The 144,179-nt window shown below is 41.9% G+C and overlaps 2 protein-coding genes across 5 annotated transcripts; both read right to left on the bottom strand.

Annotated features, from left to right (window-relative positions):
- Window positions 1-32,193: 32,193 nt before the first annotated feature.
- On the bottom strand, window positions 32,194-67,423 carry gramd2aa (GRAM domain containing 2Aa). Of its 3 annotated transcripts, none has more exons than XM_068312718.1 (12): window positions 67,144-67,423; window positions 59,194-59,301; window positions 45,016-45,073; window positions 43,292-43,601; window positions 42,580-42,683; window positions 41,480-41,578; window positions 39,586-39,657; window positions 39,440-39,496; window positions 37,273-37,450; window positions 36,246-36,339; window positions 34,587-34,691; window positions 32,194-34,141 (listed from the first exon to the last, which is right to left on the bottom strand). In XM_068312718.1, the coding sequence occupies exons 1-12, from the start codon at window positions 67,281-67,283 to the stop codon at window positions 34,138-34,140; spliced, it is 1,329 nt and encodes a 442-aa protein (XP_068168819.1). In that variant the 5' UTR covers window positions 67,284-67,423; the 3' UTR covers window positions 32,194-34,137. The 3 variants fall into 3 exon arrangements, with proteins under 3 accessions (XP_068168819.1, XP_068168838.1, XP_068168828.1); XM_068312737.1 differs by having other exon boundaries at window positions 43,292-43,364; window positions 67,144-67,419; XM_068312727.1 differs by lacking the exon at window positions 67,144-67,423 and adding an exon at window positions 64,201-64,458.
- A 799-nt stretch (window positions 67,424-68,222) lies between these two features.
- znf609b (zinc finger protein 609b) lies at window positions 68,223-143,844 on the bottom strand. Of its 2 annotated transcripts, XM_068312271.1 has the most exons (9): window positions 143,421-143,844; window positions 120,349-121,235; window positions 91,817-92,042; window positions 78,621-78,708; window positions 74,178-76,485; window positions 73,706-74,072; window positions 72,497-72,877; window positions 72,171-72,249; window positions 68,223-71,284 (listed from the first exon to the last, which is right to left on the bottom strand). In XM_068312271.1, exons 2-8 carry the CDS (start codon window positions 121,105-121,107, stop codon window positions 72,176-72,178), a joined length of 4,203 nt encoding a protein of 1,400 aa, XP_068168372.1. In that variant the 5' UTR covers window positions 121,108-121,235; window positions 143,421-143,844; the 3' UTR covers window positions 68,223-71,284; window positions 72,171-72,175. The 2 variants fall into 2 exon arrangements, with proteins under 2 accessions (XP_068168372.1, XP_068168381.1); XM_068312280.1 differs by lacking the exon at window positions 72,171-72,249.
- Between the last annotated feature and the right edge of the window lie 335 nt (window positions 143,845-144,179).

The following is a 144,179-nucleotide window of genomic DNA, read 5'->3' as shown; positions in this document are numbered from 1 at the left end:
GGGTTCTTGGCCAGATGATTCCTCAGGTCCCATTAAGGTAACTGGGGTGAATGGTTTCAACCTCCACAAGAGAACAGTAGAAAATGATTCATTTGTCCTGTAATCAATAACTGCCATGAACAAAACCTTAATCAAAGTCAAAGTCAGCTTTATTGTCAAATGTACCATATATGCACGACATACAGCACAGATAAAATTGCAGTACAGGCAGTACAACACAGGCAGTACAACACAGGACAACACAGGCAGGACAACGCAGGCAGGACAACACAGGACAACACAAGCAGTACAACAGACAGTACAACACAGGCCGGACAACACAGGCAGTGCAACAAGCAGTACAACACAGACAGTACATCACACAGTTTGTTTGATTCATACTTTGTGATGGTAAGCTACTTGTGTAGCCACAGCCGCCCTGGGGCAGACTGATGGAGGCGTCTACAGCACAGATTGGCAGTGCAGAATCACTTTGTTTTTAATGATAGTCCCGTCTTTGTTCTTTTTATAAATAAACTTTCCGGCCAAAGGTCCGAGTGGGCTTCCCTCCCTCGTTCCTCTGTGTCGCGTCCATCTCTGTTGTCAGTCACCCTGCTTTTGACTAGTGGCGCAGGTACGAAGTGACGTATCACTGCAGCCTACGGGTCCCTCAATGGGCCAAATTTAAAATGCTTGCGCATTGACTTGCCACTCACGATTAATTGCGGTAATTTTTATAGCGCGTTTATTTGCAGCGTAATTAATTAATCTAATTAACGCGTTAAAGTGACAGCCCTAGTATAAATAAACAATTATACATTTGGATATGATATGACATAGGTCAACACTGGGTCAGTGTTTTATTTTTAAGTTAGTGAGGTTTTATCCAATCAGAATTCAGCTGGTTTGTGTTGCCAGATTGAATGAAATCTGCCCGGGACCTTCAGAATCTAGAGGTCTCCTTGCACAGTGAGTGAAAGGGAACATATAGTTAATAGACAGATTCGATAGCCAATCAGATCACGTGTTGGCGATGCTAAGGCCTTCTAGCTGGCCTCGTTCACGTTCACCTGACATGTACGTGTCCTGTGATTGGATACTCACTCTGAAAAGGCGGCGCTATGCAGACACAACGCACATTTGAAGAGAAGCTCTAGTGAGACAGGGTGTAATCCCTGAAGGAGCTAACCTATTCTAGCTAACCTGAACTACCTAACCTGTTCTACCTAACGTCTATAAAAGGTGTGGCCGCGGGGTTCTTTTGTGCCAGCGACAGTAAAAGGAGTGGACCTGATGCCAGTTTTTGTCCCATTTGAGAGAAGTTATAAACACCTCAGTTCTGAATGCTACATTGGTGGCAGCGGTGGGAGCTGTTCACAGTATTATGGGATGTATTTATGCAGGTTTGACTAAGGATAACATCACTTAAGGCCTAGGTGTGAAATACACAGCCCACCACTGACTTTAGAACAACACACACACACACACACACACACACACACACACACACACACACACACACACACACACACACACACACACACACACACACATACACACACACACACGAGTGTGTTGTGCTGACACTTAAACCCTCTGACTTCCAACTGATTAACTATAAGCACTTGTGCAGATGTGGACACATTTTATGCATCATTGAGGTAATGCATTCTTGGATAGCCTCCAGTAATTTGGTCTGTGTGTAATTATTTTACTGTGTGCCAATTTCATGAAGTCATGGTCAGCATTCAATTCATGCCGCAGGGATCACAAGTTACCAGAAGAGCATCCCAGGACAAACATCAGGATTCCCTGGAAGTATAAATGCAGCTCTCTGGCTGTCTGATCTTGTCTCCCTCTCCAGTTGTAGCCAAACCTGATACCAAGCTACACTTTGTCGCAGCAGTTGCCCCCTTCCTTGCCCCACGGTCTCCAAAATACTGTCTGTTCAGTCAATTAAGTCCATGCTGCATGTGCATATAATTACAATCAATTTGTTTCCAAGGCACTTTAATTATATGCCAAGTAACACAGCATGCACCACAGTTAAGTAAATCAATCACAATGGAACCGTTTCATATAGTGATGTGATTAAGCGCTATACAAATAAAGGTTGATTGATATAGTTATAGTTCATATTTGTTCTAAAATAGTAGGTCATAATATTATATGAGCAGATCACAAGATGTTTTTGAAATTCCTGACATTGATTTGACATTTGGGTTTGTCAGAGGTGGACAGGAAAGAGAGGTCCATTGAAATGGGTTTGTGGTCGACACGCCCTGATCAAACATCAGAAGGCTGCTGGATGAGAGAGTTTATATTGACCAGGTAGAGAGTGTGAAAGTCTCCAAGAATTGGCTTACAAACATTTGTAGATACAAACAACCGTGCACTGCCATATCCGACTACTGCAGTTTCCCTTTGAACTGTGCGTTGCATGTATTAGTTGAGATCAACAGAGCACAAGACAAAAGCTTATGATACAGATCACATGAAAAATATTTCCGAGATCTCTGAATGCATCATTGCACTAGGAAATATCATTAAAACTTCTAGCATTCCCACTGATAACAGCCGAACAACAGGGAAGTTCAAACAAGCTTCCCAACTCTGTGACAGGACAGTCCAAGGAGGATGTGAATCAGAATCATGATCACAGAATGTAATATTTTTATTTTTGCTAAATTTTATGCTTAAAACGCTGCTATATATTATCTTCTTCCTGAACATGCATCCCAGAAGCTCAAGTCAGGAAGCAGATACTGGGAAAAAGGAAAAAAAGTTCTCAAACTGAGCCAGACATAAAAATTATTCCACAAATCTAGAATATTGCTGTTTAGATACAGGTGAAGCAGCAAACAAAGCTGGAAATATTTTGATCTACCGCACCTTGGATTAATGCTGAGTGATGCTTTCACTGTCAGGATAGAGCTGTGGGGCCCTATCAGAACTGCTGGTCCACCATGAAAGAAGTATGGATGGGGAGTCACAACCGACACCTGATATTTCAATCAGAAACAGGAAATACTTTACTGTGGCAGCTCATCAGGGACTTGCAGCACCACTAGGGACTGCTAATAGTTCTTAAAGATGCAAGACTTTGTTTCTTATTGAAAAACCATGTAAATACTACAATATTAATGTTAACAGTTAATAAACAAGACAATAATCAATGAAACAACTTTCTAGACTTTATTTAATAATTCACATATTCAAATTGTGCATTTTCATTTGTTTGTAAATTTGTGGGTAGCAGCTAGCGAGTCAGATAAAAATGGCTCATGAACACAGAAGTTTTTATGGACACAAGGAAAAACAACATTCATCATATGATGAGAGTCCTTGTGGAGTGTTTAAAAGAAACAACCATTCCACAGTTCATCAAGTGATTTAAAGAAGTGCTATTTTGAAAAACATTTTTTCAGGTCTCAACATAGAAATAATGGTCCTCCCTAACTCTACCAAATTCTAGAATCTGGAAAACAAACACTTCCTGCATCAATAAATATTTGGAATCTTTTGGATTTTTTAGAAAGACAGCATCATAACGATCCGTTTGGTCACAACCCACGTCTTGATGTAACAACGGGAATGATTGACAGGGTGACTGACATATCCTAAACCGTATTGGGTGAGGTATACCTCAAGGTGGAGTTTGTGTTCAAGCTAAGATAGCAGTGTGTGGAAATGTCCTGGCTCAGAGTAAGAAACTGAAAGTTCCTGAAGAGTTGTTAAAGTCAGATAATATTTGACTAACCAATTAGGTCCACTTCAATCAGGCATTATATTATATATATATATATATATATGTTCAATCAGGCATTATATTATATATATATATATATATATATATATATATATATATATATATATATATATATATATATATATATATATATATATATATATATATATATATGTTCAATCAGGCATTATATTATATATATATATATATATATATATATATATATATATATATATATATACACACAGCTGGATAGTACAGTGGTTAAGTCAACTGACTTGAATGCAGGAGGTTGTGGGTTCGAATCCTGGTCGGGACAAACACTATCCAGTCAACATGAAATGCAGAAAGGGGCGTGGTCTGGAATGCAGGAGGGCGTGGTCTGGAATGCAGGAGGGCGTGGGCGTGGCTTCGAACCCCAGACATGGCGGGCACTATCCAGTGAGGGTCCTTAGGCAAGACCCTTAATGCTATATGAGCCTACCTCAAACATGAGTGAACACAATAATGACAGGGTCATACCGGCTCGGACGTCGCCCGGGTTAACAAGGTCCGCGTCAGATGCTAGGGAACCAGGGCAATCTGATGAGAAATGGGCTACTGGAACAAGACACACATGGACAAGGGCGGAGAATACGGAGTTGTTGGAATGCTACTACACGAGTAATCCCAGTGAGATGGGATATATGGGGCGGATGTGGGACCAATGGATGCTTCGAAACCCACAATCAAGGCTAACAAAGAAACAGCTGTTAGCCCAGTGTTCCAACATCCGTAACCGAAAACTGCTGTCACAACTAGAGATCGATGAAATACAACAACAATGCTACGGCAAGGGGGAGCCAGGACGCCAGGTCAGCGGGGGGATATCACCCCCCCCACAATCCGTGATTGGGTACCAAGCCCCAAGAGACATAGACAGCCTCAATACAAGAGCTGCTGACCTGCGAAGGAAGTTTGTGACCCAAATGGAAACCTGGAGCCTCCGTCAAATACCGAAGCTAAGTTGTCAAGTACCTTCAGAAGATCTGCTAGAAGATGTGAATGCTGCAATAAGAACCATCCCCACAGGGAACATAACTGAGACCAACAAGCTGATCCACAGTACAGCAACAGTAATCCTCGAGATGCTGGGATACAAGATCAACACAGGGCATAACAAACAATACCCTCCATGAAAGAGACAGTTAGAGGCCAAGATAAAGGCGACACGGAGAGAAGTCAGCCAGCTAGCCGAGCTACAGAAGGGGAACATGGTGAATAAAGGGGCACCCAGGAAATACAGCAAGCTCTCCATACCTGAAGCACTCGAAACTGCCAAACAGAGACTAACAGCTCTGGCTACCCGACTGAAGCGATACACCAAGGAGATTGAGGCCAGGAGAATAAACAAGACCTTCTCCACTCAACCAGCAAAGGTGTACTCTCAGTGGCAGGGAAATAGCATCCGGCCAGACCCACCAAGAGCTGAGGTGGAGAAATACTGGAAGGGCATATGGGAAAGAGTAGCATCACACAACACCGATGCCCAGTGGCTAGTGGACCTAAGGACTGACCACAGCTGCCTCCCAGAACAAGAACCAGTAACCATCTCAATGGCAGACATCCAAGAAAGAGTGTCAAAGATGAAGAGTTGGTCAGCACCGGGCCCCGATATGATCCATACATACTGGCTAAAGAAGCTGACAGCACTCCACGAGCGTCTAGCAGCACAGATGAACCAGCTGCTAAGGGATGGGACGCACCCAGAATGGTTGACTGAAGGCAGGACAGTCCTGATCATGAAAGACCCACAGAAGGAATCTACCCCATCCAACTACCGGCCAATAACCTGTCTCAGTACAACATGGAAGCTCCTGTCAGGCATCATGGCGGCTAAGATGAGTAGGCACATGGATCAATACATGAGTGGGACACAGAAAGGAATTGGTAGTAACACCAGGGGAGCCAAGCACCAGCTACTGGTGGACAGAGCAGTACACAGAGACTGTAAGAATAGGCAGACCAACTTGTGCACCGCCTGGATTGACTACCAGAAAGCCTACGACTCAATGCCACACACGTGGATACTGGAATGTCTGGAACTGTATAAGATCAACAGGACACTAAGAGCCTTCATCAACAACTCAATGGGGAAGTGGAAGACAACCCTGGAGACTAACTCCAAGCCAATTGCCCAAGTTAACATCAAGTGCGGCATATACCAAGGGGATGCACTATCACCACTGCTGTTCTGCATAGGCCTGAACCCCCTCAGTCACATCATCACAAAGAGTGGCTACGGATACCGATTCCGAAGCGGGACAACAATCAGCCATCTCCTCTACATGGATGACATCAAGCTGTATGCCAGGAATGAGGGAGAAATTGACTCACTGATCCACACCACCAGGATCTACAGCGACGACATAGGGATGTCATTCGGATTAGACAAATGTGGCCGGATGGTATCAAGAAGAGGCAAGATGATCAGAAATGAAGGGGTCAACCTACCAGGGGGCAGGATAGAAGACATCAAGGACAGCTACAAATACCTTGGAATCCCACAGGCTAATGGCAACCATGAGGAGGCCGCAAGGAAGTCATCCACAGCCAAATACCTCCAGAGAGTAAGGCAAGTCCTGAGAAGTCAGCTGAATGGCAAGAACAAGGTCCGAGCCATCAACATGTATGCACTGCCGGTCATCAGATACCCCGCTGGGATCATAAGCTGGCCAAAGGAGGAGATAGAAGCCACAGATATCAAGACTAGAAAGCTCCTCACCATGCATGGAGGGTTTCACCCCAAGTCCAGCATCCTGAGGCTGTACACTAAGCGGAAAGAGGGAGGCCGAGGACTAGTGAGCATCAGGGCCACTGTCCAGGATGAGACATCAAAAATCCAAGAGTACATCAGGAAGATGGCCCCAACAGATGAACTGCTCAGTGAATGCCTTAGACAGCAGAAACCTGAGGAGGAAGAGGAGGAGGAGGAGACAACATGGAGGGACAAGCCCCTACACGGCATGTACCACCGTCAGATAGAGGAAGTGGCTGATATCAAGAAGACCTACCAATGGCTGAATAAAGCTGGACTGACAGACAGCACAGAGGCACTGATCATGGCAGCACAAGAACAGGCCCTAAGTACAAGGGCAATAGAGGCCAAGATCTACCACAGTAGATCTGACCCAAGGTGCAGGCTATGTAAAGAAGCCCCAGAGTCAGTCCAGCATGTGGTAGCAGGGTGTAAGATGCTCGCCAGCTCAGCATACATGGAAAGGCACAACCAAGTAGCTGTGATAGTGTACAGGAACATCTGTACCCGGTATGGACTAGAAGTACCCAAATCCCAATGGGACATACCACCGAAGGTGGTTGAGAACGGCAAGGCTAAGATCCTGTGGGACTTCAGCTTCCAGACCGACAAACAGCTACTGGCTAACAAACCGGACATAGTGGTGATGGACAAAGAGCAGAAGAGAGCAGTGGTGATAGATGTGGCAATTCCAGCTGACGCCAACATCAGGAAGAAGGAACACGAAAAGATTGAGAAATATCAAGGGTTGAAAGAACAGCTGGAACAGATGTGGAAGGTTAAGGTTAATGTGGTCCCCGTGGTAGTAGGAGCACTTGGGGCAGTGACCCCCAAACTGGAAGAGTGGCTCCAGCAGATTCCTGGAACAACATCTGAAGCCTCAGTCCAGAAGAGCGCAGTCCTAGGAACAGCTAAGATACTGCGCAGAACCCTCAGACTCCCAGGCCTCTGGTAGAGGACCCGAGCTTGAGGATGACACACAGATACCACCCCACAAGGGTGAGAGGGACATTTTTTTTATATATATATATATATACACACACATATATAAAATTTAAATATGTATATATATATGTATATCGAATATAGCACTTTACTCATACTCATAAGCAACTGTAAATAAGATAAAAACGTGCAACGTGTAACATGTCTCTCTCTCTCTCTGTGTGTGTGTGTGTGTGTGTGTGTGTGAGTAAAATGCTATAATGATATACTTTATTGATACCGAAGGGAGAATCGGTTTTTGTTATAGTCGTACTGCACCAGAAAAACAGAAACAGCGAATGTCAGAAAAGGGGGATTTTAAGAATGAAGAAAATCGTTAAAAAAAAATCGTAATAAAATCTTAATGGATAGTTAATTAGAGAATAACAAAGTATACACTGGTATGTACAGGTTTTAGTGTCTTAGCTTCCATTCGTCCTCCTCCTCCACACTGAGACGTAGGGTTAGCGGACAGAGGTAATGTATAAAACTTCGTACAACAGGCAATAGTTCAATATACGTCACAAATACAAGAAAAAATCTCAATGTTTCGTGTTACTGTAATGGTGTGGGTAGATGTTTTTATAGTTAAATTCATGATTAATTTTGGGACATTCGTCTGTCTTTTATTTTGAAACCTGTCAGGTGTGCTGTGGGTAGCCCGCGGCAGAAAGATGCTGACATGCCGCGGGTAAGTTGGTCTGATGCTGGCTCCATTGTCATAATGTCTTAAGGTATTGTTTAAATGTTTTCCGTTGGTTATGACGTGTCTATATTATGTGATTCTGCAGTGCTGTGATAGGTGTGTAGTAGATTGGTCACATTTATTGGCCCTGTAACGGCATTTCTGTGTTGAAAAGTAATGCCGCCAAAACGTGGCTGTTTGTCGGATTTCTAGTGTGGTTTTTTTCTCTCTCCAGTGTCTTGGAGCTTGTTTCGTCCAGCATCCAGTTTGTCCCTGTTTGTGTTCATTGTTATTCTCAGGTACGATGTTTCAGTGCACCTTTTATGTTAATGTCCCGCAATTTTAGTTAATTGCTCTTAATTTATTATTTGTTCGACCATTACACGATCACTGAAATGAGCGCGGGAGAAAGATGCTGACATGCCGTTGTATCTTGGAGCTTGTTACGTCCAGCACCCAATTTGTGCCTGTTTGTGTCTGTTGTTATTCTCAGGAATAAAAACATTGCATCCATCCACCTCGACTCCTGAGCCATTCTATACAAACCAGCAAAACAGAGTGGTCACATTACCTCTCCGGTAACATCCTGTTACATTAGACTGCATTAGCTTAGCTCCCCAGTATGGTTAGTAATCTCTCATTGTCCGTGATGATTGTTGGGAAACAACTTTATTTACCTCCTGTCCGTAATCATCTGTTGTCCCCTCCATTGATTCCTGTCATAATTGCAAATATTGTGTTTTTCTGCACAGATTCTCCACAATGTTTACCAGCCGGTTTCAGTTCTATCAGCCATCTCATGTTTGAACAATGGAGCCACGAGTCAAGACTAAGAAAGTAGCGTACCGCAGAAAAATTAACAGTTATATCATGAAAACAAGAGTGAAAAACATGAGAGGGAAATAAGAAGGAAATACAGTACATAGTAATAAAGTTACTAAAAGTTTAAAAGTCCTTGACTACCATGCTGTGGTAGCAGACACTAGCGCTCGTGCGTTCACATGGTGCATGTAGACAGCGCTACATGAACGCAGGGGGGAGGGGGGTGGCATATTGACTGAGGGAGCTAAGCGGCCCACCCCTTTTTATCGAAGCCTCTTCACCAAAAGTGATTTTATCAATATTTAATCAAAAATATTGAGGACCATGGATCATTTTGGGGCAAGACATTTCAAATACAGTGTAGTTGGATGTCAGACAGCTGAATTACAAGAATTAAAAACAGCATAATGTGGGACCTTTAAAGTATAGGAATTATTCATTCATTCATTCAGTCATCTTCTTAAAGATGAGATGATCGTAATCGACTCGTGTTCAGTCACTGTACTGTCTTTCAGATGACCTGGAATCGTTGCTTCTTGCAATTCCTTATTCATTGTGAAGTCAGTCACTCTGACCCCTGATCTCCCTTTGACCTGTGAGTGATGTTGAAGACTTGAACAAACGGGTTGTTTTTTATGTCCAGACATCTAATTAGAGTCTCAAGGACTATTTCCTTAATGACAGTCTTCTTGGTCGGTAGGAGTAATTGGACTGGCTTTTTGTTGCCCCTCTGTTTACACAACTTTTTTTGGACAACTTTGGCAATCGTTTTGAGACGGGCCTTCTCCAGCATAATATTCATGGATTTTGGTGACAAAATCTCTTTCAGCGATTTGCTGATGTTTAAGACATCTTTTTTCAGAATGGCTTCAACTGTCAGTTTTCGGTTTTTGGGGTCCAGGATTTTGCCAACAAAATTATCCGTCAAAATGGACCCCACAGATTCTGATGATTTTTGCCAGGGGGAGCCGTGGTCTCTAGTGGAGAGGCAGCATCTGCTGGTGGATCCATGGTATCTGACGGTGGAACCGTGGTAATTTGATGGTCGAGCTGCAGTCTTTTCTGGTGGACATGTGGCATCTGATGGTGGAACTGCGGTCTCTGATGGTAGAAATGCGGCATCTACTGGTGGAACCACAGTCTCTGCTGGTGGAAGTGCGGTGTCTGGTGAAGCATTCACCAAGAAAAAAGTCAGGAGTACTTTGACCCTTTCTTTACTACATTGGACAATAACCAACAAGGATCAAAAGAACCAAAAGCAAATGGATGGATGAATGAACGAATGAATGAATGAATGAATGAATGAATGGATTGATGAACAGTGGCTACCCACTGTGCCACCATCAGACAATTACTTGTAAGATCATTTCCCCAATAAAGTGTATTTCTTCTTCTTAAAAAAAATCTTCTTCTCAGGTCTCCATGGAGACAAATTCACAACTCGACCGGCCACTGGAGTTATAGGAACTCCAGACTGCCCTGCAGAACATGCAGGGACGACGATCTCCTAGTATCGTTGGTCTTCTTCTTTTCCTTTCGGCTTTTCCCTTCAGGGGTCGCCACAGCGAATCAATTTCCTCCATCTAGCCCTGTCCTTTGAATCCTCTTCACTCACACCAACTACCTTCATGTCTTCCCTCATTACATCCATAAACCTCCTCTTTGGTCTTCCTCTAGGCCTCCTGCCTGGCGGTTCAAAACTCCTTCTACCAATATATTCACTATCTCTCCTCTGGACATGTCCAAACCATCTCAGTCTGGCCTCTCTGACTTTATCTCCAAAACCTCTAACATGTGCTGTCCCTCTGATGTACTCATTCCTGATCCTATCCTTCCTGGTCACTCCCAGAGAGAACCTCAGCATCTTCATCTCTGCTACCTCCAGCTCTTTCTCCTGTCTTTTCCTCAGTGACACTGTCTCTAGACCAAACAACATCGCTGGTCTCACCACAGTTTTGTACACCTTTCCTTTCATTTTAGCTGATACTCTTCTATCACACATCACACCTGACACTTTCCTCCACCCGTTCCATCCTGCCTGTACACGCTTCTTCACCTCTTTTCCACACTCTCCATTGCTCTGGACTGTTGACCCTAAGTACTTAAAATCCTCCACCTTCTTGATCTCTTCTCCCTGTAGCCTCACTCTTCCACTTGGGTCCCTCTCATTCACACACATGTACTCTGTCTTACTGCGGCTAACCTTCATTCCTCTCCTTTCCAGGACAAACCTCCACCTCTCTAGCTTCTCCTCCACCTGTTCCCTGCTCTCACCGCAGATCACAATGTCATCTGCAAACATCATAGTCAATGGAGATTCCTGTCTAACCTCGTCTGTCAGCCTGTCCATCACCATAGCGAACAAGAAGGGGCTCAGAGCTGATCCCTGATGTAGTCCCACCTCCACCTTGAACTCCTCTGTCACACCTACAGCACACCTCACCACTGTCTTACAGTCCTCATACATGTCCTGCACTGCTCTAATATACTTCTCTGCCACTCCAGACTTCCTCATACAATACCACAGTTCCTCTCTGGGCACCCTGTCATAAGCTTTCTCCAGATCTACAAAAACACAATGCAGCTCCCTCTGGCCTTCTCTGTACTGAGACGGTCAAATTTTATAAAGCCTTCCTAGACATTGTAGCACGTGATATGCTAGAAGTGTTTAACGATAGTCTGGCCTCAGGCTCTTTGCCACTGTCCTGCCAGAGGGCGGTCGTTGCCCTCCTGCCTAAAAAAGGCAACCTGCAGGACATCAAGAACTGGCGCCCTGTGTCACTGCTCTGCACAGATTACAAGATTCTGTCCAAGGCTTTGGCTACCAGGCTGAGGGAAGCTATGGAGCAGGTCATCCACCGGGATCAAACCTACTGTGTGCCTGGCAGGTCTATGGCAGACAATGTCTACCTAATCCGAGATGTTTTGGAGGTTTCCAGATCATTGGGTATACATGCTGGTCTCGTTTCATTAGATTAGGAAAAGGCATTTGACCGTGTTGAGCACAGCTTCCTTTGGAAAACTATGGGTTCAGCACCGAGTTAATTGCCAAGATCCGGGTGTTGAACAGTGACGTTGAGAGTATTCTGAAGTTTAACGGCAGTTTGTGTGCCCCCTTCAGGGTGCATCGGGGCATCCGGCAGGGCTGTGCCCTGTCTGGGATGCTCTATGCACTCTCTCTGGAACCCTTCCTCTGTAAAATCCGCAAAAGCATCGACGGTTTGATTTTACCTGGTGTTAGAGAGAACATTCTTTTATCTGCCTATGCTGATGATGTTGTTGTTCTTATCAAAAACCAAAGGGATGTTGATATTTTGGTGCATTTGACGAACTCATTCAATGTTTTGACAGCTGCAAAAGTAAACTGGAACAAAAGTGAAGCCCTTGCTGTTGGTGAGTGGCATGGCAACCTCCCGGTTCTTCCTCAAAACTTGTGTTGGAAGACTGATGGTCTCAAATATCTCGGTGTGTACCTGGGAGATGAGACAACAACCAGGAAGAACTGGGAGGGCGTCATTGAAAAAATAGAAGGGAAACTTAAAAATGGAAATGGTTGCTCCCCAGAATGTCGTACAGAGGTCGAGTTTTAGTGATAAACAACCTGGTGGTCTCACAGCTGTGGCACCGCTTGGCCTGTATGGACCCCCCATCAGGGTTTGTAGCCCAAATCCAGACCAAACTTGTTAACTTTTTCTTGGATGGGCTGCGTTGGGTGCCTCAAGGAGTGTTGTTTTTATCAAGAGAGGAGGGGGGACAGGGCCTCATCCACCTGGCTTGTAGAACAGCCACGTTCAGATTACAGTTCATCCAGCGGTTTCTGACCGGACCAGAGGATCTGACGTGGAGAGAGGTGGCCAGCTGCATATTCAAACGTGTGAGTAACTTGGACCTGGATGCTGCACTGTTTTTAATGGACTCTAAGTTTCTAAAGTTAAATGGTTTGCCTCCGTTTAATCATGGTGTTTTTAAGTCATGGGCCCTATTTAAAAGCAGCCCAGGAAAAAGCTCTGACTCTCTGTTCTGGTTACTGAAGCAACCACTACAGGGATCCCTTGCTATAACGCGGTCCATTTTTCACAGTTTCGCTACTTCACGGATTTGCATCATGCATTGTGTTCTGCATTCTGATTGGCTAAAAAGTCACTCCACTTCTTCTCCACCTGTGCGTCAATAACATTGCAGTTTAATATGTACACGTACGTGCAAATTGTCTTGCAATTTCAAGTTTCTCTAAAACCCATAATGTCGACAAAATGCTCTGGACCGACAAAAGCACCTGCGGCAGGACCCAAAAGGCAGCGGAAGATGCTATCTATTGCAGATAAAGTTAAACTTCTGGACATGCTAAGGGAAGGTAAAAGCTATGCGGCTGTAGGTCGGCATTACAGAATTAATAAATCTTCCGTTCGTTCCATAAAGAAGGAAGAAAAATACATAAGGACGACAGCAGCAATAAGTTTTAATAAGGATGCAAAAAGGGTTGCAACTGTCCGCAACAAGACCATGGTGAGGATGGAGTCTGCATTAGCTCTGTGGATTAATGACTGTAGGAAAAAAAAATTACAGGTGTACGTTACAGTTCTCCAATATAATCGATGGTGTCATGTTGGTGTATAAGGATCTTTTTGCAAAGAAGAAAAAAGAGCAACAACAACTGCCTATCACTATGTTCTTCTCCCAAACAAACACACCTGCACCGCGGGCTTCAAAAGAAGAAAACACTGCAGAGCAGAGTCAGGATGCAGCGACTCAGTCTGACGAGCAGTGAAATACACCTGAGTCACTATTTGTCCGACTGTACTTTGCATTTTTTTCATAATCATTTAAATTTTCTCCCGTTTAATCCAATTTCTCGGGTCGCGGTGGGCGGTGCTAATCTCTGCAATTTGAAGCCTAAAGTACTTTTATTTGTGAAACAAATGTTTGAGCCTTTAAAATGGTTTGTTCTTTCTTTTCGATGTACATAGAGTATTTAATTGTATAATAATTGTAAAAAAAAATAAAGGTTTCTACTTCACGGATTTTGCCTATCACAGGTTGTTTTTGGAACATAACCCCCTCGAAAAACAAGGGATTACTGTAGTGCATGGAGCCAGGCTGGATGTCTGCAGTGGAGCCACACCTGGGCTGTCTGCAGCGCTTTGCAGAACCAGGACCATGACCCTCCAGCAGCTGGTGGACAACGCCGGGCCGGCGTTGGAGGATGCCCTGTCTGTGAGCTCCCTGCTGAACATCCAGTCCACCAGGGTGGCTCAGAGGGTGCTACAACTGTGGAGGCAAAGACTTTACGGGAAGGAGAGAAGCCTCATCCTGGACTATAGTACAGGGACTGTGCCAGACAGCAAAGATCCTTTCCCTGAGGTCCACATCAGTCCCCTGTTTGGAGAACTGGAGGGTCCTCTCCTCGGAGATGAACGACAGATCAGCCTGCCCACGGCCAACAAAAAAATACTGTACAAACAATGTGTAAAAGTAATCAACAAGAAAAACCTTTGTAACAGAGCACCCACTACCTGGGCCAATAGGATAACGGGAAATGGACCTGACCCACAGTGGAGACTTCTGTACAAACCTCCCCTCAAGAAAAAAACAGCCGACCTCCAGTGGAGGATTTTACATGGTGCCATCGGTTCCAATGCTTTTTTCTCTGTTTTTAACCCTGCGGTGTCCAGCCAGTGTCCCTTCTGTCCCCTTCGTGAAACAGTCTTTCATGCTTTCAGTGAGTGTGGGAGACTTGCAGTGCTCTTCACTCTTCTAATGAATGTTTTTAATTTGTTCAGTGAAAATTTTAGTATCAGGATATTCATCTACGGTGCTGGGTACAATAAATCGAATCAGAGAAAGTGGCAACTTTTAAATTTTATCTCTGGAGAGGAAAAACTCGCAATTTATGTGACCAGGAAGAGGAGAATTGAAAACAATACTGTTCAAGAAGTAGCTACTGTTTTTTGCTGTAACATCCGATGTCACTTAAAACTAGAATTTGGTTTCTATAAAATGACAAAAGACCTAAATGACTTTAGGAACATCTGGTGTCACAAAAATGTCCTATGCACTTTAGTTGATGATCAACTCACTTTTGCAAACTTCCTGATATAATGCACTAATTTTTAAATTGTATTTTCCTTTTATTTATTGGTTTTTAGTGTTTTTGAAGCACTTTAGTACTTTCATCTAATGTAAAATTGTAAAATGTTTGAATGTGTTTAAAGTGTTTTTGCAAAAATAAAAAAAAATCCATTTTTAAATTGTATTTTCCTTTTATTTATTGGTTTTTAGTGTTTTTGAAGCACTTTAGTACTTTCATCTAATGAAAAATAGTAAAATGTTTGAATGTGACTTCAGTGTTCTTGCAAATAATCTTCTTCTTCTTCTTAGTTTCCAGGAATACATCCCACATGTTTTATCTAGTGGGGCTTTTAACACGCCACTAGGATCTGAATAAACACGCTAATATTTTTAATCATGGGGGGGAGCCTGTACTCATCATGGACCTCCGACAACATTTGAATGTGTTGGACCATCAGAGTTGACATACTGTTATGATAACCTTTAGGATTAAAAGTCTGACCTGTTTTCTTACTGCATCATTATTGCTCTTCTAGACCTACAGGGGGGGTCAGCCTGTCTGATCTTCACTGGAAGTCTTCTGTTTGGGGTTTGTTTTAATCGTTTCATTTTCTCTTGGAGTTGTCGGCGGTTGATCTATATTGTGTATTTTTTAACAATGTATTCCATGAAAATCTGTAAATAAATCAAAAATTTTACAAAAATGAAAAAAACCCATCTTCTTCTTGTTGATGATCACCTCACTTTTGCAAACTTCCTGATATAATGCACTAATTTTGGTTTTTAGTGTTTTTGAAGTTTCATCTAATGAAAAATTGTAAAATGTTCTGAATGTGATTAAAGTGTTTTTGCAAAAATCAAAAAAATCGTCTACTTCTACTTCTTCTTGAGTGTAAGAATGGTGGACGGGCAATAGGAATGAGTATTGTCTATAATTGTTGCCCATTTTATCATTACATAAAAAGTCTTCTGGTTCAGGATATTAGGAGATGCAGCACACAGTCCTGACTCTGCATCGTCCTATTGAACCAACCAGCCGAGCAGAGGATAACACGGGTATCTTTGGTGTTTTCAATAATCTCTACTGGTGGAGAAGTGGTCTTTGCTGATGGAAACACAACGTTTGATGGTGGAACTGCGGTCTCTTCTGGTGGAAACATGGCGTCTGCTGGTGGAACCGTGGTCCCTGCTGGTGGAGCTGCAGTCTTATCTTCAACAATAACTATAGGATTCATTTTTCATTCAGAATGAAGACTGTAATGCTCTGACAACCAGATTTGTAGTCCCGTTTTTAAAAATCATGAAAGATCAAATCGATAGTGAGGTTCAAACAGACGGTGACATCAAAGTAATTTCCTTAAAATTATGTACACAGAAATAAGATCAAAGAAAGCTTCATTCCTACATCTTTGCCCCAGGGGAATTAACCAAAAACAAGACCCTGAACAATAGGATTACTTTGACCATTTGTTTGCTATAATGGACAATGGCCAACTAGGCATCAAAAGAACCAAAAGAAAAAAATAATAGGTGGATGGATGGATGGATGGATGGATGGATGGATGGATGGATGGATGGATGGATGGATGGGTGGATGGATGGATGGATGGGGTCGGTGGGAAATGGACGGACAATTTGGAAATATCAGTTCACCTAAGCATCATGTTTTTGGAAGTGGGAGGAAGCCGGAGAACCTGGAGAGAACCGCCTTGTTGTACGGCAACAGCACTTCCCACTGGGCCACTGTTCATCAGAAATTTACTTGTAAATTAATTTCCTCATGGGTACAATAAAGTGTATTTCTTCTTCTTCTTCTTCTACATATTATTTGTTTTTGAAATGTTAATTGTGAAATGTGAATCTCATTTGGATTTGGAATCAACATTATTGTAATTACGTTTTTTTTTAATAAACATGATTTTAAAAATCAAAGTCAATTCTCCTTATTCTTTTTTGTCTTCTTGGATTTTGTGTCAACGTGACTATCTTGTATTTCAAACTGTATGAATAAACGTGGTTTTAAAAATCAAAATCAAATCTTCTTGGTTCTATTGGTTTCTCTGCCTATTAAAGCACTTTGAGGTGTCTTCTTGCAAGTGTGGGAGGAGTTAATTAAGTGAGTGGAAACTGCTTAGTGTGTTTCAGCGCTTTTTTCTATCTTTACTTTTGTCTTTAAGTTTGTACTCTTTGTATATTGTTAGTTGGTTTTGTCCTGAGTGTTTTGCGTTTTGTGTTATTGTTTTTTGTGTTTTTTGCCAGCCAGGCATGGCCACTCAGACGCCGTTCTGGCTTCTGGTGGTTTCACATCACTGTCAAGGAGACACGGGATTAGGGTGACTTCTCCTTGCAGCGTGGAACAGGTAGCACTTGCGGTGGGAGATATTATTGGGATTTTAATTTTGATAAGGCCAGCAGTTTTGTTTTTATTTCTATTTATTTATTGTAAGGTTCTAACTTTTAACTTCTCCTTTATCATGGATTCCTTTAGAGTGGGGATGTTAAACATAAATGGAGCTAGAGACGGAAGGAAAAGGGCGCTGGTGATTGACACAGCAAAGAGGAAAACTATTGATGTTCTGTTTTTACAAGAAACGCACAGCGATGAGAGCAATGAGGTGGACTTGATGAAGGAGTGGGTAGGACAGATGGTCCTGAGCCATAACACCAAGACGAGTGGTGGAGTGAGCTTCCTGTTCTCTAGAACTTTTAATCCAACATCTCTGGAGGTCGAGCAGGTTGTAACGGGGAGGTGTCTTTCAGCAAAGGCTCAATTTGAGCACCGCACCCACATATTTATGCTCTAACAAACGGTGCAGAGGGAAAGAGCTTTCTAGAAAAAATACAAACTAGACTGAACTGCTGTGGCTCAGAAGATTTTTTATTCTTTATTTTAACTGTATTGAGGACAGGGTGTTAGATTGTAATCATGCAGAGCCCCACCCAGCATCCCAACGCACAGCTGGTCTGTTCTCATGGCCTGTTGGATGTGTGGAGGAGGATGCATCCAGAGTGCAGACAGTATACTTGGTCCTACCTGACAGAGGGCAGGGTGTCTTTAGCCAGACTGGATTGCTTTTATTGTTTTTAAACACCATTTCAATGTTTTTAGGGATTCTAAAATAATGGCAGCTGATCATTCTTTGGTTTTATGTCATGTTGTGATAAAAAATATTTTACCAAGGAGTGCATACTGGCATTTTAATTATGTTTTAGCTTTAGATAAATGATTTTCAGAAGTTTTAAGTTGTTTTTTGAGCACTTTTAAACTTAGGAAAGCTGATTTTACTTCTCTAAGGCAGTGGTGGGACTATGGCAAAATGAAGATAAAAGTCCTAAGCCAGCAGAATGCTCTCAACGTCACACGTGACACCTGCTGGTCTATGAAAGACCTGGAGGCTGAGATTGTGGCGTTAGAAACAAGTGCTTCCACAGGAAATCAGAGGTATATTGAAATCCTCAAGTCCAAAAAAATGGCTTTAGTCAACCTGTTAGATACTAAAGTACAGGGTGTACTGGTCCGATCCAGGGCTCAGAACATCACATGTGATCCACTCTCTGCTGTCTGACACAGGGCAGTAGCTGACAGCCCGGATAGATCAGAAGGCGAGCTGTGAGTTTTTATTTATCTTTGTACAGTAGTGAGCACAAGGAGGACCAGCCATTGTTGGAGTTCTTTGCAGAGCTACCTCAAATCGATGAACGCACAGCTTGACCGGCCACTGGAGTTGGAGGAACTTCACGCTGCTCTGCGGAGAATGCAGGGACACGTTCTCCTGGCATTGATGGTCCGACGGTGGAGTTCTATAAAGCCTTCTGGGACATTCTAGCACGTGATGTGCTGGAGGTGTTTAATGAAAGTCTGACCTCGGGCTCTTTGCCTCTGTCCTGCCGGAGGGCTGTCATCGCCCTCCTGCCTTAGAAAGGCAATCTGCAGGATGAAAAGAACTGGAAACCTGTGTCACTGCTCTGCACGGATTACAAGGTTCTGTCCAAGGCTTTATCTACCGGGCTGAGGGAAGCTATGGAGCAAGTCATCCACTTGGATCAGAACTACTGTGTGCCCAGCAGGTCTATGGAAGACAATGTCTACCTAATTCGATATGTTTTGGAGGTTTCCGGCTCACTGGGTATAAGTCCTGGTGTCATTTAATTAGATCAGGAAAAAGCTTTTGACCTTGTTGAGTACAGCTTCCTCTGTACAATAATGGAGAAGTTTGGTCTCAACACTGGTTTTATTGCCAAGATCATGGTGTTGTACAGTGACGTTGAGAGTATACTGACAGCAGTTTGTGTGCTCCTTTCAGGGTGCACCAGGACATCCAGCAGAGCTGTGCTCTGTCTGGGATGCTCTATGCACTCTCCCTAGAACCCTTCTCTGCAAAATCTGCAATAGCATCGACGGTTTGATTTGACCTGGTTTTAAGGAGAACATTATTTTATTTGCCTATGCTTATGATGTTGTTGTTCTTATTAAAAACCAGAAGGATGTTGATGTTTTAGTGGTTTTAACTAATTTATTCAATGTTCTAACCTCTGCAAGGGTAATCTGTAACAAAAGTGAAGCCCTTGCTGTTGGTGAATGGCATGACGGCTGCCCGGTTCTTCCTCAAAGGTTATGATGGAAGACCGATGATCTTAAATATCTCAGTGTGTACTTTGGAAATGAGGCAACAACCAGGAAAAACTAGGAGGGTGTCATTGTTAAAATAGAAGGGAAACTTAAAAAGTGGAAAAGGTTGCTCCCACAATGTCTTACAGAGATTGCGTCCTGGTAATCAACAACCTGGGGGCCTCACAGCTGTGGCACTGCTTAGCCTGCATGGACCCTCCATTTGAATTTTTAGCCCAGATCCAGACCAAACTTGTAAACTTCTTCCGTAATGGGCTACATTTGGTTCCTCAGGGAAAGTTGTTTATATCAAGAGAGGAGGGGGGACAGGGCCTCATCCACCTGGCTAGTAGAACAGCCACGTTCAAATTACAGTTCATCCAGCGGTTTCTGACTGGACACGCGGATCTGACGTGGAGAGAGGTGGCCAGCTGCATATTCAGACGTGTAAGTAACTTGGAGCTGGATGCTGCACTGTTTTTAATTCTAAATCTATGCAAAATGGTTTGCCTCCTTTTTATCTAGGTGTTATGGGCCCTTTATAAAAGTAGTTCAGGAAAAAGCTCTGACTCTCTGTTCTGGTTATTGAAGGAACCACTAGTGTATGGAGCCAGGCTGGATGTCTGCAGTGGAGCCACACCTGGGCTGCTGACAGCACTTTGCAGAACGAGGACCCTGACCCTCTAACAGCTGGTGGATTTCGCTGGGCCAGCGTTGGTGGATGCCCAAACTGTGGGCTCCCTGCTGAACATCCAGTCCACCAGGGTGGTTCAGAGGGTGCTACAACAGTGGAGGCAAGGACTCTCGGGAGGGAGAGAGGCCTCCTCCTGAATTACAGTAGAGGAACCCGTGCCAGACAACAAAGATCCTTTCCCGGAGGTCCACATCAGTTCCCTGCCTGAAGAGCTGGATGGTCCTCACCTGAAAGACATTCAGGAAGTCAGTCTGCACACAGCCAACAAAAAAATACCATATAAAAACTTTGTGAAAGTGGTTAACAAGAGAAGACTATGTGACAGAGCACCTACTGCATGGACCAGCAGGATGATGGGGAATGGACCGGATCCACAATGGAGACTTTTATACAAGCCTCCCCTAAGAAAGAAATGGCCGACCTCAAGTGGAGAATTTTACACGGTGCCATCAGTTCTAATGCTTTTATCTCTGTTTCTAACCCTGCTGTGTCAAGCCAGTATCTCTTCTGTCCCCTTCTTTTTAGTGAGTGTAAGAGACTTGCAGTGTTCTTCACTCTTTTAGCAAATGTTTTTATTTCGTTCAGTGAAAGTTTTAATATCAAAAATTTTATTTATGGTGCTGGGTACAACAAAGCAAATCCAAAAAGTGGCAGCTTTTAAATTTCATATTTGGTGAAGCTAAAATGGCAATTTATGTGACCAGAAAGAAGAAAATTGAAACAATATAGTTCAAGAAGCAGCTGCAGTTTCTTGTTGCAACATTAGATGTTGTTTACAACTAGTTTGGCTTTTATAAATGACAAAAGACCGAAACAGCTTTAGGAACATCTGGTGGAATATCTTATGCACTTTAGTTGATGATCAACTTAGCTTTGTAAATTTCTTGATGTAATGCACTGATTTCTAAATTGTATTTATTTTTATTTATGATTTTTGTACTTTGAGGCACTCCAGCACTTTCATATTATATAAAATTGTAAAACAATTGATTAGTGTTTTTGTAAAAATAAAAAATAAAAATTCTTAAGAAAAAAATCCAGATGAGAGTAGGAATTGTGCAGAAGCGATAGGAATGAGTATTCTCTATAATTGTTGCCCATGTTATCATTACATAACAAGAATCTTCTGGTTCAGGGTATTAGGAGACACAGCACATACTCCTGACTCTATGAAAGAATCGACGAATCCCCGTCATCATCCAATTGAACCAACCAGCAGAGCAGAGGACATCGCGGATATGTTCAGTGATTTCAAGAATCTCTACTTGGGGAGCCACTGTCTCTGTTGGTTGGTCCACGGATTCTGCTGGTTGAACCATGATCTGTGCTGGTGGAACCATGGTCTCTGATGGTAGAGCCACAGTCTCTGCTGGTGAACCTGCGGTATCTGCTGGTGGAACCGAGGTTTCTGCTGGTGGAATCGCGGCATCTGCTAGTGCAACCACAGTCTCTGTTGGTGGAACCACTGTCCCTGCTGGTGGAGCCATGGTCTGTGCTGGGGGAACCATAGCATCTACTGGTGGAACCGCTGTCTCCGCTGGTGCAAACACGGTCTCTGCTGGTGGAAGCACGGTCTCTGATGGTGGAACTGTGGTCTCTGCTGATGGAACTGTAGTCTCTGCTGGTGGAACTGTGGTTTCTGCTGGTGGAACCGTGGTCTCTGCTGGTGGAACTGTGGTCTCTGCTGGGGGAACCGCGGCATCTGCTTGTGGAACCGCGGTCTCTGATGGTAGAACTGTGGTCTCTGCTGGTGGAACGGTGGCCTCTGCTAGTGGAGCCATGGTCTCTGCTGGTGGAAATGCGGTGTCTGCTGATGGAACCGTGGTTTCTGCTGGTGAAACCGCGGTCTCATCTTCAACAATGACTGTAGTGTTCATTTTTCCTTCAGAATGAATGACTGTATTATAACGCTCTGAAAACCAGATCTGTATTCCCGTATTTAAAAATCATCAAAGACCAAATTAATATTGAGGTTCAAACAGAATGTCAGATCAAGGAAATTTCTGTTTTATCTTACTATGTAAACGTAAGTAAGATCAAAGGAAGCATCATTCCTACATCCCCTGCCCCAGAGCCTTTCACCAAAAAAACAACAAAGTCAGAGACTACAACATCCCGTGGCATCATCACATTGTTGTGCCTCGGGTCTCCTGAAAATGTTTCTTTTTGTTTCATAGTTGTATCTTATAAGGTGTCTGAGATGTGTACCTAAAAAGGCATAAAAGTGAAAATTTGAACTTGACCTAGTTTTATCAAGGTCAAGGTTGTGATCTAATTTTCATCCCCTTGCATCCCTGAATGTAAAGGCTCTTGTTTCGTCTTTCTCTCTTATCTGGTTCCTGAGATATGTGCAAAAACATGTACAAAAATTGAAATTTGACCATGACCTAGTTTTCTCAAGGTCAAGGTTATCATCTCATTTTCATCCCCTTTGCCGCCTGAGTAATGTGCTTTTTTCACCTTTCTATCTCCAACGGTTGTGAAGATATTTGGTGGACCTACGGACAGACTGACGGATGAACGGACAAACACACAAACACTGACAATTACAATACATCACGGCTTCGCGGGATGTAACAAAGACCCTGAACAACAACCAATAAGGATCAAAAGAACCAAAAGAAGAAAATAAAGTAGTGACTCGCTTATTCACGCTTCAAGATGCACGGCTTCACTACATTGTGCATTTTTAGTAGGTTATAACGTGATACCGTATGCGCATGCTATGACTGACAGCCTCCATGTGTGCGCTGCATTCCGAGACTCATGGAACACAGCACAATTACGTGTATTGAATGGGTCCTATTGTGAAATACACATCTTTCAAGTCTGCATATACATAGTGGTCCTCCCTAAGAAGTGTGCTCGATTCTGTCAGTCTCTGACTGTAGTGAGACACAAAGTGCTTTAAAACAATCGATCAGAGTGTGAGAAAAGGTAATACATGTGGTTTAATATCAGTATGGGGAGGGTTCATAAACGTTTAAATCACCGTAAATAATAAGATAAATAGATCTCGATCTGAATCTCGGATTCCTCAATCAAGACCAAGGGCGCACTGTATTAAAAAATGAAAAATCCACAGCGAAACAGTTCAATTTGTGACGTAACAAATTGAATGACTGATAGAGAAATTGACCTATCCTGAGTCATATTTGATTGTCCACCCAGATATGGGTGTGGCCATCCCCGAGGGGGAGTTAGTTCAGGCTACAGTAGTGGTGTGTGGTAACGACCTGGCTCAGAGCTCCACACTGAAAGTTCCTCACAAACTGTTGAAGTCAGCTAGCATTTGGATAACTAGTTAGGTCACCTTCAGTCGTGTGTGTGTGTGTGTGTGTGTGTGTGTGTGTGTGTGTGTGTGTGTGTGTGTGTGTGTGTGTGTGTGTGTGTGTGTGTGTGTGTGTGTGTGTATGTGTGTGTGTGTGCGTATCTGGTTTGTGTTCAGGCTACGGTAGCAGTGTGTGGCAATGACCTGGCTCAGAGCTACACATTGAAAGTTCCTCACAAGCTGCGTGAAGTCAGCTAGTATTTGGCTAGCTAGTTAGCTCCGCTTCAGTCGTGTATGTGTGTGTAGAGGGGGGTGGTTGGTGTTCAGGCTATGATAGCAGTGTGTGGTAATGACCTGGCTCAGGGCTACACACCGAAAGTTCCTCACAAGCTGCGTGAAGTCAGCTAGCATTTGGCTAACTAGTTAGCTCTGCTTCAGTCATGTGTGTGTGTCTGCTAAAGGTGTATCCTCAGCATCATAGCAAACATAGCTGCATGTATCCAAAGCTACACCACTCATTACCAAACAACCTCAGCCTTTATTTAAGTGACACTTTTTTATCTTATTTACAGTTGCTTATGAATATGACAAAAGTTCTATATTGAAACATCCTCCTCATCATTATGACGTGGAGGGCTCACGGAAAAGCTGGCCATTGATATAGAGTTAATCCACGATCAAAGCCGTCCGTCTACCCTTCTGTCTGTGCTCCTTCATGATGGGATAAAGCACTTTTCGTCTCTCATTAATCTCCTTGGGGAACTGGTCGTTCATTCCATATGTAGTACCCTTCAGCTCACGACCGTTGCTTTTAACGATCACTTTCTGTTGAAAATGCTCAAATTTAGCAATGATGGGCCGGTGACAATCTCCTTTCCAGGGTCCGAGCCGATGGACGCGGTGGAATGTGATAGTTTTCACTGTCTCCTCTGGGATTTTGAGGGCAGACTTCAAAAAGTTTTTAACCTGGGACTCCGTGTTGTCCAGTGTGGACTCTGGGATGCCCGAAAAGATGACGTTGTCCCGCATGCTCATCGTCTGGATGTCCAGGACGGTCTCTTTCAGGGACGTGTTCTCTTTTTGACAGATGCTTACCTCAGTGTTCACAGTTGTCAGCGCAGAGCAAAGCTCGGAGTTGTCCCGCTGCAGGTCGTCTATCTGCTGGTGGGTGACCTCCAGGCTGGCTCTGAGTTCTTTCATTTCCTCATGGAGGATCCCAAGGACGTCGAGCTTTTTGTTAATCGACTCCAGGACGCTGAACTGGATGCCCGAGGTGTCCAGGTCCTGGGTGTCAGTGGAGGAATCCTTCTTTTTTCTCTTGTTTGGATTCTCCTGGGAGGTAGCGATGCTAGGATTTTCCATGGCGCACCGGAAAAAATACTCGTCAATAAACTTTTCTAATTCCTCCACTGTGAGTAATTCTACGTACAGTTATCTATTTAGATTTTAGTTTTACTATCTGAAAATGCAATACATATACGGCTATTTTTGAACAATGTTATTCTAGCAGCAGGGGGCCGCCCTGAATGGGTCTGATATGTTAATATATCAATAATAATAATAGTAATAATAATAATAATAATAATATATGTAAATATAAATGTTGCACTTTCTCAAACGTCTCCCACATCTAGGCACCCCCCCCCCTTTTATTTGTCTCTCTATATATATGTATCTCCATCCCTCCCCCTCCTACAAACTCATCCCTCCCACCCTCACTCTTCATACCTCTTTTATTTATGATGACATGTTTTTCCAATGTGTTAACTCTTAGTTTATCAGGCAGTGCTGTGCTTTGTTTCAATGTATATATACACATTTCAATAAGCTGTACATGTTCATCTGCAACATACACATATCTTGGACCCAACACCTTACACCTCAACATCATGATGTCCATATCTTAGAAAGCTCACACAGACACACACTGAAATTATGTTACACCATTGAACATCTATTCTTATGTCTAATTTAAATTTTGTTTCCTGGAATGTGCACGTCATACGCTCACAAACAAAAATAATTAAAATCGTGGACTATGTCTCCAATCTAAAAGCAGATATTTTCCTCCTACAGGAAACACATTTACTACAATCAGAAGAAAAATGTCTCACCGATCCAAACTATAATATCATCTTCTCATCTTGTTATAACAACAGACAAAGAGGAGTCTTTATTCTAATCCATAAGAGAGTTCCTTTCACTTTAAACAGTACAGTTTCAGACCCTGAGGGCAGATACATTATTATTCAGGTAACATTCTTTGATAAGCTATACGTAATTGGTAATCTATATGCACCCAATAATGATGATCCGGCTTTTTCCCTTACAGTCCTCTCTCATTTAGCTGACTTATCAGCTAACTAAAGAACTGTTATTTGTGGGGACTTCAACATAGTTCTGAATCCCTCAATAGATTGATCTAATATTTCAATAATAATACCAGAAAAACAACTACAATCAGTTAAAGTTTTGCAGGATTATATGAAAGACTTTGGATTAGACGACATTTGGAGACTTAAAAACCCAACAAAAAAGGAATACACTTTCTTATCTGCGGTGCATCAATCATTTTCAAGAATTTACTTTTTCCTCACAAATAATTCTATCGCACAAAAAACTTCTATTAGAATTCATCCAATCATTTATAGTGACCATATCCCTCAGGCCACAAACAGTTTACTGTGATAAACTTCCACAGACTTGGTGCTTCAACATTTCCCTGTTTAAAGATTCAGAATTTGATAAAATTATAAAGCAAGAATGGGCAGAAATTTTAAAATACAGTGATACCTGTACTTACGAATGTCTCTTACGAAATTTTCTACTTACGAAATTTCTCAGCAGGAAAATATTACCTCTACTTACGAAAGAAATTTCGACTTACGTAATGTAAAAACACATTATCGGCTGATACTCGAATAAAAACACAGTATCGGCTGATTCTTGAATCTCCCACAGGTTCCTGAACACAACATTCTCATAACTGCTCTGCCATTGGCTATTACCTATTACGTATCTTCCTGGCTAAGAGGGATGCCACTCGACGTCCGTGTGGAGCTAGAACGGTTCTTATGGAGCGTCTCGGCATTCAACACCCGACCCGTGAGGTCTTCTGATAGTTTTGCACAAATATAATAACTACTTGAGTATGTATTCGCTACGGACCCCAAGAAAGTGACGGAGAAAAGAGGAAAAGAAAAGACGAAGAAGAGTTTTTTGTCCATGGCAAACAAAGCAAGAGATAATAGAAAAGCAATGAGAAAGGGATGCGTTTGGTTGATTGCCAAAGAATATGGCTGAAATGCATCTACATCCACGTTATTAAAACAAAAGGAAGTTAAAGGCATTGCGTGGGTGTTTGGATTCACTCTCTTGTTCAGCATGGTGAGGCAGGAGAGCATGAACCAAAGAGGGCAAAAAACAATGAGGACAGCAGTTAAAAGGTAAATGACCGTCATTATTATTCTTTACTCTATTCTTTGTTTTTTACGTTATGCACAACTCTCATTTATTGTGTAATAGTCTAATTGTAACATGTATTTGTTACATGTTTTGATGCATTTTTATGCTTTATAAAACATTTATGTCGGAATTTTTGTGGGCTTGGAATTAGGGATTAGGATTAGGGCGGATTAGGGCATTTGCATGGAAAACGTGTCTCTATTTACGTAATTTTCTACTTAAGTAATTTCTTCCGGAACCAATTAATTTCATAAGTAGAGGTACCACTGCATAATGAATTTCCTGATTCCTCTCCTTCCTTACTTTGGGAAACTGGGAAGGCTGTAATCAGGGGTAAAATAATATCATATTCCTCATACAAAAAAAATAAAGAACAAAAAATGCAAACAGAAATTGAAGAAAAACTCAAACGTCTAACCGAGGATTATGCTGTAAATCCAAATGAAAAATTATGGTCTGAACTACAAAATGCAAAACTAAATCTTAATAACATCTTGTCAAATAAAACAGAATTCTTACAACAGCAACTGAGATATTACAACTTTGAGCATAACAATCAGGCAAATTTCTTGCGAACCAACTTACGCAGCAGAGTAAAATCTTTCATATCAACAATCCAGGATCCCTCTGGTAAGTATTCACAATCACCTCTAGAAATTAAAGACGTCTTCTATAGATATTACTGTAATTTATATTCAACTTCTGTAAAACCAAACAAAGAAGATATCCACAATTTCCTCGCCAACTTAAACCTACCCAAACTAAAATCTGAAGACAGAGACATTGTTGATGCTCCGCTGACTATCAATGAGTTACAGAGTGCGCTAGACAGTATGCCAGCAGGCAAAGCACCTGGTCCAGATGGTTTCCCTGCTGAATTTCTCAAACATTTCTGGTCACTGTTAGCCCCTGTCTTCTTCAGAGTAGTAATAGAAATTAAAAGTAATGTTTATATAAGTGGTCACGTGAATACAGCTGCAATAAAGTTGTTAGTAAAACCAGATAAAAATCCCACAAATCCTTCTAGCTATTGACCTCTTTCACTAATCAACACTGACATTGAAATAATATCTAAAGCATTTGCCTCCAGATTGGTGAAAATTATTCCATCTATAGTTCACAATGATCAAACAGGATTTATTAAGGGTCGACACGCTACCAACAATGTTAGAAGATTACTGAATCTGATTAGCTTAACACAACAGGAAAGCAATTGTTATATCACTTAATGCTGAAAAAGCCTTTGACAAAGTTAATTGGACTTTTCTTTTCACACCGCTTCATAAATTTGGCTTTGGTGAGTCGTTTATCCGGTGGGTATCAACCTTATATAAGTCACTTAAGGCCACAGTCACCACTAATGGGATAATTTCACCTAATTTCACTTCAGAAAGGGGAACTAGACAGGGATGCCCTCTGTCTACCCTACTGTTCGCTATAATTTATCGAACCACTTTCCTGTTGGTAGCAATACGTCAAAACCCAAATATTAAAGGTATCTGCTCTCAAGTATCGGAACACAAAATTAACTTATATGACATTTTACTTTATCTAGAAAATCCAAATACATCGGTGAATAAAGTATGTACACTAATTACAACCATCTCTGGTCTTTCAGATTATTCTGTTAACTGGTCAAAGTCAATCATACTTCCATTGACAGAGAACTCGTGAAATCCTGCAGTCCACAACTCACATTATTCTTTTCCCATGGGTAATATTAGATGTCTGGGTATAAATATTTCTAATAAACTCTCAGATCTAGTCCACTTAAACTTTACCCCACTTTTAGAAAAAGTCTCTGGTGATCTAAGACGTTGGAATAACCTCCCCATCTCCCTTCTGGGAAGAACAGCTACTGTTAAAATAAAAACATTACCTCAAATCAACTACCTTTTTTCCATGATTCCTTTTAATAATGACATCAAAGTGGTTCAGATCATTAGACTCTGCCATAGGTAAATTCTATTCAAAAAACAAAACAGCTAAAATTAGCCTGACAACTCTCCAGAAAAAGAAATCTGAAGGTGGTCTGGAGGCGCCAAACTTTATGCAGTACTACTTAACGAACCAACTACAGTATTTGATCAAGTGGATCCATCCGCGAGGACTATAACTCCTGGATGGAGCTAGAACAAAGAGGCTGTAATCTCATCAATCTCTCTGATCTTCCTTTTATAACCACAACCCTTAAACAGCATCCCTGCTTCAAGAACCCTTTGACTGCCTCCACCTTGTCTGCTTGGTGGAAAGCCCTTGATATTACAGGATCTCAGTTACACCCTGGTATACTCTCCCCAATATGGCACAAACCAGACAATAAAAAATCTCTTTATTTTAGCACGTGGGCAAAGAACGGGATGACCCACCTCCATCACCTTCTTCAAGATAATAGACTAATGACATATACAAAACTGTTACGAAACATTTGAAATAAGAAATGGAAATTTTCTCTAATATCTGCAAATAAAGAAGACAATTATAAAAAGTATTCCGAAGCTTCAACCAACCTCATAACCACCTGATTTAGAGCTACCTGAATTCACCAAATACATTACAAAGCTGTCCCCAAAACTTCAGAAAAATCTTTCAAAGATATATAGTTCGTTCTCAAAAACGGTCAGTTTACTTTGCTGGGCACTGGGGTGTGTGCTGGCATCGCCGTCGGTTTCCCGATGGACCTGGGCTATAGGCGGTGCTCGGCGGGGGAGACTGTGGGCGGGTTGGCTGTGGTGGGCCTCTGATAGGGCCTAGCATGGGCTGCCTATGACGGCTGGTGGTGTTTCAGGGCTGGCGGCCTCTGGTCGGCTTTCCTCTGTGGGTGGCAGTGCGGGGGAGCTTGCGGCCCGCTGGGGATCTCTGCCGTATCTGGTGGGTTGGTGTGGCCCCTATCTCTGGTCTGACCGGGCTTTCGGGAGTCGGGTATGTGGGGTTGCAAGACCCTATACTCGGACTTGGGGGGCTATGAAAGGGGTTGGGTCGCTTGTCGCTCAGTCACTGCGGCTGACGCCAGGGGCTGCGGGGGGCGCTCCTGTCTCCTTAGGGTGGGGGGTTGGGCAGGATGTGGTGGGGCGGGGTGAGGTGGGGGGCGATGGGGGGGCCTCCCTGCCCTGTGCCCCTTGGGCCTGTCCCGTGCGCCCTGGCGGTGGCGGCCGCTGCCTTCTCTGGGTCCCTGGGTCTGCATGGTTCTCGGTGCCCACGGTGGCTCTTCGGGTGATGGCTTCTTGATGCTCCTGGCTGCCGGGGTTGTGGGTGCTCGGCTAGCGTGGCCCTGTTGGGTTCTAGTAGCCTGTCTGGGTGTTGGTTTCATCACACATGCATGTTGTGTCAGCGCTTACCAGCTCCTGCCGAGTCCAATTATTGAGAACCATTGGGTCCCGTGAGAATGTGATGAGTCTCACTTCAGTCATCACAATCCTATGCCCTCTATCTTCCTCCTACACTGTTTTCCTCTGGTGGCCTATTCTATACTGTCAGGACCTCCACTAATCTGGTGTTTTATAACATTGGTGTTGAGGTATCATTTCTAACATATGATAAAACAGCCTAAACCTTTTTTCACTCCAACAGCACTGCCTGTCTATCCACTACCTTGTGAAACAGGAATATTATTCCAAAACGTGGATCTTTGACCAATTTGAAGATTTACTGAGATTGTGCTGTGGTTAGACATTAGCTGTTGGCAAAGTCTCTTTGTTTCCTGCAAGCAGTGACCCGACAAGAAGGGACACCGGTTGCTGTTGTCCTGAAGCAGGCCATCCGCCAGCTGCCCAAGGGTGAGTTTTTGTGTTGAATCAGACGAAAAGTACTCCTAAATTTCTGGAGCAACAGAATGCTCTTTATACAAGCCAATGTAGCCGGTCCCAAGCCTGGATAAAAGCAGAGGATTGCGGCAGGAAGGGCATCCGGCGTAAGAAACTTTGCCAAGCAAATAGTGTTCATCTAAAATGTTTTATTATTAATAATACTTTTGTTCCCTAATTATGACATGAGGGCTGGCATGGTGGCACATTCGGGAGTGTTGTCGCTTCACAGCTAGAAGGTTCTGGGTTTGAGCCCTTTATGTGCAGTTTGTATGTTCTCCCCTTGTTCTTCCAATTGAATAGTGAGTGTGTGTATATGTGTGTGTGTGTGTGTGTGTGTGTGTGTGTGTGTGTGTGTGTGTGTGTGTGTGTGTGTGTGTGTGTGTGTGTGTGTGTGTGTGTGTGTGTGTGTGTGAGTGGTTGTTTATCTTTCTTGTGGCTCCGCAGTGCATCAACATTGTGCTCAGACTGTCCCCTGCCCCTCACCTGCAAGCTAGCCTGACCTAGACCAAGAGCAGTTCGGAAGATATATGAATGAAAGAACTATAATTGGATGTTTTTGTACATATTTACAATTTCTGCCTGAACTACAAGAGGTAGCCACTGTTAATCATGAATGTTGCCACGGAATCCTAGAAACCCTGGGGTTAAAAGCCTTAAAAAAAATTAACAATAGTACAATAATTATTAAATATCATGTTTCATTACTCAGCAAAGCTCTGGTGTTTATTTAAAGTTATATTTTAAAAAGTGCTGTTATTCACAGTTGTTACACCTTTGTGGGTCTCTGCACTGTTTTCATTAGATGTCAGTATAGTTTCCTCTGATACGTTCAGCGCCTAAATGTGATTTAAAACTTTTCCAATGTGATATTTACCATTTAGTCTTTACAAATGAATGGCGGTTGTGTAGCATGATCACAAGATGGCGGGTCCAGGTTCGAGTCCTGCTCTGTGCGAAGTTCGCATGCTCTCCCCATGTCCGCGTGGGTTCTCTCCGGGTTCTCCGGCTTCCTCCCACCTCCAAAAGCATGCGCCTCAGGTTGATTGGGCGGTCCCAAATTGCCCGTAGGAGTGAGTGTGTGTCTGTGTTTGTATGTCTTTGTATGTGGCTCCGCGGTGCACTGGCGTTGTGCCCGGAGTGTCCCCCGCCTCACGCCCTATGCCAGCTGGGACAGGCTCCAGCTCCCCGTGACCCGCTATGGCGGATACAGCGGCGGTACATGACTATGACGACACACGCACACTGTAAATGATATAGAGCCTTCTTTATTTCATCTCAATAAGAGTCGTGGTGCCCCAACCACCCTCTGGTGGTTATGGGATAGGCTAGGCTAGTAAGGTCCAGACATTTGGAACAGGTAAGGCTAATTTGGTGGGAACTTAGTAATTCTAAAGGAATTGACAGCAAGATGTATCAATGGCACTCATTTAGTATTTGCTAAGTGTAGATATCACATGAGTTCAGTGAAGAACTATGCCTGATGGTTACTGTGTGTTTCACTGTGGAGCAAGTATTTTTAGTCCCAAATTTATAAGTAAATAAAAGAGCAAGTTTTGAGCTCAGCAGTACGAGAGAGCATGAGAGCACAACATTAACTCGGAAACAATGCGAATAATGAACCATTGATGCACTTTAAAAGTCTGATGTGTGATCCTGGTCATTAGAACCTTGATCTTGCTTCATGAACCGTCAGATAATCTCTTTCTGCTTCTCTGAGTCTGTTTCAAATGTTTTTTTTTTAAAATGGGTCAGTGTCCTACCTGAGGGGCAAAAGTCTACAAAATCTCACAATCCTACTTAAGTACACTGTTTACTTGGCTGTAAAAGTACTGCATGCAATACTTCCAGTATGACGTGTAACTATGTGTGCCATATGTCCAGATCTCCTCATGTCAGATCAGGGATTACACGATTTCTCTGCAGGTTTAGAAGCTTCTTGACTTTCCGAAGCTTCTCTAATGTAATGTAATGTAATGTACTTTATTGTTCCCCGTAAGGAAATTGTTAATCAAAGCCACTCAGATTTCAAACATGAATTCATCTAGGGTTTTCATCAAATAAATACAGTTTAATCCATGCTCTGCTTTTATATTTCAAGCTGAGTTGTAGACACTACTGACGCTTTGATGTTGGAATCAAGGCCCCTGATGCTAATGGGTTTGTACACAAAGTCAAAACAACAGAGAAAAAAAATAATTGAAAAGCAACCAAACTTTTTTTTTTTTGTCTAACTAAATTTCATTTCCAATTTAATTCAAAGGGATTTCACAAACTGGCCAAGGACTACATTTCTCTGTCACATGTTATAACTTCAGACAAAGATATAACATGAAAACATTTCACATTTTTGTGTCTTTGGTGACTTAATAACATCAAAGAAAACCCCCGGGGTGGTCCTCTCACACAATGGGTTAGCACAGCTAAAGATAAAAAGGATGCATGTTACCCTCCCATCCCATTCACATTCTAGCTAACACAAGTTTTATTGCTCCAGTACATTACTGTCAAACCACAGGTAACTTAATTAAGTCAGAGACTGCAGCCATAATATTACTTCTTTCAACAAACACCTTCAAACATGACAACTGAGTACCTATCATAAAGGAAAATAGGACCAAACTCCTCAAACATTTACATACATTTGAAACAATGTGGACACATTTTAAAAAGTGCATTGTTATGGCTAGTTGTAGCCTTCCTACTGAGGCTGTAAGAAGTTCTCACCAGGAGGAAAATAGACATGGTTTGATCCACTTGTCAGTCAGAAAATGTCAGATATTAATGAGATCACCTGAAATATCTTTTCAAGTAATGGATACAGTATATTGAATTATTTTTTACCTCCAACACCAGCCTCCGCTCTAATCCATCAACTCTCCCAAACAGCATCAGCACTCCATTTAGGTAACAATTACAGTTATGTGATTAAACTTAAAATATCTACAAGAGGGACTCCTTTGGACAATCATTATCTACAGCAACATTCACTTTAAATTCAGAAATAAATAACCTGTTTGTTTGCATAGTCTGTAAGTGATCACAAAACATGAAGCCACTCAGGGGAGAGGAGGGCCGTGAGATGCTCCGGTCCATGTCGCTCCTTCACGGTTGGTCTGTACTGGGCTCTAAAGCTGGTCCTGGATCTGTGCAGGACTCAAAGCACGAGTTAACATCAGCCAATCTGATGGGTCACTGCAGACAGGTGAGGTTACCTGGAGGAGAAGGAACCAATGTCAGAGGACGATGAAACATCATCAGCATGAATGTCCTTTCCTAAGTGTTTCAGCGCGTCACACATCACAAATACAGGGATGGTGTGTCGATGCAAACAGTGAGTCTATCAAAGTGTCAAAACTACACTGGAATTTTTCCTTTTAGTGAATTAAAAACCTTCAAAGAGAATAACATCAGTGTAATAACATCAGATGGGAGGTATAGCTAGGGCACTTTTTTAGATTGTAAAATATTTATCCTATTTTACAGCAGCTTCATAAAATCTAACAAATCAAAGCAAATCATTGCAATATAATAAACATAACTCGAATTCAAGTCTGATCATCTCAGATTTGGTGGACATTGGATATCCTTCATCGAAGTATGGATGCAACTGTTTCACACATTCTGAAGCCCTGATGGTTGAACTGATTACGGGGTTACCTCTCCCTCAGGGGCAGATTTGGGTTATTGAGGAAGGACAGCTGTTGCTCCAGACTGCACACACGGAAAGCCAAGTAGCACGAAGATAGGATGAGGAGAATGATACTGATGACAGAGGAGGAAAAGCACATATCAGTTTAACACGTCGGGATCTTTAGGGTGCAGAGGCATTATCTGCTGAGGATAAGTAGCTGTAATGTCTTTAGATGAACACTGGGAGGCAACATGTGACTTCCTGTCAGCATTTTAAAGCACAAAGCTGCCCTTGACCAACCTGGTTTACAACTTTGTTAGAGGATATATAACTACTACTGAAAGTTAAGTGTGTTTCAAAGTTTTAATTGTGTTTTCTGATTCCAACATGGATGAGACACTTGGTTGAATATAAATAAAAATACACTCCTTTCAAAGGAACTCTGTTCATCACTGATGGTCTTGAAGTCAATATAGTGTCATGAGTATGAACTGAATGCCTGTATTATAGAGCGGATGCTTGTGGACACCCCTGCAGCTGCTGAGACATTTGTCATCAACTTTGTCAATAATAAATTCAAACATCAGAAACAGGATGCTGGTTCAACAACACTTAACTTCACCTGGCACCTGCAAACATACCAGACAGCGGAGCCACTTCCTAATCTGAGAGTTAACATTAGCATTAACATAATTTGTTGTTGCCCGTGTCTCAACATGCTGCTGGAATCAAGTTCAAAAGAAGATATATTTTTATTTAAGAAATATTGACATTATTAAGCTGAAACTAAATAAATATACTGTAGTTATATATGCAATAAGTTCTTAATTCATATATCAAATGTATTAGCAGTTTATGACATTGTGCTGCGTTTAATTTGCTGCTGCATTGTGGTTTGGACTGAACAAACAGGCGTTTTCTCCCAGTCTTATTGTACAATCAGTAAACAGATGAAACTGAAACTATTTTTGTTTACTCATTATAGTTTGTGAGTAGTTCATTTAAAATAACCCTGCTATGATAATATAACTACAATAGTGTGAATTTGATTCATTCTAACGATGTATGGATTCATTAAATAGATTGGGTGTTACATTTCAAAAATAAATGAAAACAAATTTCTTATTGTTGGTATGGACTAAATGAAGTGTTTTGTGTGTGTGTGTGTGTGTGTGTGTGTGTGTGTGTGTGTGTGTGTGTGTGTGTGTGTGTGTGCGTGCGTGCGTGCGTGTGTGTGTGTGGGCGGGTGTGTGTGTGTGTTTGGGGGGGGGGATGCAGAGTGCATCAGAACCCTCAGGAGCTGATAAGGATTCATTGCTTTCTCAAGGACACCAGAGCAGAGTAGCTTCACACCTCTAGTGAGTCGATCGTCTCCACGGGTCGTGGTGTCACACTGCTGCACAAAGGGCAGCTAGAGTAAGAGCTGTGTGATGTTCACTAGCACAAATTACTGGATGCATTGCAACGAGTCCTGATAATTAAGTCTCATGGGGTGCCAACTTGTCTTTGGATGAATACAAGAAGTAAAGCAATAACATGCCAGTACCAGATAGCCCTATGTTCAGTTTGGCTGCCCACTATTAATATCTCCACTTTTCCAATGTGTGTGTATGTGTGTGTATGTGAGTCAGCTGCTGGAGGAGGTGAGGTGGTGTTAGTGTCTCTGCGTTCCTCTGTATACTCACAGCAGGGTGAAGAACTTGAGCAGCTGGTACTCCATCTGGCCCAGCTCTGCCACTGGCTCTGATAAAAGACCTCTGTCTGTTTGCAGGGCTCGCTCTGTAATACACACACACACACACACACACACACACACACACACACACACACACACACAAACACACACGTACGTTTCAGAACATAAAGCCTTCAACAGTACTTGCTGTGATGTATGTTCCACGGCTCGCCCACCAGTTTATGTATCTGAATGTGCTAGGACTCATTCAGCACTGTCACACAGTTAATGGTGTGCACTTTGGAGCTGAAAATCCATCACAGCACTGAGTAAATATTATAAATCATGGCTTGCAAAAGGTACCTGTTGTTGTTTAAACTAATAAAAGCAAGGCAGTGCCATCAAAGTCTGTAAATGAACCCTGTGACACTGTTGACACTGTCACATATGCATTTTATTTTATTTTATAGTTGAAAACTGCAATTCATGAAATTCTTAATTTTGACGTCCTGACATTTTATTACTTGAACTTTGCACTGAAACCAACATGTGTGTGTTGCTTGCTGTTGCACAGATCCTACATGAGCTTGATGTAAATCTGCACAAACACAGGCCTTATCCTCAGTAATGCCCATAAGTGGTCATACATATTTAATGACATTACTTCCTGACTTTTCCCTCCATCTGTGAGCTGTGATGATGATGATGATGATATACAGAAAAGCCCATGCTGAAATGAAGAACAAAACTTATGTAGGATAGCATTTAAAATCAATGTGAAGTCTGGCGTCACAGCAGGCTCCTCAGACGCGCTGACAGCAGACTGCCTTTGGCTAATCTCTTCATAATCTGAGCCCACCCAGATCTTTTTAATTCAAGCCCATTTAATCTATATTTAGAGCTTAATATGTCCTTGCATGTGGAAGAATTTGCCATCTTAAGGTGATTAATGTGTGTGTCTCTGTGAGGTGTGTGGTTCCTACTCAAGCCCTAAAGGACTCTGTATCCACATGATGTCATGGACTGGTTTTTATCACCTTCCAGCAACTGCTCTGATTTCAAGGGTGAATCTGCTGGGCTCAGGCTGCTGGTGGAGTTCCCCAGTAGGTCGGGAAGGGACGAAGACACGGACACCACTGACGGTTTCCTGCGCCATTTTAACACTGATGGGAATTCATCGACCACTGGAAACTCATCTGTAGTTGGAAACTCATCCTTTAAGGCACAGAGGAAAAAGAGAAAGAAACACGGAGGTCATGGTGGTGCTGACAGAATTCATGACAAAATCATAGTGCCATGTCTGTCTGTCTATCTGTCTGTCTGTCAGACAGTTCACAGGAACTGCAGTGCAATGATTAACTTTCATGAGCAAAACATAATTTTTTAAAACTTTAAAACTTCAATAACACTGCACTTATAAATCTTAATTTGTCGGGGAGTTTTTAGTTTAGAATGCTTTAGGACTGCTTTATAATCAGTTGTGGGTATTTACGACTGAAGCGTGGGCTGACAGGCTGTGTTTTAGTACTCAGTCTAATGACCTGGAAGGAATCAAATCATTCAAGTAGTCATAGGGATTTTTAGCAACCTGGCAGCTTGTGACTTTTGTTGGTTTGTAAGCATGAATAAAGCCATTATTAGTGACTTATAAACTTGGATTCAATTTATGCAAATCAGTAACCATCTTCAAAATCCTACAGAGACAGATTGCATTTAATCTCTGCAGATGAAGGGCCCTTCTTTTTTCTTTTATCTGCTGTCAGAAACATTTTAAACCCTGCTGAGTGATAGAACGCACTACAAAAACACTGCAGCGCCATGACGCAAGTTTGGCATTAAATCCTTTAGAAGATGAAGTTGGATGTAGGTTGGGGCATGTTAAAATTCAGCGTCTAATTTCCGTACAGTAAGCATTTTAATGTGTAAACAGTTCTGAGACATTGTGATGTTTATCATAGGACAATAATGTAGTGATTTATTGCTCCATGCTTCATTAAAAGCTGGGGTTTCCCATAACATATGAATCAACAGCTGTTATAATGTTCCTCAGCTATATGTACAATATAATGGAGATGGTAGCTGTGAGCAATGGAAAATGAGGAACTGATGGTCGAACCCGAGTCATCAGTGTTTAACTGTATGATTTGTATATTTTACAAACTTTATTTAGTGCTGTTTGCATGTTTGCCCAAAAAAAGCCACACACTCTAATATTTCGTGGGACTGCCTGTAGCTTTGCCGCGGCATTGTTTTGACAACCTCGTACAACGTCACAGCAATTATTTCTGTCCAGAATTGCATTAATTTTTGGCCGAGTTCTTGTATCGACGATAGGAGTCAAACCACTCTGTAAGGTCTTCTCCAGCACATCCCATAGACTTTGAATGGGGTTAAGCTCAGGACTGTGGGGGCCAATTGATGTGTCAAAATGATTCCTCACACTCCCCGGACCACTCTTTCACAATTAGAGTCCGATAAATTTTGGCATTGTTGTCCTGGAATATGATCGTGCCATCCGGGACAGAAAATCCATTTATGGGATTGCCTGGTCATTCAGTACATTCAGATACTCAGCTGACTTAATTTTTTTGATGAATAATATTGCTGAGCCTAGACTTGACCAACCGAAGCAACCCCTGATCATAACATTGCAATTGGCTTATTGAAACCCAAACGGTGACTTTTTTTTTGGCTGGGCAGTGTATAATCAGATGTCTCTACGGAAGCTAAAATGAAAAGACTTATTCATAAAGAAAAGAAGATAATTTAACAGCAGCAGCACAAGGTTTCTCTAGTGTTCATTTGTTTTGGAGTGACACAAACACTCTTTGTCTGAACTCATACTTTCAGACTAGATTACAATGTCATGAAAGACATGCATGTTAATAGAACTTCATTATCCCTCCATACAAAAGCTGATTCATGGGAGCAGGGCCTACAGTGCAAGAGCACCAGGTGACTTCTCGGGACATTTTGACAGAACTCAGGGATAATTCCCTGGAGGCTGCAGCTACATGATGATTCCTGATCCTGTCAGGCCACGCTTCAGGTCACGCTGCTTCCACATGAACCTGAAACATGACCCTGAAGCCTCAGTGATGTTGTAATGCCTGCGAATGAGCAGATGTTGGCATTCCACCCGCTGTGAAGTTTACAACTTCTTAATTTAATGATGGTTTATGGTCTGTCAGTGACAGCACTGACCATAGATAAGGTTGGCTCCTCCATGAACTGCTTCAGGCTCAGACTCTTCCCGTTGACCTGGAGAAGGAAAGAAACCACCTGTTTAACAGCAATGTGCAGCCCACAGTGTGTAGAGGGAGTGGAGAGCAGGGGTGTGTGTACTGAACCTGTAAGTGTGTGCAGATCCGGCGGAGGACGTCGTACACGCTGTCTCTTGATAGCAGAGATACAAATACATACTGAGGAAATAAAACAGAGAAATGTCCACATGGAAATAAGTCTGAATGTAACACCATCACGTTCATATTAACAAAACAAAATGAAATTACACACAGTCAAACAGTATATTTACACGAACATAATCTAACATTAATATCAAAACTGCGTTCATGAAATCTAACTTACACATATTATATAATAAACATCTATATGTAGAACAAATGTTTTGTCAAAGAAAAATTTTCTTGACAAAACATACTTAAAAATCCTACTTATTAATAGAAAGCACAAATTTTTTCCACAACTGCAAATATGAAAATGAAAAATAAATAAACAAAATATTAGACTTATACAAAAACTTCACACTCGAAATTCACAGAATTAAATATTTTTCGAAGGAAATGCTATGGTTTGTATTTGAAACGAGAATCACACTCCATATGGAAGTTTCGAAGTTTGCAGAGCGACAGCTGTGTGCTGGTGAATTACAGATGCATTCTTATGATTGCATTTGCATTAGCAAAGACAGAAAACATTTAAATTCATCAATTTTTATAGCAGGTGGCGTTAGTAGAAATAGTTTAGATAATTCACAATTCAACAGATTCAAAAGCTTTAAAGTGGAGCTCATAGAAATTACTGATTTAATAATACTGTATTTCATGAATAACTTAAAGTGATTTGTTATGACAGCTTACGCAAATATCACCCTGGCCTGAATAAATATCACTGATTTCAAGACATTCTGTGTTTGTTGTGAGGCTCCGGTGCTACTGTGTGTGCTTTTGCCTCATGGGTTCATTAGCAGTTCTGTCATGTCTCTCCTGATGTCCATGTTAGTGAATGAGCTGGAAGAATTACAGAACCTGAACTCCGTTATTTCAGAAGTGAGCTGTGAACTCTTTACCCCACACACATAGAGAACACAGTGTTTTAACAGTATAGTTGCACTGAACAGAGCCGGATATGTGCAAATGTTTATATAATGCACATTGCACAACCACGGACATTCACTGTCCAACGATGTTATTGAAATATTTCCCTTTGCACAGCATGGGACATGCCCCTCGACATCTGCTTTAAATCTAAAGCCTGGTTCTGATGAAAATATGTATATACAGTAATTGTACAACTAAAAAAAGCAATTCCTTTATACTGTCAGGCTGTATTATATTGACCAGCTGAGTTAACAGGTAACCCAAAACAGCATGTAACCACTTAAAGACAGACTGTTCTCACTATTCATAGAGTCACAAATATAATCTGCAAAGCTTTTATTTAGAAACTGCCAAACTAATGTCATCCCAACATGCATCTGATCTATGTTATATTTAGTGCCAATGAACAAAAGAATATAAGCTGCTAAAAGTCACATGTTAACGTCCTGACATCAGCATTTTACCTATAATACAGCTGTACCCGAGCACAGTGTCGCACCTATCTCTCTTTCCTTCCCTTTGGGGGCGCAGTGCAGAATAACCAAGGAGTAACATCTGTTCTTGTACAGTACTGCGCTAACACAGTGTATGTTCCATGTTTTGTTTAGGTTTTTTCTACAGCATTGTAAGGGAAAAAGTACTGAGTTGGTTCTGTAGGCTAAAAGCAGGTCATGTATTTCAATGAGGGCTCATTGAGACAGTAAGGTAAGAAGGCCGTCTTATCAGCGCTGTGATGGTGGAAAAACACTTCACTCTGCTGCTCCAGCTCGCTTTGGACTCCTCCGAGCTACTATCTATAGCCGGGTGTTGTTTTTTCCATCACACCTTACCTGGAACATACATCTATGCTGTGCTAATCAGCTAAAGTATTTTAATTCACAGGAACTGTGATGGCGGTGTTTACCTTCTGGCCAGAGTCTGTGGTGATAGCCAAGCCATTAGGCACAAGTCCAGCTGTTTTGTGCTTCTTCACCAGTCTCACAGAAACAACAGGGATAGCGACCTGTAAACAGATGACAACAACAACCATGAGGACCAACTCATATTGGAAAATGGACGCCAAACAACAAACAAAAGTACAGCCACAACCGGGATCCAAAGAAATGGGAATGCTGCGTAAAATATTCATAAAACAGAATGTGATCATTTCCTTTTTGACTCCATTGGTTTTGTGACTACAAACTCATTCTAAATCTTAATGCCACATTTCAAAAAAACATAATAAAAGATTGTAAAACTGTCAAAAACTCCTGGCTGGACCGATCCATAGCTACAGAGGTTCATTAGGAATCAAGATTGAGGACGGAAAGGACATCCTCCAAAGGTCCAGTCATTAATGAAAGTCCGTTAACAGTCTAGTAATGGTTCTGTGACACATGACAAAGAATTTGATTACTTCAAAGTCACCTGTTTGGAAGTTTATCCTTTGGTCCTTAAAAAAACAAGACATTCTAAAAAAACTTCTGTCAGGACAGGAAAGCATATTTAGCATGTACTGTAAAGGTGATTTGTTTGGGGGCTGAAAGGAAAAGAAAGTGAGAGTTGGAGGAAATATAAAGGAGAATGACTGTGGAGACTGTGGTTCAGCCTTATGTATCAGGGACACCAGGACCCCCCACCCCCCATTCCCCCTGACTTTTAGAAAATCAGTCGGGTCTCATTTCAACCTGAATGTAAAGAATGCAGTCCAAATAAGAAGCTTATTGTCACTCAGATGTCAGGAGAGGTTTGAAGTCAAGAAGAAGGAACAATGAACAACATGAAGGACAGAATCTCACATCTGGTTCAGGTTAGAGTTTCACTGATTCCACCTGTTCCCTAGTTCCACCTGGTGCATCGCTGCATTTCCACAGAGACGGGTCCTCTGTGGGACAATCTGAAACCAGCCTCTTACCCTGAGTGACTTTCAATCAAATAATTTGACAAGTTGTCGAATCAGCTGTCAGCTTGTGTCGGGGAATCACTCAGTTTAACTTCATTAAGCTGTCTGTCAGTCGATCGTACCTTAATGTCCTTGCCAAAGAGGTTGGCATAGAAACACAGCCAGTTTCTGGAAATGTACAGCCGGCCCTGTAGAAGGATGTCCCTGAGCAGAGCACAGGAGTACACTGAGGAAAGCAGAGACGACACACACGTTATTACCCTCCTTTAACAAATGTAGAAAATGGACAAAAACATTCATCTCTGGCATGTACATGGTTTGGTTCAGGGGTGTTCTACATAAAATTTGCTATCATAAACTAAGAATTTCTGCTTTAAATTTAACCATAGTTACACTTAATAGTTTGTATTAGAGTGAGACTTTTTGTACGCATGCACAAATACCAAATGTATAGTACCAAAACTGAACATCATTGTACATTGCACATTGTTCATGCTAAATCTCCATGCCACCCATTAATGACACTATAACATGACTCCCCCTCCACAGTACTTAATTTTAATTGAAATAAAGGCTATCAGTCCTGATCTATCCATAATTTAAAAGGTTTAAAAAAAAAGGAAAACAGTTTATTTCTGTCAGCTGACAAATAAGATAAACGTCTAATCATCTCATCTCCTGAACGCTTTCACAGTGTCTACTACTTAATACAGAGCTCATTAGAGAATTAGGAAAACTAAACCGGTACAAATAAGGTTCCAGTCAAGCTGAAGCGTTACAACCAGGAGCGATAACAAGAGGCTTCATGATGATTTAGCACAAAGCAAGCAGTACCTTTCATGAGGATCTCATCCTTGGGCACGCACTGGAACAGTTTGTGGTACTGCGAGTTGTACTTGCTGACAGTCTGTGCAGAGGGACAGGGCAGAGTCATGAGCAGCTCCTTGGTGGCCCGGCCTGCCTGCACAGCACCTGCACCCCCGGCCACTCCAGCAGCCCTGGCCACGCCGGCTCGGCTCGCCGCAGACACCACCCTCTCCCTCAACGGACGCGAGCTCTGCACCAGGCTCAGCACGTTGGCACCGTACACACACACACACTCGCGCACATCCAAGGCCTGGAGCAAGCTGCTGCAAGACACACACTGTTCCCCTGACGCCAGTCAGTATCCTGGACCGAGATGGAGGACTGCCTCCATGCAGCTACCTCTAGTCTACACACACACACACACACACACACACACACACACACACACACACACACACACACACAGCTCTACACTATGACAGTGTTACAGCAGTAATGCCTCAGTTTACAGAAGGCTCTCTGTCTCCGTCTCAGATACACCTCCAGTGACTTCACACAGGACCCAGTGGACCACCTCCCTCCTACCCCCCCCCCCCCTCACACACTCTACTCTCACTTGAAGTCCTGTCTTTCTCTGCCTGCTCCTTCACCTCCTTCCATGTATTGGTTGTCTGCAGCATCACCTTTCCTGGACCACCTTCCACCCTCCTCCCTGAACACACAAGCGGTCCCATTCATTTCCCTCTCTCCCCCCTCCCAGCTCAAACGCCTTGACCACCGGATCTTTCCCTGCTCGCCTGTCCTGTCTTTTGTCCATCTTTACCCCGACTCAGACATGCTCAGTTTGCTGCTGTCTGTTTTTGTCGTTCTAACAATAACTCATCATAGAGCAGCTTCTGTTCTCAGGTCGGAGAACTGGAGACTGCTTTATCACCACTGGGGGAGGTGTGATTTGTCAAGTGAGAGGATTCTGGTGCCTCAGAAGTAGATAAAGTCACCAGCAGGAGCCAGACTGCAGCTAGAGTCAATATGTTTTCTAATGACTTACTATATGATCACTAACGACTGCCTTAGAAGTAGATAAAATCTCTAGCAACAGAAGCCATGTGTGTGAGATGTGAGGTATCACAGTCCAGAATGATAGCTTTTAATGACAACAACGTGGGGGGGTGGGGGTGGGGGGGGCTATTGTCGAGGTGAAAATAAAACTGCCAATCAGACTCATACTGTTTGTGATAAATATCAACACTCTGTGAGAGGTCTGTTGTTCCCAAATAGCAAAATGAAAATCTGTTAAAACCATTTAAACCACATGACATTGCTGAGAGGCTCAGAGGATGGCGTTTGTTTAGTGATTTATAAAGTCAGTGGTCACAATGGTTGACATTGTATATTAACAAAGTCTGCAACCAAAATGTACAAAATCTACAAATCAATAAACTAAATGTTTCCCCAGAGGGAAGAAAACATGGACAACATCAAGACTCGTGCTAGATCTATTCTGTATTCAGTTTAAGATGGTGAAAAAACTATTTATCTATTTATTTGCACTCCTATCATTAAAACATATTTTAGTTTAGAGTAGAAATGCCATCAAGAACCATAACAAATAGCGCTAATAATCTTCTAATCAGTCGGACTGTAATGTTCTAAGATGGAGTGTTGTTACATTGGAATAATCACTGAGGTAGAAACTGGTGGGACTTCCTGTCATCACAGACGTGGAAAAATAACGATCACAATAAACTCACCGAGCCACGATAACATTTCTTCACATCTTCATAGGACAGATCTTCAATCAGCTGCAACCTGTGAGAGCAAGAAAAACAAACCAAAATTTGAAAAAAAAACTTGGATGCATGTTGAATAATAATAATAATAATAATAATAAGTCTATTATACATCTGTCCCCTCAATGTGCTACTGTGAACAAAAAAAATTTGAAGCTAAAGTGTCGTCTTCATCTGTCCAGTGTGACCTGTGTGCATCCACCCATCTCTGTATTGCGTTATAACCGTCTAGTTGAGTCAAAGCGTTCACATGATGAGTTCATGGTAAATGCATAGTTGAGAGGCTCTGGCATGAAGCGGGCCTCGGGGGAATCCTGCAGCAGATGTCGTAACATGGTACTCACATCTACTGCTAATGCAGACAGAAATACCCAGTGTATAAAACACACGTAATCAGCCCTTTAAAGAAAATGTCATTGAAAATGAGTTGCTGTTCCTGTTAAGATACTGAAAAGAAAAAGACATACACAGTGACAGAGTCTGAAAGGTTAAATGTTTTGAGGGATTAGCTTCCAGCAATCTTCGCCTTTCTTTCTTTATCTTCTGTCTGAGTGCTTCTGGAGGTGATTGGCAGTGAGGAGAGCCCAGGGTAATGCTGTGCTGATATGACAACAGGAGATAGCGACAAAACGGATGTTCTGGCGCGGCTAAATTGCAGTTTCGTGTCTGCAGTGATGGATTATCTCATGCCGTGGCATCCATTTTTCAGTGGCAACAGAGGAAGCCATCATCTGAAGGACGAAAGTGACTCCTGACACCCTCAACTGATGTAATGTGGAGGATAAAATCAATCTGTTTCATTTGGAAATACACAAAATTAAAGTTTCCATTCTAAAAAACTTTTTTCCAGCGTGAAACTGGAGCTAAAATCACTGTTTATACTATATTCATCTATAAGGTGACAGAAATATATTTCTGCAAACAGTGACCTACATCAGTTATGTATTTAGTTATCTCCATTTATTAATATTTGTTACTACCACTATACTATTTTTAGAACCTTTGTGGACACTGGTTACTTTGGAGAACAATTTGTGTACAGTATTTGATACATTATCTGCTTACAAAACATGAGTTTTTATTACCAAATAGCAAAAACAGTTGATCCATCCAGAAAGGTTTTTTTTTCTGATTTTTAAAAGTACATTTATTCATAAAAGCCAAATTACAAGAAAATCACGTTGACACAAAATCCAAAAGAGATTCACACAAAAAAGAATTCACATCAAAAACATTCCTGAATGACGAAAACTAATATTTATCAAACTAAAAACAGAGGCTCTTGTCTCCAAGTTGAATATGCCCCATTCATATTCAAAGTACAGGACTTAAAACACAGAAGAAACAGGATGACAGGAAATGGACCTGACCCACAGTGGAGACTTCTATACAAACCTCCCCTCAAGAAAAAAACAGCCGACCTCCAGTGGAGGATTTTACATGGTGCCATGGGTTCCAATGCTTTTATCTCTGTTTTTAACCCTGCTGTGTCCAGCAAGTGTCCCTTCTGTCCCCTTCGTGAAACAGTCTTTCATGATTTTAGTGAGTGTGGGAGAAGAAAAAGAAGAAGAAGATTTTTAAAATCACGTTTATTCATAAAAGTTGAAATACAAGATAGTCACGTTGACACAAAATCCAAGAGAGATTCATGCAAACAGGAACTCACATTTCAAAAATAGGTAATATGAAATGTAGGAACGTAAGCAAAATATACGTGAATTAAACCAAACACTGACTAAACACAAGTTCCTCACTCAACGTGGAATATTAGACACCTTTGACATACCATAGGTTCGTAAAAGTGTCTAAATCATTCATAGCTCTGAAATAGTTAAAATCGATTCTGATTCTTGCTTGACACATTTTCTTAAAATGGCTTTTGCACTGCAGTCAGAGGAACCTTACGTCACGGTTCAGAGTGGCTGTGCTGGTGTGTAGCAGGGGGAGAGGCCAAGCTTGTGGGTGGAGCCTCGGCTCCACACCTGTTGGTCCTCTCCACACCTGTTAGTAACCACCACACCCATTGCTGGTCTTCTCACCTGAATGCAATTGGTTTATTTGTCATGAGGCTTTTTAAGCTGGGGTTTTGTCAGAGCCCTTTGTGGGGGTTTTTCTCTAGTTTGGTTCCTGTTGGTCTTTTTCTGATTTTGTAATTCTTGTCTGTCTGGAGAATTTTTGAGTTTGTTATTAAATGATGGAGAAAGGATTCGCTTTAGGTGTCCTGCATTTGGGTCCATATCCTGCAATACATGACACCTTCAACCTTTTTCCTCCTGCTCAGATAAATTGCCATCTTTGCTTGGCCCAGCAGAAAATTTAGAATCTGCAGAATCTGCCAATGCTTTCTTTAAAATTCTTCCTATGTTTCAAATCAATAATGTATACATGTTTGTCAAAAACACAACCGAATGAGAGAAAGATGCTCTCCAAAAAACAGGAACAGATTGTCGAGTTTCTAACAGTCTAGGAAGCATATAAAAACAGTTTCTCTACAAGAACAGAACGGACAGTTTTCCGACGTATTTGGATTCAAACTCGAAATAGAACTGTTGACTGCCACAGCGCCCATTGGAGATCCCCAACCATGTAGTTAACGATGGTTTATAGAAAGACTCCCATGAACGGTTCAAATCCGCCGCTGGACAAAGATGAAGAAGAAAAAACAGAGTTTAATAATCCCTTTGGGGAAATTATGATGAAAAACCTGTAAACAGGTTTTTTCCATCATAAAAAAACCTGTTTACCTGTTTTCTCTAATGTAATCAAACATTAGTGTCATGATCACTCCATTCCTGCACTCTGCTCCACAGTTTCCACTGTCCCACCTCCCAGCCTGACCACACCTCCCGCTGATCACCCACACCTAGAGCCCATCTGCAATCAGTCCGGTATTTAAACTCACGTCTCACACTCAGTCTCTGCCAGATTGTAATTGACCCATGTCCTACTCTCCAGCGTTCTACTCCGGATTGCCTGCCCGTTCACGACCCGTTTCGTCCCTGGACTCTGCCTCTCATCTGCCTCCCAGCCAACCTACCCGCCCTTCGTCCACGGATTCTGCCTCGTCTCTCTGTGCTGGTAAACCTGACCCTCGCCTGTCCAATGACTCTGCCTCCTGTTCCAGCCCCGGTAAATTGACTAGCCTTCCGTCCCTTGACCTCGTCTCCTGCCTGCCCCCTTTCTCTGGAGTGATCCATTGTGTCTCCAGCGTGCTCCGCTGGCCTATCGGTTACCTGCCTGCCTGCCGCCTGGGAGACCCAGGTTCGACTCCCACTCCGCCCCGCCTGAACATAAACACTGTTGAACTTAACTCCTGTCTTGTCTTTGTGCTGCACTTGGGCCCTGTTCGCACCCCGTGACAGTACAATCTGGCCAGTAATGGACCCAGCACACAATCCCACTTCCTTGAGTCGCACAGGCAGTGCGAGCTCCCTTTCCCCAGAGGTGTCCGGCCACACTGCAGTCACTGACGTCCTCCGAGAGCATGAGGTCCATTTCTCCACCCTGGAGAGCAAGCTCGACGCTGCCTTCACAAACATCTTGGCCCGTCTGGATGTCATGGGGGTCGGCACCGGGTCACCACCACCACCGGAGGGCACGGCGGCACAGAACATTCCCAGTCCCTTCTCCTCTGGGGTCCGCCCTTCCAACGCTGACACATTTGCTCCTGAACCCCGGGTGGGAACGCCAGAACGATATGGAGGAGATCCTGAGACCTGTGGTCCCTTTTTGACTAACTGTTCCCTGCTGTTCTCCCTTCAGCCCCGCACCTTTGCTTCCGAACAAGCCAAGGTTGCTTTCACCATCAACCACCTGACGGGGCGGGCGCAACTGTCGGGCACTGCTGAGTGGGAGAGGCAGTCTCCCGCCTGTGCCTCCTTCCAGCTCTTTTTGGAGGAGTTGCGCAAGGTTTTTGGCTTGGGGTCTTCCAGGTCAGAGACAGATCGGGGACTACTGGGCATGCGCCAAGGGAACCAGACGATGGCAGGTTACTCCATAGATTTCCACACCAAGGCCAGTCAGAGCGGCTGGAACTCTACGGCCCTGGTTACCACTTTTCTTCACGGCCTGGCGGGTTACATCAAGGATGAACTGGTTTCTCACGAGGTCCCTACTTCACTAGATGGGGTCATTGAGCTGGCAACCCAAATTGATCGTCGCATCCAGGTCCGGAGGCGGGGGAGGCACCAGGAGGCCGTCCGACATCAGTCATCAGCTTTATTCGGCCGGAACTCCCCCAGCTCACCTCCCTTGACAGGCCGGCTGTCGGAGGAGTCGGAGCCAATGGAGTTGGGTTGCACCTCCCTCGCCCCAGAGGAATGCCAACGTCCTCTTCACTCCAGGCTATGTCTGTATTGTGGGGAGGGAGGCCACATGGTAGCCACATGTTCAGCAAAAAGGCCGAGCTCACCCCTAACTGGTGAGGGAGATACTGGTGAGCTCGACCAAGATACAGTCCCCCCCCCCCCGACCAGAAACCGCTGCTTCAGGTCCGTCTTCTCCTGCCTGAGGGATCCCATTCCTTAGTTGCCCTGATAGACTCTGGTGCCCAGGCCTGCATTATCAGCGAAGAGTTGGCTCGGCAACTGAAGCTTAAACGGGTCCCTCTACCTTAGCCAGTTCCTGCAAGGGCCTTGAATGGACACAAACTGGGCACCATCAGACACCAGACCTCCCCAGTTCCCATGTTACTTTCAGGCAACCACCATGAACTCATTGAGTTCCACATTCTGGATCATCCTGGTCTGCCTCTTGTCCTGGGCTTCCCGTGGCTCCGGCGTCACAACCCCCACATCGATTGGGAGGCTAGAACCATCCTGGAGTGGGGAGTTTCCTGTCACCTCACCTGCCTTCGTCAAGCGGCGGCGCCTCAGTTGTCTCCATCACCTGCCATCGACCCTCCTGACCTGACCAGGGTTCCCCCAGAATATCACAACTTCCGGCAGATCTTCAGCAAGGCCAAGGCGTTGTCCTTGCCTCCTCATCGGCCGTACGACTGTGGTATCGACCTGCTCCCAGGCACCTCCCCTCCCAAGGGAAGGTTGTACTCCCTCTCTCAGCCAGAGCGACAGCCATAGAGGAGTACATCAACGCCTCGTTAGCCGCCGGGATCATCCGCCCTTCCTCCTCCCCAGCCGGGGCTGGGTTCTTCTTCGTGGGGAAGAAGGACCAGTCCCTGCATTCGTGAGGGGGACGAATGGAAAACGGCCTTCAATACTCCTGTGGGACATTATGAGTATTTGGTGATGCCGTTTGGGCTCACGAACGCCCCCATCGTATTCCAGACACTTGTAAACGATGTACTCCGGGACATGCTTAACAGATTTGTTTTTGTCTACCTTGACGACATTTTGATTTTTTCCCAGTCTACCCAGGAGCATGTTCAGCATGTCAAGGCAGTCCTCAAGAGACTCCTGGACAACTCCCTGTTTGGCAAGGCTGAGAAATGTGAGTTTCATGCTTCATCAATCTCCTTCCTGGGTAACAGCATCTCCCCAGGGAAGATCCAGATGGACCCGTCCAAGGTCTCTGCCGTCACCGAGTGGCCCACGCCAGACTCCTGAAAGCAGCTGCAACGATTCCTGGGGTTTGCCAACTTTTACCGGCGATTCATCCGCAACTACAGCTCGGTGGCGCCTCCCCTCACTGCGCTCACCAGTTCAAAGGTCTCCTTCTCCTGGACACCCGAGGCCGCCGCCGCCTTCCGCACCCTCAAGGAACGGTTCACCACAGCCCCCATTCTTTGGATGCCGGACCCAGACCGGCAGTTCGTCATGGAGGTGGACGCCTTGGATGTCGGGGTTGGGGCCGTCCTCTCCCAGAGGGCAATCTCTGACCAGAAGCTCCACCCCTGCGCCTACTTCTCCCGCCGCCTCTCCCCTGCTGAGCAAAACTATGACATTGGTAATTGCGAACTGCTACCTGTTGAGCTGGCGTTGGAGGAGTGGTGGCACTGGTTGGAGGGGGCCAAACAGCCGTTTCTGGTTTGGACCGACCACAAGAACCTGGAATATATCAGCACAGCAAAACGCCTGAACTCTCGCCAGGCCTGGTGGGCCTTGTTCTTTACCCATTTTAACTTTTCCCTTTCTTATTGCCCCGGCTCTAGAAATGTCAAACCTGATGCCCTGTCCCGGCAGTTCCAGACAGGTGAGGAAGCCACAGCGGAACCAGGGACCATTCTTCCTTCTCCCTGCGTGGTTGCCACCCTCACCTGTGGCATTGAGGAAAGAGTCCGTGCCGCCACTGAGGGCCAGCCGGGACCCAGTGCCTGTCCCGATAACCGCCTGTTTGTCCCAGCTGACCTCCGCACTGAGGTTTTGGAGTGGGGTCATTCATTCAAACTGGCGTGCCATCCAGGGGCTCTCAGGACCCGGGACCTTCTTCACCAGCGCTTCTGGTGGCCGTCTCTGGAGAAGGACGTCAGGGACTTTGTTAAGGCCTGCCAGGTGTGCAACCGACACAAGGCGTCCCACCAGGCTCCTGCTGGTCTCCTGCAGCCTCTGCCCGTACCTCAGCGCCCCTGGTCTCACATCTCACTTGATTTTGTCACCGGCCTGCCAGCCTCCAAAGGTAACACTGTCACCTGCACCATTGTAGACAGGTTCAGCAAAATGGCTCATTTTGTTCCTTTGCCGACGCTTCCCTCTGCCAAGGAGACCGCTCAACTGATAACACAGCACATCGTCCGTATTCATGGACTGCCCCTGAATGTGGTGTTGGACCATGGTCCCCAGTTTGCCTCTGCATTCTGGAGGGAGTTCTGTCGCTCAATTGGTGCAACCGCGAGCCTGTCCTCGGGTTTCCACCCACAAACCAACGGTCAGACGGAACGAATGAACCAAGACCTGGAGGTCGCTCTGCGCTGCATGGTCTCCCGGGAGCCCGCCTCTTGGGCTTCCCATTTGGTGTGGGTTGAGTATGCCCACAATTCTCTGACCAGCTCCGCCACCGGTCTCTCACCCATTCACTGTGTTTATGGTTACCAACCGCCTCTGTTTCCTGCCCTGGACGCCGAGGTCTCCTGCCCCTCTGCCTCTGCTCACGTCCGCCGCTGCGGTCAGGTGTGGTCCAGGGCCTGCGACACCCTACTCCGCACCGGGGAGCGCTATGCCACCGCTGCTAACCGTGGCCGGACTCCTGCACCCGAATATCAGGTGGGCCAGAAGGTGTGGCTCTCCACCCGAGACCTTCACCTGCGTGTAGAGTCCAAAAAGCTGGCCCCCAGGTTTGTGGGCCCATTTCCAGTCTCTAGGATAATCAGCCCGACAGCAGTAAGATTACAATTGCCTCGCACTCTGGGGGTTCACCCCACCTTCCATGTGTCAAAACTCAAACCTGTGCATGAGAGCCCTCTGTCCCCAGCTCATCCCAGTCCGCCTCCTGCCCTCCAAGTGGAAGGAGGACCAGTCTACGCGGTCCGTCGCATCATTCGTTCCCGCCACCGGGTCGCGCACTGCAGTACCTCGTGGACTGGGAGGGGTACGGTCTGGAGGAGAGGTCTTGGGTCCCGGGTTGCCACATTGTGGACACCCTGATGGTGCGCGATTTCCACCACCTACACCCGGAGCAACCAGCAGCTCGGACCCGTGGGCGGAGTCAAAGGGGGACAGGCCTGCATCCAAGGGGGAGGCACTTGACCCCGGGGGCATGGAGTCCTCGGGGTCCCAAGAATTCTAGCCCACCTTCCTGTTTTCCCCCGCCTCCCGCCCCGGGTCGGTTTTTTGGACGTCAAGGGCCGTTCCTTGAGGGAGGGGTCCTGTCATGATCACTCCATTCCTGCAGTCTGCTCCACAGTTTCCACTGTCCCAACTCCCAGCCTGACCACACCTCCCGCTGATCACCCACATCTACAGCCCATCTGCAATCAGTCCGGTATTTAAACCCACGTCTCACACTCAGTCTCTGCCAGATTGTAATTAATAATAATAATTCAAACTTTATTGACCCCCAGAGGGGAAATTCTTTTTACACTCTTAGTACATGCATTTCTGTTAGTTCTCAGCACATCACACACAGTGTTGTGAACAAGGCCCCTGAAACACACAGCACACTAGGGGCCTGTAATCATGCAGTTAGTCCAGGGGAGGAAGAGTGACGGGTCGCGCTCGGAGGTCGCGCCCCAATAAGTAGCTTGTGGTGGGGACGGCGCCTTGCTCAAGGGCGCCTGGGCAGTGGCTGGGAGGTGAGCTGACACCCCCCACTGTCAGCTCACACTCCAACGGATGTCATGGCGGGAGCGGGAATCGATCCACCGATGGCCGGGCGATCCGTCTTCAAGACATCTGCTCTACCGCTGAGCCACTGCCGCCCCAAAACAGGACTGAATTGACCCATGTCCTACTCTCCAGCGTTCTACTCCGGATTGCCTGTCCGATCCGGACCTGTTTCGTCCCTGGACTCTGCCTCTCGTCTGCCTCCCAGCCAACCTACCCGCCCTTCGTCCACCATTCTGCCTCGTCTCTCTGTGCTGGTAAACCTGACCCTCGCCTGTCCAACGACTCTGCCTCCTGTTCCAGCCCCGGTAAAATGACTAGCCTTCCGTCCCTTGACCTCGTCTCCTGCCTGCCCCCTTTCTCTGGAGTGATCCATTGTGTCTCCAGCATGCTCCGCTGGCCTATCGGTTACCTGCCTGCCTGCCGCATGGGAGACCCAGGTTCGACTCCCACTCCACCCGGCCTGAACATAAACACTGTTGAACTTAACTCCTGTCTTGTCTCTTTGTGCTGCACTTGGGTCCTGTTTACACCCCGTGACAATTAGAGAATCAGAACTAATATTCACATTATCTAATGTAATATCTAACGCACTGGATGATGCGCTCTGCACAAATTCCTTCAGTTGGTGGGACTGATTTTATCAAGCAAAGTTTTTCCAAATACTACATATAAATATATACAAAACAATTTCAATTATCCGTCTTCACACTGTAAAAAAGCAGCAGTGTTTTATTTTCCTGTCTGTCATCGTCCTGGACAGGATGTGATCAGGATATTGATTTGGACGTGCCGCGTTGTCTTTTAGCACAGCATCACATCTGTGGTTGTTGAGTCAACATCCAAAGGTCCAGTGTGTAGGATGTGGTTTCCCTCCATGGTACTGCAGGGCAGACTGTAGCTGAATGACTGACCCTAATCCATGCAACACATGCAAAAAGAAAATGCAAAAGACCCTCTCTAAAGCCGGTGTTGGGTTTGTCCTGTCCGGGCTTGCAGGAAGGTGGAGCTAGACTCTATGGACTACGATCTACTGCCTCGCCGGGCAAGTTTAAAACAAATTCTTTGAAATTCTTCACACAACAGCTTTAAGAGGTCCTATATAAACTTGTCTTAAACTTGTCACGGGGAGCTGGAGCCTATCCCAGCTTTCTTAGGGCGTGAGGTGGGGGAAACTCCGGGCGAGGCGACAGTGCGCGGCAGAGCTACACAAAGACAGATAACCGTGCACGCTCACACTCATACACTACGGGCAATTTGGGACCGGCCAATTAACCAGAAGCACGTGTTTTTGGAGGTTGGAGGAAGCCGGAGAACAAGGAGAGAACCCACACAGACACGGGGAGAACAGACAAGCTCCACACAGAGCGGGACTCGAACCCAGAACCGCCTTGTTGTGCGGCGACCCACTACGCCACAATGCCGCCCCAATTCAAATTCAATTCAAAAACTTTATTTGTCCTCAAAGGGGCAATTGAAGGGCTTAGGTAGCTGGCAGAACTCAAATGCTCTGCAAACTACATTGGCATGTTAGCATGTAAATGTTTGCTCAGTGCAGCCGTGCCATGATTCATTGCCTCCACAGATCTGGGAACAACTAGGTTCAAATATACTGAAGTGTTGCCACCAGAGCAGCTGGACTGTCAGCGTCTCTGCTCTGAGATGGACGATGGGATGACCTCAGACCTCCTCCATTAACACAGAAAGGAGGAACCGCTCCTCTACTGTCTACTCAAAGTATTTAAATGATGAACTATGATCTTAATTAGGTTTTCGTCCTGTGAAAAAACAATCAAATCATAAGCAGCAAACTTTCAGCACAGTTACAACATATGTACAACATATCAGGGTTTGACATTATGGCGTAAACAGTGACAACAACTGATATTATCAGCTTCACAATGAACTGAGGTGTACCACGTCTCTTTACTGTGTGCAGTAATTCGTAACAGAACTATAATTGGATTTAAGTCAGCTTCTCATATGGTTTTGATTTAAAATATTCATGTGAAATGTAATCACAGCCACCAGACAGATACAGTCATATGAAATAACTACAGTATATAAACCCATGAAATACAGTATATTGTATTAAGGAAATATAAAGGAGTGTTTGCACGAGATGCACCCACTGAAGTAGATCTACAAGAACCTGAACACTGTATTACTCCAAAAAAAATCTATTCAGTTACTTTCATCCACTGATATTTAAAATGTGGGGCTTTTCTTTTGTCTCTGCTGTTACTCTAATGTTATCCTGTCCTCAGATTAGAGAGTCTGAGGCTGGCAGCGACTCACAACCCAGGCTGGGAAAAGAGCCAGGGTAAAGGTGAACGGGTCGGGGGGGGGCAGACAGATGCTGGGGCAGATCAGATGAAGCAGAGACGCACAGCTGTGACAAGAAATCAGCTACACACCCCGTGTACAGCACGCTACACACACTCCTCACTCTGCATCACATGACTCCTTCAAAACAGCCGCAAGACAACCTCTGTGGCCGTCTGCAACCTTTAAAACTGCAACGTACTCCTGCCCCAGTCCAAGGTGGTGTTCTTCATCTTGATACTTTTGTTCTTCACTGCAGAACAAATATATTGTGTTGGATTTCATTTCCAAATACACATTTCCTCTACCTAAAAGACACGTCTTCAATTCAAAACGTTGATGATGTATGGTATAGCAGAAGCATATGGCTGTGGAATGTATTAGTATTTATAATGATTCTTATAACATCACACAGCACTCTTTCTTAAAGCACCAGGGAAATGCACTAAACTTTAGTAGAAAATCAGGTCAAAACAGGAGTCAACGGCTACCTTCTGTTTAACCTTTTATCATTTGAGCTTGACCTAGATGTACCGATTTATGATTTCCCTCATTACAGTCAGCCTTCTAGCAAATACAGCCTATTATCTTGTGAGCACGTTGTGAACAATAGCTCAGGCTGCCTGCTGCTTGCTGCCTATAAATAGGACTCACAGTAGCTCTGCAGTCCCAGGTGAAGAGAAGAGAGGGATTATTAAAAACACAGGCAGCTCTGTGGGGACCACGTGCTCTCTGGTCCTCGCTCGCTCCCTCCATCTGTCTCTCTCTTTTTTACACAAGATCCAGGTCTTAATCAATACCGCTGGTACATCTAACCGAGTGGCAGAAGAAAATAGCTACAGGCAATTCACTTCACGGCGCTGGGAGATCTGTGTCGAAGAGTTTAAATGAGGCCACGCTGGGCAGTAATGGGCAGTTTCGACAACAAATAACAACATTGAAATCTGGCGAGTAAAACGTCACCAGAGGTTTATCTCTGACTTCAGTTGGACAGTTTGACATAAATCCACAGGCTGCAAGGGCATCATCGAATTTTCCACCAGTACTAAAGTACATCTTGAAAGTTTTTCTTAGTGCGTGGTTTTCCATTTATCAGGAGGCTCAGTGCGCTGCAGGTCATATCATATATACGTACATAGTGAACCTCACCTACGCCATAATGAGGCGTAATAACCTCAACATCCCCCCAGAGCAGAAACTATACTCGCCACCATTCTTATCATCATTTCAGGATCTGTGGATTGGAAATAACTAAAACTGTGTGTGTACAAAGTAAAATGCAGCCTGGTGTGTGTGTGTGTGTGTGTGTGTGTGTGTGTGTGTGGGGGGGGGGGGGGGGGGGGGGTGTCTATCTCAGTGCCCTTGGCTGCGAGGCTGACTAGTGAAACTAATTACAAGCCCACAGAATCCTAAAGTGAATCCTAAATTAGAAAGCGAACACCTCCCATCGGTGGCCGGTGGAGAAGTGGACTCCAAGTCAATAATTTAGCTGGAGGAGAAGAAATTGGACCTGAGAGTTCAGACAGAAGAGGGTTGACTCACTGAGAGACTTTAAAGTTTGTGTGAGAATAGAATGGAGCGAGCAGAGAGGAGGGGGTTTTTAAAATCAAAGTACTAAATTCAGACATTGGAGTTAGGAATATGCGTTTGCTAAAGTTCATAGAAGGTGAGAATAACTTGACATGGATTGAGCCTCCATCCTCTTTTGAGAGGAGAAACCTTAACGGAGACACAGGAAGCTGGGAAATCATTACAGTTCAAGGTCCAATATTGGATCCCTACATTCCAGTCCACTAGTAACTTTGGTATTTGTGCTCATTTCCTTCTGGCGACACTGAAGCAGAGTTCAACCAAAACACTGTGAACGAGGAACTTATGGTAATCACACTCTAATTGTACCTACATGCTACATAATCCTAGCGTAGCTACAGGACATACAGTAACACTTGGCATATGTGACTGAAGTTATTCACATGAAATCACTGAAAAAAAATCTGCTTTCGTTTTGGTTGTTTTGAACTTTAGAGCAAACATATTTCATTGGAAACGCCAAGATCAAAAGTACTTCACTCTGTGTTTTCACAGGAGCTCTGAAACATATTATTTATGAGACACAAGCTTTTAAACCTTCACAGTGTTTTCACCTCAGCATCGACTCAAACTGCTCTTATTGTGTGTTTGTGTGTAATAACATTTATCTCCTTTCCACACATAGTTTTGGTTTTTACAACTCATTCTTGAGCTCCTTCCGTTCTTTAGCCAAACAGACCAGGTTGCACTTATAGAGCCGCACCAAGTCAAGCACCTGCATCGCAACGCTCTCCACCACGGCTGACAAATGCACAACAGGAGTGACTAATGTGTCTCCAGTGATCACAACAGTGATGCAGCAAATCTTCATTTTGCTGAAGGAGCAGAACGACGTCAGCAGAGTCTGCAGCGCTTGTTGGTGGTGTTGTTGTCCTTCAGGTGTTGTTCACTCCAATGGAAATGTATGTCATTATTTAGAAAGAACTACATTTTGCCAGTTTAATAAAAAAAGAAAGAAAGACTGCAACCTATTTTTAAAAGAAGATAATTTTCCCACACCCACAATGCAGCTGTTGTGTAAATAAACTACCAAAACACAACTATTCTGTTTTAAGTTGGATAAATGATCTGAAAGTAGGGCACAAACATCCGCAAAGAGTAACAAATTTACCCAACTGACCTGTCTAACAGACCAAAAAACCCACAAGAGGAGTGAGTACTACTTCCTCTGTCGTGTCATTGTGTGTTTTGTGCGTCGCCACGACTCATCAAACCCAGACAACTTCAGAGGACGTTGACAGCTGAAGCGTCTGAGGGGCCCGGGGGTCAAGCATGAACAAACTGACCCGACATGTGAACTACTGCAGTGAGCAGGTGAATTTCACTCTGGGGGTGAGAAATCCAAACACGCTGGTTAATGAATGCTCCAAGTTCAAGCCTGACGTGTGCATAAAGCCTTCAGGTCCCTCCCCCTTCAGAGAGTCGACTCACACAACAAGCTTCACAGCTAACACCCCCCCCCCCCCCAACAGATTCTCCTGGATTACAGAGCTCCTGCCTGGAAACCTTCTTATATAACACAATCTCAAACTAATTGTGTCTGCAGGGACTCACAAACACGAGAAAACATCCACAGAAAATACACCGCAACACACCAAAAACACTTTGTTAACAGTTATCTGCACTGAGGAAAATGTTTGGGGGTTAAACAAAAATGTTCTTTGTAAGCCTCTGTTTGTGGTCTGTGTGTGTGTGTGTGTGTGTGTGTGTGTGTGTGTGTGTGTGTGTGTGTGTGTGTGTGTGTGTGTGTGTGTGTGTGTGTGTGGGTTTGGGTGTGTTTGACCATTGTTTGACATCAAATACAGTTAAAATAAAAGCACAAAATAAATGCTGTGAAAATAAATCACCTCGGGCCATAACCTGTGACCATTCACAGGATACAGATGGTGTCTGTGTGTGTGTTGGGGATGGGGGGGCAGGGTGTGTGTGTGTGTATGTGGGGGTGTGGGTGTCATGGAGTGATAGCCTGTGTTACAGAGCAGTGTGTGTTTGTGTGCGTGACATTTGCCTGAAGTGGCCGTGTGCGTCCTCGTCCTTAGGGGGGTCCAGGTCCTGTGTGGACAGCAGGCCTGTGTCTTCACTGGGGGGCTCCTGCTGCTCACTCATGCTCCTGGCCCTAAGAACACAAACACACCGTGTGTTCACAGCAGGCTCCTCTCCACAGGGCGTTTATGTACGCTTGGAAAAACCATGTTTGTTTTTGTGTCCAGGTTTGACTTCAAACTTGTACATGATGTGTTCTCAATGAATTGCGTGGTTTTAAAAAAAAAGGTTTAGGAGCTAAACAAGTGGACTCTGTCTTCAGAATCAACACAGCCATGACGCAACAGCTGTTTTTTGCTGGTTTACATTAAATATCTCTACTCAGCAAAAAACAGCTGTGTCCTTGTGTAAGTGGGTTTGCTGTCTGCTCACATGCAGATGTCTAAAAGAACTAGAGCAGCTCTGGGTGGTGGGGGTGGGGGGTTACGCAGATGGCTGACCTGATATACTGTTATGGGCTGACTCAGACGTTCTTCTAAAATACAATTTTCAGAGCCAAACATCTACTGAAACAAACAACAACAAGCTAATGAGAACAACAACATGATGGTGAACTAGTCAAGGTGATGCTTTCACAGAAATACTTACATTTGCTCCTGCTGGACTCAAAGTAGGAAAACGTATGACACACACACTAATAATGGAAAATAATCTCCAGGAGGAACAAGTGTAATTTCTGAAGGAACCAAATCACAGCATTTCAACAGTTAGTTTGACAGATTATGCGGCTCAGGACATTTTAAAGGCTTATTGGGGGTATTTTGCATGCAATTTGATATGGATAGCAGCAGGCTTCCTGTGGGAGGGAAATACACAACCCTATGCATCTACAACGACACCACGAGAGCCAAGGAAAAACAAATGAGTGATCTGGATCACGTGACCACAGTCCTGGACAACCAAGTAACCCTCAAACGTCACGTGATGGATGTTGTCAGGTAGCGATTGGATGAGAGTTTAAATCAGTTTAGAAATCAGGTTACAGGTTTTTGTTCATACAGTGGCGGCACGGTGGCGGAGTGGGTAGCGCTGTCGCCGCACAGCAAGGCGGTTCTGGGTTTGAGTCCGGCTCTGTGCTCAGTTTGCATGTTCTCCCCGTGTCTGCGTGGGTTCTTGCCGGGTTCTCTGGCTTTTTGTGACCAAAATATTGAATCTTTTACTGATTGTGAAAGATATTTATTTTTTTAACTTTATTTAATCAGGAAATTTCCTTATGGTCAAGGTGGCAGCCAGTTGGTACTAAAGCATACAATTCAGGTTATATGGTTTTTATTACAGTATTGTACCATCCTTTATCTTACTAGCCTGTGTCTTTATTTATCTAATGTTTCATTAATTGTTTCATAATTTATTCATTATTTTAGATAAAAATTAAAAAAAGCCAATATCCATTACAGAAGAGTCATTGTTTACATGATAGCTAGTTGTCACATGTTAACACCACTGCTTTTACAGCTGTCTCAGGTTGGCCGATGTTCTACAACCAGCCCATATGCTTCATGTTATCTGACTATTCATAGGTCTTCCATATAATCCCTGATAATAAACCTCGGTTGTGTCTCATTGATCTGAAGCCGGGAGGAGAATAGCAGGGATTGTGCTCCTAGTTCTTCATAGTGTTGTCATGAAACAGCTCCTAACTATCTGTTTTGTTTCCTCCCCTCATCTTCACGACTCCGTCTTTCTTTCTCACATGCAAACCCCCACTGGGCCTGCTCCGGTACTGTCCTCAGGGAGAGGGGAAGTTGTTACCACCTGCGCTGGTTTAATTGCGGGTGCAATGGAAATAGGCACCTGCATGCAGCTACTAGTAAGTTGGCTCTAATTGGCCAGAAGCTTCACATCACCTGCTGACCTGATCAAACAGCAGAGGTTTTACATCTGACTGGTTTGCTGTGATCACAGAGGGCCGGATGGCAGGTGAGGTGCCCATTGTAGGAGATAAGGAATGCTTTGTTGGAGCTTTTCATCTGAAGGTCGAGGTCGACACGTATCTGATCCCAGGTGTGTGGCCTCAATGCATAAAGGAGCCTTGTGGAAATAATTTTAAGACCCAGCTTGTCATTGTCTTCAGCAATTTTTTGTTGTTGTTGTTGTATTTGAATAAACACTGCAGTAAATAAGAGGCTCATTTGCACAAAGTGAAGATACATTATACAAGTATGATGTTAAGTAATTTCTCTATGGGGATCATTAAATGACAGATTATTATTATTATAACAAATTTTGATCAAAACTTTTCCATCAATTAGCCACAGAAAAACAAAAATAAAACTGTGTTTAACTTCCTGGACGTTGTGAAGGTGTAGTCCAGATTGAAATCTAAAGTGGTGCTTGAGACATAATTGTTGTATATTCAACTTTTCAGGGACATTTCTTTGTTGCATGGTGGGAGGTCATTCATCTATGCTGCTGGCTGAAGACACTAAGTGCCAAGAGACAAGCTGAACTTGTAAAGCCAACATGCATGTTAGGCAAAATGTAAAATTGGACAAATGCTTTATTCTTAAGAAACAAAAGAGAACTGGAAGCATTAATTACTCGTTCTGATTTCATGTAAAGCTGTGACCTAACTATGAGGTGAGGACTCCGGACAGCTCAGGCCTGCTGGCAGCTGAGTGGAGCTGGAACAGAGACTCATCCAGCATCTCAGACACCGACTACACATCCTGTCACACACGTTGGTGGGACCTGTATTTAGAATAATTTGCTTTCACACAGTTGAATGAGTCATCCAGAGCTTAGTCAACCAACTTCAAATAAAACAGCGTTCATTGCTAGTCTAAAGGTCTAGGGTTTGTTTATTGTGGGCCACCATCCTGGAATCACACGCCATTAAATATCTGATCTGTGGTCATTTATAGAAATATACCAGCCTTCCACTGGACCAGAGCTGCGACAGATAGCCAGTGTTCCAAAGAAGTCAAGTGGAAACACTTGTGGGTACGACAATCTAGTATCTGCTGCTTATCCCAACTGTGAGGTGCTCAATAGAAGGCATACCTCTGCCAAAGTCAGACAGTTCCTCTTGGTCACATTTCAGCATGACTAGCACCATTGGAAAGCTTCCTGGCTTTTGGTAAAGTAAGAGAAAAAAATGAATCCAACCTTTCATCTAAATGTACTCTGAAAGTTTCATAAAAACCTGTCTGGTAGTTTTTGTCTCATCCTGATGGTAAGACATTAACTCCTGTTGGAGGAATAAACAACAACGGTGATATACGTGAATTTCAGTTTAACAAACCAAAGACAAGTTTACACTTGACTACAATTGATGGTCACACTCTGACTGTTAACAAGTGAACACTGACTTTTTTTGTAAACAGGTCATAAATGTTAACAACACATACATTCACTGCCATCCAAGCCTCGATCCTGATGTGGCCAAACTTTTCACACACCTCTCCTTCTCCACGTCTCCACACCTCCACTAAATGTTTGTCTCCACAGGAGACAAACATTTAGTGGCGTCACAGGACAGCCTCCAATCCAATAAACTCTAATCTCATTCAGTATGCAAGTCTGGATTGCTATTGAGGAGTCCTTCTGCCCCCGGTCTCTCTACTCTCTGCAGCCACGTTTTGTTTAAATTAAAGATGTTCTGAATTGTAATGACGGAGAAAAACTTCTCCGGCAGATGAAGTTGAATTAATTTCACTCAGGATATGAAGGCAGGTCTCTTGGGTAACCAGACAAACCGGTCTACCATTCTGTGTCTGAAACAGCAGTGGTTTGGAGGACAGAATCATCATTTATACTAAAAACACCTGAGACAGACATGTTTGGACATCTGACCTATGATGCAGATTAATGTTGTCTATAAAAAGACTCTGAGTTGTCATGATTTCAGGCAGGGACGAGGAGAGTCGATGGTTTCAAACAAAATTTGTTAGGAACTGGAAATATTTTTATTTAAGACACTGCTTCCATTGAATAACTTACAGAACTTTGGTTCATCATATATTACCAACATGATGTAGGTTTCTCTCACTGTGCCTAGATTTTCTTTGTGACTTACAAAGGCCTTTATCACTTCTATTTGATCCTCCGGCCTTTCAAAGAGCGAGACAGTCTGAAACTTCATCTGAAGCACGGCCTTTGGACTCTGCACTGCTTGAGACCTCCTGAAATCCCCTCTCCATTGTGCAAGCGCTCACAACAGCCTTTGATGTGTGTGTCTTTGAGCCGGAATGTTCTTATTACTGAGTATTTAGGAACACAATGATGATCTTATAACATAGAATGTAGTTCAGGGAGTTAAAGGTAAAAGGGAGAATAAATTGTGTTATTAAGTATTTATATTAATGAATTTGCATTTTTTTTCTTGTGGTCTCTAGTCCCATAGCACTTTAAGTTTAAAAGTGATTTAAACTTTTTTTCAATAAATAATACTGGGTAAGAACCATTCCACACACTCTGAATTACTATGTGAAATATCAGCAGACGTTATTTTTATTTCTAAAATTAATTGGGCTCGATGGGATTTATCTGAATGATTCTTTTGCCACAAAAAGAAACGAGCGATAAGATTGTCAGATGACACCAGATACAGCATCGGAACACACGTCACTCCTTCACAATAAAAGCACAACAATAAGAGTGCGTTGCATGAAGCCCTTGGCAACACAAGATTTAATTTCATCTTGAATAAACATTTTGCAAAATTAAATCCTAATGATTTTTTTCTTTGCATCTCACAAACCTTAAATACTGTGTTTCTGCGTGAGCCAAAGAAAAAGTTACATCACAGCCAAATGGAGAACAATTTTGTACGCATGTTGGTTTGCCTGCTTATAATAACTCTCTGACATTTCTTAAAGCTCATTCTACATTCTTGGGACAATTGCAACGAAAGGTACATCAAACTTTCTACTCACACTATAACGCTGCAGCCAGGTATTTTACTTTGAAGTATTTACCGGAAGCCTGACTATTCTTCTCGCTAGCTTGACGTCATCGTACGTTCCCCTACCTGTGGCTCATGGATTGTTGCGACCCTTTCCGCCGTGTTGTCGCCCGGTAACTCCACCGAACTCCTCACGTCTGTGCTCCGCGGCTCGTGGAAACCATTCTGCGTGTTTTATCCGCGGAGAGCTGACAGAAACTAGTCCGGTGTGGTGCTCAGAGGGCCGAAGGCAGGCAGAGCGCGGAGCTGCAGGAGCGCGTCCTGCGTGAGGTGGGCTGAGCTTACCTATAGCCCAGTGTGGGCTGTTTACTCCACAGCAGATTAAACCGAGGCTATTTTCTCCTCATGACGCCCAGAATAACACGACTGTCCACGAAACACGACACACAGTGACGGCTTCTCCACCTCCAGTCATCAGGCAGGAAACATCAGATGCGTTTACGTTCTGTTACCGGTGGAGGAACGTTTATAAAGACTGTGTCACTATTTATCCATTTCTATTAGATCTAAATCATTCCCGCTATTCCGTCACATTTTTATAAATCCAGGTACTTTATAGACTTGGATTTTAAAAGCTATGACTCAGCTAAAAAGGTGGGAGCTCCTGCTGAAGCCAATTAAGCAGTGAAGTCGTGTTTACACACCATCAGACACGCTTTATCACCATTATAATCACTATTATTCTAACTGCTTTCTACCTCAGGAAACGATCTGCATTGGTTTCCATCACTAGGTTTTGTGTGATGAATGTTGTTGACAGATTAAAAATTAGATCAAGAAAAAAATACAAGGTTACATTTTTGAATTGTTTACAACTTTGATTTTTGTGTTTCCATGACAATAATAAGATGCTGAACTCAGATGGTCCTTCAGGGTAAATTAGAATATATATTGTATTTTTAGACGCACATGTCTATCAGACAGAATATCTTCATGTTACCTTTATGATATGATAGGGATGATATAAATATATTTCATGGATTTCCATGGCAACATGCTCTGTCCCCACCGTGTTTTATAGACTACAGGTAGTCCTCAACCTACGAACGAAATTGGTTGTTCGTTAGATGACATGTTCGTTGTTTATTATATTTCAATCTATATTGCCGTTTGAGGTCATCTAAATGTCATCATCTAAAATTACTACTCTAAACACTAATGAAGGATTCCGTAAGACTGACCAGTAACTCCACCAAAATTTAACATCAACTAGTAAAACATCAAAGTTCAGTGGTTAATGCTTCCAGACCGAAACCTAACCCAGTCAACATTGGTTCCTACATCATTTAGCTTTAAATTTGAACCTGACCCAAACTGTCTTCAGTCTTGGTGATCATGAACGTCTCCATGAACAGAAATACATTGTGGGTTCATTTCCCGCTCAGAATTTCGCAGAGTTGTGGAGAAAAGGAGGAGGAAACGCTGCAGATGACACATCGACAGGAAAGATGAAAACAATACATGAAGTCTGATATCAGAGCAAACTGTTCAGATATTTGCTGAATTATATTGACATATGGGGTGTTAATGCTATGCTGCTCGGTGTGGATTGTGGCAGAAAAGGGAACTACAGTAGATGGGTGGCAACATCTGAATGTGAGTCGGATGTTTGTATTGAGCACTTCCTGTATTAGTGTAATGATAGATTTTGTTTTTAATCTTGATATTATGTAATTTTTGCAGTTTTCATTAGCATTCATTTATTTTTGTAATTACCTGTTAGGGTCACTGGGGGGCGGAGTCTATCCCAGCTCACATTGGACAGGAGGTGGGTTTTTCCCCGGATCAGTGATCGGTTCACCACCACAGACAAGCAACCATTCACACTCACGTCTGCACACCCACAGTCCATTTCAGAATGACCAAGTCTCCTCTACTCCATGTTTTTGGGCTGTGGGAGGAACATGGGAACCCGAAGGGAATCCAGGCAGACACTGGAGAACATGAGACCTCCACATAGAGAAGCCCCAGGTCCTCAGGAGGAGATGAACTTCCTCTTTGTGAGGCAACAGTGCTACCCACCGTGCTTCTGGTTTCATTAGCCGTTCCCATTGGCAGGGTTTCTGCTATCTATGCTGAACTGACTTTTATGAAACATGAAATATGAAAAGTTATTGAAGGTAGAAGGAAAAAAAATGGGCTTAAGTAAATCTTAAAAAGGCCTGTGGTGTGTTCTGTGATGGAAGAAATCCTGGGATATTACATGCAAGTAGAAACACTTACAGTTTAAGAAAACTAGGTCAGTGAGTGTCCAGCATTTCAAATGTACTTAAATGAGGGCGCCTCTCGAACTGAAGTATTCAAACTAGAACATGTAGATCAAAATAGTTAATATATCAAGTTACTTTTTAATCACTGGGTGCATGTGACCTGATGGAGACTAAAAGTAGGACTAGATCTGCACACGTTATGTACTGATCACATTATGAATTAAAAATATGCACCAGAATCTAAAACCCTCTCTACAGCATGAGGATCGAGAGGTTCTCCTCTCAGAGATCCACTCATCAGCGTTTGTCATGTCGAAGAGTTCAATCGCTCCTCTGAAGGAGGCCGTTACTCAGAACAGGTTTCGGTTTGAACACAAAGGTGCAGTAAAAATTATCAACCCTTAACCTGACCACACTTAACGTACACAATACCAGTGCATTCATTCAGGAAAAATACAAAAGAGACTCCTAATCTGAATCACCAGTTTACCCATATCTTAATGAACCTGAACTGCAGGTGCAAAGGTGTTCCTTCCATAATTTGTCTCTTTGCCTTGCTTCTTTTTAAAGGCACATTTGACATTAGAACAAATGCACTGAATTTAAAGAAAATGAATGAAAGAACATCTGAAGTTGCTTCTCCTTTGACATCCCACGTGTCCCAGTTCAAACATCCTTCTCTGACACACGTGCCTGCATCTCCTCTTTTTGGTTTAGTTGGAATAAAAACCATGAACTAACCACCATCATCAGCACAGAATGAGCGCGGCCTACTTCCAGTACCTTCAGGGTGACTGACCTGGCTCTGCTGGCTGCTATCCTCTGACTGCAGTTACCATGGGAGTGGCGGTAGTGGGGGAGCTGGTAGTATCTGTCCTGGCCTGGGGCCTCGTCGGCGGGCAGGGCCTTAGGGCTGGCTGCATAGATAGTGCATCCCATGAACACTTCCTGGAAATCACCCAGTGTCCTACAGAGAGCGGAGACGAGCCGTCCTCAAGGTGTCTTTCCTCCGAGCGGCCTGTCCTGTCCTGATGCCAGCCAGCTGCTTTGTGGAAAAGCCATTGGCTCAGCACTTTACGATCCTAACCCCTCCTTCCCATCTGAATCTCTCCCACAGCCAACCTCGCTCTCGCTTTGGCTTCAGCCCTCCTCCCTCCATCGAGCTGAGAGCATAGAAGATAATCAGATTTCACATTTACACTCAACAAAATCATCCCCCGCATAATCACTTGCTGTCACTGATGTTGCATTATGCTAATGCACACAGCGTAGCCTCAGTTCAGGGGCATTAGGGGCAGCTAAAAATATCCTAAATGACTGATAGAAGCCAGTTCCACAGCAGATGCAGATAACATTTTAACAGTGTTTATGCTAAGTGATGCACTAAAGAGAATCGACAGCTGTTCAGACATTCAAGAGTTCCAACTGGCATTTGTCAGTTTCGAATTTGCTTAACACATCTTTCTAGAGCTGAAGATTCATCAAATTGTTTTATTTGTTTAACCATGAGTCCAAAACTATACAAACATGTATTAAGCTGAGAAAAGTCTCAAAATAGACAAACTATTTACTGTGAAAGGTGGCATTGGACATCTGCTTCCTGGTGTCTAAAGACCAGAAACTACAAATCACATTAATGTCAATGACTTGCCAAACATAGACATGAGTTAAGTGAAACTAATGCAGCATAACAACTTCAAGACTCTGTTTTCTTGACTGTCAAGGTTGACTAGTGTTGATTGGAGGATGAGACCTGCACAAACATTGTGGAACACTTAATGCCAGCTGAATGAAGGAATACTGCACAGTAATCCATTATTAACTCCTTTCCACAGAAGTGACAGAAGTCAAAGAACAGGCCCAAGGACAGATTGTCTCATAAAAAGATTTATTTTTGTTCCAGCCCAAATTTACAAAGGCAAGTTACAGAGTATTGTATAAAAAAGAACCATGATAATGTACACTTTACACAAACTCCTGAAGGGTGGGAGACGGGGAAGGTGAAGAGTTCTGAATTTTCTCACACAGAAAGAAAATGAAGACATTGTAAACATCCTTGCAAGCACCAGATTTGGTACTTTTTTTTGGGGGGGGGGGTTGTGTGACAGTGGGTGGGTCAGGAAAAGACAAACAAGCAAGTGTCTCTGTGTTTTTACAGAAGAAGGTTCAACTAGGCACCAATTGAGACAACTGCTGGCCAATAAATATACTCTTCACCATGAAACAAATACAGTCCTGCAAAATACAAGAGCCAAGCACTTTCCAATATGTTGATAGCAAACATTACTTTTCTGGCTTTTTATACACTTTAGGATATATGAATTTCACTGGGCTTTGCTGACTACTGAGATAACATTACTAGTCTCAGAGAGAAAACAAATGCACTTGTCACAACCATGTCTGATAAAACTATATGTACTGTATGCAGTCTGCTGGTACTAAACCCACTGACTTTAATGACGACATCACAGCTGCCTAGATAACCCTTACAGATTAATGATACAAATCAAACACCACATTCAGCTTATTCTTGTCAGCCAGTCTTTAAAAATGTGCTAAAAGTCAAAAAGATTTCTTGAAAACTTCTGTGGGATGAGAAAACAGCAACTTATTCACTGGGAATGTCCAAGAACATCGGCATGAAGGGGTGCAGGTTGAGAATAGTGAGTAGTGTCTCCACAAATGCTACCATCTACCTCCAGAAGGTGTTCAATGAGATCAACTGGTGGTTTATGGATCTGAACACAAAGTATTAAATGAAGAAAAACAACAACAAACAACGGTAACATTGAAAACGATTTTAAACCAAAACTGATGATTTTTTTTTTAAAATTTAATGACAACATGGTCAATAGTTTACTCATCATAAAGCATCAGAAGCATGAAGGCTGCTCACAAGCCACCACAGCACGGTATGACGTCAAACCTCCCAGAAGCCCCGCCCTGAGCCGACGCGTCATTTCTCAGTCGACCTCTGCTCAGAGCAGAAAATGTGCTTTTCTTCACACCCATAAACAGATTTCCTCTGAAATCAATGAAAACAGCATATGGATAGAATTTCACTTACAACCCCTGAGGTATACCAGAACTGTAATTTTAAGCCAGGCCATGCTGACACTTGTTTTTTTTAAAAATTATTTTGTTTGTGTAGACTTAAAGGTGATCAAGCTTGTTTGAATTTAAAGAGAAGCACCACCAGTTTCAACCTAGGAGGACCTTAGAATCCTACTGCCTCGCTCACCGACTTCTGTATACAAGACCAAGGCCCTAGTTCACACATTTTACCATGTTAGCTTGTCACCTGCTACGTGAAGCTGCATCTGATTGGCTCCTGTTTGTTTCAACACATACAGATGAAATGGGTTTGGGGTAATTTCATACATTTATCCTCCATGTGTAAAGCTTACAGCACAAGACATCGACTGATCCGAACAAACTGTGGGATCAGACTCACTGGCCGAGTCTGAAACTGAACCAAAGCTAGCCGCTGGTATGAAAAGTCTGCTAGCGACTGTGTGAGGTGGATGTGTGTTGTGATGAAGTCACACAAGCAAGCAAAGCACCAAATGATATTTCCACCTTTTTTTTAAAACTGGTAAATCAGACTGCTTCCACAATAATGCTTGATTTCATCTGACTTGTGTGTCAATGAAATTACCTGGAGCCAGTCTGATGGGAATAGCGTCTGCTGGGGTGGATGGAGGTGTGAGCCAATCCTATGTCCGTAAACTAGAGGTCAAATTAAAAATGGGGTAGACTTAAAGGAGTCTGCAGCCTTTAGGATCAGAGCATGCTGTGAAGGCTGAGAGGTGTGTAGTGGGATAAATATAAACATTTATGCACAAAGAAGTAGCTTAAAGTCTATATTACAGCAGAAAATACATTTCGAATGAAATTTCACATTGCTTACAGAAAACAAACTGGACGAGCTGACGAAACACAATCTGAAAGTAAAAACACCAACACCTTCCAACAGCCTGATGCAGTGATACCAATGCCCCGTGAACGCAGCGCTTGCTTATGTGGCTTCATCCTTTAGAACGAGTGTAAAGACAGACGAGATTCTTTTACCGTGAGGGAGAACAGGACTACTACCAGCATCAGACACATTCAAGGATGAACACAATGATATGGAGGAAAGAATTAGTTCATCAAAAAAAAGAAGAAGAAGGAAAACAAACCATGAATAGTGTTAATTCTGCAATGAGGTGTATGCGGTCCCTTCGCAAAACATGAAAATATCATCCCTGAAAACGAGAACCAAGGGTCCTACGAGGATGGGAATCAACAATGATGATGGAAAACTAAACAACCTTCAGTCTCAGGCTCTCAAGTCTCTGAAGAAAGCAGCTGCTGCCATATTCCCTCTCCCCAAGAAATATAGCCAAACGTTTGTCAAGTTAAGGATATATTGTTGTTTCACGGCATACGTTAAGCCAAAGACATGAAAGATGAATCGCTCCAATGCGACTCACTTCTTAGTCTTTAATTTAGTTTGACTCCCCTTTCCCATCAGTCACCCCACATCCCCTGCCGATTTCTTTCTGCGTGTGACAAAAAAAACAATGCAGACAAAGTTTTTAAAAAAGAAAAAAGCTGTTGTGGCAGTCCAATAGTCTCTTTTTGCATTGTATTTGTTGACAGTGCAAAGACTAGTTAATCAGCGGGTTGGTGTTTCCTCTGCGTGATGAGGCAGAGTGATGGCTTTGAACCTGGGTTATTATCTGTCCTGTTACAGTCCGAGGTCCAGAAAATTTTGGGTCACTTACAAAGGGAGGGAAAAAAAACTACAATCTGCCTCCCCTTCGGACAGAAGAAATAAAAATATTGATAGAAACACCATTCAACTGATGTCTAAAAGGAAACACCCGGGAGATTTCTCCTCATGTGAGCCAGTCACATGAATCTTTGAAGGGTTGAGGTGTGACGGTCAGGCTTCCCTGTGAACGAGACAAAAGGAAGAACTTGTTCATTAACAGATCACTAAAATCACAAACGCTGTACAAGTCTTCAACTCTTCTCCATTGTAGAATTTAAGACCTTTTACTCAAGTTATTTAGGTAAGTATAAATAAAAATTATGTTTCTACATTATTGTATACTTCATAGTTGCTGAATAAAAACTACACACAACATGAAACTTCTAATTTTGTCACTTTCAGAACAAATTGATAAAATGATTTATGGAGGTTTGAGTTTCACTGATATTACAATATATTTACATACTATTTTTTCATATAAGACTTTAATACTTCTTCCACCACTGGTCATTTCAGTCTGTCTTGCACTCTGTTGCCATGTGGTTAGTTACTCAGCTGTTCACAGAGCTGCCACCAGATGTCAGTGCAGGATGCTCTGACTGAGTGTCTTGGTGGTCTCTTTCCACATCTTCATTATCACTGCTGTGATCCACTTGTCCTCAGAGGACCTACTTAGGATGGATGAGCTGAGGGGCTAAATGCTACACTGTATTCTGTCCTACATTGCAGCAAAGAAGTGAGAGCTTTGTTTCGGCAGGCTTTGTTTTTTTAACAAGGTGCTGCCACTGAGTCTGGAACTGTTGAAGGAAAAGGTGGTCGTGTTCCCACCTCAAATCAAGCGGACAAATTAACATGCATTATTCGTTTAGAGGACAATCTACATGCTTGTGCTCATAACTCTCCACCTTCTTTGTTAACCGGAGGTGTGTGTCTAAATGAAGCCGGCTGCCTGTATTTGTCTGCTAATTCCAAGCAGTCTGGTTCATTTATATATGGCTTAGCTTTAGATCTGTTACAGCCAATATTTGTGTGTCTCTCCAAAAATGAGGGGGTGGGGGAACCCTTACCGTTCTCACCTCCGTGGTGGTGGATAGAGGGAGGGGGTTGCTGCTTGTTGGCTGGCAACAATAGCTGATGAGGAGAGACCTATGGCGAGTTGGAAAATGTATAGCTATCAGTAATATTCCCGATTTACTTTCTGATTTGATTGTTGATTTGCTTTAATTTAATAATTTACAAGTAGTTTGTACTCAGGGTGTTTTTAATTTAAGTAACTGGCCTCAATCTCCTCCTCACGTATATCACCTTATTAAGCATGTTAGGACAGTGGAGCTTGAAGTAGAGTGAATCTACTGTCAAACAGCAGAGAGAGGATGACCAGAGACTGACTGACCTGTGGCGTAGGACAGGTCATACTGTCCTGAGAGCAGGGGGTATCCCAGGTGGTGATGAGAGGGCATGATGCGCTGGGAGGGGGACGATCGTGGTCGATCCATGTCTCTTTCTCTTTCCCTCTCACGCTCTCTTTCCCGATCTCGGTCTCCACCAGCTCCTCTGTCCTGCTCCCTGTCCCGGTCGTGGGATGGCTTGTCGCCTACTGTGGGGGATTTGCTCTTGTATTGGCTGGCATGCTGATGCAGGATTTCCAGGGCTTTGGAGTCTGTGGCTGTTTTGGTGACAGTAGGGCTAGCGCGAGATTTGTCACTGCATTCCTCACCTCCGGATATTTTACTGCCATATGGAGTAAATGGATAAGTTCCAGGTAAATAGGAACCTAAAAGAGATTAAGAAAATTGATTATTCAAATTTGGGTTGATATTAAATACAATTGTAGCAACAGATGATTGATCGCATTCATTAATGCTCACATTGATCAACTTTAATAGTCAACACCACTGGTTTTGAACTCCAGCCAGTCCAGACTTTTGGGGGAAAAACAAAACAAAAAGTCCCCTTGTCTGCTTTACAAGGTAATTTCCAGACCAGGAATTCAAGTGTCTAGTACCAGATTATGATCTCTACACAATATATTCAACTTAAACTGTACTCTGCTCGACCAGTTTACACTGAGCTTTTCTTCTACTGTGGCCACGTGGATGATTGTATAGAAGTTATCAATAGTAGGCAGTTATAGTGGTGTGATAAAAACATGACGCATGCACGCGCACACACACACACACACACACACACACACACACACACACACACACACACACACACATACACACAAACACACACACTAGTCAAAGGGCAGCAGATAACAGAGCACTTAAAACCATGTGGATTCAACCAGTTCCTGGAGTGTTTATGAACTCCTGTAATTCTACTTAACATGTAAATTTTTCAGCGAAAAACACAAAAAACAAAAACAAAAAAAACCCCCATAATTTGTTTAAGTTATACATTACCTGTATGGTGTCTTTTGCCAAAATTAAATGACAACAAATTACTGATTTAAACATGTTTTCAATCTCTAACAAAACAATTCTGCAAGTCAAAATGTTTTTATGCATGGAATTTACCCAATGAAAAGGAAAATAAACAAAATCTTGTAGCTTCCAATGAGATGCATTGCATTTTAAAAAAACCAATACATCCATACCTGGGTAATTCTGCATCATGACTGATGGCATGCCCCTGTATCCAGGGTGGCTGGGGTCATAGCCTTGTCCGTATGAGTATCCATGCATGAAGGGAAGGTACCCTTGGTGCTGCGCTAGTGGTGATGAGAACTGCATGTGGGGATTCGAGCGAGAGTCTTTGCTCATGGCCCGGTGTTCCTCAGAAGTCATTCTGGGATCATTAACCTCTTTTCCGTCCTCTTTAGGCCCACCTTGACTTTCCTTTGTCCTGGGCCTTTCATCCTTTAGTTTACGATCACGTTCCCGCTCTCTGTCTCTTTCATCCTTCCATCGAGGTTGTTGCTGCTGGTGTTCGTCTTCTGCTTGGAGCTTCTGGCTCTCAGGAAACTGTTATAGGGCGAAACAAAAATTCTGAGTCAGTACAAAAAAGCATAGTGAAACAATTTTGGTTCTCATAACATATTAACAAAATGATACAAGATTGGTATTTACCTGTCTATACCACATGGCCTGCTCCATCCCCGTCTGGCCTCTAGACTCCAGTGTTTGCTTGGAGTCTTCCTTTCCATGATGTCCCCCTTCTGTCAGCTTCATCTTCAGCCCCTCAGCTTGCTGGGGCTTTTGATCTTCCGCCTTTATGCTCCCCAGGGATTTGGAAGAGTGCTCAGAGGGTGAGTCCCTGGGTTTGCTTGGTGGTTGCGGTGTCTTCCCAATGTCTGATTGATTTGGGGCTTTGGAGAGGCTTGGTGGCATTGGGCTCTTTTGCTTCCACTCCTCCTTCATGGAGGCCTCTCGTTCTTTTATGGCTATATCAGACTTCTTCTCTGCAACACGATGTTGTTCAGCCATCTGTCGCTGCCGCTCCTCACATTGTTGTCGGTAGGCTGGGTTGGTGTTCATTAAATGGTTATGGTAGGCTTGATCATGGTGGTATGCATATGGGGGGACATAAGCATACTGGTTGTAGTAAAGAGGCTGCATGTACATGTTGGATCGCTGTTGGATAACCGAGGGTTGGTGCTGCTGTTGGCCTGGGGCATTGCTGTCTGGTTTGCGGTCTTCATGAACCTCAAGCTTGACTTTCTCCTCACCTTGGTCCTGGTCGTCATCTTTTTTTATCTTAATTGGACCTTCAACGACTGGTGTAGTTGGATTGGGCCCGCTAATACTGGAGTTGATATAATTTGGAGAGTAATACGTCTCATAGCCAGGGTAGTACGGAGACTCCTTGCTGGGAGCCTGGTTTGGAAATAGTGCTTTCTTGACACTTTCTCTCATGGTTTGGTCTTCTGTTCTGACTTTGACACCTTCAGCTTTCCCTTCACCATCTTCGCCAGCATCCGAAATATCTGAATAAGCTGGGCTATTTGTTTTGACTGAAGAGTTGTCTGCACCATTCTGGTTAACCACATGAAGTGGTGTGAGAGGTTGTTGTATTCCAGTGCCATCGATTCGGCTGGCGACCCCAATGGATGGGCTAGGGGCATTATCAGAGAAGCTGTAAATCTTGTCTGCCTCAGCCTTGATACTGGCCAAGCGACTCTGGTGTGGATCTGATGAACCATTTAGGAGCCCCTCTCCCTTCATTACTTGATCAGAAGGTTCAGAATATTGAAGTTTTCCTTCCTCCAATTTTCCTCCCTTTCCCAGAGGCTTAGGGCTGTCAGCTTCCTTGCCACCATCTTTTTTCTTCTTGTCTTTTTTCTTCTTGTCTTTGGAGCTATTTGAGGCAGGATCTCCAATGGTAGGGGTTTTAGCCTGAGCACCTTTCATTTGTGGACTCTTAGGAATTCCTTGAATTATTGGGCCAAGCCCCGGTGGAGTATTTGGGTTTCCTGGAGGAAAAGAGTATACCTGCTGGGACGCTGCAGAGCCAGGGCCAATGGGCCGTGGTGATTTAATGTTTTTCTGGGACATTTTATCAGCCTTTGTGCCAGTGTTACCTTTTTTGGACTTGTCTGACCCTCTCTTATCATCTAAGCCATCATTACTGGCCTCATCAGTGAGGCATAGCCCATCTTCACACCCATCTGTTGGTATACCAGCTGCCTCTGGATCAGTTTCTGCAATTTTCTTTTTACTTTGCTTTGACCCAAATTTTCCAGGTGATGGGGAAGGACTCTGAACATCAAAGTTACGGCCTTTTGGAGTGACTGAACGTGCCGGAGATAAACATCCTTTCTGAGAGATAGAAGCTCCATTACAGTTCCCTGGATCAGGATGGAGGGTTGAGTCCTCTCCATATTCACTGTCTCCATCTAAGTCCAACTTTATGTCATCATCATTGTGGGCACGGGCTTGGTGATACTTAAGTCCATTGATGTGCTTGTACTTCTTGTTGCAGTTGGGGTGTGGGCAGTCAATAAGAACTGGAGAGGGGCAGCTGCGGTCAAGGGGGGGTGGAAGTGGCTCAGTCTTAACAGAAGGGATAGGGAGACCTGTGGGTCCTGCCCCTCCACAGTTGGAGTTTGTCCGCATTCGTTTGTTGCCTTTGGTATCCTCTGAGCTGGAATTGGGTTCCATGTCTGAGGCTGGTTTGGTCTTGCGTTTTCCAGTTGAGGAGGGACTAGCCTTGATGTCCTCTGTGTTACTGTTAGGTGGGGTACGGCGCTCTGATGGTGTCTGGCTGCCCCTTCTGCCCTTGCTGTTAGAGGCAGCTCGTGTCTTGTTGTTGGTGTTGCCCTTGTTGTCTGAAGAGTTACTGTTCTCGTTGATTGGGGTGTTGCTATTCGGTCTCATTCGTTTACCTCGGCCACGGCCATTCCTCATCTCCAGGTCACTTGTCGGGGATTCACAAAACCTACACAAAATTGGGTAAGAAAATTAGTGATTAGTGATTACCCAGCTCTGCTGAAGTCTGAGTACATTATTTTACATTATGTTTGACCTTCGTCACATAAGTATACGGCATCTGTTCATTGGAAGTATCATTTATAGGGATACGCACTCTGTCGTCGTGATGAATAACTTGTCACATTTGCATACTGTCTCAAGGAAAACTCACAAAACAGAGTCGTAGCAGTATTAATACAACCAGGGTTTAAGTCCTTGAGTACCAAACCCATAATAAACAATGACAATGATAGCAAAATATGTGCACCATTGTTCTGTCCTGTCCTCTCATAACAATAATTTAATTTGATATTTTGGAAATTATAACTGAGTAAACACTTTAAACAAAGCCACATTACTCCTAATGAAAGACATACCATTTGAAAACACAGCACTGAACATTCTGGCTGCTTTGTAATCAGAACATACCATCGTTCACATACTTAAAATAGCAATTTGGCCTTATCTCTTCATAATAGTAATGTAATTATCTTTCTGCTCAGCACTGAAGGTTAGTAATCTGTGACAAAGAGAGACACTGGCCTGGCATGACTCACAGCTTCCTCTACAAGTCTCTCCAAACAATTTCAGCCCCAGCGGGGGATGTGAATACATCCGAAGTCTGACAGTAGTAGAGGAATTTAGACTCATTAAAAGCCCAAGTTTATATTCAGTCCGTTGAAAGCTCTCTGAATTATTCATGGTGTGTCCCTAATGTAGTCATGCTGCAAACTGTAAAACTATCTTGGAGCACATACAGCCCAGCAAACCTCACTTACTGAACATTATGGTGATATATGGTGATACATTAGTGTGATACATCCTCACCTTGTTTTCCATTAGCATTGCTTTAATCTTGAGTTAATTCTGTTGCATTTGACTATGCATTTCTAATATAGATTCATATTTACTTTTCAATATAGTGCAGGTATTCTAAATTAAAGCAGGGCATGGTGGATGGAACTAAAAGCAAATACCTAGAAATTACATACACCTCAAATAATTATTGCCAACAAAAGACAAATATAAGGACTTGCAGTCTTTATTACAGAGAATGTAATACAGTGTCGAAGACTATTAGTCCAATAATTGGATTTTGCATTCTGGATTGTTTGAGCAGCTTTCTATTAATACAACTACCTCCTGGGACATCGGCGTTTGCCAACGAATCCCGTTTCACCAGACTAGCAATAAAGACTAACATGGACAAGGAAGGCCCAGCTGCTCACAGACAAGTTGATGCAGTCAGTCACATATCCTTTAATCCTAATGCTACTACAACAGATTCATATCACACAGAGTACGGAAAGGTTAAGAGAACAAGTGCAGCTTAGAGAATACATCAATGATTTATGGCAATCACCAATTCTTTATCATCTTGGCATACAAATGTCATGTGTGACAGTGAATTCTTTTCAAATTACAGATATACAAAACCTGCACAGTAAATTTTCACAATACCAAACAAGGAATGCAGCATGACGAGCAGGAGTGCAGAGTAGATGATGCATGTTTAATTATCATCAGGAGCTTTTCTGAACAGGGTAAAACCGCGCTACGCCCTCTTGCTTTTGACATGCTCACTCCTACCAGAATGCTGATTAAATATTAAATACCATTAAGTCATTATACAGCATGTAGCCTTCCTGTAAACATATCAAGTCAATACCAGAAAATAATACAGTTGTTGATTAATAATGGCATAATTACTAAAAAACATCAAATTCATAAGAATTATTTAACTTTCCTCTAACTCAATATCCCGTCACTAGTCTGTAGCGATCTTGTTTATGCACCACATTTACTCATGTTTCATAAAGCTTATATGGAGTAACATATGACTCAGAAGATTTCTGTGGTACTTTTTTAAAGTTTCACCCACAGCGCAATGTGGAAGACAATCATGCACCATCTTGTATAGACAACGGTGGCAGTGAAATCAAGACTAGGATCATGGAAGCATCGATTGGGAAATACAACAAGAAAAAACAGCGTCCCTCTTCAGGGAACCTAAGAATGATCCTCAGAATGACCCTCGTGAAAAAAACCCTGCATTGTTATGGATGCTTGTTTATCCAGTTGAATGAAAACAATGCTCCTTACCTGGGGGGAGCCCAGTCATGTCGTGTGCAGTCCAACAGTGTGCCCACATAGGTCTTGTTTCTCCAAGTCACATTGACCACCAGCATGCCTGTGGGACAAAGATTCAAACGGATCATACAGGTCCTTCTCAAAAAATTAGCATATTATAATAACATTATTTTCCATAATGTAATGACAAAAATTTAAATTTCATACATTTTTGATTAATTGCACACCAACTGAAATATTTCAAGTCTTTTATTGTTTTAATACTGACGATTTTGGCATACAGCTCATGAAAACCCAAAATTCCTATCTCAAAAAATTGGCATATCATGAAAAGGTACCTTACACTATTAACCTCATCATCTTAATCAACAAATTAACTCTAAACACTTGCAAAAGATTCCTGAGGCTTTTAAAAACTCCCAGCCTGGTTAATTACTCAAAACCGCAATCATGGGTAAGACTGCTGACCTGACTGCTGTCCAGAAGGCCATCATTGACACCCTCAAGCACGAGGGTAAGACACAGAGAAATTTCTGAGCAAATAGACTGTTCCCAGAGTGCTGTATCATGGCACCTCAATGGGAGGTCTGTGGGAAAGATAAAGTGTGGCAGAAAACACCGCGCAACCAGAAGAGGTGACCGGACCCTGAGAAAGATTGTGGACAAGGGCCGATTCCAGACCTTGGGGGACCTGCAGAAGCAGTGGACTGAGTCTAGAGTAGAAACATCCACAGCCACCGTGCACAGGCAAGTGCAGGAAATGGGCTGCAGGTGCTGCATTCCTCAGGTCAAGCCACCTTTGAACCAGAAACAATGGCAGAAGCGCCTGACCTGGGCTACAGAGAAGCAGCACTTGACTATTGCTCAGTGGTCCAAAGTACTTTTTTCGGATGAAAGCAAAATTTGCATGTCATTCGGAAATCAAGGTGCCAAAGTATGGAGGAAGACTGGGGAGAAGGAAATGTCAAAATTCCTGAAGTCCAGTGTCAAGTACCCATAGTCAGTGACGGTCTGGGGGCCTATGTCAGCTGCTGGTGTTGGTCAGTGAGTTTTATCAAGGGCAGGGTCAATGCAGCTATCAGGAGATTTTGAGCACTTCATGCTTCCATCAGCTGAAAAGCTTTATGGAGATGAAGATTTTCTTTTTCAGCACGACCTGGCACCTGCTCACAGTGCCAAAACCACTGGTAAATGGTTTACTGACCATGGTATTACTGTGCTCAATTGACCTGCCAACTCTCCAGACCTGAAGCCCATAGAGAATCTATGGGATACGCCGCTATCGAAGAATCCTGGGCCTCCATAACACCTCAGCAGTGCCACAGGCTGATTGCCTCCATGCCACGCCGCATTGAAGCAGTCATTTCTGCCAAAGGATTCCCTACCAAGTATTGAGTGCATAACTGAACATAATTATTTGAAGGTTGACTTTTTTTGTATTAAAAGCACTTTCTTTTATTGATCGGATGAAATATGCTAATTTTTTGAGATAGGGATTTTGGGTTTTTCTTTAGTTTTTGGTCGACATCATCAATATTAAAACAATAAAAGGCTTGAACTACTTCAGTTATGTGTAATGAATCTAAAATATATGAAAGTCTAATGTTTATCAGTACATTACAGAAAATAATGAACTTTATCACAAAAATACTAATTTTTTGAGAAGGACCTATACATTTTGAGAAGAGATATTGTAAAACAAAAATAATACAAGCACAACAAAGAATACTTGGCGTTCAACTTTCTGCAGTATGTGATACAAACATTCATTGTAGTGTGCTGCGTGAATGCGCTGATATCTGCTGGAGGCTGTCGCATGAAATGCAGATAAACATGTCAAAAGCCTCTTGTCTTTGCTCAGGAAACCTGGAGGGCAAAGACTGACTGGTGCCCTCTAAATGATGTAGACTCACCGAGGCAGTTAGAAAGAGCCCTCATCAGATGCTGTCCATAGACTTTTCTAAGAAAGAGAATGATTATGTTGGGGTTATTCACTGACCACCCCTTTCATAGAATTAGCAGTGTCATAATAGAGGCCATGTCCCTGAAGGAGAACCACTCCTTCAGGGACATATTTTTGCCCTCCCCCACGTCCATCATTTTGCTGTCTTGTATAATTTACCTTGGGGAGAATATGCCTCTTGAAAACAACAACCTGCCCTAAGATTAATCCAATTTAACACGAATGGTTAACACTGACCGACTGGAACTGAATGTGCAGGAGAATCTCCTTGACTTCTCTGGTATTGCTGCAATCTGTCACACTTAAGAAGGCCTCTGTGTTGCCAATTGGCTTGTGTGAATTTAGTAGCACACAGTGTGAACTACACAATCTGACCTATGCTGAGTGTGATACCTGACCTCACATTTAAAATCTAAAATTAGTTCCAGAAGGTCAGAGGACTCCACGTATGTTTCTTCTTAAGAAACCAAATGTACTTCATCTAGCAGCAGCTTGCACATCACCCAAAATGTCCCGATTAAGCATTCACATTTGTAACAAATTATTAAGTTAAAACTTGGCTTCATTCTGAACACTTAACTGCAGAAATTCAATTCATAGCAGTGCAAGATACCAAAGCATAGAGAGGCTGCTGCTGCCGGCTTCTTTAATAGACAGCATGGCAGAGACAGATAAATGAACATTTTCAGCTCTTGCCTGTAAATTTAAACATAAATCATCAACCAAACAGCTTCAGAGGATTAGCAGAAACCACCGTGCACAAAAACATTTGGAATTTATTGCCCCCACCATCCCCCTCACTCCTGGTGGTGACCTCAGCTTGCCACTTCAGCACTGCAGAGGAACAGGAGGCTGCAGTGAGCTAACTTATCTCAAGGACAGGAATGCTGGCTGGCAGCTTCCGTCCCTCTGAGCATTTTATTAGCTTAGGAAACCTCTCTTGCTCACCCCATTTTCCTTCTCCACTTCATCCTCATTTCCTCTTTTCAATGTTATAACATCCCAGTCTTACAGTCTTTTCCCCTCCTACACACGTCACAGTTTAAACCTCATTTTTCTCTTGTAGCCTCTGGCATGAAGCAGCGAGTGTATAAGGCATTTATAAATGTTTACAGGAACTTGCTGACACTTGCTGGCCACAATACTCTTCCTTCACACTATGGCCTGAAAACATCAGTGGTCAGTCCGACTGAAAATGTAGTTGGTGTGAGTGAGGGTAGCGGAGAGGCCCTCGAATTGAGATTTCTGTCACATTAAAAGAACACAGACCTTTTCTAAACGCCTTCAACAGCCCACCCCTAAGCTCTTCCAGCACTCCAACACAAAATGGCTCTGGCAGCTGGTTGTGGCAAGATGTAAATCAAGGCAAGCCAAATGAATGAGTAGCCTTTCATGATGAGAAGGATAGAGCATATCCTGCTTTCCCCACTGAGGGCTTTAGAAATTATACTATGAGCTGTTAAGTCGTAAATCATTTTAAATGAGCATTCACTCTTTAGGTTTGACCATCTCCTCACTTCAGCAAACATGACAATGAACAAGAACAGATTTAATCTAACCCATGTTTTGTGACACAATTGTTAAACATGAGAATATTTACATTGCTCTAATACGCATGGACGCACGCATATGCACACGCACACGCTTTTAAGATAACAAGCTGCAGGGAGTAGCTTCATATTTAACTGACAAACTTGGTTTGAATGTTTTCACTAAATTCTTGGCAAAGTATCACTTTACATATTTTCTAAATGAGTGAAAACTACTTTAAAGCCAGTCCAATGTACTTATGCAAGAGTTAATGCATTTCACAAAGTGTACATTACAAGTTACAGCACACAACTAAATGTTTATATTCTTCAGCTAAATCAATTGTTTTCCTCAGTGTGTGTTACCACACAGAGAAAACACAGATTTTTAAGTTGGCATTTTAAGTCATCGAGTCATACTTCAGCTCGTTGTCAGTAATACATGATGAATAGAAGAGTAGCTAAGAACACATCATGGCGTTCGGATTTTCCATCATTCTTCCCACATATCTCACTGAAGTTCAATCAAACTAAATGAAGAGTGCCTCATAAATATATACAAGCCAAATGTTTTCTTGAACCACAACTCTGACCTTTAGCTCACTTAACAAACACTTTCACAATCTTGTAAAACCATTTCTGGGTGTATCAATTTGTGATACGGATCACTGTCCTGTTGAAACTGAAATCTTTGCCACAATCGGGATTTCCTCAACAGTAACCGTCAGGTGGTAGCCAGTGATCCACAGTGACATTGCACCTACAGTGAAACTTGCTATGATGTAAAAAAACATATGAAGCGCCACATTATTGGCCAGTGTCTCAGGGTTGACTACATCAGTTTCTTTGCTTCATGTTAAGAGACACATTTCTTGTACATTCTGTTGAGTTTTTTTTTTTCCTTAAGAGTGATGTCCTTCTGGCTACCCTTCCATGTTGAACTCAAGTAACTCCATAATATGATCAGAGTGGTCTATGGCTTCTGGGTCACTTCAGATCTCTCTGAAATACTTGGTGAATGCTAATAAAGTAGTGTCCTGGACATTATGTGGGGCATCTTGAGGACATTCCAAAGAAATCTGGATGGATTGCAAATCAGATGGGAACAGTACTTAAAAAAACCACATGGTTACTATTTCAAAACATTACAGCTCTTCATGGTGCGTTAATGTGGGTAGCCACATTTGTTCTGTTCAAGATCTGGGCTTGCGCTAGCCATTCGCCACTTAGCCATAGGCGAAGTAAATTCCAGATTGGCTACAAGGTTTTTAGACTGTGTAGCCACACTGGCGTTCTTATTTTTACGGAAAAAAGGCTAAAACTTTTTCGCTCGCTAGCGCCGCTACATCTGCCTATGGCGAAGTGACGAATGGCTAACGCAAGCCCAGCTTCTGATATTCTGTTTTACATCACATTGTTTGAGCTGGATTGCTGAATGACGTCCCTTGGAGGAGGAGAAGTGACTTCAATGAACATCTTGGTAATACAAGACCATGCATAGAGGAAACTAGTAAAGATTGAGACGAAGACTGTTAAAACTGAAAGCCACTCAAATTTATATGGAAAGTTTCTTACAATTTTTCACCCTATCAGGATAAAGATGTCAATAACAATATGTGGAAAAATGGAAAACCCTTTACAAAACCACCCAAACAAGTTTTCCTGGGGCAGTAAGAAAATCACTTGTGACGCTACGGAAACTTTATATGAATGCACATTTGTTTAGACGCGTCTACCTGTCTTTGATGATCTCTATCTTTTCTGTAGTAGACTGGGGAAACCAGCCCTTTTTCACAGCCCGTTGACAATGGGACTACTGTGTTACTGAGCATTGTCATTAAAAGTCTTGTGGGCAGGGTGGGGGCCATTGTTGGTCAGTAGCCAAAGCACCAAAGGAGTGGTGAGATAGAATGTTTTGTTGCGCAGCTATCATCAGATAGCAGGTAATTCAAACAGGAAGATCAAACCTGACATTATAGGGATGTAAAGGCTAATTATACCCCCTCTGCACATGAATATATCTGCCAACATCCACATGCTTGCATGTGTCCTTCAAGTTGACATTGATCCCTCCACAACAATGGTGGTAAAGGAAGTTGTGATAATGTTGAGTGATTACGAACCTTCAACAAAGGCCACAATGTACTGGACGATTGTCTGAGAGGCCATTAAATAGATGAAGAGGTGGACAGAGATTTTATATTTTTACTTCACTTTTTCCTTCTTTGTGGTATCTACACACATTTGCTTTAACAATAGATACACTGATCCCCTTTGTGTCTACTTAAGAGAAGAAACACAAATGGATGAAATGAGGGGCCATCTGTGTAAGTTTTTGACATAAGCTTAAATTGGCCTCTCATGCTGCTGTTATGTTTGGAGTGAACAAACAAAGGCGGTCTTTGTTGTGTCAGTCTTATTAGGGTTAACAGCTGACTGAGATAAACCAACTAGCAATTTTACCACTCATTTCCTTTCAATGCAATCAAACAACAAATGGCAGTCACCCCATGCTCGAACCTGCACTACATAGTTGTCAAGGATTACTTGAACAGGCGGGTAATATTAGGGACAAATTAAGCCAGGAGCAGGTTGTGTGCTGCATGGGTGACTGCTTCTGGTCCTAAACATCCACCCCCTCCCTTCTTTAGATGTTTCATTAGATTGGATTGGGGCCAAACAATCAGGGCCTTGGCTGATGGTGAGGGCCCCGGGTTCACAGGCTGACCTCTGCTCTGTTTCAACTCAACAGGAATTTTGTGGGGTTAATGGCATTTTCACTGACTGACCTCATCATAATGGAAGATCACTTCTAGAATAATTGGTTGTGACATTAAAAGATTGGTAAACATCAAATTAAAATACCTCTATTAATGTAATAAATGTTTTTTAAAGGCTATGTGATTTAAGTCGTTCCATTAACATGTTCTTTGCAGAGTCAGATGCTGAAGTTCAACTGACATATTCTATAGTCTTTTCTAATCCTGAGAGAAAATGTCTTTCCTCATCTCTTCTCCATCTCTGCACTAAAAGCACCTCTTATCAAGATTGCATGTAGTAGAAAAAGTGAGAACAATGAGAAAAATAGTGTCAGTATTCATTACGGAGAGAAGATAAAGGATAGCTGGGTGCTGCCACAAGCAATGACTGTAACATTGATAAATGAAGCATTTGAGCATTCAAGTGTCTGAGCATGTTTCCAACAGTCATTTTAAGAGTGTTTCTGCACTCATGGTGTATAGAACGAAGCTGAGCTTGTCCAGTTATGTTATTGTCAAAATGAATAAAGTTCTTACAGTGACCTTTTCTTGAAGCCTAGGCAGGCAGAAATTTGGGACAAGATGTGTGAGTCACCACATTGGAAATGCTCAGGAGTGGACTGCAGTACTTAGTAGTGTTTTTCTCATTTGCAGTAGTAGTGAAAGACACAATGTAGAGCTGAACTGACCAGTCAAACAATCTGAAGACATAATTTCTTTGGCAGGAGTTTGTTTGAGTCGGACATGCTTTTGGGTTGGTCATAATACAGTCCATTTTTTAGCAGGAATTCAGAGCCTGTTTTGGACAGGATGACACTAAGTGTGCCCTTCATGAGTTATCCTGACCAAAAAACATGTTCAATTAAGAACCTTTGCACAACTGATAGAAGAAAATGCCTTCATCTTGGACATGAACTACACCAAATAATGACTGAGAAGCCCAGACTCACATTCCTCTGTAGGACTTTTTTTTTTTGATGATAGACATTTAATTTTCTTCTTCAATACACCTTACGGTGATACTTGGACACGTCATCAGTGATGAATGACTAAGTTTAACTGTAAGGTAATATGAGAGAAAGACAAGTGGTGTACATTAATTATTATTCTGCGTTGTTAAAGGAGACCTTCAACAACTGAGTAATTATTGATTCCACGATGGTAAAACATTTGTGCGACTCGTCTATGGTATCAGGTCTGTATAACTTGCTGCATAGCAGTACATCATTAGGCATCATTAAGTCAGAAATGGGTACTTTTTTTAAAATTCGTCATTTTTTGATAAATGATCGATCAATCTAGCAAGCAGCTGGAAAAATAATAGACAGTAAAATATTCACAAACAAAATATTTCACAAAGTTCCCCACTGTGGGACAATAAAGGATTATCTTATCTTATCTCTTAATATACTCTTTGTTCTGGCTCTGCACCACTGTACAGCACTGCAAAGGACTGACTTGTATTTCTAAGTAAAACTTACAAATGTACCATAGAAAAACTCCATATTTAAAGTGTGATGAAAATCTCTGTCAGTGTCCAGCAAATCAAGTTATTTAGTTTAGCATTTTAAAGCACTCAAACGAGCCTCTGTCTGAAAAGTTCAAGCCCCATTTTCGGTTCATAAGAGGTTAAAGTGCAAAGTCACTGACAAGAATAACAGCCTGTGAGAAGGTCAATTATCTCATACCACTGAGAGGCAAAGGAGGGGAGCATTAGTATGCCTTCCACATTGTCGCAGCATTATCAGCCGCATGCAGCAGTTTCTCCCCAACCACACTTAAAAAAATCGGTTTGTGTTCAGCACAGATCACAAAGCAAGTGTGATAACTGTAAATACCAAAAAATAAATATTTGACATCTCGACCAACTTAACATTAATTTATGACTGTAAATAATTTGTTAGGCAAGAAGCTGTTTCCTTATATGTCATCTGGGTATATCTACAATCTCTCTGTTAAAACAAACCCGCTGCTGTTTTTCCAGAAATGAGACAGTGCTGAGATTAAGAGACAGACCTGCCAAAGGCGCATTACTCAAGCTCTCGCTGACATGTATATAGCACACATGATCTCTTATGACAACCACTGGCAACAGCTACAATTCCTCTCGACAAATGATTTACACTACCAGACCATTTACGTGCTTGACCAAAATGCAGTTGTTGGCCAATAAAGGAATGACAACCAAGTCTCTAAAGAGATATGGGTTCAATCAGACACCATCTTAGTAAAACTAACTAAGAAGGCCCAATCCCAATTTCCACCCTCTGTTCTGCATGGTCCCATGTAGGGCAGCATGTCCCGTTTCTTTAGGGGATGGAGGGGCTAAGTGGTCATCCAGCCCTTCAGACACAAACAAAGTGTTTTCAGATGCAGAATCAAGATAAAGGAGTAGAAAGACATGGGAGAAAATTCCACGTTGCTTTGTGAACAGAGGCAGCATAAATGAAAGATGGCCACTAAAAGAAGTGCATAAATATTACGTATCTTTGCAAATGACCATAGGAGTATCTCATTAATGTTGACAGACATGAATGTGTAATTAGATTGATGTAACAAGCACTTTAGAAAAATCCCTATTGAAGGGTTTTTACACAAGTATCTCAGTAAACATTCATTTTCTTTGCATGCAGCTTGTGTTATTTTAACCAAATGTTGTTTTCTGTCCAGTAAATTAGGTCAGATTTGTAACTGCTTGATAATGGGAGCACGAACAGGGTAGTATAGAACTAGAATGCTTTCAAGTTTTCAAGGGATGCCGGAGCAAACCGTCCAAAAATAAATCTGCTGCCAAACTGCTGTGGGAGTGAGGAACTTATCTACTGATGATATGATGAGTGGCATCCTGTTTGCTAGATAAAGGCTTCAACTACTACCACTCATTTCTCTGTTTAGAGGGGCATGTCAGAAAGTGAGGGGTAGGGTTAGAAAGAGGAATTTGAATTGGGCCTAATTTTGGTGAATAGTGAATCAACAGTATCTTGGTTTTCCTGCAATCTTATCCCCACCACAAATTTAGGAAGAACAGTGAATCGTCTACATGGGTGATTCACTCGCCACCTCTGGACTGTGCCGGTGAGGAGGTTAGTGTCAGTGAATGATTGGCTGGATGGGTTGGGAAGTGAACGTGGCTAATCCATGCAGTGCAACCTCAAGAAAAGAATGTGCATTCCTTTTTCCTTTTCCTTTCAGTATGTCCTCTGCTGTTAGTAGACACTGGTCTTCTGTGAATGATTTCTCACTCCATCTTCCTCTTGCTCACTGGCCTGGCAGAAGGCTATGGGCCTCCTGAGAATGCTCACTCTCATTTCAAGGACAGTTTCTATGGTGGGTTCACGGAGAGCAGCCGCTGCTCGCCTTTGTAAAAACATTTCAATGAATCCACTGACAGGTGGTCTTCAAAAGAGCAAGGAGGCATAGCTGGAAAGTGAGCTACAGTGCCAAGTGCTCCTAACATACAATATAGCCTTTTTCATCTCACTGACAGCTTTGGAGGAAAGCAGAAAAAAACGACACGTCTTAAATGTTTATACAGAATAAATGTTTATACACGCTGACCTCTCTTCTATTCAAATGCCAAACAGCTTTTAACTCTTGTACTAAAGCCAGTGCTTACCACGCTACAATGATGTAACGTGTGTCACATCAATAATCCATGAGACCAACATTTTTTCCCCTAACAGCCTGTATTATTTATCTATTAGGGAACTAAAGAAGCTGTGGGTCTGCTTTGGGAATAGTCTATCGTGCACTGGAGGGTGTGTGTGTGCACTGGCATGGAGCTGCAGTGTTTGGCCAAAGGGGGCCTTCTGTGTTACTTCTGTTGTGGAGCAGGAGCCCAGGGTTTCTGGGCTGCATTTCAAGAGCAATAAACTTCTCCAGCATTTTAGAAATGACATTTGGAGGTATCAGCATGCTAAGCCTGGGAGGGGTTGGCCCATCGCTCTGCCGACACGACCCTGGGAGCTGCCACTGCCTCGTCTGCACTGAGGGGATTTGTGTCAGTGCTACGCCTTAAAATACCACGGCCCTGCCCCCCTACCCCTTGTCTATGCTTCGCTCACCACCAGATTGCCTGCATGACACACTCCCTTTCCCTCACCTCATGTTATCCATTTATTATCGCTCAAAGGGTTAAATGCATCAGTCTGTGCTTTTCATTCATTCAGCAATCCATTTACACATTCTGGCTGCTATTTAATTCTGGCCATTATCCAGATTTGCCTTGACTGGCAGCTGCATCTGTGATGAAATTACACAGGAGGAAAAATGTATTCATCCTCATCAGACAAGATTCTTGTGAGCTCTGACCAAAGGTGTAGCTTCTGTGATCACATGTGTTTGCTGTCGCTGGCTTCCTCCTAATCTGTTCCTTTCTCTGGTACTCAGTGAGTTGGGTTAGACACAGCCATTACTGAGAGCCTGTTGTTCATTTACTCCCACAAGCCCGAAAGGCGGAGGTGATGAAGCAGCTGTTGGCTGGCATGCTAAATGAAACACGCACGCACGCGCACGCACACACACACACACACACACACACACACACACACACACACACACACACACACACACACACACACACACACACACACACACACACACACACACACACACACACACACACACACACACACACACACACACTTCATGCCTAAACAGCTCTGTATGAGACTTGTCATGCAAAGAAGTGGCAGATTTCTCAACTTCACTGCTAATCAGGATGCTTCTGCGATGTCTTCAGGGTCTGTATTCTTCCTAGTTCTGTGCCTAGATTTTGTCATTTGGTTCTCATTTGTTCATTTGGCCCAAAACGAGGTCTGCTTTCTCGGGTCTCTTTGGCTTGACTCACACTACAGAAGTTCTAAGATCCTGACCGATTCTGATGCAGGGTTTCATCACACAAGTAATGAGAATGTCCGTGCATTATCTTCTGTTTAATCTTACAAATGGATCAAAATAACATAGCATCACCCACTACAGGGTTTCATTTAGAGTCTAGTGCCAGATGAAGCAGTGAAAGCTCCGCCCGCCTAACATGTTCCCTGCAAAAGCAGATGTGTAACATACACAACACACAACAGAACAGAGCAGCAGTACAACAGCACCAAAACCACAGCTGACTTTATCAATAATGATTAAGCTGTGGTGTCAGACAACTGTGGGCCAATTCATAGCTATCAAATAAATCTCTTCATCCATCATCACATGATTTTCCACCCTGCTGTCAACCAGATCAAGGTTTTGAGCGAGTTAAAAGACGGGCCTGAAAACAGCGAGTGTCCTGGTTATTGGAAACCCTGAAGTCTCTCACCTCCCCTGGCCTTAACAACCTGTGTGTTACACCTGCAAAAAAAACCCCACTCACCCACCCACACCCATGCCCATACCCATACCCACACACAAAATACATATCTCCCTTACTCTATCATACCACTTTAAAAAACACTCAATCTCTCACCACCACCCTCCCCACTGAGCCAGATAGAGTAGAATTAGACAGAAACACAACCCTGTCAGACCAAACCACCACCTTCTTGGCCAAAATAGCAGCTTTGAGAGAGAGAGTGCAGGCAAAGGACACACTTGGACAGGGAGAGGGAAGGGGGCAGGGTGAGGAGGGGGAGGGTCAATCACTCTGTGGGAGAAAGAGAATGAGGGTGCACAAACATAGTACTGGTGTTGGCTCTGAGCCATGTTTGTGTCATTAACAGAAGTAGCCTTGTCTGCCCCCTCCCCCACCCCATTCATGCCCCAACCCCCTGCCTTGCACTTGCTCTCTCCCTGTTCGCTTGGAAACCGAGTCAAGGGGTGACTGGCTGGATGCTTGGTAACAGAAAAGAGTTGCAATGGAGAGGAGGACAAGGGTGAAACAGACACAGCCCAGGGCTGGAGCAAAAATCAAAAAAAGAAAGCAGTTTTATTTCAGTGGGGGGGGGGGTGTCAATAGCTGGAGCTGTGCTTTTGAATGTTGATGAAGCAAGGATCTTTTTTCTCTTGGTTTCTCTGAGTGAAATGCTGTGGATGTGTGGGCGATTTGTACTCAGCGTGCCCGCAGAGCAACCGAGCGTGAGCTTCTTTGAAGATTAGGTGTTTGCGTTATTTCACATGCACCACAGAAAAGGGGCAGCTTTTCAGACCCAGCAGAACCTGATACATCTTGAAATTAAATGAGCAGAATGAGGTTTCACTCAAAGAGAGGAAAACTGAGTCTACCATTTCACCCGGACTGCAGAGCAGGAGAGGAATGCTCTATTCCCACATGGCGCTCTCGCAAAAACTGCTTTGTGTTGTGAGGTATGTTGCTGCTGAGAACATGAATCTCAAGGCAACAAACTCCCGTCTGCATTTTCCCAAGGAAAAAACACATCAAGGCCACCTAAGAACTGCCTGCCAACTGCTATTGTCGCTGGCAATATTATGCAGCATGAGTGCCATTAAAGCACACATTAGTAACACCATCAACTCCTGAAGGGATATCCAATTACATTCAGCAGGCAAATATGGATGGTAATGATGGCAAGATGATCATTTTTTAAATGACAGAGGATTTACTAAAGTCGTGACAAACTACTGCCTGTGATGATACATCCACACAGGCTGTGTAAATAATAGTAGAGTGGTGTGGGAGTGTTTTCCTTCCACGTCCAAATCCAGGACTCATTTCAGAGGCAACGATGGGCAAGACATAAATGTGATTTGATTTGATTTGTTTCATATGATGCACCCAATACAAGGTTGTTAAATAGCACAAGTAATACTGCACTACGCTACTGTAAGGCATACTACTATCATGCAGCATCACACACAAACAGATGTTAAGAGAGTAGAGCACTGAACTCCAGGAGCATCAAATGAGCCGCCAAACCAACTTTGATTTCAGCTGACATTCTTGACAGAAGATCTTATCGGGAACACCAGTCAAAAGACAAAAATTTCATTTTGCACTTTTCCACTTACCGTCTTCAGTTTCCTGCCACACAATGCCTTCAAGATTGACGCTGGTACCAGGCTCACATGGCCCCAAGCATTCCGGGTCAGTGGCCAGGGCCACATCAGATGTGTTCACCGCCACCGAGCGTGTGCGCACCATTATCTGCTCACAGGGTGAGGCAATCTCACTATTGCCTACTGTGGCCAGGAGGTGGAGGGGCGGAGGGGCTGGCGTAGATACCGGAGATTCCATCTGTGAAGATAGAGTTGAGGGTTGAGAGAGAAACACACAAGGTACTTCAGAACCACTGTGGAAACACACTGAGAGTAGACATTGAAGACATAAACTGCTACAAGGAGCTGTGAAATGTATGCTATCCTGATATACCAGTGGCCCTGGAAAACAACGTAACAACGGTGCAGCACCAAGCCTTGTGATACAGTACTGCAAATTTCCTCAACCTAAGAGGCGATGGCAGGGGTGGCAGGGAGGGACAAGCAAACTGCTTCTACTGCCTCTCTGGAAGGACAAAATTAGTTATCCAGGATTGTCAAACAATCTCTCCCACAGATTTCCTCCCTCGCAGCATCAGTGACACCAAATCATCTCGCAGGCTGATCACCCACTAATTCTCTCAATTAAATAGCTAGTTGTGGTAGGGGAGCGGGCCACTGAGGGTCAGTAATTGACTCCACCTGTTCTGACACCTTGTGACGGCAATGAGGATTCAGTTGGCCTGTTATACTTTCTTCTAGTTATTTTTTCATCCTTTCAACCTTTTAATTCTATTTTTATATTGCTGCGTCTCCACTGAATAGATCACAGAAGCTGATTATGCAATAGGCTACTCTAAACATTTGGCTCAAACAGTCCATCATCAAATTTCATATTTTTTCAAGAGTAGTCATCTTAAAAAGGTTTATATATCACTGCTAAGAGACGTGACTGTAGATAGCACATTTCAGTCTGATACTCAGAGGAAGAACAAACGAATGTATGCACAGAACATTAAGTCAGGCTGAACAACGTCATAATCACTTTGTGTCAGTTTCTGATTCATGATGGGGCCAAGCTGCAGGCCGGCTGAGTGAATGAGACAGGACAGGTAATCACCAGAGCTGTCACCACTCTGTTCCTGGTCTTATGGAGACCTAGAGCTGCACACAGAGATCAAACATCAGACCCTCCCTGAGCATCTATGACAGAAGCAAACTGATTTACAGAGCATTATTTAAATTGGCCGAACTCCAACTGTTTGTGTTGGCATCTTGGGAATTGATATTTTGGGTTAGCAATTGAACATAATAATGGTCTGGAAGTGTGCCATTTCCAAAATGAAATAATTAGGAGATGTAACAAGCTCCTATGATTACAATCAAGTTATCAATTTCCTTCCTCCGCTGAGCAGAAGTTGGTGCTCATTGTTCATCTCAGGAGACCTCACTATAGGTGTGTCAATCTAACGGTCAGAAAATATGAGAAACAGTCATCAGGTCTTTAAAGTTCAACTCATATCTGTTTTTTTGCCACAAACAGGCCAGGGTACAATGTCAAAAGTGGAACACATTCTCATTGGAGAAGCAGCAAGCTCAGAATTTGAGGCATCTTATTAAAGAACAGAATTTTTTCCATAGAGTTGCCTAATATTTAGCCACCCCTTAACAAAAAAAATGTATGTGGCTAGTTTTAACACAATGAAAACTGCAAGGGACTTGTAACATTTGGATAAAAGATAGAACAGGAAAAGTGTGAAGGTTTTGTCCATCTTAAATCCTGTCACCATCCAAGCTAAAAAGAAATGACAAATATTCCATATCAACTGTTGCAAATGAAAGGGACAAGCCAGGCTAATGCATCTACACAATAAAAGAGCCATTCACTGTGTAATGGTACAAAACAATTAGAATAGAATCACAATGAAAATGGAAGCACTGTGCAGTGTGCATGAACAGTGGCGCTCTATTTCTAGGTTTTATCAATGGATGAGTGAACAAAAGGACTTTCACTGTGGGGCAGCAGAATGTGAACCCACACAGTGAAATGCCTGACATCTTGTCCAGGTTTCAAAGAAACCACATGTGACTGAACCACACAACTTGTCAGATTACAAAAGGCTCTACCCGGTCCTCAGCCGATGCCAAACTCCATGATTTCTGCCCTCCTTGCAAGACTTTACTAACAGATTTGAAAAATCTCCCCCAAAGCCACAATGTCTATGAATGTCACGCAATTCTCTTCCAAACTGAAACCCCATGCCAACTCATTGAGGTAGTCAGATGTGTAGGAGCGAAGTACAACTCACTGACGTAAGCCTATCAACTGGTGTTGAGCATATCTCACAGTGCTGACTGAGAGGAAGCAAATCGCCGCGAGTCACCCCGCACAGACAGACTTGCGCTGCACTTTTTACCGGACACATTACCTTCAGCTTTAACTTTGTTCATTAGAGATGGGATTGAGAAAATGAGCACTGATCTTGGGTTAGGATTATAAAAGGATTACATTGCAGTGTCATACTGATAGTGAGCAGTGTGAAGCTACAACATACTTCTGTGTTATGCTTACTATCTCTTCATTTTTCCTTATACCTACTTTCAAATTAAGTTAATAGAGATAAATACATAGATAATGACACTTAACGTCATCAGCAATAACTGACAAATTTAGCCTGTGAACAGTTTTCCCAATGACATCTGAAAACAAGCTTGTTATCTTCTTTCACAAGTTATGGATAGAAAAACAATGAAAAATCTAGGAGAGCCCAAAGCTGTCATCTTAGCAGGCTACTAGTCAGTAATTCCGTTTTAGTAAACAGATAACAGCATCCATTATCTGGATTCAAAGTCACGTGACTTTGTGATATATCATACAGATACTATTGCTTATAACTAGCGCGGAGTGATACTGAGAAAAAACATTTCAATCATTTCTGTAAATCTGTCAATGCCAAACTAATGAGGCTGGTGTGGTCTCTACTGTAAATCACTTTTTTCAGTAACTTCCCTTTTAGTGACCAAACGCCTCTGTTTTGTATCGTACCGTGGGAGTATGGACTCACACTGAGGATTTCTGATAGGTTGTTGCAATGTACCATACTTGCTAAGGTTGGCTCAGATACTCTTTAACAAATTATTAAGACACTGTGGCAGACTGTATATGACTTGCACATTCGTATATCTAAAATTGTTTTGGGGAGGAGCTCAGCCTTTATTCTTAAAAATGCAGGTTCGCAAAATTAATTTTGGTTTCAGACACAAACCATATGTTGAAGATGCTTGTTCTGATCACATTTTCATGCTGACTGATCAGATCTGATTCTCAGAGATAACAGAATAATATCTGCAACAGTGGTTCGAAAACCCAAGGAAACTAGCAATGAGCATCACATGTAGTTTTTCTTTCTTCCATCCTGCTTTTAGTGCAACCCATGCTTAAAGCATCAGTAACATAAGGAGTCATACCCACGCCTGACAGTATCTGGTTACCCTTTCATACCAAAGTGTAGACCTGTGTTTAACTCTATTTGGAAGAAAGGTCAGATAAGGTCCATTATTTACCCTTTCATACTGGAGGAAAAGCCCACCAACACCTCCTAACATCTGGACTTCTTCAATGGGGAAAGGTTGAGTTAGTTTCATGCTTAGGTCAAATGACTTTGTTGTAGACAGAGATATTTCAAGACTCTAGCTGCAATGGGAAGTGACGTAAACTTGACATTCATGTCAACCCTCTTACACCATAATGCTTAGATGTGAAGTTCCAGATGCTAGTTTTCCATCAGTCTCCTTTCAATAATTCAGGAAAAAGACTGACCCAAAAAAGCAAAACAAATTTAACCTCTGTACTGTTGACACTAATCTCATGGATTTCTATTGTTACCTTTTCCAACATCTGAGATGACAAACATAAGGACAGGAGTCTTCAAATCCTCATGAATTATGAAATCAGGTTTTATCACACACAACAAGAAAAGCTGTGTTAAATAAACAAAATGACAAAGCTGCTGTGGCCATCTGTGTGCTTTATAGCAAGAAAACAAGAAAACAGGCAAGTGACTGCTCAAGAGGAGACGTGGTCAACACGGGCTGCCTATCCTTCAGCTAGACCTGGAAGAGAGATTTTAACAGTCAGTTTAAAGTCTGTCAACAGCAGTACGGTGGCTAATGTTAGCTTGAATGTTGAGTGCCACTTAGCAGCAAACATTACTCTCTTCGGAACATCTCTCTCATTGGCCAATGTGGCCAGAAAATACTGAGATTATCATCCACATTAATTCCTGAAAATCACTAACGCGATCATATAAATAAGATGGACATCAGGATGAATTAAAATGAAAATTGATTTAATTCAAATCAATATAAATGCATCAGGATGTAACTTTAAAACGATTCTTGTTAGCTCTCTTGAGAGTAATGAAATATGTTCTGACCTGCCTTCAACATGTAGTAATCCCTCGTTACTCATGGTTAATGCTTTCCTGGACCGCAAAAAACAAAATTCCGTGATACAGCGACAAATTATTTATTTTATTATTTATGATAATTTTAAGGTCTATAAACCCTCCGTTCCGTGAGTTTCGAAATGCAGCGCACACACAGAGATGCTGTCAGCCAATAGCATGCGCGTATGGTATTACGTGACTACCTACTAAAAATCTGTGATGTAGTGAAGCCGTGCATTTTGAAGCACAAATTAGCGAGGGATTATAGTACTTCTGTTGGATTGGGAGGTGACAGTAAGGAAGCTGAGTCTCTCAAATTTTGTCTTCCTCTTTTACACAGACAAGCAATGTACAAAAATTTAGGAGATGAACTGTAGTGAATGAGTCAAAATATGTGTTGAGAAAGCAAAAACAAATTTTTTTTTGAAAAACAAAGCTGACATGACATATTAAGATCCAGCACTTGAACTGTAAAACACTATGAAGATGATTTATCAGTTCAACTGATGTAAATCATCCCCTTATAATTATTTACTACTGAGCAGAAGAGTTTTCCCAACTTGATTTGACACAAAGGAAATTCAAAAATTATATTCAACATCAGAAGAAAGAAAACATCTTTCTTGAAGAGAGAAGATGTAATTTTTCCTGACAGGGACCATCATTAAGTGAAAAGGAATCCTTCCTGAACTGCAATTAGTTGGCTGAGCTCGGTGCTCCTGCTTCAATTATGTAATTCTTTTTGACACCAGGGGCAAACCCAGTGAACATCTCTGGTGAGTTCTTGACGTCAAAGGCCAGTGCAGATTACACTTCTTGCTGTCTCTGGTTGGTGGCTCTTTCAGCACTGCTGACTCTCAGTTAACACACATTAAGCAGAGGAACACAAACCCTTTTATTTCGCTGTCACACAAACAATGTGGAGGCTTGTAATCTGTTCTACATTGTTGAATCCACATAATGAATTTAAGAAGAGCAGCATTTAAATTCTAACCCGTCCAGAGCACTCGAATGCTTACAAAGCGAGGAGTATTACTGGGGGCATGAAAGTAGTATGGTTATTAAATCTACAACTGAAACTGAATGGACAAGCGACATCCAAATTGATTACTAAAATGTTCAAATCAACCAGGGACCAAATCAACCCAACTTGATTCCATTTGAAATTGTGCAAGTCTACCAGATTGCTTTTGAACACTGCAAACTGGTCTGATTCTTTGACTACAAGCACATCTTCATTCCGTTTGAAGCTCAGAATTAATCAGAGAAGGAGAAAGAAAACACAAACAGGAACACCTGACATCTACAGTAGACCACCAGCTGGCAAAAGGCACTCCGTTTCTAGGCAACTCTTCTCAGTTTTCTCTACTAATTGTGCTTTCAGGAAAGCATAACTGCACATGAATAATACAGAGAGGAAACTAAGCTATGATGAAGTCGGTCACCCACAACCTAATATCTTTGAGCCATAATGAGGCAGCCAGGATCGCACTGGTTATCATCTAACAAAGAAGCTGTTTGCCATAGGACTCTTTAACATTACAGGCCCATGCCATGCATATAAATGACAGTTTTCATTTAACAGACTGGGCAAGTCTGAGAGGCATTAGAATTTATGTACCTCACACTTGTACTTTATGTTTCAAGTCTTAAAAAAATTAATTAGTAAAATATGAGTTTTTGGTTATGTTTCCTTTCTTAAATCCATGTAACGTGCTTAGTGTCAGGTCCAATATTTTACACTTCACATTACAGCTCATTTAAAGATGCAAAACAACCTTCCAGTTTGGAAACAGAGCTGTGAAAGATAAAGCTATAAACATGAAAAATGCCAGTAAAATCTACAGCTTCTCAGGTATCAAGAATGAAACTTTAATCCCGCAGCCACTGTAAGAGCAGCTGTGAATCACAGCTTCAGTGTTGGAAAGACGAGGATGCTTTCACATTTGCTGTAAACTGCAGTAGTAATCAACTTTAATATCTATGTGTAACACATCCAAACACATCTCGACACACAACTTGACAAATACCTTTGATTAGACTGAATGCAGAAAGAATACAAAGCTTTGTCAAAGAGAAAGCTCTTCAGAGATTTTACCTGTGCTGTAACAGATTGCAGCATGGAGGGGATAAAACTCACCTTACCAATTTGCTAAGTTGTGAAGCAATGGCCTAATTTGTCTTGTAAGTCACACAGCAGAAAAATTTCCTCTTTTTACTACAAATTCCAAAAAGTCAGACAAGACCACTATTTTGCAAGTCTGGGGTTTTGTTTACTACCTCGCTGATGGTTTTATTGCTTGCATCCCTGGTGCTGTTGGAAAAAATCACTGCTTTCCCAGATTTCAGCAGTTAACTCGGAAAGTATAAAAAAAGAAAATAAAACTCAAGCAGCCAAAACACGTTATTTGCTTTAGCACATTTTTTCTGTCTAACTTTCTTCAGCATTTGTAAACAACTTAAATTCAACAGTTCTAACCTGCAGCTCTGTCGATCTGTATTTTTCAAAAAGGTGTTCGGGACTTTGGGTTAACGTCTGGATATTATCCAAAATAAGACATTGGATCCATCCTCTGGGAACCAGGAACACAAATGTTCATGGCAATCCATTAGCTAGTGGATTGCCAATCCATTGGCAATCCAGTAGCTTCTGGACCAAACTTTGGACCACCATGCTGATAGACCCACCTCACCATCTCCAGAGTCACATCACTGATGTTCAATTCAATTTGAAAATCCCACAAAAACATCTGCTACAGAAGACAAATAACTGAAGCAACTAAATTTTTGTTAGTTTGATGCCAGTTATTGTTATTGTAAGTTCATGAAACTCATTATCTAACACTCTGCTTATCTGAATAATTAGATAGATACAGCAAATACTGTACTCACTATACTGTGTTGGCTTAGTCAAGCATTTCCTCCCTTCATTAGTAACTGAACAGCTTGGGCAACAAAGAGATAGAGAAACAAAAGTAAACAACACCTTAGGGAAGCTGGCACTTTCTCTATTCTACTGTGTAATTCTCAAAACAACTCTAAGACATTGACAGATTAGATGTTAATTCTTTATAAAACCAGATTACATTAATTGTACCTGCTTATGTCAGAGCTCTGGCAGGAAATCTAGATGCCTGGTTGGTTGACTGGTTTACTAACAGCAGGTGATTTGGGAGACTTCTCCCGTCTTGGTTCAGCTTGACCTTGTCAACCTAATTCCTTCCTTTCACCCCCTCGGCTCAGCCGGCTCCCTTGAGCCTACGCCTGCTATTGTTTGTTAGATGACAGGGTGGGGGCTGGGTTGGAACAGCACTGCGGGTAGAACTGTGGGTATAATGACGGCTCCATGTCGAAGCAGAGTAACTGGAACATCTCTGTGTTTACTGCTAACAAAACATGATGAAGGCTCACACGAGGAGCTGTCTGCCCAAACTGTATCTGTACTTTGTCAGAACTGGAGCAGCCTGTTGGTTCATAGATCTACAGATCCTCAGATGAACCAATCGAAACACAGAAAGCACACCAAAAAAACCTTCTTCTAACATTTAATACCAGAAAATAAGTCCCCATCTAGACAATGTTCTAGTTATGGACTGGTCGCATCAAATGTCTGTTGTAATCCGTTATTTAAAAAAAGTCTACTACTCCAAACCTCAAAACCAGATTCTGAATTATGCAAATCACAGGTGTAGGAAATTAAAGGTCGACAGTAACAACATACTCTCAACTGAAATAACATTATGTTAAGGTGATTCACCAGCCAACAAATCATATTCTACAAACACAAGGGAGCTTCTCATTTTCCTCTGATTATTAAACTCCGATCATTTATGATGACACTGAACAAGGGTCCAACATGCATATCATCCACATGCTGATTCTGACATTCTATATTGGGAAGCCCTTCTCCTCTACCCATTCCTCACCCCCCACTTTGACCATAGGTCAGTTGACAACTGTATCTGTTACAATAATCCACATTCTTGACAAGGTCACCAACTTGCTTTTGACAAGAAAAACAGCTTGTGCTGGAAGCAGGAATCCAGTTTAACTAAACTGAGCATATGAGCATTTCTCTCGCCAGCCCTTTCCACGGGCATGAATGTTATCTCACAGCAAACTGAGAGGCTCAGCCACCTAGATTTCCACCCAAATACCAATGATTCACTCCTCGTCTTACAAGTCTGAAGCTTTGACCAAGGATTTGAGATCAGACGAGAGAGAAATATAACTTCCTGTGCTGTGCGCAATTCACCATAACATTCACAGCTGTGACCAAAAGCCCCAGTTTTGCTTTCCTGAATTCAAAAGCTTAACGCAGTCTTGCAAAAACATACACTTGAGATACACAGTCCGAAAACTTTGTCAGTTATGCTACAAGAGATATTTCACTCGTTTAAAATATTATAGAAGCAAAACAAGTTGTTATTCAGGGTTTTAGGTTTCCCCACAGTTGCTCACCTCAACCTATTAATAGATGTTCTTTGTTGGTCTGTTTCCCTGGTGTTGATGGTTTTCTGTGGGTGGGGCCTCTACCAACATTAGAAAGACAATTCTCAACTGACCCCCCCCCCCCCACGCCAATAAGGATGATGGTAAAATCCTTTTTTTGTTTTATGCTACTAGATACATTGAATAGCATACTTTGCACATCACAAACATTCACCAACACAGATTAGGGGAACTTCTGCTACATTAAGATGACAGTATTGGGTGATTTATTAAGATGCATTCCGTGCTAGGAAATTCAGAAAATAATCAAGCACTAATAAATCTAATCCAGTCAGGAATTGTTGGTTTGGAAAACAGACTCCATCCTTGGACTGTTTTCAAGAATGGAGTCTGATATTCAAAGAATATCATTGATGTTTTTGCCTATGGGGACAAATTCAGTGATAAAGGTGGAAAGCAAAGACAAAGGCTGTATGTCTACATGTGGACATGTGGAGTGTGATATACGCTGTTCTGTAGACAGTGGTTCAGGTAGTGCTGTCTTTCACGCTGCTACTTTACCAGGTATTCTGGCTGACCTTCACACAGCTGTTAGTCAAAGACATCAATCTTAATGGACAGTGATGTACAAAAGGCCTGCACTATACATTATGTACATCTGCAGTTGTGTCATTGTACAGCAGTCAGTGTTTGAAAGAAAAGTCAAACATGCCACATTACATTTTTGATGAAACAAAATGAAAACTCGTAGTCCTCATCCTCCTTGACTGACAACTGTCAGAACATCATTCAGTCTAATTTAAAGCATCTGGGCTCCTGTGAGTGACGTCCACGCTCTGTATGAATGGCTAACGTTTCCGAGCAGCCAGGATTTGGTCCTTGGAGGAGAGATGTGTCAGCTGGATCCTCATGTTGTAATGGCATTGTGTAGCGAACTCAAAGTAAACCAGAACTGTTTCTGGATTCTGAGTCTCTGGTGGATGTGTGTCATTTCAGTTGCTGCTTTTCCAGAGTTGTTGATTTGGAGAAGCCTGCTTTGTGGGGACCTGGAATGAACTTCTGAGTTCTCATTTTTCTTGCTTTCATGACCAGGATTGGACTTGAACTGTTTTGGATGGAGGGCAAAGTCTTTTACACATAATCAGATATCTGGTATATATTCTGAGGCATTTGAGGAAGGCTAGTTTTTACCACGTACTCCAGAAATCCTCATCTGAGACTGAATCAACGCCCAGAAGGAGTCTAAATTCAACTTGTAACTGTTTGAAATGAATAATATTAATAACTAAAGCTCTACCACTAAAATTGGAAAAAGGACAACTTCAATTCTTCAAAGTTGTGGGTAGTATGTTTTGTGAAAATATATTGCATTGTATTTGAGATCCACTGTGGAAAAAAATGTGACATATGGACAGACTCACTCCAATGACCTCCTCTTCCTCCTCCTCCTCATCCTCCTCAATTCACCTCATTCAACAAAGCATTTTTTTTACCCAACACACAACAGCTTCTTACACAAGGATTCACAAAAACTGACACAATTTTGTAGTGTATGCGATGTGGCAGTGACTAACCCAAATCAACACCACAGAATAAGATCACAGCAGTGGTGCAGCCAGCCTTCTCTGGAGGAGCGGAAATGAACTTCAGAGCAAACGAAAACACACAGTCCAACATTGTTTTCTGTGTATCCATAGGCATGTACAACGCTGGGCCGTGACATCATTATGTTTAGAGTAGTTGTTTACAAAAGATGTGACAGCAGCCTGTTAAAAGATGATACCCTGAAACCTTTTTCAAAAGTCTGTTTGGACAAAAAAGGCCGTCGAGTAAACGTCCCCTTTGTTTGTGGTGAACATGAGAATATACTTTTCCTGTAGCAGCCAGCGCTAATCTGGACTTGAAAGTTAGTCTCAAAGCTATGTGGACCCTGACAGCTGACTTAGAGCTATGAAAACTGTAGCTGCAACATACACTGCCCGGCCAAAAAATAGGTCAACATTTGGGTTTCAATAAGCAAATTACAGGGTTATGATCAGGGGTTGCTTCGGTTGGTCAAGTCTAGGCTCAGCAATATTATTCAGCAAAAAAATTAAGTAAGCCAAGTATCTGAATGTACTGAATGACCAGGCAATCCCATAAATGGATTTTTTCTCCCGGATGGCACGATCATATTCCAGGACAACAATACCAACATTTATCAGACTCTAATTGTGCAAGAGTGGTCCGGGGAGTGTGAGGAATCATTTTGACACATCAATTGGCCCCCACAGTCCTGAGCTTATCCCCATTTAAAGTCTATGGGATGTGCTGGAGAAGACCTTGCAGAGTGGTTTGACTCCTATTGTCAATACAAGAACTCGGCCAAAAATTAATGCAATTCTGGACAGAAATACATGCTGTGACATTGTACGAGGTTGTCGAAACAATGCCACAGTAAATGCACAACGCAATCAAAGCTACAGGCAGTCCCACGAAATATTAGAGTGTGTGACTTTTTTTTTTGGCCAGGCAGTGTATTAATAATTAATTAATAATTAATACTGGGCTTGCGCTAGCCATTCGCCACAGGTGAAGTAAATTCCAGATTGGCTACAAGGTTTTGAGCCTGTGTAGCCATGGTGGTGTTCTTATTTTTAGGAAAAAAGGCCAAAAACTTTTTTGGACTCACGAAAATCCCCGAGCGATAACAAACTTTTTCTCTCGCTAGCCAACAGAAATAGTCGAAGCATGCCGACGGAAATAGCGGGCGACGGAAATAGCCGAGTCGAAGTGACCCGAACGCTCCTGATCATTAAATATGCACTCGGGTCAGGATCTCCACCCGTCCAATGAAAAACAAAAAGATTCTATTTTTACAAGCTAAACCCGGGAATTGGTGTACGACAAGGCGAGGACGATCGATCGAAAGAAATTAAGAATCCAGTGTTATATAGTACAGTTTGTGTTAAAATTCTAATTGAACAACAAATGGTGAATGCTGAGAAGGGGGGGAGTGGTGACAGATCGATCAGAAGGTAAATCAAAGATATTATCAATACTTTGTTGTAGTCTTACACTTTTGATCCCTATGACCGGCAGGAATAACTAGCTATGCATGTAAATGTGTATTCACCTCGCTTGCTATTTTTCATGCCTTTTTAAATTTAAATGAAAAATCATGTTATCAAATTTAAAAAAAAACCTAAACTATGGCATACCAATGGCGTTGGTGGTGATCAAAGCTAAAATCTCTTCTAGTCCAAGTAACACTTACTAGTAAACACTGAGTAATACCAAGAATCAAAGTTATTAAAATCAAAGTGTCTAAGTCAAAGTTAAAATGTCTTCTAGTTTAAGTGAAACTTACAAGTAAACATTGAGTAATATTTTGTATGACTGTATCTTCACATAGTGAATGCAAGTTTTTAATTGTTGAATCTGACATTTATACCTACATAAAGTAGGATACAAATAAAGAGTTAAGCTTGAACTGTTGACTTTAGTGTATTTTTGTAGGTAAACTGAGCAGAAGATTTTGCCCTCAGAATGCACCAGAATGCAGGAAAACAACCCCATTTTCTAAAAAATTATCCCCCCCATCCACGTGCTGCGCCACTGTCTTAGACACAGTGTGGCTTTTTGTGGCGTGCTCAATTCTTTCACAGTGAGCCACAGTGGCTTTGTCACACTAGCTCCTAGTGCAAGCCCAATAATATGTAATGATGAAGAGAAGAAAAAGATAGCTGTGGGTCACTACAAGACCATAAGAGGGCAAAGCACACCACAGTTAATTTTGTGATCCTCACAGCGCATTTGTGGCTTGTCTTCATAATTAGAGTCTGACTTGAGAATAATCCAGGGAGTTATGTGAGAAGCCCTTTCTGGAGTAAAAGCATGCCAAAACAGGCCAACCTGGAAATAAATCTACTTTCGCAAGAATCAAATCAATCTAAAAGGAATTTGTAACTACTCAGTGGATGCACTTTGGCACAACAGTGAAAGGAGATTACGCTCTGAAATGTTCCGAAGACACTCGCTTAATCAAAAAGACATGTGGCAACGTGTGAGCACAATACTGTGAGTCACATCACTGCAACCGCTGGTAGAAAAACTCTAAACACACATTAGATCTGTGTGCCCTCCACCTCATTAAATGCACTAATAAGTCTAGCTGTGGTGATGTCCATGTAGCAGGAGTGCAGCAAACCCCATTATAATGAAGCAAACCTTCTCTATTTGCCAGCCGTTTGCAGGAGTCTGCTGCTCTCAGCCGTCCATGTTTGATGACCTTGTTAGTTTGAGTGCCTAATCTGATAATGCCCTGATAAAAATAAACAGTCAGTGCAGTCACTGTAGTCTCCCCACCTCCTTGCCTTCAGCTGCCATCCACAAACAGAGATGCATCTTTATTGAAGCATGAGGCGGGCTATCATTATTAGGTATTGCAAAAGATGAATGTTTTTTAAAATTATGTGACCGCCATCGAAAACCAAAGCACATGACTCAAATGGTAAAAACAAAAAAAGTTATTCATGAACACTTTAATGCTGAAAATGCTAAGAATGAATCAACGTTTTATAAAAATTATCAACAGCAAATGTGCGTTACTCAAGTATTAGTTAAGCATGAGTCCAACAAAATATTTCAATAGTATTTTAGTTTATTTTTCAAGTATATTTGTTATTATTATATTATTGAGTCTTTATTCATGTCTAGTCCTAGATTTAATGGGTCACATTTAACAATTAAACTTACAGTAGAGTCAGACTAGGTCTATCGATTCATGGTGAATGCTTTATCACAGACCTATTTTACTGGTAACATAAACATTAAATTTCGAGTCTAAGACGCCCATCCATCCAATACGACTGATCACTGACATTAATGATCGCACACAAGCAGTTTTCTGTCTTAAAGTTAAAGGTAAACAGTAAACAGAATACGGTGTAAGTGGGACTTTTCCAGGCAACAATCAGTCTTCTACTTTTCTAGTATAGGTGACAGATCACTTGGATGATGATGAAAGCAATGCTCCGAGCAACAAGAAGAGAAAAGATGGACTGACAGGAAACAGTCTATCTCCGCTGGGAGTTTTATCTGCGATATAACATTCCAGCCGAAAGAAACAGGCCCTGAAGCTTACAGAGGACCAGGGCTGGAGAGTTTCAAGAAATGGTACTAACAAGATAACAGGAGAGAGTGCTGATGTCCGGGATCAACAAGGCTACGGTCAAGGACTGGATGTAAAAAAAAACTTGTTTGGGATTGAGGACTGTACATTTCAGGAACCGTGTGAGCAACTGCAAGGACTCTGAAAGACCCTGAACATACAGCTGGAAACAGAGCAAGGAGCAAAGAACGAAGGGAGAAGTGTCTAAGTTGTGAGGTGGTATGTCTCTGGATAAGAAGTCCACCTGTTGACCGAGGCCAAAGTGCCCTGAGCTGTCATTTAGACAAATTTTCATTCATTATAACTCCTACAAAACCCAGTAGACAAGTCAATAATATTCCACCCATGGTTACTCTTGAATTAAACATGAGCTCTATGATGAACTCATATCTGGAAAAAATGCAAATTATATATTACAAGCTGAGTAATATATTCAGACAAATTCAGACAAATTATGTATAAAAATATAAATAAAAAATACATAAATATACCTTTATAAAAAATAAAAGTACCACATGAACAAGTAGATTTAAGTGCAAAAGGTTTCACTTTTCAGGAGATACGTAAACCTAATGGATATAATTAAATGTAATGTAGTTTGCCAGATGAACATATAGGCCTCCATTGAGAAACATAATTGAATGTGTGAGCTGAACTCATCACAAAGGACTAAACAACTCCCTAGTCTCCAATACAGAGAGAAGCTCATTTCCATGTTAACTTCACCTTCATTGATCCACACTGCTGTCTTCTCCCTTTGCTTCTACACAAACATCCTGGTCTTTTTGTTCTATGTGGAAACAACATGGAGTAAGGGAAGAAATGCCCTCACTACTATTTATTTATCGTAGGAACATTAATGTGCAGGTAACTGTAAATTCTTGTGAAAAGTCCTCTCAGCAAAATAAGAGCTACACGGACCACTAATTCAGGGAGCTTGTCCTAAATATCAAGCTGCAGGGAAATAATAATGTCCATTCCCAGCATGCTGAGCCATCAACCCTGGAGCCAATATCTGTAGCAGTGAAGTACTTTCAGACGAAAACAGCAACCCAGAAAAAATACAATCCTGTACGCTCAATTTACATTTATAAATGATTTCAATGGTGCAACAAGGGCATCCAAGATCCACCACTTGTCTGAGGGATAGTTTTGTTTACACTCTACTCGGCGTTGGCATACACAGGCATGTTCCCATGTTTTATGTCAATGCATACTTAAAGTTTATTCTGTACATTCAGAAACATTGGGTTGGACAATGACCGAGGCAGATGATAAAATTTGTAAATTCACAGCATGAAGTATGGGAACTAATCTGATTATCTATGCAGCGAAATATACCCGCTTTTCATTTTACTATCTATACACAACACATGCTTGCCCTTTTCATACAGCTTGTTCAAGGCTGTAAGAGTAATTGGAGTCTATGTCATTTAGTCTGTTCTTGCAGTGTAGATGATGACAGAGCTGAAATGCATTAACAGAACAAACTGAAGACAGATAGGTATCACGGGTGCATGGCATTTTAACATCTTTTAATGTGTTTTAATGTATTCAATGGGTTTGGCTTCCTCCCACCTCCTAAAACATGCAGCTTAGGTGAAATGGTCGGTTCTAAATTGTCTGTGTGAGTTGACTTTAGGTGTGAGTGTGTGCATGAGTGCTCGCTTGTCTTTCATGTGGCTCCGTGATGCACTGGCGGCAAGTCCGGGGTGTACCCCACCTCTCACCCATAGTCAGCTGTGGTAGGCTCCAGCAAACCCAGACTAGTTAGGTGTGCACCACAACATCGCCATACAATATGCAAGGAAAGGTTGAGGGAAGCACCTGAGGATATATCAGATACACAACCCTCCCCTTTACCCGTCTATCTACAAACGTAACAACTGGTAGGCACACAGTAAAATATTCATATTAAAACAAAGACAATCATGTACATGTCAAATTAATTGCCACTTTTATCCAGGACTTTGCATGTTCTTGTGTTTGTATGAGGAAGATTACAAATCCACATCGCTTCAAATTTCTCAAGAAACAATTATGTTTAATTATTTCTTCCAGGAGAAATACAACATTACAGCCTAACAACATCACCCTGCAGTGAATAAATAAGTAAATCAACTGATAAGACTGCTGACCAAACAGAGGTGGGAGATGAAAAACAGCAAATTGGATGAACACCGTTTTGACAATCGACACCAGATAATGAAAGCTTCTGTATTCAAGGACACTGATGCAGCCTCCATTCAGAGTATCAGTATTCATAAGAGGACTGCTGTGGCAGGGGTGACTTTGATGCATGTGTTACTCTTGTTTAAGGGAAAGAAATAGCATGAGAAAATCAAACCCTCATACACCAGAGACCACAGAAGTCTTTGGCAAAGAATCAATTTTTGAGAAGAGGAATTAATAGAGATAACCTACATTTATCACTTACAACATCTGAGGTTTCTTTTCTAGTAAACCATGCAAATACAGATATTCTATGAGACACCAGGATCAAAAGTCTGGTATGAGAGAGTGCAGTATCAAGACAAAAATGACAACAAGAGCGGGTAAAACATGTCAATCCTGACTTCCTTTTAACATTTAGTCTAAAAACAAACTGCCTGACTCTTGTATTGAATTCAATATTTCTCACATTAACACATAGTTTGAGGTTCATGTTTGGTTAACATCATAACTCTATTTTATTTTATTTTTTATGTTGTTACCACCCTTTTGTGGGTCAAGTCCAGCCTTGGTCAAAGAGCCGCTACCAGACACATAAATTTAACGTGTTGTGTAAACAGTGACAGACTCCTTGATGCCAGAGTCAAATAGTTCCATGTCATTGAGTTTAAAAAGGACTTGGCAAAGAAGCAAAGCAAAGCCTCAGTGAAGGCAGCAGAACAGAACCACCCATCGGTGTTTGTATATTTAATGAACGTATAGTTTGTTTATCTATGCAGTACTCTTGAAACACATTAGATCAGGGAAAGGACGTAAACGAACTCGGTGATGATCAAGCATTAAGTTGTTGGACTGAAGCCCAGATCAGTGACAGACATGAGCTCTACCTCATTCTCCAACAGTGTCTCTTTAGCATGTTCAATGCGAAGGTCTTCAGCCTAACGCTCGTGAGAATTATGCTGAAAATGTAAATCTAGAGTCAATAGTCTTGAACAAAAGGGAAAAGTTTCAAATTGAACAATGTGTGATTTTTCCCCCCTCAGAGCCATTAAGTTATCAGTAAAGTCTAGCTGACATCTTAATTTATGGTAACTTAAAATGATTTTAAAATTGAATGGAAAATAATTACTCACCATGATTGTCAACTCTTTATTAAAAACTGCAATTTACATAATTTCAATTAGGGAACATCTACTGGTGGAAAAACAAGTTGTTATAATAAAACACCATTGATTTCTTTACGTAAAAGATCCTTGTAGCCCAGCAGACTAAATGTTAGCATATTTTCTCGTGTCGCTGAATGCATGTCATGGATCAACAGATCTATTGGAACGTTTCCAGTAGTAGATATTTTAACTGTAAAATCTAAAAATATATAACTGATGAGCCATTATATCAACCATTTTTAATTGAAAAGCAGCCCTCTGAATGCAAACTAGTTTCAAATTCAGTCCGATAAAGTGCATGATGCAAGCTTCCATGGACTCATGAATGTTTGACATTGGTCCCAAAGGACGGACGTGTTCTCTCTTTAATTTCTATCAGTGGTATAATCCCCTTTTGAAACTCTTTTTAGGGTGAATTAGAAAGGCTCTGCATTCAAAGAGATGAGTGGAGAGAAGGGGGCGGGAATAATCACAAGGGCCTCGCTGTCTGTGTGGATTAGAATGGCAAAGAAAATCCTTTCATCTCAGATCTGTACTTCCAAGCTTGGAAAGATGCGCTCCCAAGCACAGATGCAACGCACCAACTGCATACTTCTTTAAAAAATGAAGCTAACTTTATTGAATTTATTTAGTTAACAAGGCTCAGGTTGTTTTTTTTTATATTTGAACAGATGACATTCAATTATGCTCTGAGCGGGAATCGGAGTCACTGGATTAGAGGAAAGCTGGTATAAAAGCTCTGCTCTCAAGGCTGACCTCTCAGTTTGGCTTTTAGGCAAGATAGAGCACATGATCTAACTTCTCCAATTTCTCATGCTGAAATGTGGACTGCTGCTTTATTTCTGGCAGACAGCCTTTCAACACGCTGCAAAATGTAACGAGACGGATAAGCCCAGAAAACACCCTCAGCTTGCAAACAAACATCCCCAAACAACACCATCTGATAGATAAGAAAATGGATTAGCCACTATGAGTGCTTGCTCAGTTGTCTACCTCAGTTAGGGTTTAGCAGTGAGTAAAATGACAAGGCGCCTTGCTGCGTGTGACGCTAGTCAGTTCTAGAAATACTAAAACCGTAGTATCAATATTTCATGTGCAAAAACATTCTATTGGTTAAATTTAAAAGTTATCAGAAATGTCTAACTGTTTTAATGATGTTATAATAATAATTTGTTTGTAAAAATTGTTACAACAGATACTGGGAAAACAAGGAAAAAAAGACAGTCACGAATGTTCCTCCAAGCAGAGGATGAGATCAGCTACTATATGACATTCAAGATAAATGACTGTTGTTGCCATGCTTGAATCCGTCTTTACAAGATGCTGCTCAATGCATATGTACCACGCCACACTAGACACCACAGTTATGGTATATGTGTTGACCTTTTTGCTCACTGAATGCTTGCGTGGAACTTAAAATCACCCACTGCAGCAGTGTTACGCTGCTATTGTCTTTGCTCAGGCGAAACAAAGAGATTGTAGTGAGCAGTTCTAGAACAATGTCACCAGAAACTCCTGTCTGGGATCCCAGATGAGAAAAACACATCTCAACACAGAAACCCAACAAGCCCCAGATAATGTTTTGGTTTTTTTGTATTTATAGACAAGGTATAGTTAATCTGAAGTGTGGGATCTGGTGCAGATAAGAATTAATCTGGTTTTTATGCATGCTGGACTGTCTTCTGATGAAAGTGTTTCATAAAAAGGACTGGGAAAATTGCTCAATATCCAAAGCAGTATGCCTCAGAAAGTATGTTTTGTAAGTTTATGTCAGTAAATGATTATACAGCATTCAATCCTGACCTTCGTAGAGGACAAAGGAAGAGGTTTTTGTTTTTCCTATGGATTGCATTTTGGGAGAACAAAATATGTTGAAATAATGCTAAGACACGTCAGTGATTTTTTAAATTTGTTCCATTGAACAAAGTGGCTGTATTACGTATTAGGGGGGAGGGCGAGATACGTAATCCTGTCTCTAATCACTCCTTGCTTTAACACTGCCTTGTTGTTAACGTCGTCTTTGTTTAACCACAAACCTGTCATAAGGAGTTAAGCTCTTGGACTGAACGTTTTCTCATCAGCTGTTTCATGGCCAAAACGGTTTCAATATTGAAAATTATTTTAACGCTCAGTTTAAATGTCCGTAAAAGGATCAAGAGTGTTTGGCCAAAACGGAACAGGCTAATAACAAAAACCTTCAGCTGAGGAATCAAACACAGACTCCGCTCCCTTACAACATAGCTAGTCAGTACAAACTTTGAGCAACCTCTTCCCTCACTGGTAGAAAATTCCAGCTGGGGGGGGGGGTTCCTCCCCACTGTGTGGGTTTTGTTCTGCTAATCAGACCACATGCCTCAAGGATTCAGGAATCCAAGAGCTCTCAACCAGCTCCTCTCATTCCACATACAGCCGCAGCAGCCTGTGACAAACTATTCAGTGTATTGGGGGTTAAAGACTCTATCCATTCATAACACCGTTCAACAGCCCCCTCCTCTCCTAATCTCAGGCAGCTCTTTATCCCACCCCCTTCTCTTGCTCCTCATATGCCCTCTCTCTACCCTCTCACCACAACAGTCTTTTTATCTGTGTGCATACTGCAATCCGGGTCTGAAAGGTCTCATGGTTTATTATAAATCCATAGTCCAACCACAGACCCACCACGGTTTTAAATAGAAGAAACAGAAGTAAGCATACACCGAGTCAAAGCAATGAAAGTCCTGATATTTCATTCCTTTCTTATTTTGGTTTGTTTCTTCTCTCCTCTCCCCTCCCTGAATCTCTTTCTACTCACACATTGAACGACGAAATGAGGCACACTGGAAATTTGCAGGCCGACAATGGAAGACAGCTGCTCTCGCTGCCTAAGTCTTTCATGAGCTGAATTAGTCGTACAACCCCTAGCCCCCCCAACCCCCCCCCCCCACACACACACACACGCGTCTCCTTCACAGCAAGCTGATCCAGACACAGTAACACACCTCATGAAAAGCTAAAATGAGAAAGCTATAGGGAGTGACAGACAAACCATGACAAGGGCTTTGTGTGACAGATCTGTAATTTATTTTGCAAAACTAGCCCAATGTTTTGTGTCCCTGCTTGCAGGAAATCATAACATATTTTAAAACAGACATTAAACACGTTTCTCGATGTATAATGAGGTTAAAATGCTTTCAATGAGTATACAACTTTTCAGACATAGACCCTAAAACTCCTACAACCTTCATTAATTAGAAACGAATGCATTTAACAACAATAATCTGGGTTGTGTGTTAGAGTACATATACATATATATATTTCAAGTCAGGTCTGTGATCCCTGTTGCATTTCACAATGTAAGTTATTATAATGTTGCCACATAAAAACTGAACCGTGAAAAATTGCATTCCAAAAATCAAAGTTTCCTTAACACAAGGCGTATTGTTCTAGTTAACAATCCTTCAAAACATTTCTCATCAAAAAACTATAGACATTGTTTTCAAAGGATCACCATGGACAAATGAACATCAAATGTTTTGTAAAAGGACTTCATATTTTTACTGAATCACCATGCTATTCTATAAAGGAGCCACATTAAGACTGTCACGCAACCAGCGTGGAGTCTAGAGGTTTATATACACCTTGATTAGCTTCAGGAAAATGATCAGGTATGATTCAAAAACACTCTCCTGTTTAAGAATGCTTAAAATTATCACTTTTCAGAGGATCCACGAATCAACCACATGGATATAACCACGGGGAATATAACAATGAAATTTTAAGTGATAACAGCGAACAAGGAAAATGTCAATTTCGAGTAATTCTGGAAGGAACAACATTAAGAGGACAGAAAAAACTGCCACGTTTTATTTAGTGGAAATTCATTCTATCAGTTCAGTTTAAATGACAATGAAAGTTTACATTCTGGAGTCCATTTTCAAAAGGTTGCATGTTCAAAAAGGGTTAGTGTTTTTGATTTTTGGTGAAACAGTTGTCAAGAAGGCAGTCAGAGACTGCAACATCCTGTGAAGGGTAGGTCAGGATTCCCTGAAAGTGGTACCTAACAAGTGCATAGCTTTGACCATAGATCAAAGCTAGTGCATATGTAGATCAAAGCACTAGCTTTTACCTGTGGTCTTACACTGGCCTTCTCCAGTTCCTGAGTGTACAAAGGTTGAAATTTGACCTAGTTGACCAAGTTTTCTTAAGGTGAAGGTCCTCATCTCATTTTCCCCTTTGCCACCCAAGTAATCTTCTTTTTGTTTCATTTTTCTTTCTGCAACATTTGCAAAGCCATTTGGTGGACATTTGGACGAACGGACGAACACACGAACACAGACAATTACAATACATCACCGCTTTGAAGCGGGATGTAATAAATCAATGAGTACATAACATACTCAATGTTCCTCACGGTGCTGGTTATAAATAAAGGTCTGCAGCATACCTGAGGAACAAAACTACAATCTTTTGGTTATTCTTTTTTGTTGTTGGGTTAGCTGACCATTCTGATATCATGATTTATGTGCCAATACAGAAATGATGACTACAGTGGTATGAAGTAGGATCTGATCCTGATTTTTTATTTTTGTGCAGATCTCATACAACACCACATTTAGCAAAGATGACCTGAGTAAACATAAACTGTTTAGTTTTAATAAGGCAAAATGATTATCTGCAACTGTGAAAAGTCTTTGCTCTGCCTTGAACTTAATAACTAGCTGTGCCCCCTTTAGCATCAACAGCTGCAAGCAAGCAATTTCAATAACTGAAGATCAGTCTCTGACTTGGATGAGGTGGAATTTTGTCCCACTATTCTCTGAAGAACTGCTTTTGTGAAGCCACACCAGAGGCTTTGTGAGCCTGAATTTCTCTTTTCAGGTCTTGCCACAGCCTCCTAATGTGATTCAGGTTTAGACTTTTATCAGGCTACTCCCAAGACTGTAATTTCATTCCTTTTAAACCACTGACACTTATGGTCATGCTTGCATTTATTAACTTGCTACGTGACCAAGCAACTGCCAGAGAACAACATTCAAGTTTCCTTAAATTATGGCAGATCATTCCAGTCATGAATCTATAAAGCATCACCACAATACTACACTACCGCCTCCATGTTTGACACAAGATATAACTACGTATCTTTTAATGGGGTGGCAGTGGCTCAGCGGTAGAGCAATCGTCTTGAAGACAGGATCGCCCAGCCATAGGGGGTTCGAATCCCGCTCCCGCCAGAACATCCTTCGGAGTGACACCTGACGGTGGGAGGCATCGGCTCACCTCCCAGCCACTGCCGAGGCGCCCTTGAGCAAGGCGCCGTCCCCCTACAAGATGCTCATTGGGGCGTGACCCTTGTGCGCGAACTGTCACTCTGCCTCCATTGAACCTCTGTATGTCCTCTCTATACTAATTGCATGCCTACAGGCCCCTAGTGTATGCTGTGTTCAGGGGCCTGTAACCTGTAACCCCTGTGTGTGTAATTAACATATATATGTACATGTGAAGTGTAAAAAGAATTTCCCCAAGAGGGACAATTAAAGTACTGGTTATTATTATTATTATTATTATTATTAATGGAATGCTGTGTTGCGTTTACACCTGATGTAATGAAGTCCTTCCTTTGGATGTTTAATTTTTCCCCTTTCAGTCCATAGAATATTTTTCTACAGTCTGATGGTTCATCAAAGTGTGTTGTGACAAAACTCAGATGTGCCTTATGATTTTTTGGGTTACCAGTGGCTCTCTTTGGGTAATTCATTCTTTTGAATAGTAGGACCAGAAGTAAGGAATGCAAGGAAGGAATTTTGTAAAGTTGGCCACTTCTTGGTCAGTTCATTACTACTGTTCACATCCAACCCATGAGAGGATGATGTGTTTCACTGTGGAGTCTCACAGCCTAGATTAGCTTCCTGACACTTCCTAGACTGATGCATTTCACATTCTTCCTCATCTGTTCTGACAGTACTAACTCTTTTCATGATTCCTACAATGACCCATTTTATTTCATCGCACAGGGATGGGCGTAATTAGGCTAGAGAGTTTCTAGTCCATCTGCAACCACTCATTAATCCAGGTTTCTCAGATTTCTTTCACACTGGTGATTTAAGAACTGTATACATGTTTCGCTTATTTAATAACAGCATTAGACTGACTTTACTCAAGCTGCCTTTGTTTCATGAACTCCGTCTGAAAGTCTTGTATGAATTGAATGAGATACACACTGAAGAACACACAATTCTTTTTCACACTATGGTACTGATATCAAGTTGAGTGTTTCTGAAAATATGGTGCATAAAAATACAATTTTGAGACTGAAATATGCACCGTATTTGTTGAAGTAAACTGAGTGTGTTTACACACTGCAGGAGGCATTGGAGGCAAATGCTTTAATGGTGACATTTGCAAATATCAGTATTTTGCAGCAATTTTTCTCCCCATATTGTGATTACACATGCCATTTTGATATCCTCTGATTGTTCAAGCTGTTTTGATTTTCTATGGTATGTCAGTGAGGGATAAGAAAGTAAACCTTGAAAATGTGTGGCATGCATGATATGCCTCTTTTTCTGTTGAGAAAAAGATGAACCCTGAGACACAGAAGTTCACATGAAAATAAATTATAAAAAGCACAACCAATTTCAATATCACTGCAATGACATTTTTATATCCATCCTAACAGCTGCTCAATTACTTAAAAGAATTACATCATTTCTATACTTCTTGAAGTGTTTTGTTTTGCCTACAAGCTCAAACCGGTTCATGTTATAATGAAGTAGCAGCTAATGGCAGCTGTGGAAAACAATTAGTGTCAAATGTTTTCTTCCTGTAGCAGAGAGGGTCTCCCTGAGGGTGTGGGGGCTTCACTCAGCAGAGGCAACAATGTTGAAATCACAGCAGCACGGAACTGAGGCTAAAAACAGTATTATAAATCATTTATGAACATTTAATCATCAGCATACTTTCCATATGTGGATTGATAAAGGTTACCACCAAATATTAAGTTCTTCTGTGATTAAATTTAACATTAATTTGCCTTTTTTTAAAATATAAAACAATATTGATTCCTTCATACATTTTCTTGAGTTTTGATTTTCTTTTCTTTATCTTGCAAAACACAATAAAAATCCAACAAAATACTACGATCAAACTACTGCAAATTGTGTCACAACATACACCAGGCAATACTAACACTAGTAAATTTGATAATAGGAAATTGGATGTTTGACTGTTACTTGGCCCCGATCAGACTACAGGCATATCAGATTTCCTTCCATATCTGATTTTTAGGGATAACTATTCACACTGTTTTTAGCAAGTGCCCAAATGCGATGTGGCTCTGTTCAGACTGGGCAACGTTATCGGCAGATCTGACAGGTTGCCGTACAACGACGTCGGGGCAGAGTCGTCGTTCAGTGTGCGTAATGTGTGAGGTCATATAATTCCGATGAAGTTTGAACATGAAGTTTTGTTACCTTAGTGTATTGGCGTTATCACTGTCTGGTAGAGGTACAGAAAATCTCACACACATCTTCTCTTTTTTACCGCTCCGTAATGCATGATGCTCTTCCTTCTGAAACCTTCCTCTTGCGTCGCAAATATGACATTGCGGTCTGCCATATCCCATTGATGTGTTAAGAGCTGTTCAGACTACTACCCGATTGGGACTGGATGGGCTAAAAATCGGATATAGGCGTCTATTCTGAACAAGGTCTTCCAAATCCTGTAAGGAGGGGAGGGTCTTAAGGTTTTCAACGAGTTGAGTCGTTCCGATAGAGAAGTCAGACATAACGCATAATCAAATATATAATAGTATCAATATATAAATACCTAACATATCTAAAGAGTATATGTACAAGACATATGATGCTGTCTAACTACAACCGGATGAATATTTTTACTATTAACCTACCTAGGTGATATTAACTTCAGCAGAATGTGAACAGTAAACTATGAGACTCACTTCACATTGAGCTTCTACGTGTAATTTACTCACTTTGCAAAAAAAAAAAAAAGTCACCATCTCTTTTTTATTCCAGTGCCTTTAAAATGGTACTAAAAAGGAATGTGCTTTCATGCAAAAGCAACAGTCAGTCAGGCATACGCAAAGAGAAAATAAGCGAGCTAACACTAATGAAATCCTCCACTCTCCCAGTTGAACATCAGCAGCTACCCAAAGCAGCCGCTCAGCCCATTCATTCAAGTGTAGCCTTTCCTCTCTCCTTCCTCTTTTCAAAGTAACACTGCCAATGTAATTTTCCATGAGAGCTACTTCATTTATCAAGGCCAGTGGCACACCGAGGCAGCTGACGAATGCCTTACTCCTCTAGATTTGTATAATGAAAGGTGGGAGATTGAGACACACTCAGAGGTTGTTAGCACTTGTACGAAGGAAGTAGAGATGATTTATTCAGGATTCGAGAACCAATGCTTTGGGGAACTTCAACTTAAGACGCAGACAATGTAGCCACACTATTACACTTCCACCACAGAGAACAGGGGAGCTGGTGAGATGCATACTGATTACCCTTGAAATACACTGATCATGTGACAGCTAGTTATTTCAAATCAATGGTCACATCATAATAATGGAAGTAAAGGGAAAGATAGGAAATAATAAAGGGAAAGATGGGAAAGCAATTTTTTAACCTTAACACGAAAACCTGCTACATTAAATGACCAATTGCGATGTGGATCTGATCTATGTCATCCTTATCAGAATTCGAGCCAATATTTAACAGTCACAATGAGTCACAGCAATAGATTTACCTTGACAGTGTTCAGTTCTCTGTTCTCTGTTCAGCGAGCAATTTTCAATCAAACTATGCTATCTAGCTCTTGTCTATTACAGAAACTCTTCTCAAATCATCTAATCTCTCCTTAACCCTACCTTTTCACGGCTCCTTGCCTGACTCACAAGAGGTAGTTGCTGGTATGAGCCTGTCATCTGCCAACTATTTCAGTCGGCATTCTCCTCCCCTTCCACTATCTGTGTGTTACTGTTCAAAATCCCCAGCGGCATGTGAAAACAGCCACCTCTAAGCCTGTAACCTTTGATGAAAATGGTTGAGGACGTCTGAAAAAGCTTCAGATGCTTAAATACAACAGGCCTACTGGATTCTTTTGCAGGGATTTAGTCATTTTAGTACATCTTTCCATCACACACAAACACTCCCAATGTTATTTAGCAGAAGCTTCATCAATGCATCCTGGTCTTCACACCACCCAATACGCTTGATTGATTTGAAGCAGTATAAACAGGGCAGAGGGTTATATTCTTCCGTCCTAGAATGATAATGGGTATGGCCTTTCCTTCTTTCTTTCACAGACTAGAACAAAGTGTGGAGTTGTGGCCATGCAAGACTAACCAGTTGGAAAAAATTATTATTCTATGCCCATTCAAATGCTTACGAGCAGTAATTATCAAGCCCATTAATGTCACCATTAGGTGTGGACTCATCTTTGCTCTATAGTGCTTGGCCTTTCTCTGCAGCTGTGTTGTAACAGCCTGGTTCTCCATGTTGAGGTTTAAATCATAAACGGATTCACAATGTTCAGATGACACAGACGGTTTGTATGGGTTTTTGTTTGGATAGGTAGGAGGGAAATCAGAGTTAAATGGACTTTCACCAAATCCATTAATGGGGGTTGCCAGCCTCAAAGCAGCTCTTCAAAGCACAGCCCATGCTGCATCACTATCACATTTTTTAAACATGTTTTCAAGGACTTATTTCACCATCCGGCTAAACAGAGACAGTTATGACCCTCTTCTTTATTCAGTACTGTCCACCGATTCACGTGGGTCTCACTCAAAAGACTTTTCATTCTAAACACATAATGATTGCAAAGAGTTTACAGTAATTTCCTTTTAGATCAGTCAGTCTGGGAGACTCCCCAGCTTGTGTTCCTGGCCGGTTGTCCTGGATTTAAAGAATCAAACAGGCTTCCTCACAGCCCATCCCCCACGCCACTTTCAGAGCAGCAGGAAGAACGACCAAGGCGTGCTTTGCACCAGCTCCCTCCCCCACACACTGTTCCACTAGGCATTGCTGGGGCTTGTGGGATTAAGAATGGAACACGATGACAGACAAAAACAGTCCTCAGCACCTCCCTGCTCTGCTGTCTTTTATACTGGCAGAGCATGAAAAGGCTGCTATGAGGCATACAATAGACACACTGATAGATCAACTCTATGAGTGAACAAGATAACTGTGGGGAATAAAAACACAAATCTTTATATTGTTCTTGTACAATAATGTCAGCGCTGATATCATGTAAAGAAAAATTGTGAGAGAAAGTGACATTGACTTAACCACAGTCGTGATGTGTGTATAGATACTAATGCTACTTCAGAATTAACACAATGTTTCAAGGAATTTCAAAACTCAATTTGGCTACATTTATTTTACAAGCTGAATGTGAGTATTTTATAACAAGGATGCATAGTTTTAAAATGAGTCAAATCTTGACTGTCATGAAGGGTAGAGAAAGCACAATGCCTCATGCAGCTGGTCCCCGCATCATTTTGTCAAGGGTGCCCTTATTCACCATGTGCTAATAAAAGACAAAAACAGCAGTAGGTCTTTTTATGCATCACTTGTGAGGCAGCTTTAGGGAGTACAGTATCTCCTAGCCTGCTGCAAGCGACAGGCAATCACAGAGCACAACTGCAAGCACCATAAAGGGTTTGTGTCAATTGTGTCTCTTTCATTTATGAATTTCTAACATGATAATTAATCTGATGAAAGCATTCATTGTTTCAAAGATGCTTTTCACTGACAACTCCACAATTGCCTGTTGTTGTTGGCTTTTGGATAAAGTAAAAAATGGGTGGTTGCCAGCACATGTCAACAACTGTGAGCTCTGAGCACAAGTTTAACAGCACCCACTGAAGGCCCTCCAAAACAAATACCAGTTAGCACGGGCTCATTCAGTAGATCTTGTGTGAAACAGATCGATGTAGTGCATATCTGTTAGAAGAAAGTAATTAGCAGAATACTTTTTGATACAAATGCATTGAACGCTGCATATTGTGTGTACAGCAAACACAATTACATTAGGATCAGCCTGCAAAATGTCTGTAGTTAGTACCTAACAAAACACATGGTGAAATCCTTTCCTTTGACACACACATGATTAATCAGCGACAATATGTAACACAACATCAAGATAAAAGCAAGCTGAATAAAATGTAAAACGTACCTTTTCATTTTTCACCTTCTTCAATGCCTTGCATTCACTATTTCCATTTTCCACCTCCTCTGGTTCAGTTTTTGTGGTCAACGCTGGTACTATCCCAACAGGTTCAAGTGCAATATTCCCCATTTGATTGGCTTCTGCCAAGTCTGTTGATTGTGTGTTCTCAAAGGACGCATTACGACTATTCCCCAGGGCAATTTGGGCTTGAGACACAACATCCTTCTCTGTGGCAGCTATCGCCACGACTGGGGCTCCATCTGTTTTGTCTTTCTTGCTTTTCCCACTAGCCCCTTCTTTCTCTTTTTTACCACTCAGAACACCTCTTGAGGCTTTGCCCCCTTTTTCCATGTTTTTTCCAGAGGTGGAATTATTGCCAGCAGCTCCTGCACTTGCTGCTGTGCCTGTTGGCTCCCCTTGAGTCCGTCCTGTAGTTTCTTTTTTGCCCCCCTCTCCAGATGAAGGTTTACTACTATTGTCTTTAGAGTTCTTACTGCGCTTGTATTTGGATTTGCTTTCTTTGCCTTGAGAGCCAGACACTGGACTAACAAACCTGATGTTGTCAGGCAATGCTGCCACTGCACTGGGTGGTGCCGCCATGCCGTCCTTGGTGCCAGACATCTCAAGTTTGTCTTTCTCTAAATCAGCGTCAAGGTCAATTATCAGATTTCCAACACCGATATCCCACTCATCCCCGCTGTCGTAAGTGTCCACCGCATTAGAGTCCACACCTTTCCCGCCTGCAGTGCCACCACTTAGGGACATCTTAGTGCCAACGGCCCAGGTTTGCCTCAGTGACGTCCGACACCCTCTCAGACGGTTGGGACTCGGGGGCAAGGGTTAGAGAATCCTCACAGTCTACTTGATCTTGTCCCATCTATCCATTTTTTGCCCTGGAAAGACACAAATACATTAGCCTGTTATTTTTGACACAAATAATTCTAGGGCACTGCCATCACACAACAGAACACTTCACCTGGCACAAAAAAAAAGTAATTTTCTGTGCAAACCACTATGGTAATACCCACTGGTGTGACAGCACTGCTCCAAAAACTCTCCTCATAATCACTTCCCACAGTCGTCATGGCAACCATGGGAAATGTAGCTTAAATCCTGCTTTGACAGCCAAGGTGGCCCCACTGTTCTGAATGACTGGCTCTCTTTTCACAAGGCACTGTGCTGATAGTGTCACTGCTGATAAATAAGGAGTAGATGGCCCCACACTCCCCTGCATGGGTTATGGAGCTGTGTCTTTTCAATTTGAGAACACATTGGTAATCTTGCATTAACAGAGGAGCTTAAAACATGAATGAACCAGTGTGTGCCTTGGGCGAACATTGTTTGCTGTATTTGCTTACACCATATAACCCAAAGGTCACTGTGCTTTATATCTTTCAGCGTATTAATTCAAGGACAGATCCCTGGTGTGGGTTTAGAAGGCTTGAAGTTCATCATGAATATAAAAGAGTAAGTAGTGTCTTCAAAGTGGGACAAATTAACACTGGTTTCTTAAAGACTGATGGGCAGCTTTTCATCCACCATCTGCAAAGGTCTTTAGAAATCATAGAAATCATGTTAGATTGACAACAGAGCAATAGGAAAAACCTGAGCACTCGCTGGCTAGTTTGTGTTTTTTACTGATAACTGGCTTTGGAAAAGTGTTTTTAGCAAATGTATAGAATAGCATATGTAAGTCAAATGAAATCAGGCTAAAGAGCTTTAAATGTAAATGTAACTGTATACCACTTCTATTATTATGATTAATAGTAATTTAAACCCATTTATATTTATGAAATAATATTATGTTGAATATGTCTAGCATGAGACTATTTGATATAGTAAATTATACTAATGCTATTTCTGGGTGACCATTGCTTCATTTCACACAGCCTTAATAATAAAGTTTTATTTTTCCAATCTCACATTATATCCCTGCAGTGACATTTTAACAAAGCTCCAAGTTAACATTGCCAAGAAACTGTTTAGTTTGATTAAACGTTGTTATTTATTAGTTCCATTAGTGTACCTAGAATTCTGCAGATCTGAAACATAAATAAAAGGTTTTCTGAATCCATGTAAGTCTTGGAACATGTGTCATGCATGTTTCCGTGTGAGAGCAAACGAACGCACTCCTCCCACATTCTTTGCACAAACATGAGACATGGTGAACCACATCACAACCTTATATCCTATTTCTCCCCTCCATTTTGAATTGGTAATTGACCATGTGAAGTAAAGACAAATACTCTATCATCTATTGATCCATTGCCTACCTGTGTCCATTCGTCTTTCCATCCACTCATCTTTTTCTCATGATAAATAAAGTGATTGATGAGGAAGCAAAGCTCAAATAATTCTGTAGTAGTGCTATTAGGGCTGATAATATCTCTGTAGCCTGAAAAAGGAATGAAGTCTGATGATTTTATTTGTTCAGCACAGATCTTACTTAGAGAGCACAGCTCCCAGTACACAGGGAAAAATTAGAAAAACATAAAATTCAGTACAATGAATCTCATTTCTGATGAATGGCCATTGTGTGTGGTTTTGCAGCTTGCACAGTAACCCTGATAACTGACATCTCTTCTCAAGAGACCTCTAAACCACAGCTGATAAAAGCACCAGTATTCAGGCAGGCCAAGGTATATTGTGGCCTTAACAAGTAATAAAGTACATTGCCTTAAACAGCCCACATTCTAAAGACACCCGTGTTCAGACACAAAAACTGAACTGCTGAGACTTGCGCCTAATCTTCACAAAAATGGTGATAAAGCAAAAATACTTCGAAACATTTTCATGATAATTAAGTGAACCCCAAGAACACCATGTAGTATGCTATATAGTTTGACAGTATAATATCAAGATATTTTGATAAAAAAGGATCACAAACTATTCACTTATCATATTTAACAATCGGAAATTGATGAATAAATGAATGAATTAATGTATATGTCTGATCCTGAGGAGATTGTCAACTAAAATCTGGAATACTCTAGTAGTTATGACAGTATAAATTTACATAAACTGGGCTTGCGCTAGCCATTCGCCATGTCGCCATAGGCGAAGTAAATTCCATATGGCCCCAAAATTTTCAGCTTGTGTAGCCACAGAGGCGTTCTTATTTTTAGGAAAAAAAGGGTAAAACGTACAACTTTTTTGGACTCGCAAAAATCCCCGAGCGATAACAAACTTTTTCTCTCGCTAGTGCACCATTTCCGTCGGCGCATTTCCGTCGCAGAAATTTCGGGTCACTTCGGCTATTTCAGTCGGCTATTTCCGCATGTCGACGGAAATAGCCGAGGTGACCCGAACTCTCACGATCATTAAATATGCACTCGAGTCATGACCTCCTTTCGTCCAATGAAAAACAAAATGATTTTATATTTTATAAGCTAAAAATAACTGGTGTACGACAAGGCGAGGACGATCGATCGAAAGAAATTAAGAATCCAGTGTTATATAGTACAGTTTGTGTTAAAATCCTAATTGAACAAATGGTGAATGCTGAGAGGGGGTAGGAGTGGTGACAGACCGATCAGAAGGTAAATGAAAGATATTATCAATATTTTTTTGTGGTCTTAGAGTTTTAATCCATATGACTGGCAGGAATAACCAGCGATGCATGTAAATGTGTATTCGTTTGCTATTTTTCATGCCTTTTTAAATTGAAATGAAAAATCATATTATCGAATTAAAAATAAAAAACTAAACTAAACTATGGCATACCAATGGTTTTGGTGGTGATCAAAGTTGAAATGTCTTCTAGTCCAAGTAAAACTTACAAGTAAACATTGAGTAATATTTTGTGTGACTGTATCTTCAAATAGTGAATGCAAGTTTTCAAGTGTTGAATATCACATTCACACCTACATAAAGTAGGATAGAAATAAAGATAGTTTAGCTTGAACTGTTAACTTCAGTGTATTTTTGTAGGTAAACTGAACAGAAGATTTTGCCCTCAGAATGCAGGAAAACAACCCCATTTTCTAAAAAATTTCCCGGGGGAGGCCCCCCGTACCCGCCCACACACACATATATTTTTTATTTTATTTTTTTGCTGTTTGTATTAGAACACTATATTGCTGATTGCAGTATTTACAGAAACATTGCTAATGTCTTTGTTACATGATGACACTGTTGTTTTAAAGCCCAGTGATAACTTCCTTTCTTGAGTATCAGCACCATATTTCACTCTACTCTTAAAAGCTGGGTGGGTCCCTCTGGCTGACAGAACAGCAGTCATCTTGCACTATTACTCATCACTCAATAGTGCAGTGTGAAGGCCTTTCATTCCACCCCCTGCAGTCACAGAGGTAAAACTGTTGAAGCATCTCTAGATCACTGTGCCTGCTTATTGCTCACAGATGGCCCCTAAAGGAACAACAGTCCCTGGCAGGTTTTTGTGGGTGGAGTGACACAGCAGACTTCTGGTCGATGGGACACAGCTAAATCTGCTGGTGTAAGATAGCTTTCAGTACAGGTCTACCCAAACAAGCTCCTCTACAGGAAAATATACCAACAAAGAACAACACTGGACATAACTATCCATTTTATGTACTGACAAGCAAAACTGTTTGACCCTAACAACGTCCAAAGGAAAGGTGAAAAACAACAACAGATGATACTTCTACATCAATAAATACTAAAACATCACTTATCCCTAGTTTACAACACAAATACAGGCAATAATCGATAACTTATGGCATTAACTCAATAAGCATTGATGTTTCACAGCAAAAACAATCACAGGTATCTAAGGGGCCATTTTGTTGCGTTGTCACCACTTCACATGAAAACACAATGCTTGAGCAAAATGTTAGCTGGCACAAATGGGCTCCAGAGTACAATCTTCTGAAAACTCCACTTGCTTGTTACAGTTGGAATGTATAAGCAGTCAGAATATGACGGACAGAGCAACATCAACAACAACCAAAAAAGCAGTGCAAACGCTGTCAAGTTTACACTCGTCCGATGTTTCCTGAGATCTTATTCAATGGTTTCACGACCAGCTAATGCCTGGTCAAACATACTATAATGATCTTAATTGCTTTTGCACAACTACATGAACATGAATTATTTTAAAAATGATGTGTGAACGCAGAACCTTTCTAAAAATACAAAGGAAAAAATGTGTATACAGGGCCCAAAGTCCCCAATACTTGCCCTGTGCACACACATATCAGTGCTGCTACTACTACTACTACTCTCAATAAGCAAAGGAAAACATCTATATGTAATTCTTATGACTCAACTGGTCCTAATCAGTTAGCTTATGAAACCAAAATGCACATCAGTACATGGACTGAGCATACCCTACATGAAACACATGTAAAGTCTGTCTGATATTCCTTTAGTATACAACTTGTTAGCAGATTTAAACTTAGGCAGCACTATGTACGAAAAAAAAAAAAGAATTAAACACTCAGGGTCTGGACATTTCTCTGCAGGTCATGTAAAAGGCAAGTCCCATGCAGGGAGCCTCACAGTAACCTCCTGATAATTGGATTTTGTGCTCGACCTGATTACAAAAATAGAAATGTGACCGGCCAATCCAGGTGATGACAATCTATAAAACCTGTAGGTCAGCCAGTATTTTACCAGCAAATAGGTCAAAGACCCCTGGTTAGATGCAAACTCACCCCACATTGGTAAACAGTCCTAAAAACAAACAAATTTAATATAGAATATTCCTCATATTGCGGAGTGTTTTTTTCTCTCTACTTTTCAGACTGGCAAGGTTTTTTGTTGTTGTTTGTTTTTCCTAAATCAACAATGGCCAAAGAAGTGTGAAATACAGAAATTGCTCTAAGGCTGATTGTCAATGTTCAGACCACTGTGATGTAGGAGAAACACAAGCTCTTGCTCTGTAAGCTTCATTTCTGCAGGGGATTTCCAGCATTGGGTAGAAAAAAGAAAATGAAATCTTACTCTGTTTTGATAAAAGGCTACTAATCACCAGCAATAATCAGTATCTTATATATCTTCTTCACTCCTGTATTGAGATTCCATTCACAATGCATAAATCACAATGCATAAATAAACTGAATTTATATTTTATAACAACCTCTGTCTCTGCTAGTGTTCATAAAAGCTGACTATTTGAGGTGTTCACAGCCAGTCTCATGACCATTTTATAATATTATACCCTAACAAAAATATCTTGTAGTAGTATGGATTTTTTTTTTTTTGTGCAGTAAGAAAGCAATTTACAACTGTACGATGCTTTTTAACTGCAACATGACAACAGTAGCAGTTACCCTTGAGATAGGAGACGTAATGTAATACCTCAGACATAACATCAGGTGAGAAGATGGTTAAATACACACTGCAGGGGTAAGTCGACTTGTGAATCTACTCAGAGAGTGCATGTCGTGCTGCATGCAAGATGAGAGTATAATTGGAAAAATGTGCCTAAACATATAGTTCAGAAAGTAACATGGATGCCATGATAATTGTCCATAACAACAGTCCATCATGTTCCTATCAATCAAGCTGGATCAGACTAGTGGTATAATGGAAATGAAATACATTATTAAAGCTGTCTTAAAATTAGTCATCCAACCTTGAGTCAAGTACAGATGACACCAATAAAATACCTGAAAGCATCAATTACTAAATTACAGTATTTTGAAGACCTGACCTCCTATGAAAACCAACCCAAAGTCAGACTGTTTCAAGAGCTAAAAAAATAATCTTCTAAATACATGCATTTAATGTAATCAATGAGCAACATATTGGAGGTTGAAGCTGGCTGACAGTGTGTAGTGCATAATAAGAATAATGCCTAATACAGGGGAAATGATCACTCATAACAACTCAACAGTACAAACAAAAAGCTATTTTCTTGATGCAAAGGGAGCGTTATCAAGTTGTATCGAGCTAACCACTGCAAACTGTATCAATGATATACAGTCCCTGTGTTCTAAAAGCATATATACGATTAACTCTCCCATACTTTAGTGAGGAATACTGCTTATCTGTGGAAAATAATAAAGTAGATAAAGATGTTTGTCTGAAAAACATAGCAGAATGTTCAGAATACATGTGACCTGCAAAAAATGGATCCAGAACCATCTTTCCAGCGTCACATTCTGTGTTCACGTCTCACTTGCGCTGACTCAAGACAATCAGATTAGCTGGTGAACTAATGGTTTATATTTTTCTAGTAAAGTATCTGAATTAGTCAGCAGTGTTTCTAGCTCCACAGCTTGTTGTCACTTTGATAGTGATATCAGTGGATCCAATGACAGAACATGCGCTCAGTGTTCAAGCAGCTGACAGATGAGGTTTGCTCTGATAATTATAATCACTCTTGAATCATCAGCCACTAAAAAACACTCACTTGAATTACATCAGAAATGGAAATCCTTCCATAATAAATAACCCTATTGTCTTTCATGAAAACTGATTTAGAAGCCACAGCAAGATTCCCCCACATTTGCAGGAAGGGCAAAATGGGAAAATAAGATTATCAATATTTTAATAGTAAATAATCGTGACTATTTGTGACTAAACTGGAAATTCAATCCACCCATGAGTACAAATAAATAGTCAACAGTTGATGCTAAGGATGAAATAAAAACTTACAAAACGTCCACAGAGTAAGGAAAGCCAACTCTTAAAACCTTGACAGGTTGCCATGCCAGACTTTTCTTCTATTACCAGAGAAGAAACAAGAGGAGCTCCATCAACATGTCCAGACAGTCCATTCTGCCACAACTTCCGCATTATAAAACCCAGAAAGTATGTTTGCAGAAGTACTTCTCATTATCTCTGTCCACTTCATTCAATAACTCACAGTCTATGTAAGTCGATATATTACAGCAGCTTCTGCTGGGGAACAATAGTTCATCTGGTGTCTAGTAATGTATCAGCGCTACATCCATACATATGTGGTGCTGAAACACACTATCACTCATTCAATATAAGAGACTCAGCTCCCAAGAAATACTCAGGTCCCAAGAAAATACTCATCCAGTGGTCTTTCAATAGCATCTAACCTCATCACGTCAGATTATTGTTGAGTGTGCATCGAGAGTAATGATTATTTCTGTAGAGCTACCTTTGTCATTTGTTGTTTATGGCATTACATTGAATGAAAAGCCAAAAAGGATACTGGCGGCTCAGCCCTCCACCAACAAATGTACCACTGGCTTGGGGCAGATTTGGTAATGCTTGGCGAGGCTGTTGTAAAGTGCATAGCTTTCCAGCTGTCAAACACAACACACTGCATCTGATATAGTCTGTGTTTGACAAAGTTTGTCCTCGGGTTGTGTTAAACCCTCTTTAAAGACATATATAACTTGCCTTATACAGTGGGGAAAAAAAGTATTTAGTCAGTCACCAATTGTGCAAGTTCTCCCACTTAAAAAGATGAGAGAGACCTGTAATTGTCATCATAGGTATACCTCAACTATAAGAGACAGAATGAGAAAAAAACTCCAGAAAATCACACTGTGATTTTTAAAGAATTTATTTGCAAATTATGGTGGAAAATAAGTATTTGGTCAATAACAAAAGTTGATCTCAATACTTTGTTATATACCCTTTGTTGGCGATGACAGAGGTTAAACGCTTTCTGTAAGTCTTCACAAGGTTTTCACACACTGTTGCTGGTATTTCGGCCCATTCCTCCATGAAGATAATCACTAGAGCAGTGACGTTTTGGGGCTGTCGTTGGGCAACAGACGTTCAACTCCCTCCAAAGATTTTCTATGGGGTTGAGATCTAGAGACTGGCTAGGCCACTCCAGGACCTTGAAATGCTTCTTGAGAAGCCAATCCTTTGTTGGCCGTGCAGTTTGTTTGGGATCATTGTCATGCTGAAAGATCCAGCCACGTTTCACCTTCAATGCCCTTGCTGATGGAGGGATGTTTTCACTCAAAATCTCACGATACATGGCCCCATTCATCCTTTCCTTCACACGGATCAGTCGTCCTGGTCCCTTTGCAGAAAAACAGCACCAAAGCATGACTTTTTTCACTCCAATACTTCACAGTAGATATGGTGTCCTTTGGATGCAATTCAGTATTCTTGTGTTTGTACCAAAAAGTTATATTCTGGTTTCATCTGACCATAGGACATTCTCCCACTCCTCTTCTCGATCATCCAAGTGCTCTCTAGCAAACTTCAGACAGGCCTGGACGTGTACCGCCTACACGTCTGGCACTGCAGGATGTAAGTCAGCGGCGGCGTAGTGTGTTACTGATAGTAGCCTTTGTTACTTTGGTCCCAGCTCTCTGCAGGTCATTCACTAGGTCCCCTTGTGTGGTTCTGGGATGTTTGCTCACCGTTCTTGTGATCATTTTGACCTCACAGGGTGAGATCTTGCGTGGAGCTCCAGATCAGGGGAGATTATCAGTGGTCTTGCATGTCTTCCATTTTCTAATTGCTCCCACAGTTGATTTCTTCACACCAAGCTGCTTGCCTATTGCAGATTCAGTCTTCCCAGCCCCGTGCAAGTCTACAATTTTGTTTCTGGTGTCCTTTGACAACTTTTTGGTCTTGGCCGTAGTGGAGTTTGGAGTGTGACTTTTTAAGGTTGTGGACAGGTCTATTTTACACTGCTAATGAGGTCAAACAGGTGCCATTAAAACAGGTAACGAATGGAGGACAGAAGAGCCATTCGCAGGGACCCAGACTTGGGCTCCAGGGACCCAGCCTCAGCCTGCAGGGCCCCCCCACTTAAGCTCCTGGGACCCAGGCTGAGCAAGCAGGGACCCAGCCTCAGCCTGCTGGGACCCACACTTGGACTCCAGGGACCCAGGCTAAGCGGCCAGGGACTTAGCCTCAGCCTGCAGGCACCCGGACTTAGCTTCCAGGCATGGACCTAGGCTAAGCAGCCTGGGTCCATAATTTGCAAATGTATTCTTTAAAAATCAGACATTTTCTGGATTTTTCTTTCTCATTCTGTCTCTCATAGTTGATGTGTACCTATAATGACAATTACAGGTCTCTCTCATCGTCTTAAGTGGGAGAACTTATACAATTGATGACTGACTAAATACTGTATACTGTAAATAGGGACGGAGGGGTCCAAAAATCAATGTTAGTATTAAGGAATACATCCTCTGAAATGAATAAATCTATTTTTGTGCAGTAAAAATATAGCTTTAATATAATGCAATGATCAAATATTTATTTATATTATACATATTGGGGCAAGTTCACTGAGTTTTCAAAAGAGTAGCCACTCTTGTATAGGTGGGTGGGGATTGGTATATATATATAATTATATAAAATAAAAAAATCAAGTAAATAAATCTATTAATAATTACCATAGGGAAATTACTTTTAACTCCAAATGCTTGCACACATGTACAGTACACACACGCACACGCACACACACACACACACACACACACACACACACACACACACACACACACACACACACACACACAGTATGGAAAATGATCATTTGGACGAGACGAACATGAAAATACAGTAATTTGTTATTTAAAAACAACATTTTTGTCCACTGTATAAACTTGATGACTTATATAGAAAGAAAGAGACGAACCTATATCCAACTGTCAAGCATGTTTATCAACACGTCTTCGACGTGGAGCTGTTATACGTCAGAAAATAGCCAGTTTTAACTCCGTCCATTCTGTGTGTACACGTAGACACGGCTCACACACACTAACATCACAGCGGTTTTAGTCGCAGGGAGATGCACCCTGGATAGAAAAAGTTTCGGTTACAGCAGCCACATACCTGGTGTTTTCAAAAAAATTTACTTTGGCAAGCATTTTTGTCCCGGATATCTGCATTGTCGTGTGGACGAAAGGCGTAACGGCAACAAAAAGCCTTGCTGCCCGATGCCTTACGCTATATTGTTCACGTGATTCCTTCTGGCAGATGCGCCATGATTGGTTGGGCGCTTGATTGGTCGGAAGCTTGATTGCCAGGTAGTGGGTAGAGTTAAAGCGTGACAGTGTGGGGTTTTCAAGTGAGTTTATTCAAATACATAGGTGGGGAGATATACTGTATATATACATAGACAGACTATATATATTTGCCATTGCAAAGTCACTGTGTGTCTTAGTAAGATCATGATTTCGTTCAATTAAGAAGACAGAAATTAATATCCAAGTTCTCATTATGTCAACTTGCAAAAAAATATGGCCGTGGTTTCAGTTTCAAATAGAAGAGAAAGCAACACAATCTTTTTTCAAACTGTTACCATTGCAAAGTAATCCATACTTACTTTTTGGAATTACAAAAAAGAATAAGAAAATGGCTGTCAAGGTCAATCCATCAGAAACAGCCATAATACCTTATTGTGCATTAACTATAAGCTAGCCAGGATAAGCAGGCTGTTGGCCATCTTCCTGTTGTATATTCCTCTGTTCCAGTTTGTTAGCACAATTAATCACACAGCAAGCCAGACTATATAGTTTACATTTTAGAAACATTTTCATGTAACACAAAAGATAACAGCATGAGCTAAGAAACTACAATCAGGTGATGTGATGCCAAACAGATAGGAGCTAGCCGTCACTTAAAGTGGCCACGCCCTAAATTATGCATGAATTTGCAAGGAAGAAGAACTTTGACATTAAAAAGAAACTGAATTATTCAAGAGCAGGTAAATTACCACTGGAGATGAGTGAAAAGCTGAAGTACTTTGTTCTGTCCTGTGTGTTGACAACTGCACCCCTCCACAGCAGGATATTCTGAGTCATACAAATAACCTTCGGGGTGTCAGCCCACCATGCATTATTTCTGTGACTTGGAATTCATTCCTGATGTTGTTCATCGATCTTACTTTTTGCTAGCTTAACTGGCAAGATTCTGACATCTTGTCTGAGAAAAATCAAATGAACCTGTGGTAACATGACTTGACGGTTCAGAAGTGGGGAAAAAAGCTACATATCAAAGGCAGCAGTAAAAAAAAATCAGAGTCCTAAGTGACTGCCACCGTTTATGGTCAGCTGTGACTGTACTGTAAACACCACATAAAAATGTTACAGTTACTTTGAACTGTTTTCCAGAGCCATTTCTCAGCATTACAGCTATTAACGCTGTTTTTTTATTGGATTACAATCAGCATTAGTCACATCCACTCAACAAATTTCTGATCTGTTGCTATGGTTACACAAACCATCAGGCGCAAACAATTTCGCATTTTGCAAGTAAATCAAATCCAAGTTAATTCACTAGAGTCACTTCTGAGCCATAATGTGGTGAATAAACCAACAGCCTAGACTGAGTGGGCTTAAGACGTTAAGGACATTTGATTTTTTTTATCAGTCTCATACAGCAGCAGTGATGCTGGGGGTCAGAATAGTCAGTAAACCCTGCAGGCTCAGCCTCCTTCTAATTAGAGGGTAATCAGCATAAGCCTCACGCTTGACTGGTTGCAGTTAGCTCAAGTGAAGACAGGCTTTAAGTCAAGATTATTAATGCAACTATAAAGACAACATCAAACTGAACAAATGAAACATGTTTGTTTTTTCTCTAATGTGCAATTATCTGTCACAGTTAACAGGAACATGTTCTTTGCAAGTTGGAAAAAAGGGAAAAAAAACTTGCTGTAAAACATGGCTAAAATTTATGAAGGTTTAAAACGAACAACTGGACAAAGCTTGATGTGTCACATTTTCTCTCCAAGTCTCAATCAATTTCATCTTCACTGTAGCTTTTCTTCACATCATGTCAACATTAAATAGGCCCTCTTCCCTCAGCTCCATTTATCTTGCAAGTTGTCACTGAAGTCTAGTTCCTAAAAATGCAAAAGTAGACTGTGGCATTTGAGAATAAGATCATGTACAGAATCCTTGTTAGGACTTTTACTTCCTCTAGATCACATGTGTCAAACTCAAGGCCTGGGAGTAAATGTGGCCTGCCACATCATTGAATGTGGCCCATGACAGCCAAAAAGGTGTCCAAAAGTGTCCAAAAATAAATAGGTCAACATGTGTGCTTTGACCAAAAACCACATTTCCCACAATGAAGTAATTAGACCCATTTTAACTTTGGCACAAAAACTAAGTTAATGTTCTAACTTGTGATTGATGTTATTTGTCTTTATTCACCTGGATAGTTTGATCCTTGATTGATGGAGTTATATGGGTTTCATTACCTGACAAATTAAAAGTATTTGTTATAATAGAGCAACACGCAAACATGCTTGTAATGTTTGTAACATCAATAGGTAATAAATTCAGTGCTATTTAACATAAAGGATTACATTTATGTTACATTACATGAAGTTATATCTGGCCCTTTGAGCACAGCCATTACGCGGATGTTGCCCTTGATAAAAATGAGTTTGATGCCACTGCTCTAGGTAGTCATGTTTGCTTGTCTTCTTGGCATTTGGAGTCAGTAGCAGCGTCAAACTGCTAGTCTAGTTAAATACAAGTTAGAAAGTCAGGAAGGGTCTCGTTTTTAAGAATGCGACATAAGTGTGACACAAACCAAAAGACTAATAAAAGCAGCTAGTAACTGAAAGAAGGGGTGACTTCAAGTTTGGGAGTTCCTTGTCCTCTGATCAAAGCATGAGGTCAACTATTGTGTACTTGGAAAGATAAATATTTTTTTGTGCCAATCAATGCTTTACAAAGCTCTGATTTACATGTGAACACTAAACACCAACACTGTTGCATTGCACCGCAACGTAATGCTCTGTCATTGTCAAGTTCAGTGATCAATAGACGAGTGTATGTTGCAGAGCTGTCACAAGATCTCCAGTGGGTGATGACACTTTAAATACACAACCTGGAAGTAAAAAAAATAAAAACACTCTAAAATACCAGATAACTCACAGAGCAAAATTTTAATGCTTCCATACTGACAACTACTTTGAGCTTGTTGGTGCAGGATGTTTGCTTGACCAAGGGTCGCTCTCGCTTTCACACTCGTGTTATTGTTCATCCAGCGTTAGTCAGAGCACACACCAGGCTCCTCATTCTGTATAACATGTTGTTTACCTCTTGGATGCACAATGTCATTGTAAACAGCCATGGTTACCATGTTTCACAACAGTAGAGTGTGCATCTAATGATAATTTGAATGTTTGCCTCACACAGCCAGTCTCTTATACATTTCTGTCTCTGTGACTGTTTGGTCATCCATTAAAGGAAATAACACATGGCCAAACGGCCACTATGGCATAAGTCAGCTAAGTCAGCGCTCACTCAACCTGAAAACTAAAGAGCGCAGGTTTTTCCTCAGACTGTTAATACAAACTGCCTTCTTTCAGTTATCCATCTCCATCATCCTTTCACATACCTACCCACTTTCCTTTTCACCAGCATTGTCAATCTTCTTTTAGAGCACCTGCCAAATTAAAATGCAAAGAGGGAGACTGTCAAAAAGTCCTCTGCTTCCTTTTACATCAACATTTATTCAGTTTCTTTGTCAAAGAACAGCAAAGGAAACCTAAGAGCACATTTCAACTTCTGAGGCACGAACTGTTTTCAAGCAGTACAATACCACATACTCGTACTTAGGGTGATGTATTCATAGCTTGGAGGATTCCACCATTTCACTTTACTACTAATAACTCTATAGCTGAATTTATGATTCTCTGTTGAGTAGTTTCATGGCTCCTGCTGTAGATGCCTTCAGCTTTGGAACAGATTTATAGATAAGAGAAGGTTTTAACTCATTGATTCTTGAAACCTCGCTCCCTCACTCGATGGATGCATTCTATCTCACCGGGCTATGTCACACATTTGTTACACAACTAAAGGAAATGGAGTTACCTTCATTTATGTGTTTCGTTATGGACCACTTTGCAAGATCACAAAATACACATTGCTCTAACATTGCTGAGAAGGGGGGCTGTGGGTTTTGTCTTTACCTGCTCCATATCTTCTTGTTAATCAAATACTACCAGCAAAGGGAAACTGTAGGAAGAAGGACGCAGCAGACCAAGCCGTTCAATCAGAATTTATGTGGTGGCCACGCAGCCATGTTGCCTCAAATGCTGATACCACAACATCTCAACACATAGACATAAATCATGCCTTCAGCTGTTTGTGGAGAGAAATGTTAACCAACCATATTTTTCCAAACTGGTCAGGACAGTCCAATCCACTCATGTTAAAGCCACAAGATGTCTCCTCTGGCTGTGGAGACAAACTTCCACACTGGAAATGTTTTCGGCATCATGACTTGAACACCATACGGAAACAATACAAACCGCCTTCAGCCACGCATCTAACGAGAGCCATTACTCTCAATTTCTGTAATGGGTTAAAAGTGTCATTTTTATGACATGGCCAACTGTTTCTGAATACAGTCTAGATTTCTTCATGTTTTCATCTACAAAGCCCATTTGTGCCTTTTGTACCATTTTCAAGTTCAGAGATTTTATTTGAAAATGATCCCAGACAGAGCCAGACAACACAAAATGGTTGATGTGGTTGTTAAGGGAGACTTGACAACTGTTACTCACACCTGGAGGGTCTCAACAGATTGCCTGTACTTATATGCTGAATGGACCATTGTGCTCTGGTTTAATGTGGGATCTCTGTACATGACGTGTGGACCTATTTTAAAGTCATGCCATGATAAATTTAAAAAAAGGAACTTCTTTACTTGGCATATTACGTGTCTCTGAACATCTTAAAACACCCATTAGACAAGCCATTTGTTCAAAAGAATAAAACAGAAATTTGTGATCACCCTCTTTAGCACGCTCAGTAAGATGACCACTGCTACGCCTCGATAACACTTAACTGCTCTCTGATCTGTACACGCCACAATGGGATGGAGTCTGAACTGAACACAGATGTAATATTTCTGTGCATATGTTACCATGTGTGCTGAGGCAGCGAGGTGAAACAGGATAGCAGAACATTAGCATTACTACAGGCGTGGACGGAAAAAGGCTTTGCAGAGTATTGACATTTGTATTGAAGCTGCAGTTGATCATGTGCTTCTACTTTAGACTGCAGCAATTGTGTCATTTGTGGATGCTCTCTCATTTTCTTGTCATTATCAAAAGCGAGGCATATTTCATTCAAGACAACGATTCAGCTTTGATTTTGTAGTTGACAGACAGTGGATGCGGCAGCGTGATTAAGGTGCTGGGGACAGAACCACCTACTCACTGCCACCCCGCTAAAGTATTGATGTGCTTGGAGGAATTCCCACACATCACATCTTCACAAGGCTTTCAAGCTCTACGCTAAGATCGATTCAAAGATGCATGTGTAAAAATGCCACAGCTTTGGTGCAGCTAAAACCATGCTTACAGCAGCTTGTAGGACAAGATGGTTTTTATCAACAAATTAGGTTATCACATAATTGGATGGCTTTCAATCACAATAATTTCATCTCCATTTCCTTTGCTGTGGTGCATTAATCACCCTTTTGTAAACGGAAAACTGTCATGTGTTACCATCAGTGAAAATATCATCAGTGTCAGGAACAAGTGAAGCAAGCGTGATAAACGAGGTCATGTTGTTTCTGAGTGGATGAATGAGGACAGGCAATAGAATGCTAAGCATAATGCAGCTTGACAGAGCTTGGTTATTACAAAAACAACACAAATAACACGATGAACAACAGCTTGAAATGACTCGTAATTTCAGAGTATAGCTCCTCTCAAAGAACACAACACAATACCTCAAAGCAGTCTAATGAGACAGCAGTTCTGCAGCACTCTAGTCCGTGCAGCACCACAAAAGCTGACAATATCTTTATAGCATGTGTGGGGGAAGCTGAGTACAACCTGGGCTCACATCCAAGGAAAAGATGGATCACTAATCTCTGGCAAAGTAGCAGCCGTGCATCAAGAATTTAAAAGTATGCTTTTCTGCTGTAACTACCAACTCACTATTGTGAAATCCATTTAGGCTATAAAAACCCAGTGTATTCTTCGACCTGTGATACAACTGCACAGGTCAAATGACAACCGCTATGTCTCGTCAACATTTAGCTAATGTTCTTAAATGACAAAACACTTCACATTCGTGTAGAAGCTGTTTGGGTGGAAACCACAGATTAATCTTCTCACACTGGAAGTATGTCACACTGGCCTACAAGAGATGAATGGAGGGATCAATATTGATTATAAAGACACAGATTCATCTCAGATCCATTATAAACTCTGAAATGCTTCTCTACAAGCAAACTGCAAGTTGTCAGAAAGCCTGCTCACTGTATTTGGACATCTGAAAAAGCAAATAAAACAGCAATGGACAGTTTTATTAGTGATTTAAAAAGAATAAGTGCAAGTCTGATTAGATTGGGCTGTTTGTAGTATTGCCTTGGTTTTATTTAAACTGTCTCCTTTTAAATATTTCTTGGATGTAACTTATCTTTGAAGCAGCGCTTTTGACGGAATGAGATTATCTTAACAGTCCAAAAATTCCAGGCAGATAATAGTTTTCTCTCTCGCCTGATTTTATACTGCACACTCCATCGATTACAAAAAATCTCCAAGGATTTCTTTTAATATATAAAGCAAACCTTTAGTGTTAAAATGTACCTGCAGTACCCGGTTGGTTTGGGCTTATCAAGTGTTTACAGTATAACAGGTTCTGTAGAAATTACAAAGGTATCATTTATAATATTGTCGAGACAAGAACAACAGGATGTGTTTTGGAGGTTGTTTCCATCTCTGGATGGATTGTCAATGTAAGATACACCAAACATTTAAACCCTTTAAAATCAGAAAGGATGTAGTAAACTCACCATTGTTGAGGGATGTGACCTACTTTCCCCCATCTAATAAAGTCACACTGTGCACAGCTACTAGAAAGCAGAGCAATCCTGCGGTGTGTTTGACTAAGACAACCCTGCCTGATAATAAAGGTTAAATAGCTAACACACAATCTTGAACAGCCACATGATTTGATTCTACAGCCAGTTTGCCACCACCTACACATCCAATCCATTCAGGTCACGAGCGTGTCAGAATCTGCAGGGGCAGCAAGTGTTTCCAGAGAGATGGAAGAAGGGAACTTCTTTTCTGTCAGTTCATTAATCTGTGGGCCATGATCATTGAAATCCATTTAAACTTGCCTGAGTCTAATGACAAATTAAACATACAACATTTAAAGTTGACCAACCATTAGCCTCATGAAGACAGATTTGCAATGTTGTAGTAATGGGGGTATTTAAATTGCAACAAGTAGCTTATTATTTCAATAAAAACATAATATTATAGCCAACCAGGAAGACAGTGACATATGTCAGCTTTTATGCTTGCGCCATACATCACACCTCATAACGTTGTGGAGCACTAGAATACACCATGAATGCACACAGCGAACTTGCATTGTGACACCAGAAAGAGGAATTTCTTTTGCCACTGTCGCGCAATACCGCTGTGAAAGAAGCTTTCGACTGTGAGATGCTTGAAAACAGGTCAACCCCCTTCACTTATAGAGAACTACTTCAAATATATCTCACTCTTGGGGAAGCATACATAGAAACACTGGCAGAAACCGTAATAAACACGCCCGGCACAGCGACAGTTATGTTTTGCCTGTTTACGCGACAATTCTGGAGTTCATTTTGAGGTTTTGATTTTGTTCGTGATTTCAGTCCCTAAAAACCTTGTTGTCATGCTAAAGGCAGCCAAAAGGCAACCAAAAAAATCTAAACTTTTAAGGTGAAATAGTTGCTGTATCAATGAATCCTTAAACTAAAAATTTATCTCAACCTGTCTACTTACATTAACAACAGTATGAGGCTTAATAAGGACTCCCACTGCACAAAGGAAGGGATTAATTAAATCTGATATGTCTCATTTTGTATGTACTCTGAAATACTTCTGAGCATATGGTGGTGTATTTTCAACCCAACTCAGTGGCTGCATTCAAATAATTTTAAGGTACTTGAAAGCCTTTAAATTAGGAGCTACTTACCTTGGGGGATATAGGTTAAATCCTTTCTTACTTTGCAATCAGCCATTGTGCAGCCATGAGATGACAGGAGCCTTACAAAGCCAACATAATCCCCTTGTCCAGGACTAATCTGATGTCCTGGACCGCTGAACAAACATTGTTAAATTCTCTTCTTCCACAAGGTTTCAATGATACCCCTAACCTGATGTAAAACACACTTTAAAGCGGTGACAGGTTCATCAAAAGTATCACAAACATAACACAATCCTACAGTTTTCATCTGTCCTATAGTCAATGGAAACACATTTGACTGAGAGCCATGTTGTCATCACACCCCTTAATCAGGTTTATCATCAGTTCCTCCTTCTAACAACGCTCACATCTCAACGTAGTTAGCACAAAAGTTTAACCAGAGGATGAGGAAATGGACATTTCTTGAAGGAGCATTCCTCTTCTCTTCACCTCAGGCTCTCAATCCAGAGCCCCAAACTCTGACAATAAATGTCACACTATTATGCAGAGCTTTGAATCATAAATTTCACTTCAATTTTATAACTGATGGCTTCAACAGATTACATAAAGTGTTGCTGTCATTCTACAACAAGGCTACTAACACTGTTACTCATCACACGGAGGGAAACTGCCATTGGAGAAAGGCTGTCAGTTGGAAAGACAGATCTCACTAGATAGAACAAATAACTGGAGCAACGATGAGTATAAAAAGGAACATTTCTCTTGACCATATTATTTCACTTTTGAGATATCAATCAGGGGTAATGTCAGTCTTTTGGTCTTAGAAGAGTTTGTTTACCATCTTTTATACTTATTCCAGTATACCAGAGATATAATAAGAAGAATAAGTAACAATAGGTCTAAACAGAAAACAACCTTAAAATGTACAAAATCAATACGTAAGTGAATAATGAATCAATACACTGACCAAACACTCTCAGAGCCTAAGTGAAAGGCTTGAATTATTTATAGACACAGCTGACAAATTACAGTAGCTCTAGTAAAACTCTTCTCCTTCCTGCTCCCGCAACTAAAAAAATCACTTTTCTTCCTCTCTGGGTAAAACTAAGATTTCTTCTGCATATCATGCTGACACATAGTTAATTCATTGGCTGTATCATCCCACTGTGGTGCGATTAATGGCTGTGTGACACATGAAATCATTACCTAAAACCAAATCTGGCTACAACAGTTGTTACACCACCACAAAGGGGCTTTCCCATCCTTCCCAATAAAATTCCCAGATTATTTTGTTATTCCATGCAATCTTTTGTCCATCCATCTTCTACTGCTTATCCGTAGTTGGGTCGCGGATGTATTTATTGTGTAGCTGAAAAGTCCAGAAATGTGGGTTTTTCACCAGCGACAAATTAATGACTCCTACAGCTGAGACAAACATGAAGAACAAGTCAAATAAAGTACAAAAGATGTCTGAAAGTACAAATCGGACTACGAGAAAGACCTGATTTCAAACCGCAGAGATTCAGTAAGAAGCCAGAAAAATACAGTGAACTTATCCCACAGACTTTAAATTCTCTTTTCTCTCCTGCTCACGACTTGAGACTTGCAACAAACACAGGCGGGGGTAGGGGTTGTCCACAAGTCAGTGAAACATCACCATAAAGTGCATGGAGGTGGGTTGGGTGTGCTTTGGCACCACTTTGGAGGCCCATTATGGTGGGGCACAACACAACTCTGGGAGGTTGAACAGAAGCCTGAAACAAAAATCAACGTGGCATGATTTGACTTCTGCACAGGCAAAATGACTGAAGGAGAGCCAAGAAGACACTTCAAGCACAGGTCTACTGCTGACTAGGGTTGGCCTTCAGAACCAGAATTGACTTTACTCCATTTTCAGACTCGGTGTTACAAAATACCGATAAGCTCCTGAACAAAGTGTGCTTCTTGGAGGAGGATTTTATATTAGAAGATTAGGATTTGTGGAATTTTAATTCAGCTAACATAACTGACGTTCTCAAAAGGTTGGTGCCAAATAGAATGAGTAGGAGCTGGACAGGGGTAGCCTGACCTGTGTAACAAAAAGACCCTTTGATAACAGTAAGCATTATGAAGACAGGAAAAGAATGGTTCGGCAATTTCACACATGAGACCAAGTGCTTTATTTGCTAAAAGGTTGTTTCATAAACAGGAGGCAACACCAGCAATGCAATGAAACACTGACAAATACAGGATTTTCTATTGATATAATTTGCCAAACTAAAGCATTAATATAATGAAACTCGAGCCAAGGTAACTCTAACTCATGTTGAAAACATACAAGCAAATTGAACCCACATCTACCAGACTGTTTTTATTTATGGCTCTGGGAAACCGTGTTGACAACCAGGTAATTAATTTGGCATCACTGATGGTTGTTGTTATTTTCAACCGTAGAGAGATGTCCAGAGGCCCCAACTGTAGTAACCAACCAATCACAAGCCAGCTCTTTTCAGGCCATGTTTTTGTTTTTTGTACCGAATAATGTATCAACAAGAGAACTGATAACACTGTCAAGCAGAACTGCTGTTGATAAAGTGAGTTTCAGTAAGTTGAGCTTACGAATAAAACACATTTCCTTGCTTGTGATTGGTGTTTATGCAGCCAATCAAACATTGGATTCAGCATTTCATTACTTATAGTCTGACACCCGTCACCTCTTCTACAAGAGCCTATCCTCGGGTGGGTCGTAGGTTCTATAAGCAGACTTGTGTTGGACTACATCAATATGTCTTGACATTTGGGGATTTGAAAACAAATCTAATAAAAAACATTCATAGTGAACAGCTCGTGTAGACAACGCTACCCATATATTGATTAGTTTGTGTCCAAGCAAAACTGAATCTAGTGTTTTCACACACCATTGAACCAAATCTCAAACAGCTTAACGCTCCCTGTGACTAGACGTCCATTAATTTTGTACCAGATGGAGACTTTCAAGAACTGCATTGCAAACACTTGTTGCACGAACAAAAACAGACACATGCAGCACAGTTTTGCTACATGGACAACCAGTTATGTTAGATTAAAAACCAGCAGTAGCGGATTACGAACAATGAACAAGACTGTGATAATTTTATCTTGCTAGCTTGTTTGCATAAAGCTGATAAAAACCTTGTCCTCACTCTGAAAATGTGACTTTAGAAGAGCGGTGCTGTTTCTAGAAAAACTAGTTTGACACTTATAGAAACACAGGATTAATAACTGAAGAGATAACATTTGAAATGCTGCAGTTTGAAAACAGCTAATCAATGGTGTGATTATTAGGCAGCAAACTTCTTGGCCGGTCTCTAGTGTGGTACTAGATGCTGTGTGGAGTCCTACAGACCTCAGGGCAGAAGAAGGTTAGTCCATTGTGGTCTAGTAAAAAAAATACTGTTCTTTAATTGGATGAGTCATTTCACAGAGATGGGACAGCCCCAGCATCAGCAGCCAACAAAAAGAATCTGGAGAGACGGTTCTACTTTTTTTTTTTCCATGTCAGAAAGCCCTAACTAGAAGGTTATTAGACCACAAACCACCATTTCATACGATCTTGTCCACATGAGTCCCGCTGCAGAAGACTTTGTTCTCTCGGGAACTTGTTACCGGCACATTATTGTTACAGCGGGATCGCCTGCTGCCGTGAAATACAAATAACCGGTGTCACATTTATTTGCGTTTAAACCTCGAGAGTGAAACTGCTTTAAAAAAAAACAACAACAACAACAACAAAAAAAACCCACCCAAAGCCTCACGGACACCCGGGACTCCCCGGGACCCAGCCTGGGAAACACGACAAGCATTCCACTGGTGGAATTCGCAGCAACGTGACAGAAACATTTCCTTGTCATATTTTATTGCCTAGTATTTCATCGTACTTGAAAATGATTAGTGCAAACAGCGCTGCAGGGTTGTTGTTTTTTTTTTTAATCTCTGTAATTAAAATACCTCCTCTAGTCCTCAAGTTGTTAGCTGTTGCGTTTCGCTGCTTAACGCGTCACTTTGCGTCAGAGCAGGTTAAGTTCGCAGGTTTAAAGGTTTAGTTAAGACTTCACAAGGAGCTAACAGAGTTCGGGGTTGGACGGATACACAAGCTGGCAGAGAGAAACAATGCGCTGGGAGTGCGGTCCAGCTGGGCTAGCCTGCCCGCTGCTGAAAGCCGTGTTGGCTCTGGAGCTAGCCTGCTTACCCTGCACGCGAGGCTAGCGTTAAGTGGCTAACGAGTCGTAGCAATAGCAACAATGAGAGCAAAATAAGACAAGCGGACAAACTTACCGACTTAAGTAGCCACTCCTATTCCAAGCCACAGCCCGTCCATGGTGGCGTGCACTCCACGGAAAGAGCAAATAAGAGTGAATGACTTGAATTTCAAGGAAACCTCTGAAGTACCAGAAACCAATGGCAGCGGACTCCCCAAGACATCCAACACAAGAAGAGGATGGGAGGCCAGCGATTCACTGGACTTCTGCCATCACACTCCGAGACGCCGTCCACACCGAGAACAACCAGCTCCGGAAGGCATTTTATGCGGTGTCAGGTCCCACACAAGTCTAGTCCTCTCCCGCGACCGTGTGTCCGTTAGTCCCACAGCGAGCGGCTTCACATCCACGGTAATTCCTCCGTATTCGCCGATTCGGGATGAGCGCTGTAGTGGTTGTCGGTGTGGGAACTGATACAATGTAACCATCCAGCGGAGTGTCGGGAAAACCCGGAAGCAGAACTCCAACTGGATTGGACTGTCACCGGGACCAGCCCCCGCCCCCCTGGAGAAAGACCCGGATCTGGATTTGCCAGCCACAGGACCGGCGTCTCCTTCTGCTGCTTTTTTTCTGAAAACATTGTGAAGCTTTAGCAGCAGAGCCCCAAAGTCTTTTTCTTTAAGATCTAAATTTACATTTTACATTTACTGTATGTATATTAACCATATGGCCAAGTCAAAAATTAAAAAAAATACTCCACAGGCACTGAAAACATGCAGGGACAGTCACTTGCAATTAGTAAGAATATAATTTGCTGCTTTAACAGTAAATCTGT

This window comes from Antennarius striatus, chromosome 1, assembly GCF_040054535.1.
Source record: "Antennarius striatus isolate MH-2024 chromosome 1, ASM4005453v1, whole genome shotgun sequence".
Taxonomy (NCBI): domain Eukaryota; kingdom Metazoa; phylum Chordata; class Actinopteri; order Lophiiformes; family Antennariidae; genus Antennarius; species Antennarius striatus.
Note: the sequence above shows the minus strand (reverse complement) of the source record. Positions and strands in the feature narration are given on the sequence as shown.

Bases quoted from the DNA above. Each gene is read 5' to 3' on its own strand.
- znf609b (XM_068312271.1), bottom strand. From the start codon at position 121,107: ATGTCCCTAAGTGGTGGCACTGCAGGCGGGAAAGGTGTGGACTCTAAT. The intron at 78,709-91,816 runs GTAAGTGGAAAA...TTTGTCCCACAG, and splicing joins GTGGCAGGAAACTGAAGACG to GCATGCTGGTGGTCAATGTG. The intron at 72,878-73,705 runs GTATGGATGTAT...AATCTCTTTTAG, and splicing joins CATGATGCAGAATTACCCAG to GTTCCTATTTACCTGGAACT.
- gramd2aa (XM_068312718.1), bottom strand. From the start codon at position 67,283: ATGGGATGCACTATCTATGCAGCCAGCCCTAAGGCCCTGCCCGCCGAC. The intron at 39,497-39,585 runs GTTCAGTACACA...TTCCTTCTCCAG, and splicing joins GGATCTGCACACACTTACAG to GTCAACGGGAAGAGTCTGAG. The intron at 34,692-36,245 runs GTGAGTATACAG...CTCTGTCATCAG, and splicing joins CTCAAGTTCTTCACCCTGCT to TATCATTCTCCTCATCCTAT.